General features: G+C 36.4%; 1 protein-coding gene and 1 pseudogene across 5 annotated transcripts; one reads left to right on the top strand and one right to left on the bottom strand.

Moving 5' to 3' along the window:
• The first annotated feature begins 25,508 nt into the window (after window positions 1-25,508).
• Window positions 25,509-26,811, top strand: LOC111552032 (annotated as a pseudogene).
• A 32,498-nt stretch (window positions 26,812-59,309) lies between these two features.
• LMO3 (LIM domain only 3) lies at window positions 59,310-120,167 on the bottom strand. 5 transcript variants are annotated; one of them, XM_023226184.1, is made up of 5 exons: window positions 119,897-120,167; window positions 118,042-118,108; window positions 112,591-112,804; window positions 72,230-72,355; window positions 59,310-62,243 (listed from the first exon to the last, which is right to left on the bottom strand). In XM_023226184.1, exons 3-5 carry the CDS (start codon window positions 112,794-112,796, stop codon window positions 62,138-62,140), a joined length of 438 nt encoding a protein of 145 aa, XP_023081952.1. In that variant the 5' UTR covers window positions 112,797-112,804; window positions 118,042-118,108; window positions 119,897-120,167; the 3' UTR covers window positions 59,310-62,137. The 5 variants fall into 5 exon arrangements, with proteins under 5 accessions (XP_023081952.1, XP_023081951.1, XP_023081953.1 ...); XM_023226183.1 differs by lacking the exon at window positions 119,897-120,167 and adding an exon at window positions 118,737-118,787; XM_023226185.1 differs by lacking the exon at window positions 118,042-118,108.
• Window positions 120,168-144,179: the final 24,012 nt, after the last annotated feature.

Genomic DNA, 144,179 nt, shown 5'->3' on the forward strand with positions numbered 1-144,179 from the left:
AGAAAAACAAAAAGTAGCTGGGCATGATAGCATGTGCCTGTAGTCCTAGCTACTCAGGAGGCAGAGATGGCAGGATCACTTGAGCCCAGGAGGTTGAGACTGCAGTGAACTAAAATGATGCCCCTGCACTCCAGCCTGGGCAACAGAGAGAGACCCTGTCTCAAAAAATAAAACCAAGCAAAATGTAAGATCCATTGGTTGTGGCCATTGCTCTTTTCTTTCTACCATGAGAACAGCATGTTTCATATATGGGCTACTCTTTCAACCTAGATCCCAGAATGAGGAAGAAATGCAATAGAGCTAAGACAAAGCTGACCTATAACTGACATGTAATATGAACAAGAAATAAACCGTTGTATTTCTAAGCTACTAATATTTGCAGATTTTTTTTGCAAAGCATAACTCAGCAAATGCTGACTGCTATACTAACTTAGCAATTACTATATGCTTGGCAGAATATAAATATTTATTCTATACTGTATGTCAAGTACTATACGCTTGGCAGAATAGTAAGCATTTTGCATGTAATGATATCATTTGGTCTTTATACAAACTTATGATGCTAATATAACTATCCTATCTTCCATATAAAGAAAGCAAAGCTTAGGAAGGTCATGTAAAGAATGGTAGATTCAGGATTGAAAATCAAGCTGTATGACACCTGAGCATGGTTAATTAACTCCTTCATCAAAATCCCTCCATCCATCCCAGGACACATGAGACCCAATACTTTAATGGACTAAACTTCAAGTTTTTAAAGACTTTGAAACATAAAATGACATGATTTATTAAGTACTTTCAAGATCTGAATTACTCAAATGGGTAGAATTAGCACAATAGGAGATGTGTCCATTTATTGCTTCTAGGCTCAAGAAACCAAGTCATGCAGAGAATCTTACTCTCTGACCTATGCATTGGGGAACCTATTCGGTAACATAAGATTTAATCAGATTCTCTCTATATGATTATTTATGTGTTTTGCCTTTAGCTTCTATGTTTATGGTTCAAGCTCAGCTAGGGGTATAATTATTTTAAAAGGCAGCAGAAAGAAAAATCACCTAACGTTAAGTAGATCTGATGTATGGTCATCCTTTGAAAACCAACGAGATATTTAATATTTGACATATCACCCTGATCCCAATTACCTTATGTGTAAAATGGAGCTGAAAATACTTCACAGCTTATTGACTGGGAGCTGAAAATAAATGATCTCTGCAGGAATTATATAACTCTGAGCATGATGATTAATTGTTCTATGTTAGGCCACAGCCTAATGGCTGAGACATAGAAAAAGAATGGTATAGTGGAACAAGAAATGGTTTGGAATGCAAGACCTGTATTCTGCTTCTGCTTCTGCTGCCAGTTTCTTTTATGATTCTCAGCAAATCATTCATGTTGTCTGGACTTTGTTTGACTATTTTATTGTCCATTTTCCTCTCTTAAATAATGAGAGGATAGGAGAATATGTTCTCTTTTGCCTGTTAGCTTGAAAAGGCACTGATTTTAAACTGTATAAATGTAAGTACTTCACATTTAGTGTTTCAAATGGAACTATAGGATGAGCTTACTACAACATACACCATGTCATCAAGTTCAAGGTGATGTGAACATTTCTTATAGATAGAATTATATTTAGCTATATTCATTCTAATGAATGTTTCTTTTTTTTCTTGCACACTTGTATTTAATACAGATTCTTTCATGAAATAAGTGATCAGTAACTTTTTCTTTTTGATGATGACCTTTTTCCAATTTCTAATATTTTGAAAGCTGGTGTTTTAGTAGCCATTTTCTGTAAGGTCACATTAGTCTATGAAGCAAAGTTTCATTTTAGAATATAAAGGTAGCACCAACTGCCCTTCATCTACATTGATGGCTTTCTATATTGTTAGATTGGTTCAATTCTCTTATTCTCATTATTTAAAGTACATAGTTATATGGACTATACTTGATAAAGGTATGTATGAAAAGTATAAGTATGTATGCCAGTGTGATTTTAAATGTCATACTTCAATGCTCATATGAAAAAAGTGGAATTGTATTGAGATGGTAGATTCAAATTAGATTTCTCACCTAACATTTTTAATATTTGGTTTCTTATTAAGCAGATAAAATAGGTGATAATGTATTAAAATCTTGCACCTGAAAAACAGTCATTCTGTGAATGGCTGACAGCACTTTAGGGTAGCATTAAAGTCACCATGTTTTCCTGTATCCGGGGAGCACTGTCACAGTACTTGATTACTTCACCTAACAGGCTCTCAGAAAGATGGACCCCGACGTGGCAGCTTGTAGCTATACATTAGCGCGGTTTGTGTTACAGCCAATTGCCGTCTGACCTCTCCTCCCAGCAGAGGCAGTGTAGCGCCATCTGTACATCTTTTAGTCACATTAAATCATGTCATTGAAAGGGCTTCTGAATGTGAACAAGTTTACCTTATGCTTAGGAGAGAAATTAGTCAAACTGCTGAACTGCAAGTCCATGTTCATGCGCACTCACCAATTTTCATATTGTTTTACTCTTTTCTGGAGTGATAATAATACTGTCAGAGACTGCTATCTGTTCAAAATTGGCTACGGTCATAGCTAGAATATCACTAAAGATTTTTTTAAAAAGGTCATTAAGATAATTTGAATGTATATGTCAACTAAGTCCCAAGGTTGGAGTCTGAACTACATTCCCAATTGGGATATGGATTTTTCAGACACAATTTGGCCCAGGGGCTTCCATGCCAATGTATATTTACATGAAAGACCAAGGAATTTCATAAGACACAAGCTACTCTAAAAGAGATAATTGAAATGACCAGGTCTATTGAAGGAACACCTTCTGGGCCCATGGGCATGGATATGGCCTAGGTCTGCACAATCAAAATATGTCATTACCCTAGGCACAGTAATTTTCTCCCCCGAGGAATGCACATGTGAGTAGGCTAAGGCCAATCAGAACTCTCCCCAGGATTTTCTTTGCAGAGAACAGGGTAAGATTGTCTCTTTGAAATGAACTTGCTAAACTTGAAGAACATGATTATGGTTGTGCCAGTGACTATCTTAATGGAGCAGAGAGTAAATCTGCTTTATAACTGGGAAGACAAAGTCCTCATTACAGTACTTAAGCTTATTTCTTTATGCCAGCCAGACTGGAGCAAAAGTAGGATTTCTGGCCCTTTGGACTTCAAAATTGCATAAGTCTTTTTTGTTTGTTTTTTACTTGCTTGTTCAAGTCGATGTTTCTCAAAGTGTGAGCTCTGTAGCAGCAGCATTAACATGAGCTGAGAACTGGTTAGAAATGCTCATTCTAGGGCCCTATCCCATACTTTCTAAACCAGAACCTCTGGGAACAGGGAAGAAGTATAACAGACTCTCCAAGTAATTCTGATGCATTAAAGGTTGAAAAATACTGGTTTAAGTTATTTTCAATCAAGTTTCTAGCCATCTTCAATTGGCCAAGTCCTGATATAGCAGTGACAAATAAGAACTTTCATAACAGTGCTAATAGTAATCAGAGAAGTATTTTGGTTAAAAAATGTTCTTACTTCGCCATTTCAGAGACCTAGATTTGAATAAGGAGACTCTGTCGGGAGACTTCTGGAGTATCTGTTCTTAGTTTAGCCCCATAGCAACGTAGCCTCAAGTGGAGTCACAGACCACTGGGAGATAAACGTCGAAGAATCTGTTCCATCTAGGACTTCAAATTATTTGAATTTTAAAATTGGGGAGATATGGATAGGAATCTTCTCTGCAACTTTATGTCAGCTTGAACACATTCTATTTAAAAGAGCTGCTTAATTTTAATTTCAATATCTGCGTTTAGAGGAGAACCTTTATATTGTCTCAAGGGGGAGATTTAGTCCCTCAATCTAAATATCTCTGCCTTTGATCCAAATCAGGCCAATTTACTTTAACATAAGAGGGTGCCTTTTTCCAACTGGCTTAATGCTGGATACTGTGTCATCAAAGTAAAAGTAGAGTCAGGAATCTCTTGTGAGCTAATGGCATAATAGCAATATGTTCCCTGATTAATAATTAAAATATAAAGTGTATGCTTCTAAGAAGTATTGCATCCTTGATCAAAAAAATTTAACAAAAACCACTGTCCTTCACATGCTTATGAATGCAGAATATACCATGTGGAAAGCACTGTATTTCCTTTAGTGTTATTTTAAAATATTTAGACATCTCTGTGATGCATGTTGATGATTTGGCATATTTAATTCTCATGATACCTTCTTTCAGGAGGATTTATGCTTTGGAACATATGTAAGATCTGAAAAATTATTGCCTTAATTGCAAAAATAGTGTCTTTTTGTACACTTTGTGTATTTTGTAAGTTTGAGTATGACTACCAGTAATTACTTATTAATTGTAAGACCTGGACTAACAAACAGAAATATGTTAATCTCTAAAATTCTTTGCAAGGATATTGACAAAATTGACAAAATGTTTAATTAACATTTAGTTATAATTAGAGGTTATATTATGTAAAGTTGCCTTTTGCAAGCTATGATTGTCTCTACAGTTCAGAGGCCTTGCATGAATGGGACCTGTATGACTATTAATGGAAGCAAGTTTCCTGTTGGAAGTATGTGTTAGTATTTTGCATAGAGGCTTCTTTTCCAAGACCCAAGTAGTCTCAAAAATTCCATGGGTACATATCAGCATTTTAAAGAAAACTATTTCTGATTTTTAGGGCAAACGTGAAAATCATCATTAAAACAGAAAGCCAGATTGTTCTCGGTCCTTAGTAATAGTCTCTTAAACCACTGAAACAGAATTCAGCCGATTCATGGAAAATTCTTGTATCAATTTTTACTGTATATATGCTTATTGCCTTTTTAAAACCAGTGTAATAGCAACAAACAGGCATAAACTTTGAGGTCAAACAAACATTTGTTAAAATTCTGATTGTACCAAATACATACCAGCTGTATGGAGTTAGGCAATATACTTTTGTGAAACTTTGTTTCTTTAATATAAAATGAAGATAATTAATGCCAATATTCCTAATGCCATGTCCTATAACGCCCAGGATAACAAACCTCCCCACTCATCTTTTGAAATGTGGCAACATGGATACAACTGAAAGCCATTATCTTAAAGCCAATTAATGCAGGACCAGAAAACCAAATGCTGTGTTTTCTCACTTATAAGTGGGAGCTAAACATTGGGTCCTCAAGGACACAAAGGTGGCAACAATGGAAACTGGGGACAAATAGAAGGGGAGGTAGGTGAAGAGAGTTGAAAAATGAACTATTGAGTACTATGCTGAGTACTCAAATGACGGGATTATTCCTACTCCAAACATCAGTATCGCACAATATACCCAGGAAACAAACCTGCACATGTACCCTCTGCATCAAAAATAGACGTTGAAGAAACGAATAGAATTCAAAGAAATAATTACCAATAAAATAAAATGCAAAGTGATTTGGAATTTTGATACTCATGGTATATGTAGGTCTATAAGCGTGATTACCAACAATGCATTTTCAGTGTAAGAGGATAAATTTTCCAAGCAGAAAATGGTCACTTTTCAGTCAAGGATCTAGTAAGTGTGCTTACTTTTTCATCCCTTAGGGTCACTTTTTTTTTTTCCAGAAAACTTCCTCTGATTCTACTAGTCTGGACTATATGATTTACCTTCGTGCTTCTCCAAAACTGTATTCATTCTGCTATCAACAGCTTTTAGAATATACTGACTTCTGTCTCTCTTATCCATTATAATGCATGCTCCCTGAATACTGAATTGATATATCATTTGCTTTGAAATTTCACCATCTACTTCAAGGTAAAGCATTTGTCACAATCAGTAAGAGCTGTTGATTAATTATAGTCCCCTTTTCTTTATATACTGTTGATATATTTGTATGACAAAAATATGAAATTAGAAAACTGGATAAAATATAATGTTGCAGGGATATGGATGTATAGCAAGTCTCCTGTGCTGCAGGTGCATGTGGATTGGTGCAACCTTTCTGGAAAGCTGTCCGTCATACTTAGCCAAATCAAATATATACTCACCTACAGTCCAGCAATTCTGCTCCTAGGCATGTACCATAGAGAAATTCTCAAAGAGGTGTGTAAGGGGATTTGTTAAATGATGCTAATGTTAGTGTTATTTCTGGTGGCAGAGAATTGGAGGCAATCAAAGTGTCTAACTCTAGGGGAGTGGACAGATCTAGTGTGGTTGGCAGCATGTATTACACACTGTACTCTGCAGCATTCGGTAATAATGGAACCAGATAGGTGAATATCCAGAAACGTGTGAATCTTTAAAATATAATGCTGAGTGCAAAGATAAGAACAGTAAACTATAACACAATGCCATTTAAAATTTATGCACACAAAACAGCAACACACATTTTAATTTTTTGAAATAATTTAAACTTTTATTTTAGAATCAGGGGCATTTTGTTACCTGAACCTTTGTATGTTGCACGATGCTGAGGTTTGGGGTACAACTGATCCTGTCACCCGCGAAGTGAGCATAATATCCAGTAGTTAGTTTTTCAACCTTGGACTCCTTCTCTCCCTCTCTCTTCTAGTAGTGCCCCATGTCTATTGTCATCTTTATGTCCACAAGTACCTAATGTTTAGCTCCCACTTATAAGTGAGAACATGCGGTATTTGGTTTTCTGTTCTAAAGCAAATATTTTCAGAAACACCTAAGACCAAAATAATGTATGTCAAATGCATTGGAACGGTTGCTTTGGTAGGAGAATGAAAATGATAATGCTGAATGCCTATAAAAGGAAAAAAATAAAAATAAAAAGAAAAGAAAATGTATGGAAGTTAAAAGAGACACAAACAAGAAGTCCTATAAGACCTTTTACAAAATCTGTATAATGGAAAAAGCACTGACAAACCACAAAGATTTCTAAAGCTTAGCAGATATTAATTGGCACTGCTAAAAGAGGAAGAAGTTACAGATTATAGAAAGGGAATAACTTAGATGCTCTTATCTAAGAATAAGCTTTGTCTTCTTAGAAGAGAAAGAAATATTTAATCCTATACCAGAAGGGGAAAGATGAGAACCACTGAACCTGCATCCTTTGCTGTTGGAATCAAATATTTGGCATTTTAGGAAATTTCTTCTCAAGAGCTAGTCTTGAAATCAGATCCCACTGTTCACAGGCTTTTCCTTTTTATTTTATTTTATTTTATTTATTTTTTTATTATACTTTAATTTCTAGGGTACATGTGCATAACGTGCAGGTTTGTTACATATGTATACTTGTGCCATGTTGGTGTGCTGCACCCATCAACTCGTCAGCACCCATCAATTCATCATTTATATCAGGTATAACTCCCAATGCAATCCCTCCCCCCTCCCCCCTCCCCATGATAGGCCCCGGTGTGTGATGTTCCCCTTTCCGAGTCCAAGTGAGCTCATTGTTCAGTTCCCACCTATGAGTGAGAACATGCAGTGTTTGGTTTTCTGTTCTTGTGATAGTTTGCTAAGAATGATGGTTTCCAGCTGCATCCATGTCCCTACAAAGGATGCAAACTCATCCTTTTTTATGGCTGTATAGAATTCCATGGTGTGTATGTGTCCAGTCTGTCACAGATGGACATTTGGGTTGATTCCAAGTCTTTGCTATTGTGAATAGTGCCACAATAAACATACGTGTGCATGTGTCTTTATAGCCGCATGATTTATAATCCTTTGGGTATATACCCAGTAGTGGGATGGCTGGGTCATATGGTACATCTAGTTCTAGATCCTTGAGGAATTGCCATACTGTTTTCCATAATGGTTGAACTAGTTTACAATCCCACCAACAGTGTAAAAGTGTTCCTATTTCTCCACATCCTCGCCAACACCTGTTGTTTCCTGACTTTTTAATGATTGCCATTCTAACTGGTGTGAGATGGTATCTCATTGTGGTTTTGATTTGCATTTCTCTAATGGCCAGTGATGATGAGCATTTTTTCATGTGTCTGTTGGCTGTATGAATGTCTTCTTTTGAGAAATGTCTGTTCATATCCTTTGCCCACTTTTTGATGGGATTGTTTGTTTTTTTCTTGTAAATTTGAGTTCTTTGTAGATTCTGGATATTAGCCCCTTGTCAGATGAGTAGATTGCAAAAATTTTCTCCCATTCTGTAGGTTGCCTGTTCACTCTGATGGTAGTTTCTTTTGCTGTGCAGAAGCTCTTTAGTTTAATTAGATCCCATTTGTCAATTTTGGCTTTTGCTACCGTTGCTTTTGGTGTTTTAGACATGAAGTCCTTGCCCATGCCTATGTCCTGAATAGTACTACCTAGGTTTTCTTCTAGGGTTTTTATGGTATTAGGTCTAACATTTAAGTCTCTAATCCATCTTGAATTAATCTTCGTATGAGTAAGGAAAAAAATAAGAAACAGAAATTGATAGGCATCGAGAGAAACTGAAGACTCATGGAACAGATAATTGTTCTTTTTAATCATGGAAATGAGGTAGTGTTAATCAAGCAAAAACAAGCTAGGGAAGCAACAGCAGCAAATGGAAAAGGAACGAAAAGCTCATTACAGCAACGATCTGAAATCAAGACGTACATTCTCACACCGCATCATGGTAAAGTGAAAAGAGAAAGCAGAGTTTGGTGAGAAAAAAATCTCTTCAGTTATGTGTATACAAATATTTCAATTTCTGTAAATTTTATTTCATATTTTATGTCTCAGTGCAATCAAAGTTTTTCTCATTGCTTTCTGAATTTTTAGAAAAGGGAGTTTTAGCTAGCTTGTGGACCAAAGACTTTCTTGAGAAAATGTAGCCAATTTTCTCTGCTTCCTTACCGATAACCGTTTTTCACCTGTTAATAGTCCTGGTTGTAACCATTTTTACTGTAATTTAGCCACCTCTAAAGCCATGGTTCTCAAACTTTGTGTGCTTTTGTAAGAATTCCCTTGGTAATGTGTTAAAGTAGCACAGTCTTGGGACTTCTCTCCCCCAGAAATTCCGGTGTGGGGCTCAGGAATCTGCATTTCTACCAATTCTAGTCTAGATGATAGTCTTTATAATCACATTTTATGGAATATCTCCAAAGGACTGATTTTGGATATTGGAAAATAATATACATCTGCAAATGTCATATTCTTTAAAGCAAAGTAATCACATAAGTAAAAGTTAGAAGCAGTAGGTTATGATCCATAAAATGGGTGAATTTTTTCATCTTCCATCATATCATTGTGAAGGATTCCAATGTACTTTCCGATAAAAGGAAGCACTACTTTGAGTGTACTTTTGAATTATCATTATTTCACTCATATTTAAGATATGTTTTAAAATCCAAAATTATGTGATAAGAAATACTTTTGGCTGAGCTGAAATAGTCATAGTGGTTATTCTGAAACCTGTCCTAAATGGGAGCACTTCCTAGTATCTCTCCCTGGAACCCATCATCTGCCAGTAAACATGCATTTGCTCAGTTATCCAGGATGCTGTATTTTTTATAGCAGCACAGAGAGAAGAAAATTATTACTATTGTGATACCAAGAAACAAAAAGTTGAAAACATTGCTATTCCTGGTTCTTCTTCCTCAACCCCTCCAAAACTCAGTCCAGGCCATGTTCCTACATGGATTTATCCAGCTAAGGCTGATACAGAGTGCTAGCCCTCCCAGGAAAAATGAGGTGGTACATCTCTTCTCAGGTGAAGTTTATGCCAGTGTACTATAACCCCTGTGGAAGGGCAGAGCATGTGAGGCTAATCATCTACATTCTTTTGAAGAAATAGGCTGAGCCCTTGAAGAACAAATATGCTATTTTATGCTCTAATAGGAGACCCACTTTCCATGATCAAATGATATGTTAGAAAAGCCTAGAAGCAAGTAACTAAGTAGATTAAGTAGCATAGCTCATACACCAACTAAGGGAAAAAGAAACAAGCCAAAATCTGTATAAACTGCCCATCTCTGTTTCAAATTGGGTGTTACACTATTGACGAGTGTTGAAGCAGCAATTTTAGAATATAGAACCATCTTTGACTTAAAAAGGAGACTCAGGTGATATAAAGAATGACTTGGGTTATACTAAGATACAAAGGGCCTTTAGAAAAATGATCAGAGTTGCAATATGTCTCAATAATATTTCTAAACGTCCTCTTAAAATTTGTATTTAAAGGGAGCCTTTTAGGACAGATACTTCATGAAAAGTAATTGAGTTACTGTTAGTAATTGGGGAATTTTATGGGCGCCTACAGTTTTGACATACAATCTCTCCCGTTTAAGTATTTTCTTTAACATAGGTACAATAACAGCATTTGCATTTGTTTTCATTATGCTGATGCAAAATTTACATGTTTAACTAGGTGTGTAAATGCGTAAAATTATTCACTTCGAATAGCTATTTGCAATTTAATCAAGTAGGATGAAGTGACAGGTATTCCTTTCCTTATCGTTTTCTCTATAAAGAATATTTAATTTTTTCAGGCAGCCCCTCTCTTCTTTTTAGATAAGTTTTGAGGTATCAGATCTAGAACATTTTACCAGCACTGTGTGGGGAGCTTCAGTTGCATCTGTGGGTGTTTTGTCCTCATTTGTTTCCCTATTTTTTGTAGAACTATGGCTCCTGTTAGTGTTTCAATCAGATTTGGGGGAAAAAAGTTTCTCTGGCATGCCTTCATTCCTTCTTCTCATTTCAATGGGTGCCATTACCAATATTTGCACTGAACAAAGAGACAGGAAACAGAGTTGTCATGTCTCAGTCCAAATTCTGAAACCCATAAGAGTTTTTTTTTCTTTCTCTCTACATCATTTGATTCACTTTCTTATAAAGTTAAAGGCAGGCTTGCTTTAGTTTTATCTTGTTTTCATTTGCTCAAGCTCCATTTCTCAGTTCCGGATGTTCTGAAGATTATGTGTAGAGATCTGACACCCATCTTTTCTTGGCTATGGAATCCTGGCAGATTAAACTACGAACACGATAGCACTGCATTCTTTTTAAGGCTACCGGAGAAATGCCTTCCACTCTGGCCCTTAGTTTAGTAATGCAGTTTTTTAAAACAAATCCGTCAAGTTTAAAAGGGATTTTTAATAATAAATGTTAAAGGTACAAGGAGATGAAAGAAAGTGTTTGGTGAGTCATTTCTGATCATTTTAAAGGATAGTCTTAGAATTTCAAGGAAGCGAAATTCCAGGGGATAGTTTCATAAGTATGTTTAAACTTTAGATATTTGTGAACAATTAATTATTTTTTTAAGATTATACTGCTGCCTGAGAAGTTTTCTTTTTTCCAAATCGAGTGTTTCCTTTTCTTCTATCTTAAGACTGTACTTTCAGCTTAATCTTTTAGCAGGTGCCTTTGTTTAAAGAAAATAATTAAAGATTATGCCATTAAAAAAATGTGCCCAAAATGAAGCAAAGTGTAACTACAATAGTTGGAAAATATAAAATATTTGGCTGAGATACCTGACAGAAAACAAATAAACTGGAAAAAGAGAGGTTCTCATTATAACAACAGCTATTCCCAACCTTGCTATCCAAAGATTAATTAATCCTTCCCATTTCCTTCTTTGCTTCATATTCTTCCTCCTCCTTCTTGCTGTTATTGTGATGATCAGATTCTGCACTCTCTTCAGAGAGGCAAAGACAAATCTTTACTTTGCTCTCCATTGTATTGCCATAGAATTTAAGCTAGACCCCTTGAAGGAATTTGTTCATGGCTATATTTCTGACCCTTAGCAAATGTACAATAAGTATCTGTTGAAAGAATGAATAATTGAATGAATGAACGAATAAGATGTCATGTCCCCACTAATGTTGACAGGTTTCCAACCAATGTAAATCCTGTCTTTTTATATTTTTCCTTAAGGGATAATTATAAGTTTATGTCATAATCAGCTTCATTTTTTTTTTTTTTTTTGCATATGAAGGTTCTCAGATTTTGAAAGCCACCAAGTGAAACCATTCCTGTACTTTTCAATAGAATAAGAGACATGTCCATGTATTAATAACAAAACTAGAAAATATAACCACTGAAGTAATTTGGAATCAGACAAGGAGCCCCTAATTTTAGCTTGAATAAATGTTTTATATTTTAATTTATGAGGCTGCTTTGTAGACAGCCAAAACCAAAGCGCTGCTCCCAGGAGACCTTCATAAAAGGAGATCATGCTACAGCCTTTTTTGGAAATGTTTCTTTATGTTTCACATGTTCTCCTTCCATACAACTAAATTTAAATTCCCTGAAGGTGTAAACTTTACTCTCATGTAATCCCAGGAAAAAGACATTACAACTGAATAACCACGCATCTTTTATGCTGAAAGTGAGTCACTCATCAAATTTCATTTAATGTTTTTTGTGATGCTTATTTACCACTGTAAAAAATATACTTATAGTTCTCTTCCGCATTTTTTTCCCTGAGCTTGGTGAAATTTCCTAATTTTAAAAGGTTGAAGGAGAAATGGGTAAGTGATTCTAAAGTCATGTTTCAATTCATTTGTTTTCTTCTTCAGCTTCATAGTACTATTCTTGCCTATCTTCTTGCTAGCTTGATCCATTCAGGGACACATTTCAAGCAGTTTCAACTCTTTTAATTAGAATTTATTTTTAGATATTTACATTACATTACATTTAAGGTTTTATTTCATTTTGTAAAGTTTCATTTCAAAATGGAAAAGATACTTATTTTGTGTGCCAGACAGTCCTGTTCTTTGATGGTGGTGCTTACTCCCCGCTAAACCTCTACAGTTGTTACTTCAAAGATTTAGGGCAAAATTAACTTAGAGTCATTTTTGCCAAAGCAGAGACTTAGAAGGCCTTTGCCCAGGATGATGTTTACACATAATAGTGCTCAATAAATATATGTGACGGATTGTGAAGGTCATCATTATCTATTAAATACTACTATTTTACGGGCAAAATTGATAGGGAGAAAAATCAGTGCATCTCTTCATCGTTCTTTTTGATCAATGAAAATGTACTTAGAGGCCGGGCATGGTGGTTCATGCCTGTAATCCCAACGCTTTGGGAGGCCAAGGCAGGCAGATCACAAGGTCAAGAGATTGAGACCATCCTGGCCAAAATCATGAAACCCTGTCTCTACTACAAATACAAAAAAAAAAAAAAGCTGGGTGTGGTGGCGTGCACCTGTAGTCCCAGCTGCTCGGGAGGCTGAGGCAGGAGAATCACTTGAACCTGGGAGGCAGAGGTTGCAGTGAGCTGAGATGGCGGCCACTGCCAGCCTGGTGACACAGTGAGACTGCATCTCCAATAAAACAAAAAAGAAAGAAAGAAGGAAGGAGAAAGAGAGAGAGAGAGAGAGAAAGAAAGAAAAAAGAAAGAAAGAAAAAAGAGAAAGAAAGAAAGAAAAAGAAAGAAAGAAAATGTACTTAGAGTAAATCACAAATATACAGATATACATTATACATTTTCTTTTAACCTGAACTTCCCTGTGACATGTAAATTGACTTGTTTATGTTAATAGCAGCCATTTAGGAGTAGATTTCTGAAGCACTGAATGATAATTAAATTGGGCATAATTCACAAACTGTAAGCTACTTTGAAAATGGGCTCCTTCAAAAAGGTAAAAGCTAGAACAGAACGTATACCTCACAACTGTCTCTGAACAGATTCTCATTACATAAAACCGCACACACAGTGTGGCAAAGATAATGTCAGCACTTAATGTAGAAAAATAATGCAACATGTTCTTCTTTTGGTTCATTTACTGCCATATGTTACTTGAGTAATGAAAACCTATTTGGTGTAGAGACAGAAGTGGATGTACTCTGAAAACCCTAGTCAATAATGAAGGCTTATATTTGCTATTTCTGGATGACTACTAAGTACTCAATTATGAAACATCTCTAGATTATTAGGAAATTTCATTTGATGTGTCCCCTATAAGGACTAGAGGAGGGCATTCAGTTTTCTTTCTTCATTACCCAGTTACTGTGTAATGAAAATTCTTCCAAATTTGGAAATGCCTAATAACTATGCAGTTCTAATAGTACTAAATTAATTAATATTTAAACATTTTTATCTCCATAAGAGAATGCTATTAAAGAATTACTGGTTGCCCAAATACTCATATTTATCATTACTTTATATGATATCAAACAGAACTGTGAATTAAATATTAATTTAAATTATTCTAAAATGTATCAAAAATTCTATTAATTATCTAAATTATTCTAGGTTGTGGGAAAATCTGGAGTACAAATAATAAACTTTATCAATATTTAAACAGAAGTGAATTAAATAACTTATTTAATATTACTGAGAAGCAATGTCTACAGCTCAAATCTGAACAAATAAAAAACATGTTTTACTGTTTATTTTATATGATTGTTGAAGACAAATGAATTCCAACGTACAAAAATAATCAGAGACACAAAGACAAATGATGGCAAATATTTTGTGAATTTGGCTTCTTAACTTTTCTGTTTGATTATGAGGAGATTTCTGCCAGGACAAAAAACAAACTGATCAATTTGTATAGGGTCATTCCATTAACTTAGCAAATTTTTCAGACATTTCGGCTGACCTGGATCCAAACTACAAATTTATGGCTCTTAATCCAGTTTGCAATTAACTCCCCAAGTCTCTAATAAATAGGTGCAATTGTGTGGGATTATACTTTTTGCTTAAATTCACCTCAAAGATATTTTTTGATGAAGTTTTAACTCGCAAATTTTTAGTTTACCATTTACCACTTATTGAGACGATATCACTCAATTTTGCATAGTATTCATATAAATTAAAACATAATGAAAAGTAGGTAGTTCAACATAGCCCCTAAAGCCTGATGCAACTAAAAACAGTGGCTGATAAATTACAAAGAGAAAAATAAACCAGTTTACACTGGCACTTTGCTAATGCTGAATTTTAAGTACATATCAAAAAACACTGAAGTCAAACAAAGAAAATGTTTTACTAAATGGTTAGAAAACAAACTGAATCCTTCCAAATAGAAACAGCACCCTCCTCTCTTGCTCCTCCCCCTCCCACATATGTTACACTAAGCATTGTCTTGTCTAAACATATATAAATTGCTTGTTTAGAACTTGGAAAGAATTTAAGGCAAAAACCATGTGACTATGGGAACAGAAACTTAGTACTTCAAATTCAGGGTATCAGAAGCATGTCTTGCCACTTTCAATCCTAGTCATAGATTCTGGAACTCTTCCTACATGATGGCTGGAGGGCGATGGGATTTCTTCAGCTTCAAACCACTGGTGTTAGTTCTAGGATTTTGAGGTAGAGCAGTGTGGCATTAGGAGTAGAATATAAATGACAAGTCAAATGGAATCTCTGAGGGCGGAAGATGCAGGGTGAGGTTTAAGTGGATGGTGTTAAGTAAGAATGAGGAAGGAAAGGAAAGAAGTTAAAATAGAAGTTTTTATGGGATGTGGTTTATCTTCCCCCCGCCCCCACGCCTTTTTGTTTCTTCTTTTATTGTTATTCTCCACAATAGTTTGGGCTGGACAAGCAATGGAAATACGGATGGTTTCAAGGGAAGGAAAATAAGACAGAACTTGTGGTCAAATAGCATTTTTTTCTACTTTTCCCCTCATTCTTAGCTTTGCTTCACTCATAAATGTTATTTTTTCTTTTCTTTTATGTTTTATTTCCAATATTTGTTCTTACCCCAGGCTTGGGCAGGAGGTGGCAGAGGTGGTAATCAGTAAAAATCTAATCAAAGCACAAAGAAGACAGTCATTGTGTTGTCTTTCTTTCTCTTTAACTGCCTTTGTTTTTAGGATGATGGATAAAGGACATCATCCTTTTCTGTTCACCACTCTCTCTCTTCTCTACTGTTGGCTTCATAATTGTACATCCTGTTTAGACACGAGGCAGGATTTAATTCTGGATGTGGGGCTTGGACCCCAGACAAAAAGGAGGGATAGTTGAAATAGGGATAGGGTGGTAGCAGTTTTCCATAAGACATGTCCAACAGTGTGCCAGGTCAGTTTATCATCGCCATAGCAACACCTGGAAGTTACCACCCCTTTCCATGACAATGACCCAACGACCTGGAAGTTACCACTCTTTTTCTAGATATTTCTGCATAATTTACCCCTTAATTTGCATGTATTTAAAAGTGGGTGTAAATATGACTGCATAACTGCCTCAGAGCTGCCACTCTGGGCACACTGCCTATGGGGTAGCCCTGCTCTGCAAGGCACAGTACCTCTGGTGCTGCTGTATGCTGCTACACTACACTGCTGCTTCAATCAAAGGTGCTGTCTAACACTTCTGGCTCACCCTTGAATTCTTTCCTGGGAGAAACCAAAAGCCCTCCTGGACTAAGCCCCAGTTATGGGGGCTTGCCTCCCCTTTGTCACTGTCAGTCTAAGCACTGCTGCTGTCCTGCCCTGGGATTTGGAGAGGTTCTGGCATTGCTCTGACCTATAACCGTCTCACTTTTTTGTAACTCAAATAAACATTACAACCCCAAATGGCCCAGCCTAAATATTGTGTGATATTCAAAGAAACACAGTCCAGCAAACAATGTTAGTAAAATGTCACCCAGATCTTTACTTTCAGCTCTTGAAAATCACAAAAGAAGATCCTGTTCAAAATTCACAGTACCACTTTATATCCATTTTCTGTAATTTCTCTTGCTTTACCACTTTCTCCCATGCCTAGATGCTTTGAAACCCCTTTTTCCTACTTCTAAACTTTCAGTTTTCTGATATAAGTTGCCTTTAGGAGGGACTTTTTTCCTTTTCTAATTTTCTGTTTCCTTTTCATTTGTTCTATGTTCTTATTCCAGTAAACTTCTACCCTTTCTGATACAAGTCTCCCAATCTCTTAGCTGCTTTTTCCCCAACCCCCAATACCCTAATATGTCTGGTAAAGCTAGCGGGGAGATTAGAATATGGGGCATGGGATGGGGAGAAGTAAAAATGTCAGAATTTCCTTAATAGGTAGGGGAATTTAAAGATGCTTGGAGGATTCACACATTAATATTCTTTGCCCTTGTTAGAACATCTTCAATTACCTTTCTCCTTAGTTGTCTCGCTTTTAATTACAAATATATTCACGTTCTTTTATCCCCTAAATAATCCCCACAAACATGCTTAAAACTTAACCTTTCAACCTAATCCTCAGACAACCCATAAAAATAGCTTTCTTATGCTGCCTCTACTTTCTAATCTTCCTTTTTAAAAAATAAACAAAAAAGTCCCACCAAAGCCTGGTTTCCATGTTGGTATAGGTTACCAGTTGCTAAATTTAATGGCTTCTTTTCAGGCCTGCAACGTATGGATTTCTCTGAAGTCTTAACATTCTTTCTTGAAACTTCTGTTTCTGTCTCAACAAATTATTTTGTATTTATTTTTCTTGTGACTTTTTCTTAGTCTGCTTCCTTTATATTCTTACTATGGACACATCCCAGAGGGCAATCGCAACTATTTTGTGGATAACTCTCACATCTAAAACTCCAAACTTTTTTCTGCAGAATTACCACAGGTCCCTTTGAAAGTCTAATTAGAAGCAGCAACACTTTCTCCAAGAATAAAAAAAATGCCTATTCAATAAGCATATAAGGTTTTATATTCTGGGTCTCAAGCTATATGGACTCCCTGAAGTTAATCCATGGACAACCTGCTCCAGAGCTAGACAGCGCTGTGATTAACATGTCTAGCTGAATATCCTTTTGGCTCCTTCAGCTTGTCAGGTTCTTAGCCCTCCCTGTAAACTTCTCTTACTCCATCAAAACTTTATCAAGTTCCTCCCGATTTTACTTTCAACTATTGGCATCACTATCCAACAGATCATCCAAACTAAAAACCCCTACATAATTCAGTGTCCTTCTCTCTCCCAAGATATACCAATGTGGCATCCAGTTCTGACAATTTCATGGAATCATTTCCTATTTATCTACTCTACCTGCTGTTATATTAGGTGAGCCCTCTTCACATGTTTTTTTATACTCCAACACTTAATTCTAGATTTCTGTCACTGTAATTCATCTTCATATTGTCAACGACTCTGTGAAGCTATCTTTCTAAAGCACAAATCTAACCTAATTCCATGCCTAAATACATTTGCTGACACCTTATTGCTTCAAGCAGGGTCACAAACTCAAATGCCCTTAGAAGCCAGACAAGGAATATAAATCAGTGAAACAATGACTGGGCAGGAAACAGTCCAGAGGTGGGGGATCCTAGAGGCAGCTCCCACTCAGTCCTTGTCATTTGTTGCCATATAAAAATGCATGTCCAACGTTGCCAAGTATTTTAGTTTTTCAAGAAAAGGTAACATTTAATTTTTTAAAAGTAAAATCTCTTAATTTTAAATGATTAGCTCAAATTATTTAAGGTACGATGTAAGAAAAAACTGTCAAGAACTCTGAAGGATCTGACATTTTATGCTAATTGCAAGCTAAAACCTTAGCCTGTTGTAGTTTCATGGGTGTTGGCAGAAGACATGAAAGGTAAAGAACTGTATTGCTCATGGTAATAACAGTAGCCACTGTCAACATGTGCCCTCATTCCCTGAACCCAATTCCAACAGTGACGTGAAGGGGCTCAGGAGACAGCGAGAGCTATACATATAGTGGTTTGTAGTACAGGAGAATTACCCTGAGTTTTGGGACCCGAATATTTTGTAATGGGCAGTAAGTTTGCCTGCCATCTACTCTGGAAGGAGGCACTATTTTCCAGGTCTGTTCGCTACACAAACATCTCTGTAAAGACGGTATGGGAAAACAAAGGCAGTCAGTACTTCTGCTTGTAAGATACGCAGAAACCTGAGAGACCCATAAAGAATTGTCTCTCTGCAACCAAAATGAAAACGGATTCGTAGAGCAGCTCTAACCTGTGGGATGTGAGATTGTGACCTGTGGTATAGAGCTGAGGTCATCACACTATAGCCTTCATACTGGCCATTTGTGTTTGTAAATACAATTTTCTTGGCCCTGGGCCATGCCAATTCATCTGCATATACCTATGGCTGCTTTTGTGTACCATGGCAAGGTTGAATAGTTGTAACAGAGAGCAAGTTTAAAATATTTGCTATTTGACCCTTTAAGGAATAAAGACTACTTTTTCTTCACTGAACACTGGTATACAGAATATAATTTTAGCATGTTATCTAGAATACTTTAAACGTTAGAATCAACAATTAATGAATGAATTAAGCAAATATGTTTTGAACAGTTACTGTTTGTCAGACAGGGTACAAACAAGATAGTGATGCTGCTGTAACAATAACAACAAAAAATTCATTTCTTATTTTCTAGGGGCTCTAGGTCCAGTAAAGGACGCAGACAACAGAATAGTGAAAATAATATAGCATCAACTTTCCTATACTTGCTGTAACCACATGGATTTGTGGGAGTGCCTAGGAGGGAGCATCTACACAGCCTGGGAGAGTATGGAGGCTTCCTAAAGGAGAGTCTTCAAAGATGAAGATGTATTCCCTAGATAGAGAAAAAGGTAAGGACATTCTACATACAGAAAGCAGGGGGTGCAAAACTTGGAGGCTGGGGAAAGAAGACAACATTGGGCCAATGTGTTTGGTAGAGAGAAAACATTAGGTACAAGAAAGGGCAGTGTGTATGTGGTGGGGAGGAGAAATGGGTGAAATGAGTAGGGGCAAGTTCATCAAAGGCTTTGAATGTCTTGCTGAGGAGTTTATTCTAAAATAATGAGACTTTAAGGTAAGAATTGTATGGCATTTTTGGAAGTTAGTGAGGCTGAAGAGAGAAAATAAAAAAGCCAGTTTGGATGTGATTGCACTGACTCAGATATAAAATAATTAACACCAGAAGGAAGCAGTAGGGAATGAAGAGGAGGAATGTATTAGTTTGTTCTCACACTGCCATAAAGAACTACCTGAGACTGGGTAATTTATGAAGTAAAGAGGTTTAATGGATTCACAGTTCTGCAGGCTGTACAGGAAACATAGCTGGGAGGCCTTACAATTAATGGCAGAAGGTGAAGGGGAGGCAAGAACATCTTTACATAGGAGTAGGAGAGAGAGAGAGAGAAGGGGAAAGTGCTACACTTTCAAACAACCAGATCTCGTGAGAGCTCACTTACTATCACGAGAACAACAGGGAGGAAATCTGCCCCCATGATTCAATCACCTCCCATTAGCCCCCTCCTCCAACATTAGGGATTCCAATTCAACATGATGTTTTGGTAGGCACACAGAGCCAAACCACATCAAGGAATGAGCAATAGGAAAGAAGAGGAGATGGGATTAGGTATTCACATTCTTTCATGTGCCCTCTGCTCCAGCCACATCAAATTATGTACCTTTCCTTTAATTCAGCATGCTTTTTCATATGTGTGTGTGCACACATGTGTGTATTCTTTTCTGAGGTGAGAAAGAGGGGATCTTTTTATGTACTTAGGGTTTCAGTGCTTACCAGATTATAAGCAACCTGAAGGCAGGAACCATGCCTTGATTATCATTATACTCCTAAAACCCTATGATGAGCTCAGTACTAAATAGAGGTTTAGTACATTGCTGGTGAATCAATGAGTCAATGAATGCGCAAGTGCAACTTCACCTTCTTTCCCACTCATTCATTAGAACTCAGCCCAAAAAGAACTCCTCTTTATAAAGCTGAATTCCCTTTCTTTACTCTTGTTACTTTCCTCAGAGTACTGTGTTCCCAGAGAAGCTTACATTATTACATGAAATCAAACTGAATAGCAGTGGTCTCTGTCAGCCCCAGGAGAATTTTAGAACCCACAGGGGAAGTCTTACTCTTTATCCTATCTCTAGTGCCTGGTGCAGTACAGACAGTTTATATTTGTTGCCTAATAAATGTTAGTAAAATGAACATGTACTTACACCTTACCAGGTTTATCTCTGATGAATCAATCATCTTTCTAAACAATTCAGACTGACTATTCATCATTCCATTTGGTAATCCAGTCCATGATCTGATCTTCAACTTCGATATATTCTTAGCCTTACAACAGTTTAATTGCTGGGCTGTGCAGAGATGGTCATAGTCTCACTCTTTTTTGTGCCTGATCAAATGAGTGTATGTTTAATGTAGTGAAAACTTCAGACAACTTGGATGGCATCATGATGGCTAAGAACCATAAAAACAAAGAAGAGTATAAGCAGTTGCTTGCCTGTGTTCTAATTGTATAGGCACTGTTTTAGCTTACCATCTGCAAAACTAGAATGATATTAAGTTTATCCCGAGTGTAAAGTATGAATAGTAGGTGGTTAGGGGGTATTTTGGACTTACAGTATCCTTTGCCAGCAGTGGTTTGAAGATTCTTGATGCTGCTGCTATGTGCTTTTATCCCCTCTGAGAGCACTCCATTTGCCTCATTAACCATAGGACTTGAATTAATATGAATTATTGAAGCTATTTCTTGTTGTCTGCTTTTTAGAAAGCATTTGGCTAAACATCGTTGTTCTTTTCACAGGAAATGTTGATTAACCCTTTAGCATAATTGTTTAAAATAAGGAAAACATAATATTGCCAGTTTTTTTCAATGCCTTAAGACAGTGTTAATAATGAAATATAACGTAGTTAATTATTATGACCCTGCCTCCCACTTCCATGGGGAGGAAAGAAGTGCTATGAATATACAAGCAATAGAATTTCAGTGGATTACCATATTGTCTTCTTCCTTTACGTCTACCTTTTGCACGTCTCTTCTACTATTACCACACTTACAATGTCGCCATCAATCTTGGATTTTCATAGTGTTTAACATTAAAAAGAAACCACTGCACAGTCTTAGACATTCAGCTTCAAGAAGAGTTTAGTAAACACTATAGCTTTAGTCATGCACAACTAGGGAACTAGAAGACTAAAGAGCTCCGTTAGGTATCGTTTGAGATAGATGTGTAAACTGGGTGGACCCCAAATGACAATTGCAATCAAGATTCATAAGTTCAGAGTGGACAAACCAGACAGATGGTGGACCTTACAAACCAATTCTGAAGTGTATTTATCCATGTCTGAGTGTGCTGTCATTACACATCTGTTTACGGGAGCATGTAGTCTTCTGGAGTCAGTTGTGTCGACTATGTTGGTTTCTCATGCCCGAAATAATCTTTAGGGGAACAAGGATGAAAGTCACTTCTCTAGGGTATATAGCCTTTCTCTAGATTTCTCAGTGTGGATGCATTTAGGAAGGAGTGACTCAGAGCTTTGCCCCCAAACCTGGTCACAAGGAGATAGTATAATGAAATTAATCCTGACTCGAAGTATTATCTACCTAGACTTCAGACAAACTAATGTAGCTCTCTCGATCCTTGATTTCCCCAATTATACCAGATGAAATTTTTAAAGAATTAAATAGGGTATTCTGTGTAAAAGAGTTAAAACAGTGCTGGCATAGAGAAGTCCTTAGTAAATTTTAGTTATTATTTTCTCATACAAACCTTAAAAGGAAGCTCAGATAATCCTGGCTTCTTCTTGCTGACTTGTATGTAGTGCAGTTGGGAAGACTCTGTCAGATGGCAGTGGCTCCCTGAGTCTTCCAGAATTTCCTGCTTTAGTCTGTGATGACAGAAGATAGGACCTTACTGAGACATTAAAGGGGGGAGGTGGGGAGGAAGGGAAAGGAAGAAGGGAAAGAGAGAGAACCAAAGAAACGAAGGTGAGAAAGAAGAAATGACAGGAGAAAAAAATAAAGGAGGAAAGAAATACCTTTTCCTCACAAACCTCGACAGTCTGTTATGAAGACAGCATTTGCTAATTAGCAAACTGTTTTAAAATTTGTACAAAAATAGTTATGGATGAAACAGAAAGCTATGCCTTAACACATTGTAATATTGAGTCATGTTTGTCTTTATTTCAGTGGATTCAACAGTTGGTATTGCCACCCATCACCTTATCAGTATGCAAAGCTTGGTTTTCCATTTTGAATTTGTATTTTTAAAATTTACATTAAACATTTCCCTGTGAATAGTATACATTTCTCATGTTATGGTTGATGATAACTTTGCTTAATCCTGAAACCGTAGTTTTTCTCTAACACTGTAAACTCATTTTATGTCTTACTACACGCAAACAATGACAATTATACTAGAGCTGAAGATAAAGGTAAGTCGTGGGTGCTTCTTCCTGGTTCTAAGGATGACTTAGTCAGGAAAGTTAATGACTGATACTTGGCTATGGAATAATTTAGACGGGAAAGGCAACTGTGAGGCAAAAACTATACTATTTTGTCTTAGCTTTGAATAAATAAATACTAAAATTCCATCTACAAAAGATAGGCCTAGTTGTATTTTACAAATGCCATGTTTGTATAGCATCTCATGGATATAAGTTTACATTCAAAGTTAATAGGATTTTAAAATTGTTTCCATTTTTTAAGTTTTTTAGCAATTAACACAGCTGAGCTGAAAGTGTTAGGCAATGTTAAAGTAGGCACTGAGAAGACACTTTTTTATTCCTCCTGATAGTCATTGATATAATTAACTGCCAGCAGCAAAGTTAGATATATATTCCATGGCCTTGAATTTGAGTCTAGCTAACTGGCCCCTGTGGGGCTAATGCCCATGACTTTGGCCTTTTTTACTATACTTGATAGTACAGAGACATAGATTCATTTGGCTCCTGAAGGATTAGAGCTTTCTTCGTCTAGCCTCCTCTTCAATACTTATGCTGAATTTTTTCTTTTTTCGCTTTCAGGGAGCTAAATTTGGCAATAATTGGTGAGTGCTGATTCTTCAACTTAAAAAAAGTCGTATTGGCAATATTTTTTTTCTCTCTAGTCACAAAATAATAAAAACACCAAAGAGAAAAATGGAAATGTCCTAGCATTCCTAGAAGACATTGTTCTTTATGCTCCCTTTAGGCTAAGAAAGGAGGTGCTATTTCTTCTTCCTTGTTCTTAAAGAAAGGAGAGAATGCAAAGAATATTAGATCAGGAAAATGTTCTACTTTTTCAGACTTATTAATATGCCCTTCCCACCAGTATCAGCCCCTCTCTTCTTTTCTTTTTTTCCCCCCCTTCTCTCACTAGCAACAATTTCCTGAGGACACAGAGTCTGATAGTGCAAATAGGGTCACATTTGGAGACAGTTTGGTGATATATGCTAATATCCACTCTGGACTAGCTGAGATCACCAATTTCATTTCTCTTGTTATCTATACCCTATGAACTGCAGCCTTCAGGGCAAAATGTATTTAACCTGCAATGATACATTGCCCAGAAGCCATTCAGTGTTTATGTCAGTCTATATTATTATTTAGAAACAATTAGAGCTAGTTGGATTTCAAGAATTTTCTTGAGTTTCAGGTCAAAGTTTATTTTTTAAAAAAGAGAGAATAATCTACAACTTTATCAGCATGCAGCTAAAATAACACCTACAATTTCAGATTGCTAGCTCTTTTTTCCTCTGGCTGCATTTATCCCCTGCTGCCGTAAGGTAGGCACGGACATATACACTGAGAGCCCACAGGGTGAAGGATGTGAGTATGGATGGTGGGAAAGATTTGTAAGAGATTTGTACTTGGTAGCAGTAAAAAAATTCCAATAAATATTGTTTTCATAGGACAATCTCATCTCTGGAGAACCACAGATATTTAATTAAAATAAAAACACCCATTGATTGAATAACAAAATTTTTAGATAATCACAATTCTGATATGTTGCCAAGTTAGAAAATATAGTAACGTTCTCACTTGGTACCAATGGCTTTGACTCCCATTGAATTTTTTACTCACTGTGATATGTATTACCAATAAAACAATGTAAAAACAACTGCAAATATAATTTTAAATGATTACAAATGTTGATTATGTTACATTATTTTTCACTTTACAATGACTTCTTTTCATCCCTAAAAATAAATACCTGAAAATATCATATCTTTATATAGACATCACAGACAAAACATAAAATCTGTTCAAGTCACGTCCCTTAATATGGACTGGGATAAACAGAAACCATGCCCACCATCAGTGCGCTTTTTTAAAAGGCTAGTCTGTTACACAAATAACACAATTACTTGCCAATGAGGGCAATTTGCATATAGCAGTGAGTTGTAGTATCTCTATGTTTTCATTAGGCTGTTTTCGAATAAGTGCGTTGAAATTCATCTGAGTTATGTATATAATGACACATTAAAATAACACGCTTGCGATAATCTCATGAGAATCAAGGGTTAGCCATTCAGCCATGTGGCCTGACAGCCGAGACTCAGAGGGGAATGGAGTTTAGTAACTAGATACATCCCCAACCGTCTCTAGGGACCTCAGAGTAAGTGGTAACTAATCTATTTTTCCTCCCAGGCTACAAACAAAGATTAAAATTCTGCATATTTGCTTCTCTAGTTATCATTATTAAATAAATCATTCTTTCATGTGTATATATACAGATGTACATGTATATAAACATACATCTAACTTAATCCACTGCCTACTAATAGCTTCGATTTCTTCATCTTACTCAGTTTCCGCTTCTTCGTAACTTCAGCTTTTCATGAACTCTCTGGAATTCTCCCATAACTTATTTCCTGTTTCAGCTCTCCCTGCTCACTCTGGTTCTCCCCACATTTCCCATTATAAGTTCCTTAAAAAAGAGAATTTATGCTTGCCCTGTGCTCCGTCCTGCGGCTGCCCACTGCCCTCCTACCGTCCACCATGGCCCCTCTGCGCTCCAGGCGCGTCCTCTCCGGGATCGCCGCCGCCTTCCACCCGGGCTCACCACTGCGGCCCCTGCCAGAGCCAGCGCCTGGTGGACCCATGTGGAGATGGGATCAGATTCTGCGAGTCACCAGATCGGATTCTGCGAGTCCCCGACGCCTTTAAGAGGGACATCAATAGCAAAAAGATGAATCCGGCAGTTAGGGCCTACCGGGACCACAACTGAAAGCCTTACGTGCTGCCTCGCGTCCACAAGGCAGAGGCCCAGATTGCGGTCAAAACTTTGGACAAGGAATACTTCCCCATTGGGGCGCTGGCTGAATTTTGCAAGGCATCTGCAGAAGTAGCCTTGGACGAGAACAGCGAAGTCTTGAAAAGTGGCCGGTTTGTCACTGTGCAGACCATTTCTGGAACTGGTGCCTTAAGGACCACCGTCAGTTTTCTGCAAAGATTTCTTAAGTTCAGCCGAGATGTCTTTCTGCCCAAACCGGCCTGGGGAAATCACACAGCCATGTTCGGGGATACTGGCATGTAGCGACAAGGCTATCAGTATCATGACTCCAAGACTTGCGGTTTTCACTTCACAGGCACTGTGGAGCACATTTCAAAAATACCAGAGCAAAAGTCTTCTTCTGCATACCTGCACCCATAATCCCACGGGAATGGACCCTGGTCCCAAGCAGTGGAAGGAAATAGCAACAGTGGTGAAGAAAAAAAAATCTCTTTGCGCTCTTCGACATGGCCTACCAAGGCTTTGCCAGTGGCGATGGTTACAAGGATGCCTGGGCTGTGCGCCACTTCATCGAACAGGGCATTAAAGTTTGTCTCTGCCAATCATACGCCAAGAACATGGGCTTATACAGGGAGGGTGTGGCAAGCTTCACTGCGGTTTGCAAAGACGCGGATGAAGCCAAGCGGGTAGAGTCACAGTTGAAGATCTTGATCCTCCCATGTATTCCAACCCTCCCCTCAGTGGGACCCGTTTGTTTCTACCATTCTGAACACTCCAGATTTGCGAAAACAATGGTTGCAAGAAGTTAACTGCAAGGCCGACCGCATCATTAGCATGCGAACCCAGCTGGCCTCCAGCTTCAAGAAGGAGGGTTCCGCCCACAATTGGCCACACATCACTGACCAAATTGACATGTTTTGTTTCACAGGGCTAACGCCTGTGCAGGTGGAGCGGCTGACCAAGGAGTCCTCCATCTACTTGATAAAGGACGGCCGCATGTCTGTGGCAGGGGTCACCTCCAGCAACGTGGGCTACCTTGTCGATGCCGTTCACCAGGTCACCAAGTAATGTCCCTGGTGCAAGAAAACAGAGACAACCTTTCTGTCTTCAGCCTCTGCTATTGGGAGCTTCACACAGGAAGAAAGAGGGTGGATGGTGGTGAGTGGGTTGTTTCTTTCAACTACAGTGTGTAACACTCAGCCACTGAATGTTTCTCAGAAAAGGACATGTAGTGACATCAGAGACATCCGTGGATGGCGTCTGGAACGTTGTGGCTCTAAACCAAACTCTCCCTTGTCCTTTTAATCCAACTTTTCTCCAAGAGTTTACATGTGCAAGAAAGTCATCGCACCATGAAACCTGTCCATTATGCCAATGCAGTATTTCAGAAACTTTAACTGATGTGTCATAGAGTGTTGGGTTCCTCTTGAGAAATAGCACACATTAGAGGATTTGAGAGAAGACCTAGTTGTGTCATGAACATTTGGCTTCATGTCCGTCCTCCCATCATGGAGCAGCCTTGTCAACAGACCATATTGCAGAAATTTATGTTTATGAAAACCAATGAGTCTGCTGCCACTACAGCAAGGAAAACATGCAGATTCCTGCCTTATTTAAGAAAACCAAAAGGCTCCCTTTTCTTCTTTGCCATTGCTGTTCTTGTCCTTACGCACAAAGCATTTTAACCAATGTAAATTTTTATCTCTTTCTACTGTGTGATTGACCAACAACCCTATCCTATAGGGATTTATTTAAGAATAAAGAGGCTGAGCGCAGTGGCTCTTAACTGTAATCCCAGCACTTTGGGCGGGTCACTTGAGGTCAGAAGTTTGAGACTAGCCTGGCCAACACGGTGAAACCCTGTCTCTACTAAAAATTAGCCAGGCATAATAGCGGGAGCCTATAATCCCAGCTACTCGGGAGGCCGAAGCAGGAGATTCACTTGAACTGGGGAGGCATAGGGTGCAGTGAGCCCAGATTGTGCTATTGCACTCCATCCTGGGCAATAAGAGTGAAACTCCATTTAAAAAAAGAAAAAAAAAAAAGAGCATAACTTTCTGCTGATCCCATACCCTCACCCTCCTTGGCAAAGAATAATGGAGAGTAGGTAACCGCACTTTATCTCAGCATCCTCTTCGATGATTGTGTAATTTCCTCCTGTTGGGATGTCATCTCTGCCCAGTTGGACCTCCTCCCTTTGTTGAATGTGGTTGTGCATTCGCTCATCTCACATCATGAGTCAGGCGCACAGACAAGTACCAAGAAAGAGGATATTCTAAGCTTTGTGTGCTACCAGCTGGGCTCAGGCTTCACCCATTGGAAAGAACCACCATCTGCTCTAATTATGTAGACTTATTGCAGCCTGCTTTCTCTGTTACAATAAAATTACTGTAAACCACGCCCCCTCCCCCGCCCCACGCCCTGCAAAGAAAGAGAATTTTATTTATTCATTTTTTAATGTCAGGCCTTAGCATCGGTTCCTAACCAGACTTGGGTTGTATGCCCATGCTGACTCAGTCAGTTCTGGTTTACGAGGTCTGTATTGTGCCACCTCTTTAACATGAGCTGTAGGTCAGGGCACTTCACACAAAAGAGTCTGACATGTCCGGTACATCCTGCCTCAAGCTATTGCCTCTTTAACCCACCATGTTTTCTGAATTAGTCTTTCTAGTAGGTTATAGTAGGTTATCTAAGGAAAGTAATATCTAGTCAGTATTAGCCAAACAGCCCCAACATTGATTTTGTCAAATATGTTGATTATGCAGTCACCTGGCAAGGACCTGAGAGAACAGGTAACGTTGGCAAGATTTTATGGAACGGAAATTCAACTGGGCATCAGAAGACCTGGATGTTAGCTCTCTGTGGCCATGAATTAGGTCTCAAAATCGGGCAAGTTGCTCTGTCTTTCAGACTTTCCATTCTACATCTGAAAGTTGGGGAGATCAGCTGTGCAATTTATAAGGTGGTTCCCAGGCTGAAATTCTGTGGGTCCACATCTTGAGTCTTGAGGTCAGAATATGTTTAGAATATGAAGAAGGCAATGAGCCTCTCAGGAGCTTCTAGGTAATAAAAGATCAGAATGAGGGCACTGCTTTTTTTAAAGGAAGAATATCTATCAGAAATGACTTCCCTGAGCTAATATGTACTTGTGGGTCTAGGATGGGTTATGGCAAACCCACTGACTGTAGTCCACATAACAAAATAGTTGGGGCAGGACTAAGACAATCAAAGTCTGAGAGAAATAGATACCACAGGGAGGAAGGAAGTCAATCTGTCAAATACTTTCAGAGATGACTTAACTTATAATTAGTGAGTGTGCCTGTTCTTTGATAGTCAGGAATGTCAACACTCACTTAATACGTTATTTGATTTAGCTCTACATTTTTCTTATTCCAGCTGCTGAGTTTTCAGTGGCTACAGTGAGCTGAACCCCCAAGAATCTAGACATGAATGAAATTGGAGTTACATTAAAAAAATCAATATGTAACCTGAGAAGAGATATGCAAAGTCATTGGAAGGAAGCTGAATGGCTCCCAGGCCAGCAAACTTCACAATCATCTGATTGAATGTATGAGATCTAATGAAAGACTCTCTTAGAAGGCAGGTGCTATGATTTGAATGTGTCCTTCCAAGTTCATGTGTTGAAAACTTAACTCCCAATGCAATAGTGTCAAGAGGTGAAACCTTTAAAAGGTGATTAAGTCATAAGGCCTCTCCCCTTATGAACAAAATAATGCTGTTGCCACAGGAGTGAATTTGTTATAAAAGTAAGTTTGGCTTCCTCTTGTTCTTTCTTTTGCCATGCCATGTTATGACACAGCGAGAAGGCCCTTAGTAGATGAGGATCTTGGACTTGCCAGCCTCCAAAATCATGAGCCAAATAAAATTTTATTGTTTGTAAATTACCCAGTCTGTGCTATTTTACTATAGCAGCACAAAACAGAGACAGCAGGTATCAGTAATATTTTATTATAGTAGCACAAAATGAACCAAGACAGCAGGTAAGCTAATCATGGAACAATGGCCATGACAGAGTGTTGCAAGCCAGCTTGGCTCGTGCTCATCTGAGCACTGTTCACAGGGAAGAGAGTTTTAGCCAATGGTCTTCTGCTATTCCAGATTCATTAACAAAGTAGCGATAATTGCCAGTGGTGGTAGCAAGTGGACTTTGAGGGTTTTGGATTCTGATAATTTCTTATTGGAGATTAGTATATGGATATTCTAGTTATATTAATACATAGATCCCTAAGTCCTTGATTAATGTATGTTTAGCCTTAAAGAGATGCATTTTCATTTGATGTGATAAAAGAATCAAATGTTGTTCTTCAAACCCAAGGACCAGATACTAGGCAGTGATACATTCACCAAAGTGATGGTGGTCACACTGAGGTCTTCAACCTGGACGAATGTCAGTAAATACAGACAGTCTTCCTATGGTGACCACAATGCGTCCATGTGCCTTCAGGTCATTGTTATGCTTAATTTTTAAAAAATATTTACACATTTGCCCTCAGAGTAAAATCCCAACTCCTGACATGGCCTTATCCACCACTACCTCATCTTCTCCAACTCTGCTCTTCAGTGACATCACTCAAGCCACATTTCCTCTCTTCATGTGCTGCTAACTTATCAAGGTTGTCTCAGCCTTCGAGTCTCTCCACTCACCCTTCTCTTTGCCTGGAAATTTCTTTTCCTGATATGTATGTGGCTTATTTATGTTCAGCATTCAGGCCTTAATTAAAAATAATGATAGAAGGCTTCTGTGACAATCCTATCTAATATAGTTCTCCTATCTCTACTTCATTCTATTTCATTTATTTTTGAAAAGTTTTATTTATTATAGCTAACAGTAGTCAAAATGATTGCACTTATTTGCTCCCTCTTTAAAAAAAAATGTTTTCCTCACTAAAATATTTATTCTGTGACAGTAGGACCTTGCCTGTTACACCCATTGCTATATTCTTAGCAAACAGGAGACTATCTGAAACATATAGAAAGCTCAATCAGTGTCCTTTAAATGAACATAACAGATTTTTACTCTGGCCATTATCCGATCAGCTTAAGCTTTCCATATTAGAGAACACTTAATGGTTTTGTTTTGGTCAGATGGTAGCATTCCCATGGGGTTCAGAGAAAGACCCTGATTTTTAGAACAAAACTAAGTGGTTTAGGTTGTGCTCCTCTCCAGAACCTTAGCCCTAAGCGAATAGACATTTAGCATTACAGAAGATGTATTTCCTACTTGGAGGCCTGAAGACATTATCAGCTATACTGATAATATCAGAAGCAGAACTAAATAGGGAATTCTTTCATATGCTTCTAATTGGGTAGATAAGTTGTGTATGATTTATACAACGTGATTCAAGGTAAACTTTTCTGGTTCTAATGTCACGCCATGTTTCAGGGATTGAGAAGACAGTGTGCCATAGTGGAAAGAGCTCAGGCTCTGGAACCAGTAGAGCTGGGTTTGCATTCCGCTTTATTGCTTACTAGACTTGTACCCATGGACAAGCCTTTCCAACACTTGAGTCCAAGTCTTCTCATCTGTAAAGTGGCACTAGTAATATTTTCCAGAGTGGCCACAAAGCATGTAAATATTATGCATAAAATACTTGGCATGTCATAGACACTTATTGAGTTGTGACTGCCATTTTTATGAGTATGTCACATCCTATGTTGTTGTGTTTTCATATTTTATTTTTTATCTGGCTGCAAGCTCTAGAAACTACTTCTGGGAACATCAAGTTATGGGTCATGGAAAGATGGCTATCTTGAGAGAAGAAAAGTATGAAACTCATACCATTGTTGAGTATCATCTGAACTGGCAGTGGCTCCAGGATAGCAGTGGGAACTGTAGTAGCTGGCATTCAAGTATATGCACTAGAGGACTCCAACATTCACATTGTCCAGTTGCTCTCCAAGCAGATATTTTCTTCTCCTTTTACTACTTGCTTAGTCTATCTATATATTGTGTATATCTTTTTATTACTTCACGCTTTTTGGTAACAAATAGACTATTTTTTTTACAGTTTCAACTGACTATAACTCTATGTCTCCATAACTCGTCCTTCCTCATTATGACCCATCCTCTGCTTCATACCTCTTCATACCTCATACGTTTTGCTTCTACATTCTACTAACTGCCTGGTTCTTGGTTTGTTTCAGTACTTAGTTCTGAAGAGGGTCTCATATTGGTCTTATTCAAGTTTTATGATCAAACCATGGCATCATTCTCTAGGTAGCCAGATATTAGTTTGACCCACTTGAAATCAACATCAATTTCATGTGGTACAATCAGATACATGTTGCCTCTGGTGAGGAACAATTGCTGGAGCCACGAGTAAGGTGGTGCCATTTAATAAGCAAATAAACAACAATAAAAGAAAGAGTTCTATTTCACGCCATTTAGAACCAGTTGTGGCTGGGGTGGGCATTGGATTGGCTTTTTGGCAAAATGGTTAATCATCTTTATTGCCTGAAATTTTTGACCCAGACATTTTAGACCTAAAATAAACACTTCATTGAATATAACCCTTTCACTTTAGAAATGAGGAAACCAGACCTCAGACAGATAAGTCCCATGTGACACGTGAGCAATTAAAAGTTGGAAAACTAAATTGGTGAAAGAATGTTATAAATAAATTGTTTTATTTGTGTCCAAAAGTCTGAGTGTACAAAAAAGACTAAGAGACAGACTATTCTATCAGAAATATCACAATCTAATCAGGAAGGAAAGATTCGTTTTAATGTAATAAATGTTATAATAAGTGTATGCACAGGGTGAGGCAGCCTAATGATGGAGTTCAGGGGAGACTCAGGGCAGTTTTTCAAGAAGAGCAGATGTGTGGACTGAGACCTGAAGAGCTGAGTCAGTGCTGGGAAGCAGCTATGACTGTGGAGCGTGTTCCAGAGTGAGAATGGGGAAGATGTGTGAGTGTGTGGTACGTGGTGTGGGAAACAATAGGGAGGCTGGGCCGCAGGTTTTCCCTGAGAAGTGTCCATGTCTCTCTCTCCTCCCCCTCCCTATCCTCTGCCTTCTCTTCTCCCTCATCTCTATTATGTTCACCTCCAGGAACTCTTAAAATAAATTTGCATTCTGTCTTCTGATCCAAATAGCACTGTGAAAAGGTTGTTTAAGAGCATTTAGAGTGTGGAAAGGAAACCATTTGGAATTTGAAATTTATCATAATCAAATCGTGAGTTGTAAGATGCCTGTTTGATTTGGGGTGCTCAATAAAACTTCTTCCTTTACCCCCTCTTCAATGACCCCTCAATGGAGGCTCAAAGGACCCCTCCTTAAGGAGGCTGTCATTTCCTTGGTGAAGGTCACTTTACATGGTATGCAGGTCTTTTCAGGTGTTTGCAATCCAACGAGTGTTGTCATTTTTGCACTTAATAAGCACACTTTCAATTCCTTCATCCAGTCATGATGCCCTATAGTAGACCACCCAATACATCCTCCTCCCCCAGGATGACAGCAGGCAATTGATTACCGCTCTTTGGGTACTCCCCTTTAGCTAGTTATGGGCCACCTTCTTCAGTATGGTTCTGATCATGTATTCTTAATGCAGCTGCTTTATTTTTCCCTGTATGAGTGACTGCGGTTCTAAGAAATGATTCATGTGAGGAAAATCAGTAGACTGTCTTGTCAGAATAGCCATACCACAAATAAAAATCCAGAAAGACCTTTGCCCTTTCCAAAAATGCAATTATAAAAGTACAATGTTTTGAACTTTCTACATAACAAAACCAAAAATGACCATTTATTGAAAAAGCAAGAATTTCACATAGGCATTTACATTTTCCACTTCCTCCTCATGTTATGGATTAAAAAGTAAATCTTTGCCAAAAATAAGACCTTATTTAGAGGCAGACAAGCAGGAAAAGCTGAATACTAAGCATTGCTTAAGGCAGTAAAGAGTTTAATTCAATATATTTTACCCTAAATTTAACTACGGAGTTCAGCATTTAAATGTATTGAGAGATTCAGAATCCAATCTTAGGCAAAGTTTTCAAAAATCTACCAAAGCTTTTGTGTGTATGTGGTTTTTCTCTCATTTCGTTGCAATATAACTTTTTTTTTGTCTTTTCCCTTTGACGATGAGAATTAACTTGCAAAGAAATTTAAATTAACATCAAAGTGAGGAGAGGAAGAATTTATGAGCTGAGATTAGCACTCCAAAGAAAGAAAACTGAAAATGCAGCAATAAGATAACACTCTTGGTAGGCTGTAAACGCTCCTCTGCTTTTAAAATTCCCTAACAAGGTGAGCGAAAACCATTCCGAGAACACTATTGTCAAGAGACACCTTTGAACTGATCTATCCTGAAGAATAACCCCCAGAAAGGTAGAAAAAAAAAATAACTTTCATATGTTTGTGGCCACACAGTGCAGCTCTGACTTCTGAACATTTTTCCCCAATTATTTTTGTAAAGTATTGATCGCAATTTAATTTTGCAGTCCCAACATGAGAGGCGCTTCATGCTGAAATGTCTCACAGGAGATTGTAATCAGGGTCTAGCCTGAAGGTGAAGCGCTGGTACATAGGTTTTACTCTATTCCTCCACTCTTCATCAGCTCGGGGATTGGAGCAGAGGGCATTCTCAGGCAGATTAATTTTTGACGATGGGATCGATGGAAGATGTTTTTTCCTCCTGACATTGAGTCATCTAATTTGCTGTTTATCTTTGGCTTATTGAGTTTTGAGCATTGTTAAATCATACCTTTCAGCTGTTTAATTTCATATGTGAATTTTGCATTCCCCTCTTGTACTTTGGCATAACTCTTTTACCTAAAATGAGCAGGATGATGGGCCTTTTTTGACACAGGGTTACTGCTTTTGAGTCTGTTAAGTACTCCAAGGTAATGTTATGGTACTTTCTAGCCTTTTTTTCTTTGCTTGTGGCCATAGATCAGTTCACCTCTAGGGAAATCATTACTTGCCATGATTATTATCCCCAGCACCTTCATCTATTCTTCCTTGTTTCCTGACTCCATGGCTTGATGAAGTGCCTAGATGTGCGAACACCTTATCTCAGGTCTCATAATTAACCCCTTCATAACACAGGCTGAGAAGATTATTTTTCCTGGGATATACTCCATCTAGTTCAATATTTGGGTCTCTTTATAGTAATCACAGCAGCTTTAACAGTTTCAACTCTGTTTCTGCAGTAAGATGTGAATTTTGTAAGTGTGCTGATGGCTAGAAGAAAAATGCTTTCCTCCTAGAGAAACTTGGCCTTATGTAACCTTTCTTTCTGTTTCCCTTAAAGGTAATCAAACTGTATCTCAAGACAGTACCTCATCTACACAACTGAAAATTCCCCACGGTGGCAATATAGTATTAAATGTTAGTCATTCTATACATTTTTATGAGTATAGTCATAATTATCTAGAAATTAATAAAATATGAAGAGGGCTTTTTTTTTTTTTTTTTAGTTTGAAAGACATATGACATATTTGCAAATAGACCTGAAAACAAAATAAAAGTAGAGATGTTGACAGAATGTACTTCTAGATTTGAATTTAACATTAAAACAATCTGTCAGTCCTATCAATTCAGTAAACTAGAACCATCCTATTTTATACACCAAACCACTTATGGGTTTGATTGAACAGAGCAGTGTTATTCCTGCTATCATGAAAAGAGCCCTGAACCAAGTCTTAGTAAATCTGATCCTTGCTCTGCTAACTAGTTGGATTTTTTTGAGAAAGTTGTAATGTATCTTTGACTCTCAAGTTTTCTCATCAGTAAAACTGGGGAGTTTAAAAGACAGGATTTTTTCTAGGTGTAAAATATATTATTTTACTCTGTAGTGTTATGTACATATTCATCTGTCTCGCTCTCCTCCTGGCCTCACTTTCTTCCTACCTCCTCCAGGAAGCTTTCCAGCTTGTTGCTGCCCACAGTGCAGTCACTGACATACACTCACAGCCATTCGCTGGTTGTTTTTATGTTCATTCTGGTGATGCTTTCTGGTACTTAAAAAAAAAATGCTTCACTGTATGTTACAAGAAGGACTTATGATTCTGTTTTACATGCTATTCCAATATTTCTAAAAAATGACTATCGATTATTTGAGGCTGCATTTTATTTTTGGAAAAAGCCCAAATTTATCTGTAGGCATTCTTGTAAAGAAGGTGAATAATCAAGACTGGAAGCTTAGTTTTCTAGTGAAATTCTATATTGTTCAAATTTCTGAATTGAAACTGACCATGAACCACAACTCCAAGAAAAGAGATCTCAGAATGCATTGTCTTATGTCAGCCTTGTTAGAATAAGCATTTTGTCCGGTGAAATAACTACTTTGGAAAAACAGTTTCTAGTTTGATGCAATTTAATTTAATTGTTTTGTTAATTAGTTTTGTGCCCTTACAGCCACACATTATATGTCTTGTCCAACTAAGTTACCATTTCTTCCCAGGAAAGAAAATGGTGTTAATTTGTATACATTTACCTTGTAAACATTTCAATTCTTTCCTCAGTTCAGACTTCAAGTTGCTATTAAAGAATCAATCAACTAAATTTGTCAGAGCATGTTTGTATTTTATTAGCTGGTATCAGAGATGAGAATGAGCTAGCATTTTAAAAAAGGAGGATGTAAACTTTCTGTGCCACAGGAGAATATATGAATTACACATGTAAATAAAAAATTACAGATTAATATTCATATCTATAAACATCAGTGTAGGTTAATGTCTTTATGAATCACATTAAAATACTTTGGCTCAGAACTTTTTTGTTAACTTGTCAGCATGAAAAAAAATACTTCCAAACCTGTTTGTGAAAAGAAAGAGCTAGAAATATTCTGTTTCTCCAATGTGTGCCTTTCTTGAGATCTGAATAAATTGTGGAGGTTCAAGGAAAATATTGAGCTTAGCAATGTTAGAGGCCAAACAACCATATCCACCAATTATGTCTATAAAGAGAAGTTCCCTGGTAGTGCTGACCGCATCAGTTTATCAAGTCCAGGTCTAATCAGACACACACACACACACAAGCAAGATTAGAGGGAACACCAAACCTGTTAGACTTGTTTGGCTGTTGTTGCATATTCATAAAATAGTAATGGTCACTTTGTTCAATCTAAGCTTCAAAGATACTTTAACTCCAATGTTCTGGTCTTCATTTTCAGTATATTTTGTACCTACTGTATGAACTCATCTATTATATACAGAGCTTACATATTTATGCTGTCTAAGGTGACTATGACTGTGGCATATTCTTACTGTAATCACATATTAGTCTTGAAATAAATAGCTAGGATACCTAATGAAATAATTATTGTAGAAGTCATTAATTTATGGAGCTTCTGTTAACATCCTTATAATAAACTCTGTGTTGAATATCATCTAATCCCCATTGCAACCCTACAGATGGCCACCATTATTGCCTTTATCTTATGGATGAGAAAATTTATTAAGAAGGGACCTTAAGAATCATGGAACCCATATTTTAAGTAATAAGGCTAAGTCCCAGGGAGCTAAGTGGCCCACATCAAGCTACACGGTCAAAACTCAGGTTAAAACAAAGCTCTCCAGACCCCATTGCAATGTTCTTACTACTCTACCTTCCAGACTCCTAGTGTGGTATGTTGCTGGGGAGATACAAACTTTCATTTGTGATTATCTTATTATCTCACTGAAAGAAATCAAACTGCATAAGAAATTTCCTGCAGAATATTGCTAAGATTTTTTTCCTTTGGAAAAAAAACAAAATTCATATAAATATGTTAAGGTTTTGACACTAAGCATATTTTTGTTACCAAGCTCTTGCCATAAAGGAACTTGGAGTCACAAGTATGAATTCATTCTATCACCATAAATTAAGTAAGGTATTTATAATACAAACCAGGTCTTGGGATGTAAGTCTGATAGAGATAAATCCTAAAGCTGGTTTTAAAGAGGCTGTGAAAAGTGAGCCAGGAAGGGAGAAGCCCTGTTTTGAATGCCAAAATCTGGAAAAAGTGAGTCATGATGACTGTAATCCTGGGTCAGAGTCAGGGCTGCAGTAGTTTGTGTATTGTTATAAAATCATGTTTTACTGTTGCTCCAAAACTCCCCCTCCTCCTGTGGACAAGAACTTAGGAACCAAAAGAGCTGAGTCATGATCTGTGATAAGCTATTTCTGCTGTATCTATCATCATCTACATCCATCCTGAGCAGAAGAATTCCCAGGCTGTGGCACCACTTAGCTCTAGGTTAGAGATGGGGGGAACAAACGGTGGCACTTCATGTTTTAGTTAATTGCCCATCAATACAAATACCCACTTTGACCCATCTTAAGTGTCTAGTGTTATTTGTTTCAGCCATTCTGCAGCGTGAATTTCTTCCACTATCATATATCCGGTTTCTTTGCATGTATTAAATAATAATAATATTTTCAAAAGTACACCGGAAAAGAAAAAGAATAAATTCTAAAGCTCTAGACAATGCACAATTTCACAATGAGCTCTTTAATTATTTAGAGGTGATTTAGGATTCTGTAATTAATTTCAAATCATATAAACTTAATAGCCATTATGCCTTACGTTAACATCATATTTTCAAAAAATCTTTGCAACTCTGATAGGATATAGGTATGTTGCATTAAAATTTTGAATAAGGCTAATAAATCGCACATGGAATTAGTAGGTTGTGGAATTATGGAGCAGGCAGGAGATTATAAAACAAGTTGTTAAATGTGGGTAATTTGGCCGTACATAACCATTTCCCATCACTCCATTTCCTAGCCTAAAATGGCATAAAAGGTATGTCTTATAAAAGGAGTCTGAGGTTCTGGAGTCTTCTGGCTTGGTCAGTGCTTTTACTCTATTAGGTTGCTAAGACTACCAAACTTCAAGTGTACATCATGGGGAATAATAATAATAAGTCATCAGGAAGCCATATCCCATTCTATCTTCAGATATTTTTCATCTTACACACCTTGCATGGAATCTTTGTTGTGGTTGCTAATCCTGGAAACTGAAGTAGCCTTTGTTGTCTGGCCCAGAACAGTCAGCACATATGCCCCCTTATTTAATTTTTCTGAGCACCGTACAAGGTAGTCAGAGAAGGTGCTATTATCGTCAACCTATAGAAAAAAAGAACGTCAGGCTCAAGGAGGTATTACCAAGTTTGCAGAGGCAATATGTGAAAATACGTTTAAATCCAGATCTGTTGATTCTAATTCCTGTTCTGCTACTGAGCCTGTGAAAAAAGGTTGACAGAGGCGCGTACTTTAGAATGGGCAGGTGGTGTAGACCTAGCTAGATGATGAATTAACAAAATAATTAATTCCAAATCGTTTTGGTTTGTTTTCGTCAGGTGAAACAATGTTCGCCTTTTTCATTTTGTGGGGATAACTCATACATTTTCACTGACTGCATTGCCTGTTTCAGTGCCTGCTTTCCATAGTCAAACACACAGATATCATCGTAGGCTAAACATAACTCAAGATGTGGTACTCTGGGGAGGATTTGGCAAGGGGAACATATATAAAGAGTTAATTTATAGAGTGCAAGGACATTAAGAATGAATATAAAAACAAACATTGGTTCAAATAAGTTAAAAACAAGACCTGTGCTCCTAGGAATATTATTATATAAGCCAGAGAAATATCCAATATTTATGAAGCATTGTTTTATTTTTCTTAATGCCATGTATCTAGGCAGTCAGATGTATGTCTGTTCTCCCAAGAGTATTATCAATTTATGGTGGCGTAATAGTCACACATGATGAATTTTACTTTATAATCATATTGTCTTTGATAAGTGGCAAAGCCTAATGCGAAGTGCACTAGGTAAAAGGATGATAGAGAGTATACAGTTTAGTGCTAGCACTATATTCTAGTCAACAATAACAATGAGGCCTACTTTGTGAATCTACTCATCACTTAGCCTGGGAAGACTTCTAAGCTTGAACAAATGCAGTAGTTTACCATAAAACATGTAAGTATGAAGCACCCAAGAAGAGTCCATGTGGATTGGGGATGCAGTGAGCCTGGCTAGAAAGGTGAATGACATTTTACTTTAACATCTATCTGACAATGGGCCAATCTGAGAACTAATCAACTACTTGGCTAGGCCCTTGGCGATAATTAGGCTTACTTTGTTAGAAGATAAAAGTCAGTGAGAGCTCTTAGCCTTGATGATTCAGGGAGAGGAGAAGGGGCTTCAGTTGATTTGAATCCTAAACCATTCATTAATCCACTTAACCTCATTCATTTTAGATATGACTTCCAATTTCAGGGCACTCTTGGCTTTTCTCTAGCTTTTTTCTCCTTTAGTGCTTTTTTATAAACAATTCCTTTCTTAGTTTTTCATTTTGTTTCTCTCTTGCTCACTCTTTCATTCTTGGGAAATGACTTTCTTCTTTCCTAGGATACCCAGACCATTGTAACTATGATGATTTGTTTCATTTCTGAGATTACCCAGTATGCTTTACAATTCCCTGGTGTATTCATTATCCACCCAATGATAGTCTGTGAATTTAAGCACCAAAAATCATTATTAACTTACTTTGTGCCTTCTCTGTAATCATATGTCAAGATTTGGTGAAAATGTTACATTTCAACAAGGTTGTCCATGATTCTAGTAGCAGAATTAAATACCACAACTTCATCTGGGAGTACCTGGTACACAAGTCTATCAACTATTTCATTGTCTTTTTAAATTTTTAATATGCCTGTCTTTACAAATGAAATGGGAATTTCTTCAGGCAGGGGCCAAACCTTCCTTACTGATATAACCCCATCACCTGCCGTTGTCTTCCACTTAAAAGATGGTCAATGAATATTAGTTCGAAGAATTGTTTAAATGTCTTTTGTGAAATGATGAAAAAGGGAGAGCTGGGCCCAGTTATTCTTCTCTAGGCAAAGTGTTTGAGCTTGTGTTATTTGTTAGAACATAAATGAGTTGGCATTTACGCTTATGGAATAAGTTAGAAATCTATAATTGTAAATTCATGCTGATTTTAATGAAATCAAAACTCAAAGTGTGAAACCATCCAAATAAATATAATTTTCTCCAAACTGCTTTGATATGAAAAAGACTCTTTGGCATCGCTCCAATTAACTATCTTAGTCACCCACACAGAATCAAGAAGACTCCTTCCATCTGATTATAAGTTTCTACAAATAGCAAAAACACTCAAAGCATTCCTGGTTGTTCTCTCTGTATGGAAATTTTCACAACCCAGAGCAAATAGAATGGACTGATTCTGTCATTTGTATAGACAGATCTGATCTATGTCTCACTTTTCAAGCTTTAAAAGTGCTACTGAATATGATTTTAGTAGTAAAAAGAAATGATATAAAACATTAATAAAAATGATGTTTTTATACTTCATCTAATATTTTATGGCCAAGGCACATATTCAAAGTTTAATTATAATAGATTAAGTTTTTATCATTAATACTATTGGTGTGTTCTAGTCTGCAGTTCTTAAGTGTAGTATTTAACGGTCTTTGTTTTTTGAAAATGTCAAGCTTTTGTTTTATATTCTTCCAACCTTTGCCCACTACTGGTATCTCTGCTTCTGTTAATTGTTCCAAACACCTGCTACAAACTCAGCCCCTGAACAAACAAAAACTACAGGGCACTTGACAGCCAAACAAATAAATACAGATACAGGAGTTTTATAGAACCTGCCCTCTGACTAAATCTGTAAACACTCAGGCTGAAAAACAAGATTGTCTGCAGATGTATCTGCTGGCAAATGGGGAAGAAGTGAGCCACTGAAGCCAGTTTATGGAGGCGGTGAAGGCATGGTAAACGTGTCTGCCTACCCCTTGATAAGTTGTTCCAGATGGTTGCATAGACACAAGACAGACTCAGTGAGCTGGCTCATTTCTACCATGAAGCGAAAGAAAGTAACTCTCCATCATGGGCCAGGGCAGGATATTTCACTGTCCCTGTGTGATATAACACGCAAGTAGTTTGGAAGGTACCCACCCTTCACTATTTGAGTGAAGGAACTTTTCCAGCACTGGGCATATATCACATGTCTCCTGGTAAGATTAGAGCTTCACTAAAAGTAAGAGCATGGTCTTTGCCCATGAGGTAATAAATTTCCTGTGCTAGCAACAGTGAAGACTTGGGAAGTGGTGAACAAAGAAATGTCTTGAAGCATCTCTTAGGTATGTCATGAAAGGGCACATTCAATATAACTCATATGAAAAAGTAATGTCTGATGGTGCTTGGGAAAGAGAGGGAGAGAATGGTGGTGCTTTCAGTAGTAATTTAGGAAGCAAGTTGCAGCAGATATGTTCATCACTGAATAGAAGCAAAGGAATTGTCTTCACCCTACCCCTGATCAAAAAAAAAAAAAAAAAAAAAAAAAAGTAATGATCATGGTGAGTGGAGTGGGAAGGTCTATGATCCCTTCTAACTAAAGAACCTAATTTTGAAAACAAATTTAACACTGAAAAAAAGAGACACAGGCTGGGCAATCCTTTTTTATTGAGATTATGTTTATTTCACAAACCAGGAAAAGTTACCATCAGTGTTTTGCTCTCTTTCATCTTTTTGTTCTTTTGTTGTTGCTACACAGTGAAAACTAAAACAAGGGCCCTTTCCTTTATAGAGGTAGAGAGGAGAAAAAATAAAGGTTGAGGAAAAAATAGAGGTGCAAAGAAGAAATGAAATTTCAGAAAGAACATTGAAAAGAACCAGTACTCAGGAGGCTGAGGCGGAAGGATCCCTTGAGTGTAAGAGCTCCAGGCTGCAGTGAGCTGCGGTTGTGCCACTGCACTCCAGCCTGGATGACAGAGTGAGACCCATCTCTAAAAAAGAACTATTAAATGAAACAAAAGGATTCCTTGAGTTTTTAGGGACTTAAATGTCCAGCAAGATCTTGCACTCAGAGAGACAGGTTGGTAAAAAGTGCTGAAGCCGAGTGTGACTTGGAAGAATGCCAGCGGGAATGCACAGAGGCGCTTCTTTGTGCGGTATTGTTTCTGTGGGTAAATGCCAAGACTGGCCCTGGGCTAATTGAAATGAGCAGCTGCATGGGTCACATCAGTATAAGGAGCAAGTATTAACAGGTGCAGGGGGGGCCACAGGCTTTCCCTTTGTCAATACTGAAGTAAACAGGTAGTGCTGTTCATTTGTCTTCTTAAAATGTAAAACTTCGGGCTCAAATTGAAAGCAGCCCTGGGCATCTCCTATGTGTCTGTCAATGAGTCTAGGGTGCCTCCAGCTTCCCAAATTCAAAACCAGGCAGTTACTCATGTCCAGGAGGAAACAGAAGTTCAAGGGCTATATCTTCAGGTGTCGATGCTCAGGACAGACTGTAAAATCACAGGAACTTCTAGCAGGTGTCGAGTGTCTTTCTCCCAGATGTTACAGATTGCATCTTAAAGTTGTTTTTCTTCAAGAAGCCTCGTGTGGGGGGAGAAAACCTGTCTCCCATTTCTGATTCCATTCAGGGCCACTATAATCTTATTCTTGTTTGCTTGCTTGGGGCATAAAAAGCACCAAGGCCAGTCCTGCTAACTTGTTGCCTTCCCTCTGAGTCTCTGTCAAAGAAATTGAACTAAAATGGTTGCTGAGAGTTAAAAAAAATTAACATTGTCACCACAGAAACTTCAGATTGGACCAAGGGAAGAATCTGTGAGCGGGGCTTAATGATCCATCAAAGGTATAGGGTTTAATTTTAGACCAGAAATATTTTTCATTTATATTTATTAATGTGACATTTTTCAACAGAGGAGGAAAGGGACCTGCAAGCTATAAAACAGAATCATAAACGGTTGATTTTATCATTAGGGACAATAGCCATTTTAACTACACTGAGTTGGAGTGTTCAGGGGTTCACAAAGCATTCGTCTCTATCCCAGGTTCTTACTCCAAACAATCTGGAATTCTGCCATTTCCAGAAGGCAGACTGGGTAAATGTATTTTCCTTCTCTGCATTGCATACTACCTTAGCATTTTGACAAATCTGCTATTTCATGTAATGCATTTTTTAAAAATTTTACATTCCTCATACAAAACAATACTGAAAGAACTAAAACATGTCTCTTTTGTCTTAATATTCAGAGTCACTTTTGTACCAAACTTCTATAATAATATGTGGCTCACCTAGGACCTGCTCCAAATGCCAGGAGAGATTACTAATAAAGCTAATAACACATATCTTTTTGTTGACTCTCAGGTGAAGCTAAGGAAAACATGTGAGCATAGCTTGGGACTCTTCACCTTCACAGAATCTCCCTCTTCCTCCTGCCACTGGAAACCAAAGCTGTTGAGTTGAGCTGGTTATACTTTCTTAACTAGTATTTAAAGAATCAAAGCTGATTTTCTGGTTTTGCTTCATTTTGTTTTGTTTTAATGAAGAAAGTGTTGGCATGTACAAGACAGAGGACTCTCATTTTTGTCCATTTTACTAGAATTATGGATAATCTGGTATTCCACTTTAATATTCACGTGTTGGGGGAAAATGTTAAAGGTGAGGCTGTACACAGCTCATAGTAGCCTCTGGATGTGTTAAAGAGAGGCCTTGATTTGTGGAATCAGCATTGCCTGTAGCCATATCATTTAGGCCAAGCAGCTGGGAGGCTCAGCCAACCATTTGTCTCTCTGGGCTCTCTGGAAACAGGAACATCTGCTTTTCTATGAGTTATACTGTAAATTGAGCCTTGCTTTATTCTAGGTTAATTTTTTCCTGTATTTCTTCTTCAATTTTTTCCCTGTATTTTCATCAGGCTCTTTGGAACCTTTCTGAATAGTTCAGTCATAAATTACTTATCTGGAGATTCCAGGATTGTGTTCATATTCTAGGATGGTAAACTGCATTATCCAACTGATTGATTAATCAAGCTTTTGTTAAGCAACCATTATGTGCCACATATTGTTATAGATCCTAGAGGACTTTTAAGGCACTCACAGTCTAGTGGGGGATGCCAAAAAAAAAAAAAAAAAAAAAAAAAAAAAAAAAGCTTGTGATCAATTACAGTAACGTGAGTGTGGTGGTAAAGGAACACTGACAAGGGTGTATCTAACTCAGGCTTGCAGATTAGAGAAGTTTTCCCACAGCAATTTCTTTAGAGAAGGTACCTGGCAGGTGAGTTAATGTTTGCAGGAAGAGAAAAGAAACAGTTGGGATATTCCAGTCAGAGGGAACAGCATAGGTAGGAACAGGAGGCATCATAGAACATGGCTATTCAGGGATGAGGGGAAATGCAGTGTGGCTGGAACATATGGTGTATTACGGTGAGGTGGAAGATGAGTCTGGAAAGGTAGATGAAGCCATGTATGTTATTTTGGGATTTGGAAAACTATAGAATCTTTTAGCTGAAGGCAGTGGGATATCAATTCAAATTCAGATACTGTTTAGCTTACTGTTCCAAACAATAAAAAGTTATTGATAAAATAAGACAAAAGAATAACTATAAATGATGCATAAATACAATCAATAACTTTTATGTAGTAAACAAGGTAAGCTGGAGGAAAATACTGCGAAACACATATATTTAATATGCACATTTGAGATAAAAGATATTTGTTAGACTATGATCTTTCCTCGCCAAATTCTTTGGCGATACTCCCTTTTCTATAATGGGCATTTTCATCCTAAACACAGCTACTGATTCAAACAAAACATCTGCAACCACCACTGGCTGGATTCCCACCACTAGGTGCATTTCTAATGTGCTTTTCATTTATCTTTTTATTGTGTATTCTAGGGGGCTGCATATAGTAAGGGATGGCATATGAAACACAGGGCTTAATGTTCCCTTATGTATTGTGTGTAGCAGGGATAAGGATGCCTGTTTAAAGAGCTAGAAAATGATCTTGACATATTTAAGAATATATAATCTGTAATTTTTAATCCCAGAAACAGACTTGCAGGACAATAAAAGGGCTTTGGGTTTTTATTTTTCTAGGCAATAACCTTTTAAAAAAATTTGAGATAGTGCTAGATTTGGTAGAAGGTTGGGTCATGATAATGATTCTCAACTTGAACTTTCTTTTTTATTTGATCCTATAATAACATGCTAGGCAATCAATTGGGAAATGCATTTGTATTATCCAGGATTGATCTATTCTCCCAGGCCTTGTAAGCCAGGCTGCCATATCCTGAACACTACCAAATCTGATCAGAAAGGTAAGTCTAAACTACTTGCAGGAGATATGATTCTCGGGTGCTCCTCTTCACCCATTTACCTTCATGTATTTTTGTTGTCCTTTCTTTGAAAACTGGATACCAGCTCATGACGTTGAGTGCAGTGCCAGCCTCTGGTCTCCTTAGGGTTTGACTCCCTTATAGGCTCCATTTCTGGTTCTTTCATTATCCAGCATTTTAAAAATTCTGCTTTCATCTTTTACTTTAGTCCTCCAAATGCCTTAATTATCTCCTCCTCTTATTAGCTTCTAGCCACTAGCCCACTCTCCAGTTTTACCAATTGCTCACCGTAGGGTGGGATCCAAAAGGACACAAAACTGAAAATTATACCGAAAGGGTGGTCATCAGTGAACAAGTGGCCTCTGCGAGAGTTAGCTGTGGACTAATGTATAATACACACAACTGGCTCACAAAAGAGAGAGCTTGCAAAACAGACCTGGGAAAGGTAACGATATTTAGCAATTTGGGGGACTTACTAAGAATGGTAAAGAGTTTTAGTATAAGTAGAACATACACTCACAATTATGCTGGATCAAGTTCCAGCATGACAGATATGGACATTCATATTTGCTTGTGACAAAAACAGAGACAGTCAGACTACACAAACACCATGGAGATTCCCCAGTTACATGCAGGAAAATACATATGCTCTATAGTGGAACCATGCAAACTGTCAATGAATTAGTAAAGTTGCAGTTTTCATTAGAAAAAAGCATGATATTGATATACATGAAGCGGCAACAATATAAATCGTGGTCCGGATTAGCAATGGTTCTTAATATGTTTCCCACCAGGCAGACTACTCTGCCCACTTCTGAGATCCACAGCCAAATATATGCGTGAAAAGCATCAAAAACGTTTAGTAGAAAGCCTCCAAGATTATGTAAGTTTTGGAAAAGAATACCTTTGAGGAAAGGTCAAAGATTGGGGATTATTCTGGATGAGAAATGATTTTGAGATTATCTATGAGTATTTTAAGTTTCTTATTCAGAGAACAGTTGATAAGCATTTTTTTTATCTACCACCACTAAAAGCTAAAAGTGAAACACAAAGGATTTAGGACTGAAAGGAGAAATGTTGAGTGAAGAGGGCTGTCAACCATTGGAAGGGTTATTTAGTCTCCTCCTAAAGCCTGAGTAGAATTTCAGTAACTTGGTGTGTGTGTGTGTGTGTATGTGTGTGTGTGTGTGTGTGTGTGTGTGCATGACAGGGGAGGAAGAGTTGGGGGGGTTCTTGTCTAAAGGCTAGGAATACACTAGCCGTTTCTCTTATTAGGAAGCTTCTGAGATATAATTGAAAGAGTTAAAAAATTATTTTAACCGTTTAGGTTTATACACTGACTTTGAAGCGGGACAATAATCTGTAACACTGATACATTACCATCTGTCATTGTATTTCATGTGGTTCACTGTGTGTGAAAAATGGAAGCGTGGATAAATGAAATAACATATTTCAGAATTATCAATTCTATCTAGCTGTAGCCCCAGTAGTCTTTTTGAAGGACAAGTAGAAGAAATGGTTTTGAGGGAAGTAAAGACAGTAAAGAATGGTACTTGAAATCATTTACAACTGAAAGAAATGTTGGTAATTCTGGTTAGAATTCTGTTTTGGCACTAAGTAAAAAGGCAACCTTGAAATGACAACGTATTTGTCCATTTTCTTGCTGCTGATAATGACATACCCAAGACTGGGGGAAGAAGAGGTTTAATTGGACTTACAGTTCCATATGGCTGGGAGGCCTCCAAATCATGGTGGGAGGTGAAAGACACTTCTTACATGGTGGTGGCAGAGAAAACAAGGAAGATGCAAAAGCAGAAACCCCTAATAAAACCATCAGATCTCGTGAGACTTGTTCATTACCCTGGAACAGTATGGGGGAAACCATGCTCATGATTCAAATTATCTTCTACTGGGTCCCTCCCACAACATGTGGGAATTATGGGAATACAATTCAAGATGAGATTTGGGTGGGGACAGAGCCAAGTCATATCATTCTACCCCTAGCCCCTCCAAATCTCATGTCCTCACATTTCAAAACCAATCGTGCCTTCCCAACAGTCCCCCAAAGGCTGAACTCATTTTGGCATTAACCCAAAAGTCCACAGTCCAAAGTCTCATCCGAGACAAGGCAAGTCCCTTCTGCCTATGAGCCTGTAAAATCAAAAGCAAGCTAGTTACTTGCTAGATACAATGGGGATACAGGTATTTGGTAAATACAGCCATTCCAAATGGAAGAAATTGGCCAAAACAAACGGGTTATAGGATCCATCCAAGTCTAAAAATCCAGTGGGGCAGTCAAGTTTTAAAGTTTCAAAATTATTTCCTTTGACTCCGTGTCTCACATCCAGGTTACACTGATGCAAGAGGTAGGTTCCCATAGTCTTGGGCAACACCCCCTCTATGGCTTTGCAGGGTACAGCCCCTCTCCTGGCTGCTTTCATGGGCTGACTTTGAGTATTTGTGGCTTTTCCAGTAGCATGGTGCAAGCTGTAGGTAGGTGGATCTACCATTCTGGGATCTGGAGGATGGTGGCCCTGTTCTCACAGCTCCAGTAGGAGGTATCCCAGTATGGACTCTGTGTGGGGGCACCAACCCCACATTTCCCTTCTGCACTGCCCTAGCAGAGATTCTCCATGAGGGCCCCTCCTCTGCAGCACACTTTTGCCTGGGCATCCAGGCATTTCCACACATATCCTGAAATCTAGGTGGAGGTTCCCAAACCTCAATTCTTGACTTCTGTGCACCTGCAGACTCAACACCATGTGGAAGGTGCCATGGTTTGGGGCTTGCGTCCTCTGAAACCATGAGCTGAGCTGTACCTTGGCCACTTTTAACAACAGCTGGAGCAGCTGGGACACAGGGTACCAAGTCCCTATGCTGCACACAGGATGGGGATCCTGGGCCCAGCCCAGGAAACCATTTTTTCCTCCTAGGCTTCCAGGTCTGTGATGGGAGGGGCTGCTATGAAGACCTATTACATGCCCTGGGCACATTTTCCCCATTGTCTTGGAGATTAACACGTGGCTCTTTGTTACTTTTGCAAATTTCTGCAGCCAGCTTGAATTTCTTCTCAAAAACATGGGTTGTTCTTTTCTACTGCATCATCAGGCTGCAAATTTTCCAAACTCTTATGCTCTTTTTCCCTTTTAAAATGGAATACCTTTAACAGCATCCAAGTCGCCTCTTGAATCCTTTGCTGCTTAGACATTTCTTCTGCCAGATACCCTAAATTATCTCTCTCAAGTTAAAAGTTTTGCAAATCAGTAGGGCAGGGGCAAAATGCCACCATTCTCTTTGCTAAAACACAGCAAGAGTCACCTTTGCTCCAGTTCCCAAGTTCCTCATCTTCATATGAGACCACCTCAGCCTGGCCCTTATTGTTCATATCACTAGCATCATTTTTGTCAAAGCGATTCAACAAGTCTTTAGGAGGTTCTAAACTTTCCCACGTTTTCCTGTCTTCTGAGCCCTCCAAACTCTTCCAACCTCTGCCTGTTACCCAGTTCCAAAGTCACTTCCACGTTCTCAGGTATCTTGTCAGGAACGTCCCACTCTACTGGTACCAATTTACTATATTAGTCCATTTTTACACTGCTGATAAACACATACCTGAGACTAGGAAGAAAAAGACATTTAATTGGACTTACAGTTCCATATGGCTGGGGAGGCTTCAGAATCATGGCGAGCAGTGAAAGGCACTTCTTACATGGCAGTTGCAAGAGAAAATGAGGATGATACAAAAGCAGAAACTCCTGATAAAACCAACAGATCTCATGAGATTTATTCACTACCATGAGAACAGTATGTGGGAACCACCCCCATGATTCAAATTATCTCCCATTAGGTCTCTTCCACAACGTGTGGGAATTATGGGAGTACAATTCAAGATGATATTTGGGTGGGGACACAGGGCCAAACCATATCAGACAGCTTTATTGAAATCAATATGGTGGGTTAGGGTAACATATACTCTATCACTCTGAACTCCTTTATTTCTTAATCTTTGTTTCCCATCAACTTCAGATTAAATCTAAGATTTTAAATAAGATTTTTACATTTGAGAAGGTAAAATGTACCCTACAATTTTAACAGGTTGTCTGAGTAATACAATTTAAAGAGTAAGAGGGTATTACCTTTACCACCCAGGTACACAGATACTTAATTTCTATGGTATCCTAATCATACATTTTGTTTTAAATTATAAATACTTGTAATTCCATGTTCTATTCCAAGACAATTTCAATGCAACGAGTCTAAAACTCATCTTCTTCCCCAACAAACGACCACCTCCTCCCATATTGACTGCCTCGTGTCGTGGAAGTGTACCTTATCTCTAATTCTACTTCTCTATTTGTTTAAGTATACCTATATTTGTCAATTGTTCAGCTAGTCCCCACTGTATAATGTCTGCTGACTCTACCCCTGCTTTCATAAGGCCACCAGACTGAACTTCCTAAAATGTAAACCTGATCATGCCTTCCCCTGGGTTGTAAGTTTTCACAGGCTCCTCATCTTCTGTGTCAGTGGTCTTCATGTCTGATTGTTTTTCACTTATATGGAACTCAGGGCATGACAACATACCAACTGAATCAAAATACACACATACATATATTTTTAAAGATTTGGAGACTACTATTTTATAAAGTAAACAAGGCCCTTCATCACTGGATTTTAATCTGCAACTCCTCTACATACTAGTTTAAGTTCCTTTAACATACAGAAACCTCTCATACTTGGAAGTCTTTGGGTGTGTTTGGAATGACTTTCCTTCCTTTCCCTAACCCACTGGAAGCACCATTTTTTGTTGCTCAAGACTCAGCTGCTTTGCTCAGAATATATAGCTGACACTCTTAAAGTTGAGCACGCCCTCCTCCCTGCTCCAGGGTATCCATTCCAGACTTTAACAGCATCACTTTGCAATGGAGCTGTTTTGCCTTCGCTTTCCCCACAGACTGTGAGCTACTTGATCTTGGAGCCTTGGTATCTCTTTCCTCTTTCTTCTCCACCCTTTTCTTTCCATGCTCCTGGATTTGCACAGTGATTGGCATAATTTATTTTATTTTTTAGAGCCAGGGTCTTGCTCTGTTACCCAAGCTGGAGTGCAGAGCTGTGATCATGTCTCACTGAAGACTTGACCTCCTGGGCTCAAGCGACCCTCTCACTTCAGCTTCCCGAGTTCCTGGGATTTATAGGTGCACACCACTACGACCAGCTGGTGATTGGTGTATAAAAGGAACTGAGCATGTGTTCTTAGAAGCATAAGAAAGAAGAAAAGAGGATGAGATGAAAATACTCTTGAGATGATGCTTTGGAAGTTTGTGAATTATTAAATTATCTTCTCTATAGACAGAGGAAGCTATAGCACTTGGCACCTGGACAGAGTGACATTTAAGATTGGATTGGCGGCTTGTTATAAAATAAAAAATTGTATTTGAGGCAAGGCATGGTGGCTCATGCCTGTAATGCCAGCACTTTGCGAGCCTGAGGCGAGAGGATCACTTGAGGCCAGGAGTTCCAGATCAGCCTGGGCAAAATGGTGAAACCCCATCTCTACTAAGGATACAAAAATTAGCTGGGCATGGTGGCATGCACCTGTAATTCCATGAGAATTACTTGAACCCAGAAGGCAGAGGTTGCAGCAAAGCGAGATCGCACCACTGCACTCTAGCCTGAGTGACGGAGCAAGACTCTCTCTCAAAAACATAAAAATAAAAATAAAGAAATTTTACTTGAGGGGCACAAGGTTAAAACCTGATTTTGGATTCACAACCAATAAAACCAAATTAATTGATTTCACAAATTTGTTATGCTTATTTTAATGCACATATATATTTAATATGGAAAAGAATGAAGTGGCAGACTGTTTATTTCTTCATGTAATATTTTAAAAACTACACCTATTATTGAAAATCACAATACTTTCATTAAAAAGTCTATTTGTATACCAAGACAAACAGGAAAAGTAAATATCAAATTAAGTAAGTTTTTTTAGTCAATACAGCTGAGTAAAATATATGTAAATATTGTCTTTGTTTTTCTTTTTTTTCCCTGCAAACAGAGGAAAAACTTCACAGATCAGAAATGATCTTCAGATAGGATTTGGAAAGTAGACAGAAAGACTTTCAAAACTTCTTTTATATCCAAGGCAAGGATCTGACATTATCTCCTCAAGGTGAAATAACCTTGAATGGCCTGACATTTGCACAATGGCTTTCTTTTTGATCTGTCTGTAGTTCTAACTAATTACTTGAAAATACCTTTGCTATTTCTCTGCATCCTTCTTCCCATATTGTTTTATGACAATCTAATAAGAACTAAGCCTTCCCCACAAACCATACGTAAAATTAGATAAATTGTAACATTCTAATGGAAATACTAACTTTATGTCAAAAAGGGTAGATAGAGTTTTGGGATTATGCAAGATCAGAGAGAAGCTAAGACACAAACACTAGAAACTATTCTTGAATCTCCTTTTTTCAAGGATTATGGTTTCTCATGTGATGGGAGGGAGTTAAATTGGAAGGAGAAGTGACGAAATCATACTGTGGGCTCTTATAATGGACTCTGCAAAGTTTCCCTTCTTCAAATCAAGCTAAGTATGAATATCACAATACAACGTGTCAATAAAATTCCTAAGTTTCTGTAAGGCAAGTATATCAATAAGGGGTTGCTTTTGACTACGTGTAACAGAAACCCAACCAGAGTAACAAAAGTAAGTCAATCACGGTGACAAGATGCCCAGAGATAGCCTAGACAGCTCAAGTTCAAGTCTGTTGAAGCATGCCCTACTGCAGTGGCCCCCAAATCATCAGTGGACCCTTTGAGTTCGTGATTTCATTCTCTTGGTCATCTGTGCTTTGGAAGGTTGGTCCACCTCTAGCTCCCATTTGCATTTTTCAGGCAAGAGGAAGGAAACAATAGCAAAGAGAGGATAATCCCTACATCCGGAAAGACTCAGAAATCCTCTACTGATTAATTTTCATCATCAAAGTGGTGTGAAATGGCTATTCCTGGATGCAAGAAAGAAAGCTATGAAATAGAAACCCTTTGATTGGGCACAACACTGGTCCATATGCTGTTAGTAAGAATAAAAGAAAGAAAATATATTGAGTGGACAACTAGCAAGTTCTGCCACTCCAATCAAAAGCATTTATTTATGTCATATTTGTCCTTAAAAGTCTAAAGAATTTTTGAAACAGGATACAACTGCATTTTCACTTGATATATGGCATTCTTCATATCCAGGGAGTCATCAAAGAGCATACATTTCTTATTCTCTCTTTTGTAAGTCTGTTTGCTACATTAGCTATAATAATGTAGGATAAAAATCTCAAATCTCAGAGTCATATTTGACCCTTCTCCATTGTTCCTTTCGGTCAATTACCGTTTTTGGTATTTTGGAAACACCATTGCTATTTCAAATTCTTTTCATTCTCTAATGGCTACTATGCAATGCGGATGCTTAATTCTTTCTTTGATTTTTACCAAGCTATCTTGACTAAACTGCCAACATCCTCTCTTGTCTCTCCCCGATTACACCCTGTATATTCCCGCTGGAGTAAATCTTCTTGAACTTTGGCATTAATTATGCTGTATATCGGTTCAGTATCTGTGATGGCGTTCTCTCTGTAGGTAGATGAGTCACCATGAAACTAATTGCTAGTAAACTTAGATTAGGGATGGTCTCTGTACAAACACCCACATTCCCTCCATCCTCTGATGGTTCTTCAATACTAAAGGTAAATGTCGATTGTGAAGCCTTTTCTAAATCTTTAAAAATATATGTGTGTATGTATTTTGATTCAGTTGGTATGTTGTCATGCCCTGAGCTCCACATAAGTGAAAAACAATCAGACATGAAGACCACTGACACAGAAGATGAGGAGCCTGGGAAAATTTACAATACAGGGGAAGGCATGATCAGGTTTACATTTTAGGAAGTTCAGTCTGGTGGCCTTATGAAAGCAGGGGTAGAGTCAGCAGACATTGTACAGCGGGGACCAGCTGATACAGCTGACAAATATGGACATACTTAAACAAATACAGTAGTAGAATTAGAGATAAGGTACACTTCCACAACACTTAGGAGCACCCTCCTGGGTGCTCCCCCAGCGCTTTGTAGATATCTCTACTTCCTCAGTTATTACCTGTTACCTTCTGTGTTAACAGTTGTTTGCCTGTCTTCCTCAAGTGCAGCGACTGTTCATTATATTCCTCACAGAACATGGCAGAGAATCTGACATGCAGAAGGTGCCCAATAAATGTCTGTATGACTCACTACATGAATATAGTGATTACTGAGTTCATCTTGCTAAATATCAGAAGCCGAGGCTTCCGTAGTATAAATGCTAGACACATACATGGAACTCAAAACAATTTTTTTTGAGACCAAAAGAAGGCAATTAAAAAATGCTTTACCATCCAATATCTCTGACTATGGCCCGAATCCCCAATTTCCTGTCCTCTTTGAATCTCAGTATTTCACTTAGAAGAAATGTCCTTGTTTGCTTGTTGAGTGCTCATCTGTAATTGTTATTATTTGGCCCACGTCTACCTAATGGAACATAAACCATGCCTGATGCTCATCCAACACAGATTAGCACATAAATGACTCTTAGAGAATTTGAGATTAAAAAAAAAATAACAGTAGTACTAATAACTTGAACACTATGTATCAGACATTATGTTAAATGCTTGCCTTAGATTGTTTCATTTAATCTGCAATAAAACTCTGTAAAGTAGGTATTGCCTCCGTTTTACAGATGAGAAAACTGTTACTAATATAAAGCTAAGTCATATTTTCAAGATCATTTTCTGCCTGATGGCAAAGCCGATGTTGCTAACCAAGATGTTCATAGTCTCAAAGAGTTTCAATGGGAAAAGTGTAAGGGTGAATTGAGACTAAGAACATTGTGTTTTGAGTTAAACAGTAATCAAGCTAAGCTTAAAAATAATAAGTAAAATATGGTCTTGTCAAATATCCTTAATTAAGACTGGGGATAAATTCTTAAGTCATCATCTCAGCTCTTGACTTATTCTTCTGTTTCTTTATTGACATCTGAGTGTCCAACTAGTGTAAAACACTGATACTCTTCCTAAGTGTAAGCAGGCGATTTCTTATACTGCTGCGTTATACACATTTGTTTGGTTGCTGCAGTTTTCAGGTTGAGTATTCCTTTCTGGAACAGTTCACAGCATCTTGCTGTGCTGCACTCTGCGTTTTTCTCATGCCTTTTATTTTTGGATTTCTGGTTTTCTACGGTATTGTCTCTCAAAACAAACTTTTCAAATTGACACCTTAAGTAAGAACTACACACACACACACACAAACACACAAAACATAACCTACTAGTCAATCTGCCTGCATTGCATCAGGGTCTATAAAAGCTATGGGTTCCCAATTGTACTCAAAAGGGGAAGAGTTAATGTAATGTATGCAAAAGAATTGTCATACAAAAGAGAAAAAGCTAAATACAGTATATGTGGCTTGTTTCTTCGATTGAATGTGTATTTACTTATATAGCATCAATTTGTATTCATCTCTATTTTCTAAGTAGAAAAGATTAAGTGTAAATGTAGAGAATTAAGTCAAACCATGCCAAGAACATAAAGTGCTAATCAATACAATTGGGAATGCATGATAATCAGTTCAGAAGTGGGTCCAATAATTTGTGTGAGAAAAAGAATTAGCCAAATATCCTAATAGGAAATTTGACTACATAGGTTCAAGTCCTTATTTCTGAGGGGACAGAAATCTCAAAATAATCCTATGGCTTATAATGAGACACTAAAATTGCATACATACGATTCTAGTCGATTTGGGGAAAAAGCATTGAGTTATGAAAAATTATAACCTATATGAAAGACTTGGAATTATGAAAGTTCCATTGATGTGATAGGGAGGATGACTATTAAATTATTGGCTAACTTGATATGCACTGGCTGAAGTTTGCATCATTTTGGACAGCGTAGCTAGTTCTTGTGCCCAACCAAGGTTCGTATAGTCAATACCACAGATCCTGTAAGTTTAGTAAACGCAATATTTTTTACATTTTTAAAGGAATTACTATTAATGTAACCTTCGAAAGATATAAAACAAAGTATAGAAATTTTAAATTACATAATATTTTTGTTACAGCGTTAAGTATATTTAAAACAGTATGTTTGACCCATGGTGAGAATTTCTGTCTGTTTTTAAAGTACTTGAAACTTTATTACATGGGATTTTATTAAAATGTTTAGAAGAATTTGACTAAGATTCTAATCAATGTTTAAATGGTTGAATCTGGTTTCTTTAATTTACAAGTTTTGCTTTATTAGCTGCTTAAATGGTGTTCAAATGTTGAGATAAATTGTATTTATTAGAGTTGTGTGTTTAATAAATTGGGCATTAAACAAAGAATAAGTAGCAGCAAACATGATATTTTATGGCTCTCAGGGAAATGAAAGTTAGAGAAGACTGGTATGCTGCTGCACCACGGTGGGTGCCCAGAGTTCTGACATACATAGTTTTTCTAGGGCCTTTAATTTTTTTTTTTTTTTAATCTCATCTCCTAGAAGTTTTAAAATGTCAAAGACAACATACTCATTCTGGAAGTAATACCAAAGACAAATAATATACTTGTTGTATTATCTTGATTCTGAGACTGTAGCCTCACGTTATCATGGCATATTTATCCTGATGCTGAAACTTGCAGCTTTTTACCTCAATGTACCCTCACGTTGATGCTGACCACCTCTTGTTTTCATTACTGCTATACAAAGAATCCTCTATTCTTGGTACCCTAGATTTACAGGCTCAAATAAATGCCTGCATGATATGGTTGAAAGAAAGAGCTCCCAAACAGATTGAATCTAGGAAAATATAATCACCCTCATGCCCAATTTTTATCTTTAAAGATAGTATTAACTCTGATATGTTTGGAATTTTTGCTTAAGCATAAATAACTCCTAGTTCTTGACTATTCCCAGGAGCTAGAAAAAATAATAGTGACAATAATAACGGCAACCCTATAAAAGATGATATGGTAGATTGAAAAGCACTAGACCTAGAAAACTTGTGTTTAAATCTCAGGCCCACTACTTTCTGACTGTATGACTTTGGGCAAGTTAAGTAACCTGTCTGTGCTTTCATTTTAATAGTACCTGTGTCACAGGGGTGTTGTGGGAATTACATGGGTGTGCAGAACTACCTGGTACATGGCAATTGTTTGGTAAATATTCACTATTATTACTTAAAGTTACTGAAGATGGGTCATATGAAAATGTTACATGCTTCAAATGAACCAAATTACTCTAGGTGATTTAAACTCTTCTCCAGGGGCAGGGTGAAAAAAGATTTTGATAACGTATTATCTGAATGTCTCTTGTTCCCATTTTAATTTGTACTGTGCCCACTAAATTTGGCATAGTTAATGCCAACCACTTTGCCCATAAAGCCAAAATATTCTGTAATCATCCCTGTGATACCAATTTCGAGTATTCAGCTTCTGAGTCCAGAATACCAACTGTGTAAAAAGTGCGGATAATTCCAATTCACTTTTGAATGTAATGATCTGAACCAAACACAAAACCTAGTTGATCCAAGATGATTTGGTCTTTATAATTTTGTGCATTACGTGATCTGCACACCCAAAACAGGGGTATCTTTGAATTTAACATATTTTCCTTTTCAGAAAACAGAATTCTTTTAATTAAAAACATTTTTAAAAAGTTCAGTGTGTGTAATTGTTAACACCTGCTATGTGTTACCAACAGATGTTTCTTACTTACCTAAGGGAACTGTTATAATTATTCTATAAGCTTATTGGAATGGCATTTACCAAGATAGTCGGGGAAGTTTAGTTGGTGACTTTTTATGTCATGTTTGGTATTTTTAAAAATCTCTTCCCCTACTGCTGTCAATACCCACAAACCTACCCCAACCAAGCCTGCCAAAAGCAAAAATGTCATTTTGGGGTACCAAAATGCAAAACTGGCAATGATCATGCATATTTTAGTCTTCATGAAAAGTTACTGAAATTAAATCACGTGTACACTAAAGCGTTGTAAAATTTACTCAGATTTACACAGCTATTCTTTGTACTGTTCAACATGGAAGTCTTACATCTTGATGATAAAAGTAAAAATATACCTTTCCAAATGATAATACCCTTCTAATAGCGTGGCCTCAAAGGAAGCTCCAGTAAAAATGAGAGTTTTCTTTATTTTTCTGGCCGTTGATAAAGTCTTATAAACCCGAGGCATTCTGAAATCTTCGTTTATGATACTAATCACACAATTACCTACAGGCATGTGTTAAATTTGACACCGGTTTCAGCCAAATAATGGACCAACTGCAAACAATGAATAAAGAGAGGCAGCTTCATTTATAACTGCTATTTCCACAGAGCTCTATTGTAATCATAGCAATCTGAGGGTGACTCATTAATTAATTGATGTTCTTTTTTATTATGTGCTATTGAGTTAATGAGTAATTTGTGTGAGATAATTCTCTGAACACATTGATTACTTGAGATATTTTCTGGGGCTTTCATATCAATGACATGCTGGATAGGTAGAAGATGCTATTCGCTTTTGTGTGCTCACTATAAGCAGGTTGAGATGAGCACAAACCAGTGCAAAGACATGTTAAAGTTATTTGATATAGGCCAACCCTAAGTCTGCCCAACGGGAGGCTGAATGCTCAAGGAGAGGCCTGTCACATAGTAGGTGCTCAATAAATGTCAGTTGAACTAATGACTATTAAATCTCTGCTTTCTATTACCTTAAATTACATTAAAACCACATCTTAAAAATATCTATAATAATGTTTTTAAGAAAAAGTAATGATCAAAAGGACTTTTGCTAAAATTGTATTTTGTGCTAATGGCCTATTACAATAAACATGCAGATTGTTTTTGCAACTTACTGAAGTGAACACTAAACATGTTTGGCCTACATAATTTCTGTGAAATTGTTTAAGTGACGATTCAGAGAGTGGTTTGCCTAAAGTGATAGTTAAAAGGAAAACACTTTTGTATGGCATGTTTTACTACAGATGTAATTTTCAGTGTCCTGTTTCAGTTAAGGTGCAACACCTCTTCTGCAAAAATGTAGAATTGAGTTTCCTGTTTTAATTCATTATACAGAATAGAAAATTTGAAATTTAATTTGACAATAGCAACAGAGTTGCTTTCAGAAAGATCACTTAAAATTTGTATAAATGCACAAAATTACACCCAGCAATCGCTACCTTCATTTTTGAGAGTTTTATTTTCCCCATAAAAATAAACAGCAGGAAACGACCTAGCTCAGAGATCCTAAATGTAACATTCAGAGAAACATTTGGGGTGCTTTGTCTGTTTGTTATGACTTAGCTTTAGAAAGTAAATGTCCTCACACATCTTTTTTTCTTTTCATGGACTTAACATACGCTTTCTAGAGATCACCTTAAATGTTGCCAATTAAGTGCAATCAAATAGTATAACACCCCCTTTATTAAAAACATAAATCCAAATGTAAAAAAGTGAATGAAAGAATCCAGCAGATATTTATTAAGCAAGATGAAAGTGAAATTACAAACACAGGTCAGCTTTAAACTCAGCACTCTGTTGGAGTGGAGGTGCACGGTCCTTCATCATAGGCAGCCTATGCGAGATGCGTCTTAGGAAGGGAGCTTTCGCTGCTCAGAAATCAAAGCTCCATCGAAGGTGTCCTACGGGAAGCATCGGACAACAAGCTAAATGACGTTAGGGCTACACAACACAAAGGGGAAAGTTGACGACAATTCAGGGGCTTTGAGTAGTCAAGACAATTAGCTTAGTACTTCAGGTCAATAAATGCTACAATTTATGGGCAATTAGCTGTAAAACGGCCCACAGCTCAAACATTATTCCTGTCTGGTTTCACAATTTCATGGAGATTAAACATAATCTAAACAGATTAAGGCCTTAATCTTTAATCCTGGTGAGTAATTTTGTTTGTAGTAAAAAGCATAAGAAATATTTCTCAGCATATTATGTGAAAGAAAAAGTGAAAACCTTGTTTGGTCTTCCAATGGCAAGGAGAGCTGAACAGCTTCAAGAAGCTGAGAGAAGTTTGTTCCCAATTGACAAGTATTTTGACATATAGATAAACAGAAGCAAAACCAGCTAAATCTTAAAAGATCATCTGAATAAGATACTGACAATTATAATTTTACATCCACGTGAATTTCAAGCAATTGTTAATGGGGACCAGCAGGGCTGCATTAAGAAAAGCACTTTTCACTTCTCTCTCCCCCACACATTTTTAATGTGTCTTGCTTTGTTTATTTTGGTTATGCAAGTCCTTTCTCTTCACGAAACAAGTGTAAGGCTCTAAGGCTAAAATAATAGTTATTTTTGTGGGCCCAAAGTAACTATTTTTGAATTTCTTTCTTTAGCATATCTCAAATCTGGGGAACATGGGACTTGAAGATTCCTAACCATGAAGCATTTGTAAAAATACGTATCATTCACTTTTCACAGAACCATTTTCTTAAAAATAAGAGGCAATATCCAGATTCACATGCATGTTCATAATAAAGCTTTGTTTTAGAACAAATCCACACCAGCATTATTTTCAGCTTAATATTTTTGGCCCCAACCCAAGAATCCAGGTATAACATTTAATTTTCATCTGTAATGCATATATTGTAAGGACAAAATATATATGCAAATAACACTGGAAAATATTGTTTCCTATACAAGTGATCAAGAAAAAACAAAGAAAAAGAAAACCCATAGCACTAAGTTTGCTGTAGTGAAAATATGGTTAATGGTGCCGAATAGAAAAGTAGTTCTATTACAAGGAGCAAAAGCAAAGAAGCAAGTTTGTGGGCAACCCAGAAGAGGGGCTCATATTCTCATTTCTTTAATTGTAATTTAAATTATCATTCTCCATAATTTCTGTTTCTAGAGCTTTCTTCTTTGTATGCTATCATGTAAGGTAGTACTATTTCACCTTAAAAAATGGAAAGACAAATTTCAGCCTAAGAGTGATGTATTCTGAGTTGGTGATTACTTAAAACAGTGAGAGAGTAAAACACATCAAACTTAATGCGTTTACTTTTTGAACATTAAAATAAATGTCAAGTAAATACAAAAAAATATATAATCACTAGCTCTCAGCTTTTTATCAATCCCTTTGTTTCTCTTCTTCTAGAAGATTCTATGAGCATTATGTTGCTCTGATCAAAAGTAACCTCACTACTCAAATACCATCACAGCTTCAATGTGCATTATAGTGATTTCAGTAGATTCACACTCAAATCTTTTCAGTGTCATACATTTATTAAGCCATAAAGTTATTAAACCCTCAGCTCTTGTGGAGAGATCTGGGCAGACTTTATACAACAAGTTTAATTTATCGCTTAAAGATTATCTCATAATTGTGGTAACAGATTTTTAAAGTAACCCTTTGGAAAAAATTTTACATGATACCCAAAGGCACTAGTTCACATAAGGGGTGTGGCTGAAAAAGCAAAACAAAGCCATTGTGTAGGTAAAGAGCATACCAAGAAAGGATATTAAAAGGAAACCTGTTAAGCTTTAAAGTTATTCTAAAAATGGCACTTTTCACGTTGGTATAAAATGAAAGTGCTTTAAGATGAAATTTTTATGTATTTTTTAAAGCTTATTTTTAACCCCCTGAAAATAGGGGGTTATAACAAGAACACTGATAGACTCTAACTTATAGCGGCAATAAGTAGCTGATGTCACTAAAATGCTCTGCGTGTGTCTTTATTTTTTAGTATTTTTAATGTTGATAGACTTGCTTTATCTATCTGTGTATCATTAGTGAGATTTGCTTTTCAATTCTTTACTAGAAAGTTACAGCTCATTTAAAATAGCCGGTAAATACAGAAAGCATAAATATACAGTAAGTTTAAACACTGATTGTACTAAATGCAACAATACAAAGAAGCAAACGGAACACAAATGGTAACACAATAAAACTGTATTACATTTGTGCTTCAAATATTACAATACATTATATACAATAGTCCAAAATAAACATCTCATGCCAAGTGACACAAAAACGAATAGCAAGCAAAAAAATCCAGCAATATGTACATTACTTTTTTCTTTAATAATAAACATTCAACTCTGAACTGGGGCAATTTCACTACATACAGATGCAGTCCGCCTTTTATTCCATATAACCATCCTGCCTTCCTATATCTACGCTATTCAGTAGGTTCCTGTGTCGATTCTTATATACATGTGGAGCAAAAAAGATAAAAGAATGTAGTGCTTTGTATTCTTAATGGGGTGATGTTGATAGATCAGCGAACCTGGGGTGCATAACCTTCTTTCATTAAACCTTCCTCGTAGTCCGTCTGGCAAAGGATCATGTTATTCTTTAGGAAAAATTTGTCTCCAACACAAAATCTGAAAATATTTTAAACAATAAAATGTGGTTAAGACCATTTCATTTGGATCTATAAATGTGAAGATTTATTTTCCTAATAATAGTTTCGCATGGTAATTCTCTGAATCTGAAAAACTGGCTTAGACAGTTGTCTTCATGATCAGAATTAAACCGTTTACCATTTACTTCATTTAATGAAATGTTGCACACATTTGAAATCTTGCCTTTGCAGGCAAAAATTGTAAGGATATTGAGATATATACTTTGGGCACCAAAGATGACTTGCTTTTTTTTTTTTGTTTTTTCCACATTGGAAATAAAAAAAAAAATGAAAGGAACTGATCTGTATTTACACCCATTAAAATAAAAGAAAGAATGGTAATAATGTTTCACTGCAGTAATTATGGATGATTTCATCTCTCGCCATTTAGGCACTTAATAAAAAAGGAAAAGGCATTAAAATGAATCAAACAATTAGAAAATAGCCCATTTTAAAGCTTCCCATTTAAAGCTTTCTTTTACTCTGTTATTAAAATGTGATTAAATTTTAGTAATCTAGAAGTAATCATTCTGAAGTGAGAGTTGCTCTAGCATTAGACTCTGATGCTGAGCCATATTCCTTTGTTTGTGGCAAGTTCACTAACATGAAATAGTTGATGTCATTTCTTAGAGCACTTCCAATTTAACCAAAGGGAGTAACCTAAATGAACTACTTAATATTGATGTGATAAATTAAATGAGTTTCCAATAGCTAATTATGCATTTTATTTTATAAAGCATTGTTTAATGTGCAAGCCTGTAATGTTTTTAATAAATGTTCTTTTTGTATGATTTCCCCATGGTGACACTTTGGACACAATTAAGGTCAGAAATAAATGCTTTTTCTGTTTCCGGTACATTTAACAATAAAGTAACTCTGGGGAGATCTGTATATATATTTAATTGTAACAATTTAACCTTCAAACAGTGGTGTCTGGTAGAGTTGACCCAGTAAAACTACTTGTAATTATACAAGTTGACCTCTCTGACCTTTGATAGTAGTCTCTCTTTATCAGATAGTCAATTTCAAATGATGTTCCAGCAGAAACCTTAGTGGATAGATTAAATTGTGTCGTGAAAACCACCCTTTAATGTTTTGTGAAACTGAAGGTTTAAATGAGGAGCAGTTGGACTGATTTACATTTGCAAAGATTGGAATGCTAGACAAACAGTGAACCTATTTTTTTTTTCCAACTGGGTAGCTTTGGAAATTTATCCTTATACTAGCTAAGTAGATAGAGGGGAAAATAGTGTAATTTAAAAAAAGTAGATTGAAAAGAATTAGCTTTCCTCTTAAAGGAAAATTGGTCTGTTTATTTGTGGAATTTACTTTTTTTCCCCAGGATTACTGCCTGCTGATGGTGTTGATTGAAAGCACAGACTATGCACTGATCTTGAAATCCTAGGGTTGTTTGTGGTCAAAGCTACTGGATACAATAAATAATTCAAGTTTGGGGCTTTAAGTATATTTTCTTTGTATTAGTTGTAACCTGTATCTTTTAAATGTTGCCCTTCAATAATGATGTTTGTACAAACCAGTTTGACAATATCCTGATGATTAGGATATGTTGAATAAAAGGAAATATTTCTCTTGTTGAATAGACCTAAGTAGTCAAATTGACAGCTTATTTTTTTTTTATGTGAAATTACATAAAATAGCATGTAGAATATGTTTACTGTTCAAAGTCATAAATTTATATTACTGTTGAAATTAATTTCGACTAATATGCAAATAATAAAATGTCACCAAAAACAAGTAGATTCAATAAAACACTCTTGTGTTTCAGTTGATATTACTGAATCATTTTTTCTAAAAACCATTTAATCCGGAAATACTCTCTTTGAACTCCATATTGTTTAAAATTTTGCTTTACTTTTTTAGTAAGCCCTACAATTCTTCTAGCCATCAAATAAAAACGTTTTCTTTGTCATGTTACCATGTTATGTCATGCCATTCGTGCCTTTAGAGGCCTTCATGTTTAGAAAATTTATATTTGTAGAATAATAAATTCAAGGTAATTATAGTGAGAAAACACAAAACCAAGAGCCTGGGGATCTGTCTTGAGTCCTGCCTCTCTCACCTACCCGTTGCAAGACCTGGGTACAGTTCAGACCATCCCTGTCTCAGTTCCCCATGTGTAAGAGAAAAAGAGCCCTATAACTAGATTATAGAGAGGTTCAAATGAAAAGTGTCTGAAAGGCAGAGAGGTATACTGCAACCAGTAGGGTCCAAACTCTACCTTCCCACTTTCGATAATTCAAACTAAAACTTTGGTTTTTAATACCTGTGACATCAGTCGCCTTTGTAGGCTTGTGGCAAGGAGTAGAAATGAAATATCTAAAATCTTACCTCAATGTTTGGAATATAGGGAAAACAGCCACCTTTTCATACTTACCATGTGCTAAATGCTAAGCATGTATGTTCATGATCACATTTATTCCCTACATCCAACCTAGAAAGTAAGCATTATCATGGCTTTTTACAGAAGAAAAACCTAAGATTCCATTCCAGAATTTAAAAACCCTGCCCAAGATTCTATAGTTAGAACATATGTAATAAGGGAAGGAAAATAACCCACGTCTTTATGGATTCAAGACTCAAGCTTTTACCTGAGGGCAGTAAAGCATGCAGGCTACAAGAATAATGTGAAGATTAAACGGTAATACAGAGTGTAACTGGGTTTTTTGTAGGACTATTATTCTTTTTCATAACTTTTTTTTTTTTTTTTTTTTTTTTTTTTTAGACGGAGTCCTGCTCTGTCACCCAGACTGGAGTGCAGTGGCGCAATCTCGGCTCACCGTAAGCTCCGCCTCCCGAGTTCACACCATTCTCCTGCCTCAGCCTCTCTTTCGCGTAACTTAAAAAAAGTCTGCCTGCTATTCAATTAGGTGGTATATATACAGCAACAGAGGGGGAGAGAGAGAGAGAGAGAAAGAGAGAGAGAGACAGAGAACTTTTCTAAAATATTCCTACCTGACACATTTTATTACTAATATGTTATCAACTGGATAAAGTGCATTTTATATGCATTTCAATTTATACTTAAAGGTCAAGATGAAACAGAACATAGATGAGGGATGTCACACTTGCACATGTGACTCAAACAAAACAGCCTTGAAAGCTATGGTTAAGAGCAGATTATGATTGGTATGCAATTAAGGTTGATATCCTCTTTAAAAAATGCTTCATATATACATATAAAGAAATTTGAGAGACAGCAATACAGAGAGTACGTATTTAACACATTAAGCTGTAACTGTGATTTTGTAAGAAATGCTCATTTCCAGTGTTATTTAACCAACTTCTTATGAGATTCAGCATTTGCAGGAAAAAAAAAAAAGCATTACGAAAGGAGTGATAGCCAGAGGATACCGCAAGTATATTAACAGGCTACAATTACTAAAAATAAACAATCTTTCTTGTAATCTGACCCTAATTACTTGTAGTATGCTCAGTTCAATTAGTTTTACCCTCATTTAAAAAAAATTATGGTAAGGAATAAGAAGATGCCCTATCGGATTATTAAACCATCTGATTCTGATGTTTTGGAATTAATATTAGATTTAATTTCTAGATATTTTTGAGTGATTCTTCATATAGTCTTAGAGACTTGAGAAGTATATGAAACAAGCACAACTAGTAAATCATCCTTATAAAATATAGTGCTTAATTTTAAGCAGGTTATCAAAAGCCTATGCTAAGAAGCCTCCACTGGTAACATCCCTTTTAAGAAATAAAAATGTTAGCCTAGCCATCTTCTTTCCCTAAAGTTAGTGACTGACAATTATGATTAATATCTATCTTACAACACTTAGATAACAAGGGAGATCCAATCCATATTTCTAGTGTCTACACTTTCCTATTCCACATCTTCAGTTAACTGTAAGTTAGAGATTTCTATACTATACTGTTTTCAGTAAGCGTTCTGGGTTGCGTATTCATTCCACCACTATACACCTGTGAACAAATTTGCTGTCTTTCCCACTGACAATCTGGTTGTCATTCTACATCTCATCGCTAACAACCCTTACTGTATCAGATTACGCCACCCACACCCCACATCTTGCTATACATTATTCAAAGTTTACCTTACTTTAACTCCACTGTATCTATTCACATTTATATGCTCTTAGTCAGACAATAAAACACCTCTGTTGAAATGAACCTGACTCCAGAGAGGGAGACCAGATTCCTTGGGTTTAAATCTTGAGTCTACCATTTTCTTCTAACTGTAATCTTGGGCAAGTTACTTACATTTATTATACTTTACTTTCCTCATCTGTCAAATGAAGCTAATAACTATCTATTTATGGGATATTTTGAGTATTAAATGAGTGAGTACATGTAAAATACTCAGAGCAGTGTTGGGTGTTTGGCTAATACTTTATCAGAATTCGCTATCATTACTATTTGATAATGATAATCTTTTCACCTTTACTTAAGGTGTTCCCTAGCAATAAATACTTCTCCCCTTTTTCTGTCTACTTAAATTCTAACAATCCTTGAGTTCCCATTCACTCCATCAACATCCTCTGACCATGTAAATTTGCTTATTCTGCTCTTTCCCAAAGCACTTATTTATTGGTGTACTGTTTATTTTGGTGTTTCAAAATTTCTCATGAAAGTGTAACTGGTTTCCCATTATAGTCAGCAGTTCTGTGGTAAACGACCACGAGTTATATTTCTTTTGAACCCTTTGCAGAACCGTCATAAACTGTACTACCACTTAAGGTGTGTGGTCAATAAAAATTGGTTAAGGTAGATTTATTCCAGAAACCAATAGCTTTAAATCACAAATGTATTTTAGATGAGTAGTTTAAATTTGTATTCATTTTGACTTTTATTTAATGGCTTTTCAAAGACTAAGTTTACAATTTCATTTCCTCTAGGTGCTTGCTCTCTTTCTACTCCTCCATATGCCTCCCAAACCGCTTCTCTAATCTCTGAACATACTGAGCTGCTTTTCATTTCCTAAACACGTCAAATGCTTTCACATCTGCATGCCTTTGCACGTTGCTCAATTTGCCCGAAAATTCCTTTCCTCACTGCTCCCTGGCTCCCTCATCTTTCCCAACCCCCAGCAAAAACACACTTCCTATAAGTCAACCAGTTCTAGGGAGTTCTTTTTTAAAGACTCAGCACATCCGGCCTTTGATGCTTCCCTAACACTTCAAGAAGGATGGCTCTCTGTTCCCTCAGTATAGATCTATTTAGCATCGATTACACTCTTCTGTAAGTCTTTGATGTCCTGTGTCTCCCATAGCTCTGGACACCTCTAAGAAATAAACTAGATTTTATCAACCTCAGCTTCCACAGAGCCTAGCACAGTGCTTTATTCTGAAAAAAAAGAAAATTAATTGTTACATAATTGTACTTATTTGGGAAAATTTCATCACAAGCTTTTTTTTTTTTTTTTTTTTTTTCCTTTTCTTACAAAACTATCATTTAGTTTTACTGAGTTTTCTAAGAAGAAGGGACTGATTCACCTTTAAGAAATTAACCAGTTATATAGAATCTTCCAATTCTGAATGAGATTCAAGATACCATAAAACAAGCTTAAATAACTCTCCTGCGGTACCTTTTAAAATAGAGAAACTAGCAGAATTTTAATGCAGGATTCACATTTTAGCTATACTCCTCTAAAAGGGGCAGAGGAGATCTATATATAAGGAACAATCAATCCTGAAAGGTTATTATTACTGTTACTTTTTGAAATGCTTTGGATCTTAATGATACTTTGATTTAAAAGTTAAGATGAAATGACTGCTGAATACAATTCACAAACCTGTGTAATTCCACAACTTCAGAAGTCAATAGTTTGCTTAAGCGAAAATGCCTATGAATTACCTATTAGCCTGGTGTTTCACTTGAAAAAGTGCAATATTGTGACAATGATTTGGCTACTGGAAGTGGGATATGGGTTTCCTAGAGGGGACTGAAGCAAACTTCAGAGTAAAAAGAGAATCTCCTGTATTAAAGCCTTCTGTATCCTGGGTAACAAAATTTGTCTGCTTTGCTTGACTGATGAAGATTAGCTGACTTCTTGCATTAAAGAAGTTTGTCTTGGAAGGGCTGAAGTGACACGACAATAACTAAGTGCTAATTGTGCATAACCAGCACTAAAGATATGCAGGCCCATTATGGCATGTAATAAATGAAGCGAACACAGAAATATATTAGGTACTTTAATAATGATACTAGAATAGTATTTTGCAGCAATAAGAATGTGAACAGTTTTAGAGTCAAAATTTAGGAGTGTTTGTCTTACTTGACTGAATTCTCCTGAAGAGACAGACTTAATCATGAATGCAACTTTTTATTTCAATGGTGAAATAAAATTGATATATGATTTGTAAATAGCATTAACAACCTACAATTACTTTGCATCATAATAGAATTTAGGCTGGGTTTAGCACTTGAATGATGTTTTTACTTTCTATGTAGAACATGGATAAAAAAGGTAAGCCTACTTTATAGAAAAAAATGGACAAAGAATATAAACTGCCTACTTCTCTAAAAGAAGGAATACCAAAGGGCCACCAGGAATCAAATAAATGCCAATTAGAAATTACAGTTAGAAATCATCCCTCAAGATGACAAGGATTTTTTTTTTTTAAAAACATAATTCCTAGAGTGAATGTGAGGGAATATATAGTTTTATAGATTTCTGCTAGGAGGGTAATTGGTATAACTGTCCTGGAGATCATTTAGCAATGTATAGCATATGCCTTCAAACTGTTATACACCTTGTTTAATAAATCATGCTTCCACGAATTTAACCAGATAGAGATATGAGCATTTGTTTTTTATGCAATCTGAATATCTACATTTAGCAAGAAGCACTATTGTGATATAATGTCTTGTGGGAAAGTCAAGTTAGTGGAATATTATTTGGTAAATTACAAAAATAACTAACTTTTGAGAAACTGTTGTGTTCCTGACATTTAAATTATTTCATTTAAGTTTCAAACTCCGCAAGAGAGGTATTAGTGTTTCTATTTTATGTGTGTAGGAATCAAATTCAGAGAGATTAAGTAACACACTCAAGATCACACAGCTAATACATCCGCTAATATATGGTGGTGCTGAAATTTGAATCCCGTTCTTACTATAAATGTCACATTCTTTCTACTATTCTACAGGGTCTCATAAGGTCCATTTTTATATTGATAATACTGATACTATTTACAGCATAAAACTTTTGAAGAAACAGCTTGTGTATCTGATGTTAGAAGACAGGTGAAGCTCTGTCCATTAAACTGAACTTCAGGAAAGCTTAAAATATCTTAATAAGTTTTAATGGCAGGTAAAAAGGCGCACAATATAAATTGAGTGAAAAAGTCCAAATATCAAACATTAGGATTCTTCCTTGTAACTTTTCTTTCATTTGCTTAAATGTGAGTATAATATTCATACAATGTCATTTGTCCTATATACATAGAAACATGTATAGCTGACTATATATCAAAATATTAAAATGTTTTCTTTTAGAATAGTGAGACATGGGACAATGTTTTGTTTTTATCCTCTTCTATTTTCTAAATTTTCTACTATGAATATGTAATCATTTATAAGTAGAAAAGCAATCACTTTATGATTCCATAATGGGAATTGCATTTTTTTTTTTTTTTTTTTTTGAGACAGAGTCTCCCTCTGTCGCCCAGGCTGGAGTGCAGTGGCGGGACCCCAGCTCACTGCAAGCTCCGCCCCCCGGGGTTCAGGCCATTCTCCTGGCTCAGCCTCCGAGTAGCTGGGACTACAGGGGCCCGCCACCTCGCCCGGCTAGTTTTTTGTATTTCTTAGTAGGGACGAGGTTTCACCGTGTTAGCCAGGATGGTCTCGATTTCCTGACCTCGTGATCCACCCATCTCGGCCTCCCAAAGTGCTGGGATTACAGGCCTGAGCCACCGCGCCCAGCCGCCCAGCCGGGAACTGCATTGTTACTGGCTGCTATTAGTTTATCAGCATGACAAGTAAACAAAAGTATTCTAAATTTACTACTCATACACCTTTAAAATGTATAAAATACATATATACATGTATATAAATGTGTCAAATGTGTCAGTACGGATGTGGGAATGTTTGTGTTTGTGTATCCTTATCCCTACCAAAAACGCGTGCATTTGCCGATTTACTTTTGTCTAAATGTAACCCTAGACTGAATGAACATGCTTTGATTCTCAGTACTTGTTGGGAAGAGTCAAGACATTGTAAGATAACATCTTAAATGATTGTCTGGGAAACTCTTATATTATAAGGTATATTAGGCCACAATCTGAATATCTACATTTAGCAAGAAGCACTATTGTGATATAATGTCTTGTGGGAAAGTCAAGGTAGTGGAATATTACTTGGTAAATTACAAAAATAGCTAACTTCTGAGAGCCTGTTGTGTTCCTGACATTTAATATAAATTATTTCATTTAAGTTTCAAACTCTGCAAGAGAGGTATTAGTGTTTCTATTTTATGGGTGTGGGAATCACATTCAGAGAGATTAAGTAACATACTCAAGATCACACAGCTAATACATTCGCTAATATATGGTGGTGCTGAAATGTGAATCCCGTTCTCACTGTAAATGTCACATTCTTTCTACTCTTCTACAGGGTCTCATGAGAAGATTCTGCATCAAACAGTGCCTTTCAGAGTAAATTACAATAACTGAGAACTTGATGCAACTAATATTTACTGATTCTATACTCCGTCCAGGTGTTCTCACAGAAACTCGGTGATTTCATTTTCATTAAAATCTATCAATCAAGTGTTCGAATTTTTGAAATGTTGTATTTTTAATATGTACATTTTAATATTCTAAAATCCTCTCCATTTATCACATAAAATAGGTGCCAGTAGTATCTAGTTTTCACAGAAATAAAAAAATATAACTTTCAATAAGAAAAAAAATGGAATTAAGTGATAATACTTTCGAGCTGAAAGAATTCTCTGAGATGAACTAATTCAGTTTCATATGTTACAAATGAAAAACCTGAGGTCCAGAGAGGGAAAGTTTTGGTTTAAGATCACACAGCTTATTAGTGGCAGAGCCCATATTAGAATTTAGGTCTCCAGATTCCCTGTTCAACACTTTTTCAAATGCTCCTCTCCAATGATGATAATTGTTTAATTATTAGCTATATCTGGCCTGATTCTCAAAGATTACTGAAATAACTGCAAAAGTACATATAGCACAGGGTTAAAATTTAAGGTAAACATCTACAGTGGGTGGGGGTGGAGGCTCATGCCTATAATTCCCACACTTTGGGAGGCTGACGTGGGAGGACTGCTTGAGGCCAGGAGTTTGAGATCAGCCTGGGTAACACAGTGAGACTCCATCTCCATAAAAAATGAAAAAAAAAAAAAAATTAGCCAGGCATGGTAGTGCACACCTGTACTCCCAGCTACTTGGGAGGCTGAAGCAGAAGGATTGCTTGAGCACGGAAATTGAGGCTGCATGAGCCATGTTAGCGCCACTGCACTCCAGGCTGGGTGACAGAACCAGACCTTGTGTTAAAAAAACAAAAAGAAAAACACGAGAGATAAGAAAATAAAATATAAAAAATAATAAGAAGAATACAAAATAGCTGCAACAAATTCCTGTATATTTGCTTCACTGACAATTTATTTGCTCACATAAGTCGTACAAAAAAGGAGATATTTAAAAGTACTTTTTTAAAAGACAGCAAAATAATAAAAGAAAGGAATGAGTAAAAGAAGTCAAAGTTTACAGAAGTGTTTCCATTTTCTGTTATGTCCTCTTATACGATGCTTTTCTTTCAGGTAGAAGTAAGTCTTAAAACCTTTCTTCTCCTTAGTGGTTTGTTTCTGGCATAGGATTAAAGTTTACAGAACAGAAAAATGCTGAGATTAATTGCTTTAAATGTACGAATATAATTTCCACCTATTAAATCAGTGGTCAGCACAGAGAGGCTTACCATTTTTTAGAGACCAAAAAGAGATCTGCTTACCTCTGATTACAAAGCTGACATGCAAAGCAGTCCAGGTGGTAAACGTTGTCCTTGGCACGCATCACCATCTCAAAGGCAGGGATGAGCTTACTACAGGCAGCACAGTTTCCCGTTACACCGAAGAGCCTAGAATAAGAAACATTTTTGTTTTTTTAGAAACTCTTACAGAGAAATCTGAGATTGTGAAGAGAGATGATGCTAATATACCCTGTAAAGCTATCAATACACAATGCGTTATGATGTACACAAGTGGGTTTTATCCTAGGTGTATGCATAAATATTCTTCTGCAATATATTCTCCGTTGACCTTCCTTGATGAAAATCACATCTTGTTTGAGAAGAAAAGGAAAAGACAAATACATTAGGAAGCTTACATAACTACACGTCAACAGAAGTCAGTGGGGGTGAATTCATAGCAAAAATCTTCTCTGGGTTAGAGTATACAGAAAATATAAAAGCAATGTAACTTTGATCTTAATGTTATATATTAAACATTTTAGTTGGGAAAGGAACCAACTAATGAATGACTCATAATTTTTTGACATTTAGTTACTAAAAGGTTTGCTGTTATTATTAAAAATACATTTATGAACAAGCCATTTAAATAGTCAAAAAACATAGAGGCACATGCATGCACCTTATGGCTCTATACCATAGTTACAGCTACGATTATGTTATTCAAGTAGCACATTAAAGTAAATGAGGCTGTAAACTATATACAGCTAGACCAGAAATTGAAGCATAATATACTGTTAGAACCATTGGAATTGTCTAGGATTTAAAAAAATTCCTATTTGCTACAGATTCCTGAGAATCGTTATTGTAATGACCTAAAAATAAGCACAAAATAAAATGTCTTTCATTTCATAATGTGAGGAAATATTTTATCCATTTGCACTGGCAATATTTAAACCAAGTTTCTTTAAAGTTGATAGTGGTGGGGAAGAATTATTATAAATAATATTCCATGCATAGTAGTTAACGCACTTTTTTACTAGGAAGCAAACTAGATGAAAAACACCACATCTGCCAGTTTTCTTTTTTCTCCAGCGTCAGGCTGACAGGAGGAAAATATAATGGCTCTCATGGGAAAGACCAAATTAAAAGCAGTTCTAAACTAATGAATTCAAAGGTGCTATACAGAAAACTCATTTTGGTTATAAAAATGTACTTTTAAAAAATGTAGCCTTTCATTTTATTGAATTTAAGGATTAGGCACAAATGTGCTGAAGTCTCTGTTATTACTTTCTATAGACTCCAAAGAGAAGTCTTTTCTTAAGGCTTGCATATTCATTTTCAAGTTTATAACTATTTCCTTTTACCAGCATAATGACAGTTGTTGGAAACAGTTGTGAGGACGGTTTCTAAGTGTCTGGCAAAATGTGCAATAAATGTTTATGCTCATATTTTTATTGGATGGTCTCTTGAAGAGCATAAGCGCCTTGAAGGTAGAAACAATAAATGCATTTTAAAGACTTTGCTAACATAGTCTGTGCACTTGATAAAAAGTAAGCGAAGTTTACATTCAAGAAGATCAAATTCATAATTGTTAAACACTTATTTTCCTTCATGAATTTAAAAATACTTTAGTATGCTTATTTTAAGGAATATAACACAAATAACCTTCATGTTCTCCGTCTGTAATCCATATTTTGATAAATAATATTTCTTTAAAAAGAACTTCCTCGAAAATGTAATACCTTACATCTCCTACTGGCATCATCAAAAAATAAAATCATCACAAACTAAAGCTTTCATCCTTTTCATTTGTAAGAATTTTTTTAGTTCATTCTAACATTTCATATTTATTTTTCGGTGTACTTAACATGACCTACTTAGGAGGCACATCACTTACAAGTGCCGTTGTTTCTTCTGTTCTTTATTATTTTTGAGAAATAAGAAAAACTTAAAAGTGCTTTATTCAATGAAAATAGATATACTTGTGTATATAAAATCTGCTTAACATGCGATAAAGCCGTTTTTAAGAATTATTCGGTTTGCTCATACCTAATAAACATACACACACAATGCCATTTTGAAATTCTGGACATAGTTTCCCCCAATTTCAATTGCTCTCGCTAGCTGAGCATTTATCAGCTACCTGATTAGAATTTGTTTCCACACAAACCATTGATCATCAGCCTATTACTAGGCAAATGACAGTTAATTACCCACTACATTAACCACTGGGACCTGAGACCTGCTTCTGCTGCCATCAGTCAACATGATAAATGTGGCAAGTTCAGTAATGCATGGCCAGCCCTGAGCTGCCTGCTATACTGTGAACAACCCTCAATCTCACTTCCAGGCCCAGGAAAATCTATGGCAATCTGCATAATTACAAGCTCTGGGTTAATAACAGACAAATGATTTGTTGCATCTAAACAAAGTCCTTGGAATGGTCCGCGTCTCTGATGGCTGCCCGTACGGCGCACTGCCACCAGTGTACTTTCCACTACAATGTGCACAAAACAGTTCTCTGACGTTATAGCCTTCCAATTTGTTGCCCTCCAATTTATGGATTCTGCATATGTGATTTTTAATCATTAAAGGACTCTTGAAGCAATATTATCTTAATTATTCTCTGCTGTAACCAGGGAATTAGGCTTCAGATAAAATTTTCTTCTTCCATGCACTTTCCCTGCCTCGCTGGAGGCTCCATCAGTTTCCATCTACACCTGGACTCTGATATCCTAATGATGAATTATTGCCCCTTTTCCTAAGAGGGCGAACCTTACAAGGGAACATTTTACTGAACTGTCAGCTCACAGACTGAGCGGGAGATGCGGAAATCTGATCTAATTTACTGCAAAGCGATGCATTTGTTAGACTTTTTCCTCAGTTTTGTCCAAGGATCAAGAGATCATTCTATAGCTACATTCGAGTTCTCTTTTTTCTCAGTGGGACAAACTCAAGATTCTCCGGGAAAAGAGACAAAGTATTTTTTTTATGAAATGGGGTTTTCAAATGTATAATGTTATCCTTTGGTTTCCAAACATGACATCTGGGTTTCGAGGCAAAAGAATTTTCATATATGTCAATTAAGCATAAGACATGCATAGTTCCCATTTGAAAGATTTTTTTTCAGACTGTGCCTAGGAAGTATTTAAAAACAGTCTCTTAACTGTCTAATTCATTTTGAGGACTCATAATCCTGAAAATTCTTGTAACCTCTTCCTCTGCACCCTTTACTCCCACACTCGTTTATAAAGGTATCATAGATCCACTTTTCCATTTAAGCTGGAGATCCCTGTAAATTCTTGTTTGTAGTGCTTACACAGTCTCATCCCCTACATAAGAGGGCCTAAGAGCTCTTAGTCAAACACTGAGACAGACAAAGCATTATTTTAAAAAGGAAGTCATTGTGAAATTTTGGTCTAAATTAATCATAGCATACCAGCTTATACATTTATGGTAAGGAAAAAAAAATTAGTTCAATGATCCAATTTGCTCATTTTAAGATGTCTTATAGATTATTAAATCACGGTACATGGTAATTTGCCAATTTATGGGCTAGATTTTTTTCCCTATCATTTATGTTCATAGTAGGCCTTAAGCAATATGACCTTTATCTTCTTTCTGACACACTTCCAAAAGTAGGCTTATAATGTAAAAGGTGACAAGTACCGGCTTTACAATATCAGTGCATGTAACTATTAATATCTGTTGAAATCCCAAAGATGTTTATGTCCCCTTTCTATTCCATTTTTTTTTTTTTTTTTTTGCTTTCACTACCTCGTTTTGTCTGTATAAAAACAGACATGAATATAAAAACCTAAGAGACAACTTTCTAACTTTCTTATGGGTAAGAACTCAGCCTACCTGTATGCTGTATTACACCTGCCACACTGTAGTGAGCATGCACAGAGAAATATTTAACAACTTTTGTGTATGGGTGGCATTGCAAGAACTAAGACAAAGCAAGTTTAGATGTTTTTAAAGGCACCAGAACATTTTGCATTTTTACTAAATGTTCAACAGGTTTGGCAACATTGCCATAAATCAAGCAAACTCTTTATGGTTTAGTGTATATCCATTTCTAAAGTTCCTGCAGCCTGGGGGTAGGGAAAAACTCAAGACATATAATCATTTAACATAGCAATAATGAATATGGTTTATACAGGCATCAGGGGGAAATGAGTGTTCATTGTATTAGTGTCTTTTATTTCACAGCACCAGATGTTTCTATAGACTTTTTTAACCAGGTCAGTGGCTCAAGTCACCAAATCAAATTCCTCCAACCTACGGGAAGCATAGCATTTGACTCAAATTAATTTAATATTTGAGGAAAATGCACAAATATGTCACTGCAGTAAACCTTGATTCTGAATAAAGATCAGATCAGTAGTCAAGCAATCCTCATTTAATGAGATAAATATGCATACATTTGGAAGTTATTTTATTTTATTTTAGATAGAGTCTCACTCTGTCACCTAGGCTGGAATGCAGTGGTGTGAACACGAGTCACTGCAGACTTGACCTCCTAGATTAAGTGATCTTCCTGCCTCAGCTTCCCAAGTAGCTGGGACCACAGGTGCATATCAACACACTTGGCTAATTTTTTAAAAAAATTTTGTAGAGATGGGGTCTATGTTGCCCAGGCTGAACTCACACTCTTAGGCTGAAGCAATCCTCCCAAAGTGCTCAAATTATAGGTGTGAGCCACTATGCCTGGTCTAATAGTTGTTAAAATATTAAAGATAAGACTAGTTTAGTTATAATCCTATCTAAAAAAAAAAACTATAGAATAACTACAAATGAACAGAGAAAGGAAAGTTTGGCTTTCAAAGAATATGAAATTATAATCAATTGGAAAGATTTTTGACTTTTGACTGTTGGATGGAAAAATTTTACTGAATGTGTTTTGCGGGAAGGAATGAACATTTTTACAGATTGAGAAGGACAATTGCTTTTTTGTCTATTACAAACATGCTTCTCATCTACTTTCCTCTTTTTCAACTAAGGAAGGTAGTGATAGAAAATGAAAACACTTCAGGCCGCGCGTGGTGGCTCACGCCTGTAATCCCAGCACTTTGGGAGGCCTAGGCTGGCAGATCACAAGGTCAGGAGATCGAGACCATACTGGCCAACACGGTGAAACCCCGTCTCTACTAAAACAAACAAACAAACAAACAAACAAACAAACAAACAAACAAACAAACATTAGCCAGGCGTGGTGGCAGGCACCTGTAGTCCCAGCTACTCAGGAGGCTGAGGCAGAAGAATGGCGTGAACCCAGGAGGCAGAGGTTGCAGTGAGCCGAGGTCGCGCCACTGCACTCCAGCCTGGGCGACAGAGCGAGACTCTGTCCAAAGAAAAACAAAAACGAAAGAAAATGAAAACACTTTCAACATTCAATTCTTTTGTTTTGTTTTAAACTTAAAAAATTAACCCATTACAGGCTGTAGAGAGTTGAGTCTATTGTTCTTTCTCTTTTTGGGTTCTCAGCCTGTGCTCCACTGTCATAGAGATAAACGTATTATGACAGTTAAAGAAAAGTAAAAAAGAAAATACTGAACATTTTAGAATGTACAAATACAAATATAAATGTTTAACATTATTTTGAACAATGTTTCTAATTGTTGCAGTTAGGTCTACCACATATTAAATATTTTCATTGATGATTTAGAATTTTCCTGAAGTTAAGATTAAAAGGTTGAAAAAAGGAACACTGATACTGTTGGTGAGATTGCAAATGAGTGCAGCCATTATAGAAAACAGTATGGAGATTCCTCAAATAATTAAAAACAGAACTACCATATGATCCAGCAATCCCACTACTGGATTAAAATGAAATGAAATCAGTATGTTGAAGAGATATCTGCACTCTCATGTTTATTACAGCACTATCTACAGTAGTCAAGCTATGGAATCAACCTACCTGCCCATCAATGGATGAATGGATGAAGAAAATGTGGCGCATATATATATATATATATATATGTACATGTACATATATATGCACATTATATGTACATGTATACATATATATACACACAATGGCATATATATATAGAGAGAGAAATAAATATACACAATAGAGTACTATTCAGCTGTAAAAAAGAATGAAATCCTGTCATTTGTGACCACCTGGATGAACCTGGAGGGCAACATGTTAAATGAAATAAGCCAGGCATAGATGGAAAAATATCTCATGATCTCAGTCATGTGGAAGCTAAAATAAAAAGTCGACATCATTGAAGGAGAATGTAGTATAGTGGTTACCAGAGACTGGGAAAGGTAGCAGAGAGGGGAGGAGGAAGGGGAGAAATTGGTCAATGGGGCCAAAATGACAGTTAGGAGAAATAAGTTCTGGTGTTCTATTGCACAGTAGGCTGACTATGGTCAACAGTAAAGCACTGTATATTATAAACTAGATAGAAGAGAGGCTTTTGAATGTTTTCAACACACAAAAAATATGATAAATAATGTATGATGTGATGGGTATTTGAACTACCCTAATTAGATCATTACACAACATATATATGCATTGAAACATCAAACTGTACCCTATAAATACATACCATTATAATGTGCTAATTAAAAAAAGAAATTTTCAAAAAAGCTTAAAAGTTGACCATATATTAAAGAAAAGACATTTTCTATTTTAAAACTTTAGAGATTATTTCATAACTAATTCTATAATATTAATTCTAATTTAGCTTATTTAGTTCAGCCTTTTTAAATAATATTTTTTCTTCATTAACATACACAGATCATGCTAAAACAGAAACATAAAAGCCATTTACTGAAAGTTTAACATATACATATATACATGTATAGTACATATATATATTCATTCTCTCTCCAAACATGCACATACACACATAATAGGTAGGTATTACACTGAATGAAAAGGAAAGAGAAGAAAAATTAAGTTAAACTTACTAATTAAAATTTCAGTAAAAAACTACCAAAAGCCCATCCTACATAGTCATATATGTTAAAAACTACAACTTGGCACTTGAGGTCAGGAGTTCGGGACCAGCCTGGCCAATATGGCAAAACCCCATCTCTTACTAAAGATACGAAAAATTAGCTGGGCTTGGTGGAGGGCGCCTGTAATTCCAGCTACTCAGGAGGCTGAGCCAGGTGAATCACTTGAACCTGCGAGGTAGAGGTTGCAGTGAGCCAAGATTGTGCCATTGCATTCCAGCCTGGGCAATAAGAGCGAAACTCCACCTCAAAACAAACAAACAAAAAACTGTAACTTGGTACCCAAAACCCCAGCAATAATTCATGGTACTGAGAGAAAGCTGAGGTTCAGTGAACCTTTTTTAATGAAAGTAGATGCCTACTATGTGCTAGGTACTTGGTGGGAAATGTTTAGATGACTATGGGTGTGTGTTGCCAGGCAACCAGTGAGAAGCACAACCCAGGCATAGAATACAAGAAGTGCTCTGCAATAAAGGAGAGGATGGCACATCACTTGGTAGACTTGTGCTGGAGGACCAGGGAAGACAAACCAGCTGAAGCAGGACTTGAATGACAGATGGCATTTCACAAGTAGAGAACTGTGGGGAGCTGGAAGAAGGTCATTGTGGGATGATGTTAGAGGGTGAGCAGAAGCCTCTATATGGTCAAGTTCAGGGTTTATTTAAAGACTATTTTTTAAAATGACCACTATGGTAGTAGTCTGCTTGGTGGAGTTTAGGTGGAGTAGGTAGAAAAAGCTACACAGCCTGGATGGGTGATGACAGCTTGGATGATAGAAGCTACATGTTTGGTGAGTTGGTATTTTAAGAGAATCCTCAGAATATCATACCTCTCCTACACTCAGGCAAAACTCCACACTTCCTTCAATCAGGCAGAACACCACCAGGCAGCAGTGGGTGCTCAAGCCCACTCAGAGGGCTCACTCCTAAGATCTGGCAACCACTAGTTGGACTTACTGAGTAGCGATCATGATCGGACCCATTTAAACAACATGGTGGGGGCAATAAAATTACAGGTAAAAATTATCCCTGAACAGGAGGGAGAAAGAATATTTAACTTTTTGATTTTTTGGAATTCTTGAGATCTAGACTTAGTACTACACTGACAACAATAGAAAATTAAAAAGGAATACTAAAGGTGAAGAAAGAGATCTTGGTGAAAGTTATTGTCATCTGTTTCTCTGGGTATTGTATGTTAATGGCACCTGATTTCCCATTAGAACTACACGAGACTTGTAAGAACCTAGCATTACAGAAGAATCAAGTCAAGCTCTATGAATAATCTGTATAAAGTACCTGCCATAAACAATTACAGAATCCATTCCAATTTGAAGGTTGTGATTCAAAATAGATTGTTTTAGACTTGAGATACTCAGGGAACCATAGAAAACAGAACGGCGAAAACCTCCATACTCTGGATGTGGGCCTTTCAGTTTCAGCAAACAGCTGGTTTCTCCCCCACCTCCAATCCACTCATAATCCAAGCTAAGTACCCCTTCACTTACTGTCTATTGCTGTGCTGACCGGCATTTTAGCCACTAGCCACATGTGACTATCAACTACTTGACATGTAGTGAGTTTGAATTGAGATGCTCTAAGTGGGGCATATGTACCAGAGTCCAAAGCTTAGCACAAAAAAGAAAAATATTTCATGAATAATTTCTGAAAATACTGATTACACATTGAGATGATAATCTTTGGATACATTGTATTAAATATGTTGTTTAAAAAACTAATTTCACCTTTAAAATACTTTCCTTGGTACTTTGGCTACAGAAATATTAAAATTAATATGTGGATCACATTCTATTACTATTGGTCAGTGGTGGTCTATAGCTTCAACTTTCTTTACATCCCTGGATATATGACAATTATAATTTTCAAACAAATGGAGATCCAAAATTTTCTAACTGAAATCCATCCTAGAAATCTCTCTTGTAATGTTCTGAGCTTAAAGATGAGAAAAAATACAGGCCAGAGACATTTTCTTTTTTCTAACTTGAAACTTAAAAATATGTATGCTAATAGTGTGAATCATTATAGCTCACTCATAATCTGAAATAGATGACAATGCCCCACCTATTGTTCCAGTTTCAGGCTTACTCAGTGTTAATTCCTTTCTAAACTTGCCATTTTCTGCTCCGTAAAGACAGCAACAGAACAATATGTAAAGAAAAATGGGTTGATGCTTGGGCTAATTGGCCCTGTCTTAGCTCTGCTATAGAGAGCAGAAAATATCCCATGTCTACACACAAAACCTTACACAATTATTTAGTGTCAGAGCTAGCATGAGAACCTACATCCCTTATCCAAATTTGTTTTTCCTTCTCATTATACTTCTTTGTTTTTCCCTGCAAAAATGGGGCAAGAAGGGGTTGCTCTGAATAAAAGTCTCTAGGTTTCTGGCCTGACAGAGGGTAATGGCTGATCTACACAGAATCATCATGTCTCTTTCTACACCTGACTCTTAAAAGTTGCAAGCGGTGTTTAAACATTATACTTTCACTTTCAACAAATAATTGTCAATTTCTTCTCATACCCATTTTCCAAAGCCTTACGAGCAGGTGTTACTGCTATTTATGATCAGCACAGCAGCCTACTGGGAGAAGCTATGCAGAGAAAAGTAAAAATAGAATGCTTTTCCCTTAACATTTGATGAGAATAATATTTCCAGGCAAATATGGCAGTTGTACCAACACTTCATAGAAGCACAAAATCTTAGATCTGAAAAGAATCTTTTGTTGCTAGAACAAAAGAAATGTGTCAAGCTTGCTATTTATTGTTTTGATATTTAAAAGACAGGATTTTTCAAACTTTTAGACATAGTTATGGAAAGAACTAGAATATTAAAAGGGAGAAGGGAAAAAGAAACAGTAAAATAAAGGATAACACGTATGTACTAAAACAGAAATATTTTAACTAGATTTTTAAAGTAGTAGAAACAGATATTTTATCTAATCACTATTGCTTCTTGTTCTAATTTTAAGGTAAGTTTATAATGAAGGGAAGGCCAATCAGCCACAATTATATGAACATAAAAATCTACAACTATTTTAGATATCGTGGGCAATTTAGGTACTACACATCTCTCCCTTGATATAGCTCAGGAAGCTGCTGGTTTCAGCCACAGTACAATTAATGCTAATTGGAATATGCTTTATACAATTTCATAATAAAAGCTTTTAAGAATTTTTTGTGATAGTCTATTCTATAATGAGTTTCAGAAAGCTTTGTCTACTTAAAATTGAATAGGGTTTTCTAGGTGAAACTTTTTAAGTAAGTAATACTTTCCTAAAAATCAGCATTGAAGTCTTTTGGTATCTTTACAGACTTCTTAGAGACTCATAATTACCTTCTTTTTTATCTTTCTTTTTCATCCTTTTCTTTCCATACACTATATATAAAAGTGAACAAGAAATTAAGTGGAGAGGTATCTGGTTAGAAAATATTTTTTTTAACTCATCTTATAATTAAGGCACTTCAAATACTGAAATTTTCAACCGAAAAGAAAAATAAAGAAAATGAAAAGAAGCATTACAGGAAAATGATCACGGTCATTTTGTGAACAGTTCAGAAACAATCCTGGGAAAGACCTTTTCTTAGATCTTTGTCAAATAAGTCATTTAATGTTTTCATGTGTCAATTTCACCATCTCTCCAAGAGTCACTTATTCACTCAGGCACTAACACAGGCTCAGCAAAGCTCCACTGGGAAACGTGAACTAGTGACGGGTGTAATCTGGACTGCAATGCAAAACTCACCTGTTCTGATGTAAAGGATATCTTTTATATGCAGAGACTGTGATTTAGTGACAATAGTCACCTGATTATTCATAAAAAGTTAACAAATCACTTACCTTGAATAGGTAAGGCATTATTTAATTCTTGCAGCTAGCCAGTAAAATTTCAGATGATCAAACATTTCTTCTAGGGTTAATTACTGTGACTTACTTCAAAGAAAAAGTGATATGTAGGAGAATAATGACAATCTATGTAAGAATCTATTATCTAGAGTTTAGTTTGAAATTTTATTTAATATTTTATCTTACCTCTTTGAAGAAACTACCTAATTACTAATGTTTTCTTTTAAGGTAAGTAGCAGGGTTTGGGGCATTGTGTCACCTATTTTATAAGTTAAATTTTCCAAAGAAAAGGGATGCAAAAAAGCGTTATCATAGATATTCATCCTTGTATTTAACTAAGGATATTACGTTCTGAAGGCATCAGTATTTCATTGTACTGAATTTCTTTGACATAATCACCTAAGATTCATGAAGCATATTCTATTTGGTCACTTTTGTTAAAGTACTTTCTGCAAAGCAAATTTAATACCTAACACCATTTATCTCATTAGTATAAATAGTATAAATATTTGTTTCCAAATTCTTTAAGAAGGTACTCTAAATATAATCATTTGAAAAAAAATACATAGATTTAATATCTCTAAAAGCAAGGTTATTCATATGTCACAATTTTTCTAGGACAATCCTGGATATAAACCTGTTGTGTAATCTATATACTCATGCTATCTTTATCAAAAATGTCCTGGGTTGGGTAGAAAATTATATGGCAACCCTAATAATAGCCAAAGATCAATGAGAACTCAAAGGTTTCAAAATTTCTGTTCTTTGGTTCCTTCATTGACTCAAATATGCAGATTGAATTAAATACCCTTTCAAGATATTTATATAATTATAAAATTCTGTGATTCTTCATTCTAATCAAAGTGTAACTACATCATTCAGATAAAACTGATTTAGAAAATCTGACAGTTTTCAGACTGAACTTGTAACATTGTCTTAAAACTCATTGAAAAGGGAAGGTATATAACTTTTATTTAATATAAGCTACTATTTAAAATACATACACATTTTTTAAATTTGTGAATCCTTAAAAGGATTTTTGCATTGCCTCAAAGTGGGATTTAAGAGAAAAATCCCACGTTATCAAAATAAAGCCAAGAAAGCAATTATTTGTAGGATTAGATGAACTCCTTTTTGGAATAAGAAATTAACAAAAGGAAAGAGATTCAAAAAGACAAAATGGCTTTCTGGAAGAAAAAGGTACAATTCATTAGTATTAATTTGTTAAAACTTGATGCTTTCCATAATAAATTACCACGACTCTCAATACAGTATTAAGGAGAAATATTAAAGTTGTACTTTTATGTGGTAAAGCTGTACAGAAAGAATTAAAATAAAACCTGTAGATTATATATTTATATGTTCACATATAATATTGTTCATAAACATTTTCTATGTTTTCTGCATAGTGATCCAAACTCTTTGTGTGTGTGTGTGTGTGTGTAAACAGTTGTTTCTACAGTGCTGACTTTAACGATTTTGGAATGTGTAGATATCTTCTTTATTAAAAAAAATAGAGCTACTAAGCTGTTTCCTTTATTGTGTCACCTTTAGGACTTAATATTTGAAGTACTTCTTAGAAGCTGCTATACCAAAGTGCCTAGAATTTTAACCGTTTCTTAAACAGATCTAAAACTGGATGTCAAATCCTTCATAAATAGAGTATGTATTAGGGTATGTAACATCTACTTATATCCAACTTCCAACTTATAAAATATACTTAAGTCAGTTACCTCTAGAACCACACATATATTATAAATCATATAATGCTCTGCCCACTGTCAATAAACTAAATATTTTTGTAAGACACAGAGACCAACCACTTTGGGAAAACCTGTTCATGAAATACAGGTTAAAGTAATTTGCTCTAAGGATACTACATTAACGTCACACCTGCTAAGATGCTTTATATGAATTTATTCATCTAATTTTTAACAGTGTAATAACAGCAAGTGGGTATAAAATTGATAATCAAACTAGAAAATTATAAATATGAAATCCACAATGCTTGAAAATAGGGATTTTTTAAAGTAGTAAAATTCTCAAAATTTTCCTGTTTTTATTATGTGTTTCTCTATCCAGATACATTTTATAAAAGGAAAGAAAAATACCTTTTTTTTTTCTGTGAAAGTTAGGAATAAGCCACTCTGTCAAATCACAGATAGGAAAAAACATTAAATAAATACATTTCAATGTCTATTCATAAGTGCCCCAGACAAAAACCTCATATTAACATATTATTCATATAAATACTATTTGGGGGTTTAGAGAGAATATCGAATAAGGCAGATCCAATTTAAAATCATTAGTGAATAAAGTCAGATATAGTTGAAACAAAGATTTTGAACTCAGACATATTGAATGTTAAAAGCATGAGGTACTGGAATCATTTGACAGCTGATATTCAGTAGTAACCAGCGGTCCTGAAAAGACAACTTAAAAGATATTTGAACGCTTGTGTGCGTGTCTTTCTATGTGCTTATGTGTCCACACGTATAAATAAAGTACTAACCTACTAGTTATCTCTTTTTACTCTCAGCCTGTCAAAAAAACCTGTCAGCTGCAAAGGCGATAAGGGGGGCAGTTAAAAGAAGATACTGGAGCCTTAAGCTTCTTAATGTGCCAAGAATCAATCCCATGAAAGCAAGCAACTTGAAAAAGGGTTATATGTATTTAGGAAATCTCTGAGGCTCCCTTCCTGCTCTGCTCGAGCTGGAGCGAGTGCTCAAGTTTTCTCACCCTAATGACCCCTGAAGCAGCCCTGAGGGATTGCAAAACAAGGCCGTTACACAAGGCAGCTTGCTAATTGAGAAGTTGATCGGGGGTAGAGAAATCCTGCTTTACCACGTTAAGTGTCGAAATCAAGCATGACTAGATTGACGTCGCCAAATCACCGTCAGGAGGCCACTCCACGCCAGGAGCAGCAGGGCTTTTCACACCTGATAGGCCCTCACTCTATCTACATCAAGTCACATTAAGAAAGGAATGTATTACGGAACTGGAGTCCGTGCCCCTCAGAGCATTACTCCACTGCCTAATTGCTGCTTCTCCACTTCCCCGAAGTAACAAATGTGTCCACGTGGACCCGCAGCTTACCTGATCCCTTCGGAAAACCAACCTTCCCCCACCTACTCTGCCGATTTGCTCCATTATAAAAATGCAACACCACCAAGACTCAGAGCAAGTTAGAGGAAGACAGTAGGGTTAGAAATTTTGTATTACATATCTCAGTCACATTGATTTAAATTACAGGGACCTTGGAACAATGTATAAATGATGGCTCTTTAAACCTTTTATTTTTAAATGAAGTTGCAGATGCAGGATGTCTGATCAATGAAAACGCCTGTCTCTCGGATAGTGGTTTAGACACACACGGTGTGTAGAGAGGAGAGACCTTCCGCTTTTGAACTTTGAGTCCCCAGTCACGGATTTGCTGCTCTCCAACCTAAAATCTCCTGTGACAGATGGCATAATAGATATTCCCAACAGCCCAGACTAGCAGGCTGATATTACTTGGTATTTTTTCCTATACTCTTTCTGACAGATTCAAAGCACTTAACCAATGTTGTGTTTTAGGTAGGGGATAAAAGGTGACTTAGGAACTTTGCCCCTATATGTACCACTTTTTAAATTTTAAATCTCAGTTTTCTTACTGACACAATGGAGCTAATTCCTATCTGTGCTCTGTTAACTACAAGGCACACAGAGAAGAAAAATGGCTTGTTTCCAACCGCAAAGGATTTATTTGCCATTAGAAAAGAAAGTCTATAAATCTGTAATAGAAAAATTAATCCTTACCATACATTGTGAGAGGTGGTAGGTGGCATCCATTCTGTGAATGGAGAAACAGAAGTATAGAGGTGGCAGTGACATGTCTAAGATCTCATAATCATTAACAGTAGTGATAGAAATCTGGCCGAGTCTATGTGTTCTGATACCTAGAAGGGGGGTCCCTACATAAGGCACCTCCTTTCTTACCCTCAGTTGAAGTATGATACGTAGTATGACAAACTAGTAACAAAAAGAAACAAACACAAAACACACAAAAGAAAAGGTTTTCTTTTTGTTTGTTTTTTTGTTTTTGTTTTACCTAGCGAAATGTAACAGGGCAATCTACAGTATTATGTAACCTAGTACTGACTTCCAAGTTATAATCTAAACTTAACATTATGATGTCTGTCATGTTTTTATAAAAAGCTCCATATTTTCTTTTGCAGTTCGAAATTCATATATAAGCCCATATGAATAAAACCCCACTAAAATGGGAGCTTTGTTTATCTTCAAAAATATAGGCATCAGGTCAATTTCCACAGACTAAACGTAATACTGTCTGCGAAGTAATTTTAATGGAAAAAGCAACTAAAAGTCCAAGTCCTCTCTGATAACGATACCTCCGCAAATTAGACAAATTAGTCCAAAGATTTCCGTCTGCTTACATTTTAAAGAAACATCTGAAATCGATATCAATATGAAATTTGGTCAATTATGTAAGGGCTTAGTGTATAAGAGCTAATGTTTATTGAGCCCTGTCTCTGTACCAGACACTGTTGTAAGCATTTCACACGGGTTATCTCATTAATCCTCAAGACAACTGAATGAGGCAGGTGGCAGTTTATTCTTCCATTTTATGGATGAGGAAAATGAGGCATGCAGAATTATGTAAACACCCAGAGTCACATAGATAGATAATAGGAGAGCTGGACTCCACACACTGAGCCATTTAGGATTTCCCCTCTTGTCTCAAGAGAACAGAAGGAACCTCAGAGGCTATTCACTACTACTTCTTAAAGATCGCTTTTTCATGTCCTGACCTGTAGGAAGTGCTTATACATAAAGCTAAATTCTTCAGACTTTCTACTCACCAGGACCTTACAGAGTAAGTCTAGTTCTCCCTACACACAACATCCTTCTCTTCTGCAGACTACATTACCCTCCCTCTCCCCATGTTCAAATGCACATACAAATGAATGTTGGAACATTTGCAAGTCCCTTGAGCCAGGGGTCTTGAACTCACCTTTGAATTTGTCTCCTCTCCTCAGACCCCCAAATCCAGCCCTGCTGCTGTGTTAAAAGGGGATCTGTCCTCTTTTGTCTCAGTAAGCTACTTCTAGTGCACATCATGGCTTCTCCCTTGCACTCATGCTACAACCTCCCAGCTGAACATCTTTCCACCAGCCTGCCCTGCCCTGCTCTCCGCCTTCCACTCTGCAGCCGGTAGCCTTCTTATAACACAGATCCAACCCACTGATCCTGCTTACAACCTTCCATAGCTCCCCTACTGTGTGCAGGATAAATGCAGGGAAGCATGAAAGGTCCATGCTGTCTGTCTTCTCTTCTGTCTTCTATCCCACCACTGAGCCTCACCCTCAGCGTGCTCTCTCCTCCCTGGACTCAGCATCTACGTTCACACCTGACGTCCTACCACTCCTACCTGCTAAGTTTCTACTAAATCTATTCTTCCTGGGAGACTACTACTTCATCTTTCAGAATCTCTATCGGTTATGTACCTGTGTGTCTCTTTCTCGCTAGATAATAAGCTTCCTGAAAACGTGTGTTCTCCTTTATTCTGCACCTAACACATGGGATGTTCATATGCTCCATAACTGCTGAATTAGAATGTAGGGATATAAATGGAAATTAACATTCTTGCATTGTCCAACTGCATAGACTGCATACAGGGATTTTACTTGTGACCCCTAGATTAGAACCACCTATTTTTAAATGCCATTTTAAATTCAGTGTACAATGGACATAAGACCTGTAGGTGGAAGTCAAAAATAAATTACTTAAAAGCTGTTACAAAGAAATGATTATACCACCCTCCCCATGTTCTTTCCTGAACTATCTATTTTAGAAATAACCCAATAAGGGCAAAGCTGTATGAGTAAAACTACACTGGAAGCTTGCTAGGCAACATCAGAATCTACCTGCTGAAACTCAGCACCAATTCCATCTTATTTCCAAAACAAATAAGAACTTTCCCTGTTCACAAAACGTTTGTGATATAGTTTTGGAAGAGAAAGACAAGTAAGAATAATAACAAACAGAAAGGACATTCTCATCTCCTAACAAATCATTCCACACACATCTAGAAGGAAATTTTTTTCCTTAAGGCACTGATTTCCTCATTTCACTCATCTGTTCAGTAACTTACAATGACTCCATCTCACCAACATAGTAATATTCAGGTTGCCCATGATGGTTCTCTGGATCAATTTAACAGGGCCACAGTTCTTTCTAACTTTCTTCTAAATGTGCCACCTAATTATGGTTGCCAGATTTAGGATTGCCAAATATTTCGTGTGACATTTTTTAGACTAAAACAATTATACATTATTTATCAGAAATTTGAGTTTACCTGGGTATCCTGTATCTTATCTGGCAACACTACATCTAATTCCACCATCTCATTTGGAATTAGATGTCCAATGGACTCCAGTCCTCAGTAGGCTACTACTTTCATCAGAAATATATTCTCTCCTCATCATGGCAATCTCATCTCCTCCCAAAAGTCTTCCCAGGCAACAGAGACTAAGCTTTTCTTTAAACTCATAGTTTCATGAAACTTAGAAAATGTCAAGTAACTATCTAAAGTGGCAGTACTGAAATTTTCTCAAATTCATGTACAATGAATGTTTAGGGGAATTCTAAGAGAATTTTCTTCTTCCAAAGCTTGTATAAACTACTCAAGTTTGAGAAAAATTGTATTTTACTTAGCTCTCCTGAACAATATAAATTAAAAATAACTTCCTACTTTTAACTTTTAAACATTCATTGTACATGAATTTGAGAAAATTTCAGTACTGTTACTTTAGGCAATTACTTAACATTTTCTATGTTTCATAAAACTATGAGTTTACATGGAGTGGTGGGAGAAAGGGGAGGGGTCAGGTAGAAAGGATGGAGGAGCAGGGAAGAGAAGAAATAGTTGCGTTTTCTTTGGAGTAGATGGTCTCTGGCTGGCCCATGCTCAGGTCTGACCTTAGGTCTAAAGGTTTCAAAGTGCTAAAATAAAAATCACATTAAGTCAGGCACCGTGGCTCACGCCTGTAATCCCAGCACTTTGGGAGGCTGAGGCAGGTGGATCGCTTGAGGTCAGGAGTTCGAGATCAGCCTGGCCAACATGGTGAAACCCCATTTCTACTAAAAATACAAAAATTAGCCAGGAGTGGTAGCATGCACCTGAAATCCCAGTTTCCTGGGAGGTTGAGGCAAGAGAATTCCTTGAACCCAGGAGGCGGAGGTTGCAGTGAGCCGTGATCGAGCCACTGCACTCCAGCCTCGGCAACGAAGCAAGACTCTGTCTCAAACAAAACAAAACAAAACAAAACAAACAAAACAAACAAACAAAAAAATTAATTCACTAGAAGAATACATTCAGGATAAATAATTCATAGTTATATACTTTACAAAGTCTCACTTGAAATAAAAAGCAGAAGTTTTTTATTTTAATGAAATATACTGCATTATTAAGGTCTAGTATATTACATTTATACACACTCTTGACAGACTATATCATTGCAAATCGGTGACCTTTTCCAGCCCAAACACTCTCTAGAGCCTAGTTTTTTAAAAAGGCATTGATTATAAAGGTCATAAACTTCCACAGGGATTTTTTTTTTTTTAAGAGAACAACATGTTTTCTCTTCTAGCATTAAATTATATATATATAATTTATTTATTGTATTATATTATATATTATATTATATATTAAATTATACATATATTCCCTTAGATATACATAATTTAGATATTTAGGGTCACCTTCATTAAACGGTTTGGCTGTTTTCCAGTAGAATTAGGACACCAAGAACAAGAATTGTCCAAATTTGTTCAGATAATTAAAGGGACCATAAAAGTTTTCCTCTAAAATCTTTCACCTTCTTCATTTGGTTGGTTGCATCCTTGTGGTGTCTTTGCTCTTGTTCCTTCTATTCCTAGTGCTCCCAGTAAAATAGAAGTTGCTCTAAAGCACTGATAAAATTCAGATATTGCCAGAAGCAGTGGCATGCACCTGTAGTCTCAGCTCCTATGGAGCTTGAGATGGGAGGACCACTTGAGCCCAGGAGTTGGAGGCCAGCCTGGACAACATAGAGAGATCCCATCTCCATTGAAAAATAAAAATAACATAGGTGTATATTTTGTTTTAGAATACATGATAAATGATGTCATATTGTATAATATCAGGAGATACATAATATCTGTTATCTCATTATTTGTGACACTTAAATTGATCACGAGATGATAAACTGAACCCGCTTTTGTACAGTTACACCTTTCTCATTGTGACCAGAAAGTACTCTGTGCAATGTTACTTAAATACCAACAGATGCCTGGTTCTCTGTTGGCAATTAAACCTAGTGGGTATAAATAATAATGGATAATCATTATCTACATCAGTACAGGTTGAAAAATTAGATTATCATGCTATCACTTCTACTTTGATTAGCTGGTATTTTTCTGTAAAGTATAGCATTCACTTGGTCACTTGGGATCTCTCTATGTTGCCCAGGCTGGCCTCCAACTCCTAGGCTCGAGTGGTCCTCCCATCTCAATCTCCATAGTAGCTGAGACTACAGGTGCATGCCACTGCATCTGACAATATCAGAATGTTATTAATGCTTTAAAACAACTTCTATTTTACTGGGAGCACTAGGAATAGAAGGAACAAGAGCAAAGACGCCACAAGGATGCAACCAACCAAATGAAGAAGGTGAAAGATTTTAGAGGAAAACTTCTATGGTCTCTTTAATAAGTGAATGTCATGAAAAATGACAATGTTCAAGACTAAGAGAAACTTATAACAATCAGAAGTAAAGTGAAATCTTGGATTGGATCTTGAGTTGGAAAACCTTTGGAGGACTTTTCTGGGGACAACTAGAGAAATCTGAACAAGGATCAGGTAGCAGATTATATAAAATTCACTAGCCTGGAAAAATGTAGATCATAGTCTAAAAAATTAGGTTACAAAACAGTATGTAAATACAACCTCAATTTGATAAAAATATATACATGTGCATAAATACAGGTAGAAAAAGATTTGGAATAATGAATAATTAGAGCAAACATTAGTAGGTTCTGGTAGAATCATGGTGCTTTTGTTACTGCATTTTTGCTAATCTCTATTAAATTTTTCACGATGTTCTTATAGTTCTTTTGCAATAAAAACTTTAATTAAATTTAATTATACAAAGAAACAGAATTGACCACTGAGAATTGGCCACTGTTAACACTTTGTTTTATTTGTTTTAAATCTATTATGAATAAGTATATTGTGTATTAGACACACTATATACAACACAGACATTCATTCACCCCTCAAGTTTATGTTTGCTGTGCTATAACTAATGTTTTGATGAAATTGTAGCCTCTAACACATTTTTTCTAATCTATAATTAATCAACATTATAAATAGGTACAAGAAAACCATTGGTTATCTGGAGAGAAACAAAAGAAGTTCATCACTGCTTGAGTTTGAATGAATGAAAATTCAATTAGGGATGGCAGGCCCAATTTATGGGGACCTGGGAGTAAGTCCCTGAAGCCATGTCCTCAGTCACTACACACTAGAGTACGACTTATGAGGATGGCTTCTGGAGTCACACTGTCTGGATTTGAAACCTAGCTCTATCACTTGCACCTTGGAAACTTTGACTAAATGACTGAATTACCCTCAGCCTCAGTGCCTTCTTCTCTAAAATGAGTTTAATAATAGTGTAGTTCCCAAGGGCTAGAGGAGATTACATCTGTACAGCACTTAGCACAGTATATAACTCATTGAGAATACTTGATAAATAGTACTAAAATATAAGATACATAAAGGCAAATATTTCTGTCCATTTTTTAAACTGCTGGAACCTCAGTTCCTGTAACACTACCCATTATAGTAAATCTTCAAGAAATATTTGCCATGATCTGAGTTTCATTCTGTTGACTTTCTTTCACAATGTTAAAACAAACACTCAAAATTCCACTGCTATTATAACAGGCTTACCCTAAGCCTCATTGAGATTTTTCTGTGATACTTATCTAGTAGGTAAGAACAGAAAAATAGAGGGCAGTTTTTTTCAGCAGTATTCCTTTAAAAAGATTTCTTCATATGAATGCTGAACTCTAAAACATATGTATTTTAATAATTGTATGACTACTCTTTATTAATTTCTTTTCTACTTCTAACAAGCTACTTTTGGCATAGAATAAAACTATAAATTTGATTTACTTCTTTATTTAGCTGCTATGGTAAATGTACCTATTTCTTGAGTTTCTCAATTTTCTGCAGATAAAATGATTATCTTTTTTACTATTTATATGGATTTATTTCATTTTCTTATCTTATTACATTGGCTAGACCCTTTAAAACATTAAATATGTGGGACAATAATGAGTATCCCTGGCTTTTTCTTGACTTTAATGGAAATGACTTTAGTATTTAGCTCTTTTATAAATTAGCAGTTAGGTTTCAGTAAATTTTCTTAATCAGATTTAACTGGTTTCCTCCTGTTTCTCTTTAGTTGGAAGTTTTGAAATGACTGAATTTTATCAATTACCTTTTTGGTACAGACTGCCATAATCATGGTGTTTCTTCCTCCAGTTTGATAATATAATGAATTAGATTGAGATATGTCCTGGTGTTCATTCTCTGCATTCTAGAAAATATCTTACTTGTTCCTATAGTGTTATCCATTTTGGACAGTGACAGACTATTTGCTAGTATCTTTCAAGTTTTTATATCTATATTCAAAAATAGCATTAGTTTTTTATATTTTATATTGTCTTTATCAGATCAAGGTACTATATTGAGTTATGTTAGTTTTGTATAAGCTACTTTACGTATTTTGAACTTAAGTTTCCTGTGTAACACTTAATTGTGGATGCTATGGAAGTTGCAAGATACACATTGCTTGAGCTTGCTGGAGAGTAATGGGCTGTGGGTAGAGGCTGAGTCATCACAATATGAGGACGGATTGAAACCATGAGGACAAATAACATCTCCTAGGAGAAATAAGTATACTACAACAAGATCACTGTTCCTAGGTATGGTCCTTCACTCTTTTAAGTATCTGATGGGGATGAGATGCCCAGAAAAGAATCAAAACTAGGCTGGGCACGGTGGCGCATGCCTGTAATCCCAGCACTTCGGGAGGCCGAGGTGAGTGGATCACCTGAGGTCAGGAGTTGGAGACCAGCCTGGCCAACATGGCGAAACTCCATCTCTACTAAAATTAAAAAATTAGCCAGGAGTGGTGGCATGCACCTGTAATCCCAGCTACTCGGGAGGCTGAGGCAGGAAAATCTCTTGAAGCTGGGAGGCAGAGGTTACAGTCAGCCGAGATCACACCACTGCACTCCAGCCTGGGTAACAGAGTGAGACTCCGTCTCAAAAAAAAAAAAAAAAAAAAAAAAAAAGCCAAAAAAACAAAAACAAAAAACTAAGCTATGTAGGGTCACAGCATCCAAGACAGTAGAGAGCTTTTAAAGAGAAGAAATGATCAACACTATTAAAAGAGAAGAGAGACTATAAGATGATCCCTGATAAAATGCCCATTGGCTTTAGCAGTTGGATGTCAGTAACAGCAGTATCAGCAGAGTGGTGAGAGACAGAAGCCAGATCACAAGTGGGTAAGGAGCGCAAAGGCGGTTGAGGGAGTACGGATGACAACAACAGACTATTCTTTTTTTTTTTTTTTAAAAAAAAAGAAATTAGACAATAGAGGAATTGATAACACTAACATAAATTTGAGGGATAAAGAATATTTTTTCAGAAGAGAAAAATCTTGAATACAGCCATATGTTGACAGTCAAGTAATTGCAGAAAAGAAGATACTAAAGACTGAAGAAAAACAAGATACCTCATAAAACAAACACACACAGAATACTGGAGGGAATGGAGCCAAGGACATAAAATTGGCCTTAGAAGGAATAGGAAGACCTCGTTCACATAGATGGGATAAAATAAATTAAAGATAAAAGGAAAAGTAGATAAAATGTAAGAGGCTGATTTATATCAAACCTGATATAAAACATCAGGGAGTATCAATCTGTATGTTATATGCTTGTTTCCAGGAATGTTTAGCCACACTGTAGGAATGGATTAAAAAAGGGTGGCATACCCATGGCAATTTGTTAGACTGGAGCAGAGGTGAAAACTGAGCTAGCACAGGCATGGGAGGAGACACAGAAGATGGAAGTGAAGGGGACTTGCCTGATCGACAGTTGGGTTCATACTGGGCAGGAAAGATAGAAGCCTCAAAGGTTTGACCAAATTAGGAGAAAAAACATGACAGGAGAGCTGAATGTCTGAAATCAAAGATCAGTGCTATTACAAGTGAAACAGGACTACAGTGTGGAGTTTAAGATTTCTGAGATGAAATACGTTTCCATAAGGAAAAGACACTGTATATAATTCTGGGATGGTGCGCTGATGTTCAGTAGGGTCAAGGAGGCTCAACAAGTTAGGGCTTGGTTTCAAATGAGTCAGCTCTAAGCCTTTTAGAATCTCCTCGAATTATGGTAAGAGGGAAATGACAGTAGTGAGAAGGGGTAAAATGTAGTATAATTGGATGTATGAGTTTTGTTAGAAGACGCATTTTTTATTAGTGAGTGGGGAGAGTTGTGTGTATCTAAGATTGCCAGTTTCTCCTCTTGGCTTCATGAAATGTGGGATTTACATGAGTATGTAGTACCTTACCCCTGTTGACAGCTGACAGAAAAGTTGCCTCCTTAAAGGAGAGGCAAGTTTCAGGTAAGGTAACAGATGAAATTCAGTTAAAACAATATTTTGATGGGAAAAGCATCTGGTCAAAAGATTGTGGACATAGCAAAAGTTACAGACAAGGACACAATGTTTCTGCAGGACCCAGTGGAAAAGTGTTGAGTGAAGGTAATAGCAGAAATATACAGAGAATGAGGAAAGGAATGGAAACAAGAGAAGTTTTAGATTAACATTGGCGAGTGGAGGAGTGGTGGGGGTGGATCTGCCTTGCATTCAGGAATGAAAATGTATCAGGTTAAGAGGCCTGTTTAGAGGTGGATGGCCCCAAATGTCTTAGCTCTGGCATAGTGAGGGTCCCAGAAAACATCCCACTTAAGTCCAAACAAATTGTAATGGCTGCCATGAAGTTCATGAAACTGCAAGAGATTTCTTTTCTCAGGACGGGCAGCTTCTCGCTTCACAAAGCAGTGCCAAGTCTCCTTGTTAGGCTGAAAGCTCCTAGGAGATTTCTGAAGCAGGAGTATAACTGGTATACATTGGATGAAGGGCTAGGATCCCCTCTTCAAGAATTCAGGATGTGAGGAAACATTTTTAAACACCTTAGCAAACTGTACATATTAAAGGGCCTGATCAGTTATCTTAAATTAGAATTTTATGATTCTGACCAAAAAGTTACATAGTAGTAGCTGTGTACCACATTAGAATTAGTTGCCAATGTCTTATATACAAGAGATTTTACTGAAATATCTAGAAAAAAAAAATCTGGTTTATCCAGAAAAATCAGCAACATTAGGCCCACATTCGTACAGTGTGCTGGAATTAAGTCATGGCTTCCCCCTTTGGGTGGGGCATGCAAGCCCCAGTTCACAACATTATTTTTCCTGCCAGACCCTGGAACCTGGAGGCATTTGAGTTTGTAATTCCTGTCTTAGCCCTTGGCAAGATAAATAATTTAGCCTATTTTATTTACATTCAAGTATCATGGTAGAAAACAAGTTATTGATTACTGCTTCAAGAAAAAGGATTTGCATATTTGTGTATATATTTTTAAAAAGTGGATTAATTTTATGCTAAACAATCACTTGGTCACAAAGGTTAATATTAACCTATACTAAAGGTTATATTTGCTACCATCTTCATCCTACATAGTAAGCATAAATGTTGTTTCAAATATTGTTCCCAAATATTATTCAAATTCACCTAATTTTACATATAATCGCAGATTAGAAAACTAATTTCATCACAATCTCCCATTTCACTCAGCTATCTGAGCAGCTCTCATGCATAAGGCCCTACGTTCCCACCTGTATTTTCTTTCCATTGAAGTCCACCCATTCCAATTATTTAAGTGATATCATTTGAATGATGCCAAAAATAATCCTCAGGTGACGTAAACAGCTCCAAATGTAATAATAAAAAGGAAAATATGGGTGAGAAATTACAAAAGTCTGGAGAATCAATTAACATATACACTTCTAAACAATTGTTAGAAAATAAGTTTGACCTGGGCTTCCCAGGAAACAAAGAAAAGAGGGAAAATGTAAACAAGTATATGATTCACAGGTCCAAGAAAAACATCATTTAATCATTTATAGTCTCAGAAATCTTGCTTATTCTAAGATCTGGGCGAAATTTCACCAGTGAGGCAGGAGGACATTGTGTGATACAGTAAACAAAGTCCCCGGTAGCATGCTTAGGACACTGATGTTTTTGCAGCTGTTAATGAAAATCTTCAACACAGGAAAACAGCAAAACCTTGATGTATAATTCCGTAAAAATTTTTGAGGAGCCAAAACAATAGGGGTCAAATCAAAGACACAGGGAAGGATAAATTAAAAACTATCAGAAGGAATAGCTTAACATCCAATTTTTCAAGTAATCTGCCATAAATACTATTTCCTTCAGATGACTCCTTAAAAAGTTAGAATGGAAAAGCAGCATTTGAAGTTGTAATCTCTGGCAAGAACACATGGAGTGCTAAGATGTCATGATAGGATGAATTCCACATACGGAGCAACTAATAAACAACTAAGACACGTGCATGAATGAAGAACCACTGCATGGCTGTGGTAAGGAGAGTGGAGGATCCTAATCTTCCACAGCAAGCCTTTCTGGGTGTCCTCCAACACATAGCTGAATCACGGAGGCCCTGGACAATGTGTCTGGACAAATCTCACACTAAGCATTATCTTCTACATCCTCAGAAAAAATCTGTTGTAAAATATTGTCAGATTCAGGCCAACTGAATTCTGGAGGACGTCTGCAAAGACACTGCATTTCATCTTTGGACGTCCTTTCTTGGCAGGACCACTTGCCTCCCAAAGCCTGTCCTAGGATGTGGCAAAAAGGCTATACCGTCGGGGTAGAGAATTCAAGATACACATCTTTGGACCCCCCATCGCAGAAGATGGTATTTTCCATTTCTCTGGTACTCGAGCTAAGCTCCTGTGGCTCAGATTATTTATTACATTACTTTTGTAACCTTTCTCCCGAAGGAACATGTAAGCCATACACAGTTGGCATCAAATATTACCGGATGACAGATTTGTCTTTAAAATGTAAAATTAGACAATACATCTCATCTAAATTCATGGAATTCTCCCCTCTAATAATAGAGTCATGTGATAGCTTAAAAACACATGCTTTATCATCATTCAGTAGCAGTTTATTCATTAGAACATTCTGTACTCTAAAAATCCAACATATCTCGTCACATCTCATATTTGGTTATTTTCCTTCTCAAAAGGTCTTGTTACAAATCTAAAGCATTTAACGACCAAACTATGCCCACAAGGGTACTTGGACAATGGCTTACATCTTAAATTACAGCAATCTCAATATATTGCTGCTGACCTGTCAATCTCAAATATATTCATAAGCTACACACACAAAAATGAAATGAACAAAGTGATTCAGATTAAACAGCTCTGACTACCCATTTTAAGAAAATCACTGGGTGTGCCTAGGATCCAATGCTAACAATTTGTTATGCACTGCAGTGTTACAGCTTTCTAAATGGTAAGTAACTGTTTAAAAATTCCAAGGCATTCTTAAAATGTTTCACTTAAACATTTCTGCAATAAAATCTTATTGAACTGTTGCTTTCATTAATTTTCTACAGACTGGAGAGCAAGAAAGTCGAGTTCGATTTTTTTTTTTTTCTTTTAACTTTGCCTACTACTAGCAAATAAACTGTGCCTCTTTTTTTAAATAAACCCCTGGCCTTGAGTTTTGGCCCCTTAATAGTAGCCTACATGGTTGACTACCCTAGGTGTTAAATTTTCTTAAATTGTATTTCTGTCAGTGTATCATTTTTTTAAGCGATGGACCCTATAATAGCAAGCACTGGTCTGTCAGGAGTGCATTTTAACAGCACGACACAAGTATTTTTCACTACAGGAGACAAACAATGATATGTATTACATGCAGTAAACACTGCCTTTGGTACACAGGGTTCTCTTAGCATTTATCTGTCTAAAATCTCACTGTGTCCTGAATGGGGGGTTTCAGGGAGAGGGAGAGGAACCTTGTCTCATATTAATGTTGCCAGTAGCTATGGTATAGCATTAGAAAAAGTCCACACGCATTGCTACATTTCTCCTGAAAGAAAACCTTGATTTAATTTTAAATGAACAAAACAAGGAATATTAATTCATGCTTAAAAGGTCCCTTTCTTTCAGATAATTACCCCCTCTTTCTCTTACGAATTCTTTCCTAAGCTTTGGCATTTCCCCCCTTTTATTCACAAGTATCATTACCAAACAACTTTCAATTAAACATAAAAAGCTGCTAAGACAGGCCTGGCATGGTGGCTCACGCCTGTAATCCCAGCATTTTGGGAGGCCGAGGCGGGTGGATCACCTGAGGTTGGGAGTTCAAGACCAGCCTGACCAACAAGGAGAAACCCCATCTCTACTAAAAATACAAAATTAGCCAGGCATGGTGGCGCATTCCTGTAATACCAGCTACTCGAGAGGCTGAGGCAGGAGAATCGCTTGAACCCGGAAGGCGGAGGTTGCAGAGAGCCGAGATCGTGCCATTGCACTCCAGCCTGGGCAAAAAGAGCGAAATTCTGTCACAAAAACAAACAAACAAAAACCTACTAAGACATAGTGCTCTCCAAATTTAAGGTGCAATACTCCAAGAAATGCTTAAAAAATTATTAGCATTTTCATGCATTTTCTACTTTTTCCTTTAAACATTGTTTTCATGATTTTTAAAATGTATAATGAAGTATTTACAATTTATAAATATATACAAATTGAAGGTGTGCACTTAAATTTCTTTAAGAATAAAGATATATATAATCAAATTGTTTAGAGAACACTGTGAAAAATAATATGAGTAAAAAAAGTTGGTATTCAATTTCCTTGCCACCTGAGAAAAAGATGCAAAATCAACACTATAAAGAAAACCTAAAACAACCTAAAATTTTATAATATAATTCTACTCTATGGAATATTAAATATAATGCTTTACAAGGCCATAGAACTTTTACAAGCTAAAATAGGGAGAGCATGGGCATATAAGATATTTTAGAAAAATCACCTCAGTTACAAAGGAAATAGAATTTTCAGTAATTCTCCCAAAGATCCAAATTCATCCTAATTTATATAAAGCACACTACAATCTTAATTTAACAATCCATTCCAAATTCCAATAATCTCTAGTGTTGAGAATTTTTTTCCATACAGTCTAAAGTGCATGTATTTAGACATTTCTCCACCCATCTCCTTTGTACATGAAAAGTTGGTAAACGATCTTATTATACTAGTAGCCTTTCATATTCTTCATTATTAATCACTCTTAAACCTCATCTAAATCTGTTTCTTTAATCTTCTCCTCATGTTTAATTTCTCCCTTATCTTATCTTCGTAACTCAGTGCCATTCTCCCTTCATAACAACAGAAGCTGACATCAGAGGAGTATCAGCCATTGTGTACCGCTCTTTCCCTACTGTGTTCCACTGTCACCCCTAACTATTTTATGCATAGGATTCCTGTTTCTAGAGAAGAAAACTGAGACTCGGAGAGGTTGAGTAAGTTGCCTAGGAACGTGAAGCTGGGGTGTAGCAGAAGGGGGCCGATGTCAGATCTGGATACTTTGCCATGATGCTACCTGACATGCCTCTAAGATCCAGGCATTAGATGTGACCTCACCCAGTTTGGAAGATTTTAGGGAAGTGACAAGAACTCATGTAACTTTTTATTTTTTTAATGAAGTGATATTCACAGAAGATTAAAACAACAGTAGATGAATGCATCCTAATAGGAATACATGAGTTATCTGCCACTGATGATCATTGAGGGAGGAGGGGCAATACCTAATGTAGTAGAATAATGAGAAACACATGGTGAGACATTTAAAATATACTGCACATACTACTATGAGCACAGTATAAGCTTGTGGCTTTGCTTTTACTTATGACTTCACAGTAAAAAATTAGGTTGTAGTGCAGATGAAAGGCTCCATATAAATTAGGAAGGAAAAATTTAAGAATAATTAATTTAAAATCTCCAGAAAAAGTATATATTTTTTAGGATGCTGCAGAAATCAAGAGCTAACCAAGAAGACAAAGCATGTAACATATTTAATCAAATAAGCACATGATCTCTATCATAAAGAGAGTGGTTTGTTTAATAACTATCACTGACAAGATTATTTCAGATTATTTAAACACCCAGCAAACTATCAGGTCAAGATCAAGCAACTTTTCTTTAAGATCAAGCTCCAATTGATCTGCCTTGGAAGACGAGGATCACAAAGTGCTTAGGAATATAGGTTCCTCAACTCAATCTGGACAAGAAAAGCATCTGCCAGGAAGAACAGGGGGACTGTTAGAAATTGTAACAGAAAAAAGCCCCCAAGAGGCAGACCACAGTAGGAATTAAGCCTTGTAAAGCTCTTTGGCTACTATCTCTGTCTAGCTTTCTAGAAAGTATGTGTTGGATTTTTTGTGTATGAAGTATAAATGCCACCGTTTCTGAAAGTCCACCCATTCATCCTGCACCTCCTTGTAAGACTCAAGCCCATTTTATAAATATAAATACAAGCTCGGGAACTTTGATTTGTACCCAAAGTTTAAACTTAAACATTTTTAAGAGACACTTTGTACATACAAATCCCACTGTTATAAATAAAAATTAATACTAAACTTCTGGCTTTGAGGATTATGCTTAGCTCTTCTTGAAGTGAAACTAACATTAGTGAGCTAGGATTAAGGTTAGTGGGTTAGGTTAGTGGTGAGAAATATAAGCATAAACAAACTTTCATGTAACATTTGTCTCATCAAGAATGTAATTCACTAAATTGTTTTAAATAATAATATGTCTTTAATGTATCTTCTTTAAGTGCTGGATTTAGAAACATTTATCATAACTAGAGCAAATATGTTATTTTAAATGTTTTATAACTAGAAGATAATTAAATAGGGCTTGACTTGACTTTTAAAAAGTGAAAAAAAGACAAGAAAATCACCCCTCAGACCTAGAATAGCTGACTTCAAGAGTAGAAAATTAATGGCCTTTGAAAAAATCCACATCTTTGCAATTTGTATTACCTAAGAATTAAAAAAAAAATCAGTATCATTGTGATCAGGACAGTTTGATAACATCTTTGACCAAGATGTTACTCTCATAAATGCTGCGTTGGCACTCCTAGCTCATCAATATAGGCATTTCCTTGTATTTCACATTGAAATACTATAATGTATAGATACTCCACTTGCCATATTAATAGATGATGTAGATGCATCACTTTAAAATCAAACACACGACTATATCATCCCCCTTAGATTGGCAACATATTGTCAGGTGACCAAATCCAGAGGCCTATTTTCAAATTCATATTTCACAACTATCACTTAATCACACAGGGTCATCATCCAAAAAAACTTCCAGTAAATAATAAATGAAAAATAATCTCATTCAATTCAGCAGATGAGTTCTATAATCCCAAATGAAATTGATTTCACAACTGCCTCGCTGAATTAGCTTTACGATGGTTTTCTTTTTTTTTCTTTTGAGACGGAGTCTCGCTGTCACCCAGGCTGGAGTGCAGTGGCCGGATCTCAGCTCACTGCAAGCTCTGCCTCCCGGGTTTACGCCATTCTCCTGCCTCAGCCTCCCGAGTAGCTGGGACTACAGGCGCCCGCCACGTTGCCCGGCTAGTTTTTTGTATTTTTTAGTAGAGACGGGGTTTCACCGTGTTAGCCAGGATAGTCTCGATCTCCTGACCTCGTGATCCGCCCGTCTTGGCCTCCCAAAGTGCTGGGATTAAAGGCTTGAGCCACCACGCCCGGCCTACAATGGTTTTTCAAATCGAAGTATTATCACTTTTCTAGGGGACATTTAGAAATGTATATGGGGCATTCTTGGTTGCAACAGTGATAGGTGATACCATAGACCTACACAGTGGCTACCCCTCTTTCTCCCCCCTCCTGCTCTCACACACCCCAGCTGCACTAATATCTGTGATGTCCTTCAAACATATGAGAAAAACTCCCACCTCAGGGCCTTTGTACTGGATGTTCCTGAACCCAGAATGTCCTTCCCATACATGACCATGGCTAGCTCTTTCACTTTCATCAGATCATTACTCAAGTCACCATCTCGGTGAGGCTGTCTGCACCCCCTCCACACAAACCAAAATTCTACAAACCTCTTGTACTGCTTCATTTTCTCCTCATTGTGTTTATCATCTCCTCATGCCCTATACTTATCTTGTTGATATCTATTTCCCCTAAGTAGAATATAAATTCTACAAGGGGAACAGGTATTCTCGTGTTTTATTTAGTGCTGTACGTCAAGGCATTTGACAGTATCTAGAATATACAGAATAATCACATTTCTTGAATGAAGAAATGGGAATGGGGATGATTCACTATTTTGCAAGAGGTATCCATTGTACAAGGAATGATAAGCATTTTGCAAGGGGTGTCAATTATTAACTTACTGATATCTGTGATAAGAGATGGAACAATACAAATAGCAGAAAGTTACAAGCTAAGTCTGTCTTGCTCTGCACCCAAAATATAACCCACAAAGCTCAAAGCTCAGCTTTTATAAGAGGAAATAATTTTGACGAAGTCCAGATATAACTTCCCTTCTTCAGAAGTTTTTCTAATCTCTCCTGATCATACCTCTTGTCATTCTCTATATTGGTTCCATGGGACTTAATTGGAGTGAAACTCTTTATACATTCTACTTAGTTATTTGACAATAATAGTGACTATGTTTATCGGGTGTAGAAAATTTGAAAAATAACTTGCTCTTAAGTTCTTTCCAATTTTCCCAGACTGGATAGCTCATTCTTCACAAAAGAAAATATGCATAACTTTGTACTTTATATATTATATAAAATTAATTAGAAATATGGTATTTCACATTCATTATTTATAAGAATGAAGTATTGGCATTCAAATATTTGTCAAGCGACTAAAGGTTTCATTGTAAAACTGTTAAAGAGATAGCAAAGCAAGCAATCATACACATAAACCCCAGTACTGCCTCTCAGCAAGGGTGCACTGTGAAAGAAGAGATTCTTCCAGCTCAGAACCTTTCTGATATTTTTCCTAATAAATGGTCACAGAAAATACTGGTTTATAAATTTGAAGGCAATGCAATTACTTATAATTTCTTTGCATCTCCCAAAGTGCAAATGCTCCTCAGTGGATATTCACATGCAATATTTATGGACTCTAAAATTACATTCACAGTATAAGTGAGCATCTCACCTGTAAAATGCAAATAACCTGTTCATTGAAACTAATACTTGCATGAAGTTATGACTGCTTTTTCCATTCACTTCCCTTACTCCTATCCACCCAGGTAAAGGAACAGGTACTAAACCACTCATGTTACCATCTTTATACATAGATATTGGTAAGAATATATTTTTATTGAGCAGTTGATAAACAAAAAATAAGTGGTATGCTCCATGTTGTAAGGTATTTTAAAATGTAACAGTCTTGATTCTTCTAGTTTTTGGTGAAATGTGAGCAGTATGTCAAAAAACATTATCCTAGAGATGGAAAATTTAAAAAAAATTAAAAATAATTACTAAAGAGATTTCAGAATCTTTTAAAAACAAAAAGAATAAACTAATTTCAAAAACAGGTAAATATACATCTCTGTTAGGACTGCTAAAATAAAAACATGACATTGTTCTGAAAGTTTTAGAAACTAAGAGTAAACTAATGACAGCTAAAATTAGCTTTTCTCTCTTGTTGCTTGTTGGGATCCCACAGCATAAATGAGACGGGAATTCATTTTTTCTCTGTGGTATCTGGATTACTGGTAAACATTAGGATTAGCGCATTTTATGAAGTTCCATGCCTGCTTACTAGTCCTTGTCATATCTGATATTTATGTTTACTAAAATTGATTTTCTCTTTATTAATAGGATGGGTTTAATGTGGACGATGCTTCACTGCATTAGTAATAACAATTTTACTTAAGTTATTGCTTTGGTGTGCTCTTCTGCAAATACTCTTTCCATTCCTAAGAGTCTTTTATTTTCCCAGTAGCCCAGTTGGAGAGTTTTTAATATTAAATTGAATCATAACAACACATGCTGATTAGAGTCTAACTTAATACATGCAGCTTAATGTTAATTTTCCAACTTCAAATCAGGGATCTGACTATTCCAAGATGATTATTCATCTCAAGTGTGATTTCATTTTAAACTTGTAAAGCCTACAACTAGAGATTTTTGCATCAGAAAACACTAACATGATAGCGCAAAGGAATTCGGCGAAAAGAGAATCATTACATAACTACAAAAATACTGTGGAGAAGAAAAAGGTTTATCAAGAAGATTTCATAATACAGCGCAGAAGCAAAAAATGGCACAAGCAAATGCACAGTTGGCTGATGTAGTTTGTGAAGATAGGAAACATGTTTGATTACTATAATAAGAGGATATGCTTAGGTCCTAATTCCTTTAGAGAAAAGTTATCCATTAATACTGAAAATAAAGGGGGGAAATTGTTTTAAAGTTAGAAATGAAAATCTAAATGCCACATTTCTTGCTTCACAGTATAAACTTCTGCTTCCAAAGAAGCTTCTAGTAAGCACCTTGAAAAGGGAAATACATGGTTAATCATCAAAGCAAGTATATTATGATAGTAAAAACAGAACTAGAACAGGCAGTATCAAACTCCATCAGAGCTAAGAAAAACAGAATTAGATCATTAAAATCACAAGGAAATAAATGTAGGCATTGGTAGTTTTACAAAAGTTATCTTACATCTTAGACTGATTAATATCCTATAAGAATAGATGAGTGCTATAGTTTGCAATACTAATGAATTAGCTGGTGTCAAGTGTTTGAATTTTACAAGTTTTAAAGCTTACCAAGCTATGGTGATTTGTTGGCTAAAGTCAATGATGACAAAAGGTAATGGCCATTCTAAGGTTACTTAGATTCCAATCTCTGTATGTGCAGCATATACATATATATATATATATAGATCCACATCTCTTCAAATGCTTAACAAGAGGAAGTGCTATGTATCAGCAGAAGTAATCATATACATAAACCAATTTTTATAAGCCAATTAAACAAAAAATAAAAAAGAAAGAAAAAGGCCATTTATAGAGACATGGCGAATACAAATGCAGTTTTATAAAAATACCTAGCAAATGGAACAAAGTGTTGCTATTTTTATTTTTATTCCCTTTGTTTTCCAGATCTTGTCCAGCATTTATACTTCGTATATTTTATTTTTTATTGATAAAGTGAGAAACATTGGCTATTTTTTTCAGAAGATGGGATGAGGATGCAGTACATGACTTTGAATAATAGAAGACATTCTAATATGAATTGGAAAAATGTTTTCAAACCCAACACCAAAATAAGACTTCAATGGCTCACAGTGTAATGAAGGGAAATACAGTGGTCATTTAGGTTGTTGCAATTCTTTTTTTAGGCTATTTCATTTTTATGTGAGGCAGAAAACGGAACTACATAATACATTTCTACAATTTATATATTCATCAAAACCATTTACAAAATTACCACTTTCAGCATATTTTAAAAATGAGACTCCTTAACAAATTATGTTTATGCCGTCAAAACACACCATTAAAATTTATTATTAGTCACTTAATGGAAGTTAATGGTGAGTTTATAAATGAAGTGCTGGCTTACTTTGATATAGTCTAAGAGTAACCAAAAATAGAAATTATTTCCCAGAATTCTATGTATTTATAAAGTGCAAAATAAGCAATTTTAGCAATTCTCAAATGTAGGTTTTTCCAGATACATTTAATCCTAAATATACTTGTAGAAACAGAATATTTTTCTGCTAAGTCAGGTATGTCTAACTTATCCATCTTATGTGTAAAAACTATCCTGACTGAAATATTTCATACTTATTAAAAGATAAAAAACTGTAAAGATACAGAAACATTATAAAATATTTTTAATACTCTGGGGGATGGTGAAATTTCCAGTGAAAATATCTCAAGTCTACAAAACAAACTAAAACAAAAAGCCATATAACTAATTATATTAGTAAATACTCATTTACTGAAAATGAATGCGTTATAGAATTAAGGATAGAAAGATATTGTAGATAAATTTACCAATGAGAAGAAATTCTGTATGTGCAGTAAATATTTTTAATAGAAGTTGTTTGGGGGCAGTTGTTGCTCAGGAAGTCTAGTGTGGATCCACCTAATATTTTCCAGAGTGAGGGGCACTGTTCTGAAGTATTATAAAAAAATTTGTGTTGGTTCAGGAGTAGCATAAACACTAAACTGTTTAAAACAGAATTCTATAATGCTCTTCTACAATAAAGGGAAAAATGAACTTAAAATTGTAACTTTTTATAAACCTGTAAATAAGTTAAGATAATTTATAAGCAATATAACAGTATTTTGTAACAGATACGGGGTTCAATATGCTCATATGTCAAAATATTTCATAATACTAAAATTAACTTAGACATTTAAATATGATAAAAATTATGACAATAATATAGTGTTTAAAAGCTCAAATGAAGCTTATAGAAATAAAACTTATTTGTAGAGTTCCATTTCATATAAAGGCTTATGCTTTCAGAATTTAGAACAGTAAAAAGTGATTTTTCAAATAATAAGAATACATTGCTTTCCTGCAAAAATACTTCCAAACGATTAACATTAAAAAGATGACAATGAAAGAAAAAAGAATGCATATTGTTTCCAACATTAAAAAAGCATCTGTGTTATAAATTGCCAGATAAAACAATATTAACAACATATTCCTATTTACCTTTACATTTATAATTATGTACCAATTTAAAGTTGACCTTACATAAAAATTTAGAAGCACCAGGTTTGATCAGTGTGAGATAAAGTTACAGCTAGATTTACGCTCTATGTGGCATTTTATTTTTATTTTCTCTTTTAGAGTTATTATATTATTATAATAAAGCATATAAAATTTGTAGTCAGCATAGCAAGCTTCAAATCATTTTAGTTAATTAGCAACTATGGTGAAGCATGAAGCATCACTCTTTCCCAGCAGTTTCATTTTAAACAAATCATCCTCACATATAAAAATAGCAAATTGCATTAAATTTTATATAAGACATTTTACAGCTTCTTATATAGGAAAAGCTATAAGCAGCTTCCATGGCACATACCACAGCAAACAGCTTTGAATAAACTCTGGCAAGATATCATTGATAGAGATACAAGATACATACAGCCTACATCAACTTAATGCTTAAAGTATGTCACAAAAAGTTGCAGGTTCAAAGAAAGAACAACAAAAAATTGCCCAGAAGTTGAATTCTGGTTACACTCTGACATCCTTTATTGCCTTCAAGTTGAAAAAGAAAGTATTTTGGTATTTCTCCTAGTTCTATTTAATGATTGCTGCAAAACATTAAAGCATTAAATAGAACTAGGAGAAAGCATGTAGAATTCCTAATTCTAAAATGCTGATTATGCATTGGCTGGCTACTTTATTCCTATTTTTCAAACTGAAATAAGGCTGATAGATCGCAGTGATAACGGTCCCTTAAACATCATCACTAAAACTTTGCTATTTTTACACAGTCATTTTTAATCTACTTTAGACAGTATCAATTTTAAGCTCCAACTTAAAGTACAAAGACACTTCCATATCTAATTTGTCACAAGTTAATCTTTAAAAAATAAAAATAATTATAAATGCATTGGATAGATTTTTAACAGATACATTTCTTGTTCTGCCTGGCATATAAATATTGACTGGGTAGACTTCATAATTTCAGTCAGAAACATGTTAGAGGAAGTTTTAAAAAGTCAGTCCTTCTCTTTCTTTAGCTAATGAGTTTCCAAAGGAGGAAAGCAATCCCACAAATGGGCAAATTCTGCCTCATCAGATATGTACATTTTCTGTTCCACAGCTAAATGAATGATATGCCAGTCCAGTTCTGGAAAGTGAAAAAAATTCCACGTTAAGATTTGATACTTAGTGTACAAACCATGGAAGATTTTTCTTTCTTTTTCTCTTAAATATAGCTACTAGTGCCATAAAGGAGACATAAATGGAAAGACATCAAATTTTCCATAATAATAGTTTCTATAACCCTTAAGAAAATATCTTACAGTCTAAATTATTATATTTTCATATTATTTAATATCTCAAATCATCATTGAAAGAACTTACAAATTACTTAATCATTATCACTACTCCAAGTAACACAAATAAAACACAGATCTTTAAGATTCACTGCTCATAATTAGAAGTGTTTCTTTCTGTTTATGGAGGGAGAAGTGTATTAAGAAGCTAGATGTAACTGGCAAAAATATTTTACTTTTCTCTGTATGTAAAAAATTATCTGGCCCAGGACAATACTTGTAACCAACAATTTATGTGGACAGGCAAATTACTATTTTATTACTTTCCTTATTCTTACTTATGTTCTTAATAATTTAGACATGAAATATAAATACGTAAGTTATTTATGTTCAGTTCGGTGCCTCAGAGAAATTACATAATATCCAAGGGTCAAAAATAAAACAACTTTTAAAATAGAACTTAAAGTATGTTGAATTTGGAGGAAAATGAGAAAAATTACTTTTAAAGCTCAGGAAAATAACCACAGAATATTACTTGTTCACTGATTATATTACAGATTCCATGTAATTAAATAAATAATTAGATAGTAAAAATTTTAGGTGTACCTCCCTTTTTCCTTTAGCTAATTTCACCCATTGCCTGAAATCATGCCTCTCACACAGTAAGCATTTAATAAACATTTTTGAACAACTATTTATACATAATCAAAGAAATTAATTTGTAAATAAAATCTGCTTGACTGTATTTGTTGATTTAACATACAGAATCAGACTATTTTAATTTGCCAGTCAGAGACATATGCTGTTGAACATCTACACAATTTCACTGAGACACATGCTTTCCACATAAAACTAAATACCACATCTGCGGCATAATCTATAACACGTAACACAGTGTTTTACACACACCAATTCTCCATTTCACTTCTGCAATTTTAAGTGTTGATGAAGTTGCCAAATAAGTCACATTATATACAACAAACCTTCAGTTTAAATAAGGGATAAGATTGCTGTTAACAACTTAGTTTGAAATGTTAACAACCCTTAGGCTGTTAACATAACAACTGGCCATTAATGTGGTAATGACCAATTTAAGAGGAAATTGTACTCTGAGAAATGAATATATTGGCAATCAGGACCAGAGTTTATATTTGAAATAATATTATATACGTTTAATAAGTTAACTAGCATTAAAAGTTTGAGCCTATCAGGAGGTAACTAAAAGTTATTCTACAAAAAGCCACATACACTCTTATAGAGATATAAAAACTTCTGATATGAAAACTATTTTTGATAAATGCATGTTAGCAAAACACTTGAGACTATCAAATACCAGTTTAAAATCATATATTTTTACTACCACAAGGAAAAATAAAACAAAACAAGTCTAAGATTACTGTCTCTGCTCGATACTATGCTGACAGCTGCAAAGCATGTTATACTCACACTATAGGTATTTCCTTGGCAAATTTTTATTTTTGGTTTTCAAAAACCCGAGATATTTCAGTTGACATTCTTTCCAGTTTACTTAATTTTTGTCCTTTGGTTTATTAAAAAACCTTAACATTGCCTGGGCTATATAAATTCCTTATTTGAAATGGTAACAAATCCACCTGAGATACTGAAATTACAAACAAATGTAAAAGTCAAAAGGAGTCAAAAAGCTATGACTATTGGTTAGTACTGATGAAGCAAACTAAAAAGCAGTATTAAATCACTAAAAGCAAATACAAATGCTTTATGTGGAAATGAGGCTCTAATTCACAACGAGCAGAAGAGAAATTTTTATTTCAAAGAGAAGAGTTCAAAGACTGGAGAGTTCTAAAAGAATGAACATTATACATTAATTTTGATAAGTTGTGCCAACACAATGAGAGAAATCCTGGCTGGAGAGAGTGACTTCTCATTGTTGGCAACTTGTATGTGTTTTACGCACTTGGAACACAGAGAAGTAGTAACAAGTGGTCATAATAAGTCAGGAGGCTGTCAGATGAGGCCGTCCTAAGAGCAAGAAAGAGTAGAATCTGATAAACAGTACTGCTTTCACCCTCTTGTAACTACCGTTAATCAAATGATATATTTTTATATCTAAAGATTGGATCTGCCTGAAAATAGCTGAATTACATACTAAGAAGGACCAGATTGCCTAGAAAACACCTCACCAAAAGACCAAGGTACTAAAGGAGTTACCGTTGATTGATACATTTTGTCATAAGGGAAAAATTCCAAATAAATCGCTTAATGTCAAATCAGAAAAATGATTAATTGTATTAAATATGAAAACCCCAATGATGCCATATATCATTTCTCTAATTTGATAGATCCTACTTTATTAATATAAGTAATTTTCAGCTGAAGTAAGTCGCAAAGTTGTCTGAAAAGCAAAATAATTTTTCCTTAGCAGAAGTTCTGTGTTGAGTCCTTAATGCTAGAAAACAAAAACTTTAGTCGGCTTCATAGCTTCATAACCAAGAACACCTGCCTTGTCCTGAAAGCTTTCAGATGTTTACAGGTTGGAGAGTGGCTGTCATTTTCCCATAATGATGGAGGTCTTTACTTTGTTATTATCCATAAAACTACTGCCAAATCTGAGGCAGTTCAATTGCTTAGTTGTATTTTTGAGATTACCGTTTAGAATGTCATGGGGTGGGGCGGGGGGAAGATGTATCTACACTTGGGGAAAGTTTTCAAAACTCTACAATAAATGCATTAATAAATATTAGTCAAGGATGTACACCTGACTTCCTCTGACAAACCTGAAACAGAAAAGAGAGCTGCATAACTTTAGAAGAATAAATTCAGGTCCAACTAAGAGGCATCAACTAAACTCTTACATAGTCCATTTTTTTTTCAAGTTGAACTTTTGAAAAATAAAGAGTTAAGATATTTTGCCAAATGGCTGATTAATGTCTTTGTGCTATGCTCAGCACCATTCCTCCTTAAGCTCCAAAAAAAAAAGAAAAAAAAAAAAGGCAAAAATAAATAAATCAACCTGAATGCTGATTTCTACCAAATATATCCTTGACATTAACTGGCAGTTTCAATATAGGCAGTGCCATAACCAATTGCCTGAGTGTGCAGGCAAGCCAAATCTTTAAATATTGTGGTTTGTTGGCTGTTCCTTAAGCATTAATTTGAGTAACACACACAGGGCAACGCTTTGAAGGCTGACAGGTCAACTTCTTTTAGGAATATAAGCCGGCAGTAAGGAAATGCAACAAGCAAACAAAAAATACACTTACAAAAGTACTTTAAAAGGCATCCAGTCACCACTGGTGTGCAAGGATAATTCCTACCTCAGATAGTCTCTGCGACAAAGGATAAGATTAGCTTTAGTGTACAGGGTGGAGCCCACCTCTCCCAAGCGACAGTCACAGCAGGCACACTTCAGGCAGTCTTCATGCCAGTATTTGTCCAGTGCCTTTAGAAGATACCGGTCCTTGATCTTTCGGTTGCAGCCAGCACAACCTTTTGGCTTGGTGTCTGGCTGGACTGAGAGCATTTGTATACCTGAAGGAAGACAAAAGCAAAAAAAGAGAGCTGAGACTACTAGACGAATAAAAAGATGTCAAAAGACCTCAAACAAGTTAAATATTTAATATTTTCTTATTCTAGGAGTGTTAGCTTTTCTTGTTTAGGGCTATATTGAAATCAAACTAAATTTTGGAAGCAAAAAGTCTCAAACTTTATCAAGTGCTTATTAAATCATTCATAAAGTTATGCATGCCAAGTAGTAATAATAAATTCATGTTGACCATGGTAAATTGACATTATAAATATGAAGCTCAATAACATTAAATAATTTTATAGTATCTTCATTCTCCCCATAGAGCAGTTCCTTTAGAAAGAAAATGTGAGTAAATGACGCCCTGAAAGAAAGTTATTTAACAAATTAATCTATGCACAGTCCATAGAAGTAAAAAAAATGAGTTTTGCTTAACTGTTTAAAAATTTCACTTAATATGTGCTTGATGGTGGAAGGAGAGTGCACCTGGTGTGGGATTACACTAACCTTATTCAGCAGTAGAGGTGTTTATAGTTAAGTACACAGAACAGCTACCCGAAAAGCTCACCAATCCTGTATTGCTTGCTTGCTTCCAAATACTTCCTTCTATGTCCTTGATATTTCAAAGTATTCATTGTGTTCAAATATAATATTTATACTCACAAGCATCAGTCAGCACCTATATTAACGGCAGATTACTTAACTATGTACTATATGGTTTTATGTAAACCTAAAATATATGATTATACCATTCATTACCATAAACATACAAAACTATTTGTTTTATAAAGCAAAGAAAAAACAATAGATGGCCAGATCTAAATATATATACAATTATACAAACATACATAAATATATACATATTCTATATATAATGCTAAACATAGGCACATTTATATATTTTAAAGATATAAATCTATCATAAATAAGGAATCCAGCTGGATTCTATGGGTTTTACAGTTTGATTGAAATCTTTTGAATGAATGGATATTCACCTTGAGTGTCTTCTTATTTCCTAGGTATTAAACACCCAGCTTTAGCAAGAAGCTGGACCAACTATCCAGTGCCTCATATTTATCAAGTAACTCATTTTAAGCACTATAAAGTACTGCAGACATCATCAATTCCAAATTCCCTCATTCTACAAATTATGTTACAGAGGCCCAAGAGAGGTTCAGATACTTGCTCAAAGCAGAAAGACAGTTACGCTATAGTCTCCGGCCAAATGGCCTTCTTACAGTCCAGAGACCCCTCTGCTGAATTATGTTTGCTCTCCTAGGCATAAAGTTTTCAACTTGCATTTAGAAGGATACAAAACACCAAATGTGCATGCGTTATAGGAAAAGAAATGCCAAGCTATAATCTGCATTTTTGTGCATTTTCCTTCTCCAAAACAGCTAAACCTCCTCCAGGTTCCTCTGATACCTTATGATGAAGTCTTCACCCCCCTCACAACCTTCACAACCTTTTTTTTAAAAAAAATAATCGCACTGGTGAGAGCCATCAAGGCATCCGCAGAACAGAATAACTTTTCTAACTACAAATAATACATGAGTTGCACAAAATATTGTTAGGATGTTGAACTTTCATTAGAAAATAACTTGTCTGGTAGAGTTGTGTAGGGAATGGCAGGATATAAAGCAGAGTAGCTGTTCTTTCTTTCTGCATCATAAGCATAGCTGTAGTCACCGGAGCTGCAGACTAACAGCTGGATTTGTAAGAAGAGCAGGTGGTATCCCTATAGCCTGCTTTCTGTTCCTTTCCTTTGAAGGAGCTAAGGGCCTAGTGTAGATTAATCATAACCCTTGATAGCTCTGCTAAATCTCACTCTCTAGAACTTCTAACAAATGAAGTTTCTTTGATCAGAACTAGTTATCCTCTTCTAGAAAGGTTCCACAAGGAATGAATCACATTAATTACAGTGAACAACAGACCCAAGTGCCTGTTAACCATATATCTGCGGGGAGGGGGAAGTTTTGATTTACTCAGTGAAATTCTGGATGGTGTTACTGAAAACATCTAGATAATAAACATTAAGAGAAGCCATTCTAATTAAGCCATCCTAATTAATGGCCATTCTATTAAATTTATAAGGCTATTATTTTTATTTATCACAAGTCTCAAAGATGAAAAATCAAAAAAAAAAAAAAAAAAATCCCAGCAAAAGCTTCTTAGTAGCAGCTAAGCTGTATTTCCCATAGTTGTGTTTCTACCATCAAGCATAGAAGGTCAGCTATTTTATTCAAAATGCTTTGCAACCAAGACAGGGGATACCAACATTTGGCACAAGTAACACTACCCTACTTGTCTTCACAAAATGTTTTTGTTGTGTTGACATTTTAATTTAGCACTCAGAGGCCAATTAATATTTGAAACTCTTACATTCTGTTTGGCCTTAGGCATAAAAGGAGTTTGATATTTTACACTCCATCCTGGTACCTTCTTTTAGGGAACATCATGGCATTTCTCTTGAAAATGGAATCCCTTGAATTCCATGCAAGTTAACAATTGTGGCAAAAGAACTATTTTGTAGTCACCATGTTACCGTGTACTTAAAAGGCATAAAGCAGTCAGCGGCCTCCCCTCTTCCTCCAGAAGAACATGTCTGGGTAGAGTTATGTGTTCGTGGCTAAGAAACATTTCACAAGTTGCTCATAGCACATCAGAACTCATAACTAGTTTTAGATTGGCATGTAAATTGTTCTGAGGGAAATTCTTATTGCCTCTGAGACCCTGCCATTCTGAGTTATTTGACAGTTTAAGGGAAATCATAATTAAAAAAAAGACATAAATAATAGCCTGTGCAGTGTGGTGTGCAGAAATAAGTAGAACCATTTCATTTAAACTCTGGTGAGCTTTTAATTGCCTGGATTGCATTGTGAGGCGGCCTAACGGTTGATTGCCTCCATTATGTTCCCTTGTTCTGTGCCATTCATCCGCACAGTCTCAGCTTCAGTAGTTAACACAACAAAGTAACCACAACTCCACAACACACAGGGGTTTAAAAAATAATAATAATAATAATGAAAGATTTGCAGCACTTAGACACAGTCTTACATTTTTGGACTAACTACACAGAGTGAATAGAAAACATTTTGTCCCTGTCGGGAAATTCACAGAGAACAATTTGGGAGAGGAAAGAGGAAGAGGGAATACATAAAGGGGGTTGGAAGAGATGAGGTGCTTCAGAAAGATGCTAAAATGGGAATGCAGGTTCTGCAGCTGGGAGCATTGACACAGATTAAAAGAATTTGGCCAACATGGCCATTCGATTGCCAAGAGGCAACAGACAAAAGATTTTCCTCCTGCCCATCTTCATCCTCTTCCCAGCCCCCAACCCAGGTTGGAAAACTGGATTGGGCCTAAAAGCTTGTTTCTCTCTGTTCACTGGCCCAGAGCATCCCTACAGGCTGCAGCCCCCTAAGGGACAACAATGCAAATAGATGTCCCCAGATCTCAGGCACTGGAGCTGCTTAACTCTGTTCTGTCCCTTCAACTCCCAGCCCCCCTCCCTACCCTTCACCCCCCCTCCCCTTTTTGAGCAATGGAGCTGGGAACCAATTTGATTCCCTTTTTCTCCAATGCAGCTGCAAGGCTCAGAGATACTGACATTTTTCCACTCTTATCAGTTTAATTACAGTTACCATGGCAGCAAAGTGCTAGTGCTTGGCAAAGGCCAACAAGAGATTTGCAAGACTGAGTTCAATTTTGATGCAGCTCACATGCAAAATAAAAAAAAAAAAAAAAAAAAAAATAAGAAACATACATACACTCTAACAAAGAATCCCTTGCGGAGTTTATGCTCCAGCCTTTTGTGGTTGTGTCTTTGCAGCCACACAGGGATGGTTTGCAAAGAATGTAGCAGTATTTGTTGCATCTAGCAAGATTAATTGGTTTAAGCAGCAGTCTTTCAAAGCAGTTACAACAATAATATTTCGGTTCTTTCAGAAAGACACAAAAGCAGCGGAAGAGCAGAAAGGCTTTTGAGCAGCCAAGAGTGCAGAGCGCCGGCAAAGTGCATCTATGATAGATTGTAACCTTACCAAAACTTTTCTCCTTTTTCTGCATGAGTTGACTTAGGCGTGCCTGAGTTGCAGCAGCTTCGCATTGAGCACCAAGCCCAAAGGTAGAAGTAGAAGGGGGTCTCCTTGATTTCGCTTAAGTGTGGACCTGGTGCGCAGCCTACACCGCCGAGGACCGACTATTGTGAAGCCACTTTGGGAGCGGGTCGGATTGGCGGCAGGGGGTGGGGGAAGGGATGAGGACGGCCAGACAAGACAGGGCGCACACACGGAGCCCCTCGCAGTGTGCAAAATGATGGCGAATGACAAAGCCACATGCTTCCCTAACTCTGCCCGTAATCCTAAAATCCCAGCGGCCCCTTTTAGCTTCCTGGTAACAAATGGATTTGATTAAACTGTCACATGCAGCGTTAGCATAGCATATCATGTTCAATATGAAAAAGATCATAAATCTGACTTGTATTTCATAACAGCAATCTGGGTAGTCCCCGTAAAAAATGTGCTGCATCAGTTTGAATCTCAACCTATTAGGACATAGGCACCTTGGTCCAGGGACCTTCCCTGTTCAGGCCACTTCTGCCCCTACCGCCCCCGCCCCCCGCCACCCCCATCCCCAAACACAGCCACTTTTCCATGGCAAAGGAACAACATTTTGTTATTATGGCTGCATGGAGAGGGGCAGAAGTGTCAACAAGGACCAAAAGATTGTAATTTCAACTCTTTATGAAGTGGGGGGTCATGAATTCCAGCAAGTAAGGGGGAGGGGTCCGGAAACCCACCCAGGACTGAATTCTTTTCCTATGGGCTGGGAGCAAACACTTCCTAATTCCAAACTCTCCCTGCCCCTCTCTCCCCGGGAGTCAGGGGTGTGGAAATACTGCAGTTCATGGTGAACTTTGACTATTATCCACTCGAGTCGTACTTGAGACGTTCCGCGCCGCAGCCGCTCTCCCTCCTTCCATCAACATCTTCCGCCTGCATCTATTTCATGTCTCATCATAAAAATAATGAAGCCTCACATGATTTAAACAAAACCGTCTCAGTAGAGCTGCAGCCCGAGTGAAAGTTGCAGTGCGGAGCTGGGTTGCAGCTCCAGTTTATGCCTCATTAGCAGAGGCTGGGGAAGAAAAAAATACCCACATCCGCACACGCACGCGCGCACCCGCAGACACACACACCACAAATAAGCCGACGCGTGTGTACACAGTTGCTGCACTTACCTTCTCAATTAAGCGATACAGGGGGAGGCCGTTCAGTAAGCACAGTGGCTGCTTTGTAGCGCTTCTCCTTGGGAAAGGTCAAAAAGAAGCATTGTTTGAAAAAAAAAAAAAAAAAAAAAAAAAAGACGGGGGAGGGAATGTCTATTTTTTTTAAGTTTAAAATAATGAGGTCCTCAAGGATCCGCCAAGTAATGGTGTTGACCGCATCTGAGCCACAGGTGTCCTCCTTTTAGGCAACTGCAGTCCGAGGCTGTCTCTCTCCGTCCTGGTTCAAGACAACTTACCCCAGCAGCGTGCGAGGAGCCGAGCTGAAGGAAGCTCCGGCTCTCAGCTGCAAAATGCAATCCCTTCCCAGCCAGACATAATACAGCCAAAGAAAAGGTCACTCAGTTATTACTGAGCCTGCGGAGCCCAGGCAGCGCTTGTCAAGACCACAGAGAAGCAGCTCCCTTCCGATTTAAGACTATTTACCTCTCGCCCCCACCCCTCCCCTCTTCTTTCCTTCTCTCCCTCCCTCTCTCGCTAGCTCCCTCGCTCGCTCTCGTGTGCCTGTTCTGCAGCTCAGTCAAGTACAGCCGCCCTCGGAAAGTGCAAAGCAGCCACGAGACAGATCGGGCTTTGTTGCTAATTTCCCAGGGTGAAAATTTACAAGCCTGCGAGTGCAGTCAGCACAACCACATGCATATGCTACTCACAAACGCTGGGGACAAACCCGCACACAAAATGTGACCTCTGTAGGAGTCGACTGAGGAAGGACCCTACCTCCTGGACCCGTCCAAAAGAAGAACTCCTGCGAGAGAGCTCCGGAGGAAAAGGGTAGGGTTCCTAAAATAACCAGGGCATTTTGGAATAGGTGGCTACATTTAAAGCAAATTGCCTTCCAAAGCCATTTCTGAAGCTACTAATTATGGAAATTAAAATAAAAGCAAGAGAATCAAACTGCTACCATCATACCCTGGAAAAGCACACAACCTTTAAGAAATGTCTGGAGGTGGCTGCAGTTGCTGGTCTCTCGGTGACTTCCATTCATGAACTCTCTGAAGTCGCTGCTCCGCAAGTCCGCCACACAAGCCTGATTCAGGGGATCACACATACACTCCCCTTCCTCCCTTCCTCCCTTCCTCTAATGGCCCAAGACCCAAACTGTGAACTTGTTCTCCATTCACTAATGCTGACCCCCCCCCACCACCCCGAAACACACTTCCTGCAATTACTTGAATTCCTTACTATTTAAAACTCACACGCTCCAATGAAAAACAGCCAAGAGCACTGAGAAACATGTTTTCAGGACTAACTTGGTCAAAGAACCATAGTTTCTCCACCACTACCGCTTTGTCTTCACAGGCTTGTTTTAAGGCCTTAACAGATTTATTTTTTCTTCAACTATTTCTAACCTCCTCTCCTCTTAACTTTACTTGGCATCTATAAAGGCCACTGGTAGCTTTAAAATGCCATATTATTTTTCTAAGTTTTCAAACTTCAAAGTCACTCTCTCTTTGGGTTGCTCATAAAGTACCTCACCAGATTTTACAAAGCTTCATCAGAGGTCAAGCTTAAAAATGGTCCACATTTGAATGACACTCACTGAAATGTTTAAGAGCCAAGAAACATTCAATTGTTGAACTACAAAAAACTTTTTTCTCCTCTTCACCATCAGTTTTAATCTAGTTCTAGTTTTTTAAAATATCAAAGCACCCCCCATGAGTATTTAAGCGAAATTTTGTTTTTCTCCATAAAGAATAAAGGCACAACATTGATAACTAGTTTTTACCCCCTCCCTTTTGAAGGCTCATAATAAAATAGCCTGTGGTTTGCTTTCCTCTCCGTTTAAAAAGTAACAAAACTCAGAACTAACCTGAAAAATAACGATATTCAGAGACGGTAGATTAATGAGAACCCCTTAGTTGACTTGTTCTGTACATAGGCAGATTTCTTAAGTTTGGCTTTTCTGGCCCGTCTAGGCAGGCATACATGCACTTCACCCATCCGCACAGCTTCCTGCTGTTCTACCCCACCTCTCTGCTAGAGCCACTCTGAAAACACCCCAGTATGTGTGTGTGTGTATGTGTGTGCGTGCATGTGTGTGTGTCTCGTGCTCACTGTCTCAGCCAATGCACTGAGAAGAAGAAAAGAGGGAGGGAGGGAGAAGTATGTGTGGGGAAAGGGAGAAATAAAATCAAAACAAATGGTACAGCTAATGAGGACAATTAAATTAATTATGTTCAAGGAGATGAGATTTTTTCTCCCTCCAACTGTATGATCTGTTACCCCTCGCTGGCAACTGCTGCTCTGTAATTCATGGCAACTGATTAGTGCATCTATGCAAATCTTTGTTTAAATCATTCAACTAATTAAATGATGGGATTATTCCTCTGCCTACGGTGACATCATTCGCAGTAATTAGTACTCTATTTGGACTGTGGCAGTAAGATTCCTGATATCAACACCAACCTGCAAAGACATAAACCACTTTGTCACCTTTTTTTAAGGGACAAACACCCAGATCTCTAATTGCATCCCACCCCCTTCCTTTTTCCCCAATCTTCCTTTTCCTCTCAATTTTACCATTTCCCCCACATTTACAAGCAAGTAATACTGGCAAGCAAGGGGGGGAGAGAGAGAGAAAGAGACACAGAGGAGACAGAGAGAGAGAGAGGAACTTAGTGAATAATATGCCAAACCACATGTGTAAAGGAATAAAATGGAATAGTTAACATTCAGCTCCATGCCATTCATTTTCCCCTAAAATGTAATGATAATTAGATGGGTCATAAAATGCTCTTCTTTTCATTATGACTGATGAAATGCATTAAAGCTGACAGGGTATTACCTGACAGTAATTAGGTTTTGTCATGAATTAAATTATTTGAAAGCAGGCTATCTCCCCAATCACGCAATTTACAGCAAGATTTTTTTTTAATCTGTGCTACAGAAGAGAGAGAGATAGAAAATAGCAGTTTTTCTCTTCATAATCATATGAATTATTCACAGAAAAAATCATCAGAAAAACCCCGTGCAGATGAAGAGGCTTGCCACTTAATGTACTGCACAGATGTGATCATCAGCGGTTGCCGACAATGAAATATACAAGTGCACACAAAGTGATCTGGTGAACAAGAGGTGGAATTTAATCATCTTCTGCTGACACTTTGCGAAAAACACCATTAACCCTCAGCGAACCCCCTGTTTTCCTGGCTCCCCCCAACCCCAAAGTCTCACCCCTCCCGCGAGGGAAAAAGTGAAAGAAGAATTTGTGCTTTTGTTTACTCAGCCAAGCAAAAGGTTGGATCCAGCCAGGCAAGCAGTTTCTTCATTTCCTGAGAGTAAACTACCCAGTTTAATTACAGATCCTTTGGAAATCTTTGCGAAAGGATTGCCATAAAGAGCCAGATCTTCTTGGTCCGATTACCTTTTGCCTGTGCCCTCTTTCTGCAACTCATCATCAGACGTTTGATGAGAGAATTTACTTCATCCAGCCCCACCCCAACACTTATTAAAGAAAAAAAAAAAAGGCAGATTGTCTTCTTCAGGGGTCTTATATTGTGATACCTTGATGAGGGGAAAAGGGGAGGGGAATGACAAAATGGGGTGGAGGAGGGTGCTGAGGGGGTGATTAGATATATACTACTTACCTTTGCCCAAAGCAGATCTCCCACAAGAAAATAGTATGTATATATGTATATTTCTAAACACGTCTTCAAGTTTTCAGCTGTTTCTTTCTTTAAAACACACCTCACAGATTACTTTTGTGTGCGGGTGTTCAATAATGATTTCTGTGGCGTCCCAGAGATGCTCCGGTTAGGTTGCCGTCTTTTTTTTTTTTTTTTTTTTTTTTTTTTTTTTAATTTTTTTTTTTTTTTTTTAGGGCAGCAGACAGGTTGTGGGGGGAGGCAAAGGATAGCACACCCTGAAAGTCCAGGAGCAGTGAAAGGTCCTGGTCAAGGGAAGGATGAGGTTGATATTGTCCCCACCACACACACTCCCACCATCACTCTTCGAAATTCAGCAACACAAATGAAAGAAATCTCTGCTTCAGCCTTCCTGTCTTTCTTATGTGCCTCTCCCTTTCTCACTTTCTTCCCGAACTGCATACAAAACCTGAGTGGGCCAGAGCTGCTCCTCCAGTATTTAAACACCTCGCCAGGTCCCTAGTTAGCAGCTTCCTTCAGCTCATCCAAGAAGCTGACAAGTACTGTTAGAGGAGGCTGTACATGTTGCTCTAATGGACCTCATTAAGTTCTACTTACAGATGTTCTCTTAACATAATTGATCTGCGGTGAGTTGAGAGGACTGCAACTTATTCCCTAGCCCCCAATTATGGTTGGGTAATTAGATCCCCAACCTCCAATTTTTCACATTCACCCTTCTAACATTCCAAAATATCAAAGTATCTCTCTCTCACCAAAGCTCCCCCTTACCGGACTCCACTCTACTCACTGTATTGACAGTTAGATCTGCTCTAACCTTTGTAGTGACGCCAGTTTTAATGGTGCATTCAGTCCATTGACAGAGCTGTGTTTTCTTCCCCAGCCTCTCTTCTCCTTTCCTCTCCACACTACCACCCCCACCCCACCCCCTTAACCCTCAGAAACAAAAGGGTAAAAAAAAAAAAAAAAAAAAATCCTCTAACTTGTATAGTTTGTACTTTTGATAAAAGGTTTCAGTGATGAGCTTTGGCAGTGGTGCTTCCTTTCTAATGTCTTTTTATCTGTATTAATTCCTCAGATGAAAACTTTAAGGAACAATGAAGGAGAGAGGTAGTGCTCTGAAACGGTGAGAAGAAAAAAATTACACAGCACACCTGGGACAGATGAAGCCAAACTAGTGCTTTTATAATGCCAATCAGCAGGACTGTTATCTTCCCTCTAATTAGGAAAGCAGCCTAAAACAGAGAGCACTTGGGGAAATGGTAATGTTATGGTTTTGCACTTAAAAGGAGAGACATTTCCTGCACTGTAAGAATCTAGGATCGGGGCTGACAAGTCCTTTAATTAATGGGCAGGATTCCCTGTGTGTGCAAGTGTGTGTGCATGTTTTAATTCATAAAAGTGGACAAAGGGTGTTGTGAGGAGGGGGAAGAGCGATGGGGGAGGGCGGGTAAGTCCATTAGTTTGAAGATGAACAGAGTTCATAGCTACATTCATCTTTTTTTTTAAACCCCATAGGACTGAGGTGCAGAACTGCAGTGAGCTGTTTTTCTAGGAATTTGAATGTTATACTGAATAAAAGCCCAAGGCCATAAGGCAAACACAAAGTTTGAGAGAACCCATATTTCAAGTTGGCAAACTCCCGTGTCCAGCTTGCCCCTTGTCGCTATCTCTTTGGGTTGATGTTTCACCCAGCTCCTCTAGGCTTTGGTGTAGACTACTTTCCCACTCACAGGTGCCTAGGATTCGCTTTCATTTTGCAGTACTAAAGAAATATGTAGCTTAAATAATTCCAGCAACAAGATTACTCTTACTGTTAAAAAAAATGTGGCCTAGTATCCTAAGACAAAGAGTTAATATTTGTCTTTTTGAGGGTTTTGAAATTGAACACTTTGAACCTGGCAGCATCGAGTTCTCAATACTGTTTTAAATGGTTTTTTAACACTTAGGAGAAGTTCTCCAATGACTCTGAGAGATACTCCTCATTTTCTTCATTCCCTCTCTCTGCTCTCTGCTATTCTTCACAGATACGCATATTCCTACACATAAATACACGTGGGGTAGATTATTTGAGGGATAATTAATCTAAAATTTAGTAAGATCTTATCTAATTTATTTCTTTTCTCCAAAATAAATTCAAATACTCTATTGCCATCTCAGATATACTAGTATGTCACCTAAAAATTACACTTAGATATTACACTTATACCAACATACTGAAGGGATGCTGATTTTACACTAGTCACAGTGATTGTTTAAACAAATTTATCTTATATCAAACTAGTGCTTGACTTGTAAGTCTAACAATGTAGAATAAATAAGATTCTTAAAAAGAACACACATTATTCATTTAATTTTTATAATAGTATCAATGTCTTTTTAAGGGAAACATAGCCTCTGCTTTCAAAATATCACTAAATTTAAAACCCTAAATTTACCCTGATCAGAAGAGAACAGCTTTACAATAGTGTAATTTTATTTTAACATTTTATGAACAAATTTAACGTTAAGAGTAACCTTAAAGAAATAAATGGGGTTAGTCATTTTTTCACACAGTTGAAATGGTAAAACAGCCCCCTTCTAATATAATGGAAGCAGAAAGTGAAACCAAATAATCTAATATTCAGTACCTTTTTAAGATAAAAAGAAGAAACTAAAATGAGGCCCCAAGATTAATTTTATAATTTACCAGAGATTATTTTCAGAAGAATTTAAAACAAAATAAATATATATTGTTTGTACTCATTTGAAAGAAAATTTTCATCACTTTAAAAGAAAATTCTGAACAAAGCAGTACATGGCATTTTCATATGCCTCCAAGTAGCTGGGAAAATATGTAATTATTTTAAATATTCTTACATAATTTAACTATTAAGCAACCACACCAGTAATTCCCTGACAATTCTTTCCATGGGTAGTATTTGTTTTTAAAGACAATGAATACTTTTTAAGAAAATGAAAATGAGTTTTAATTTCCAATAACCTAGGGTGGGTAGTAAGCCTAACAAGAGAAATAATATTGTAATAGGCAATACTTTACTTCAGTTTGTAAGAAAGAAAGAAAAAAGACAACAGCTAAACAAACAAAACAAAGTTTCTAACAGGCTCGATACCGTTCTTCTGAATCACTCCACAAGAGCAAAAAGTGATCTCAGTTTAAATTATATTGCATGACAAGTTGTAACTTACATGTTGTTAAAATTCTAAATGAGCTTTCAAAATATTTGCTAATTCTTTACCTATGCAGACATCACAGCAGACTGGATTTCATGTAAAACAAGCTAAGATGGCAATGTAATGACCCACCTGTCCCTCCTGCAAATTTTGTAAATTTTCATTCATAAATGGAATTTTCTCTCCAAAATTACACACTTCTGTTTCAATTTTCCACACATTGAACTGAATCATTAGCCACTGCTAAGAGAAAACTTATCTGAGGCTTTAAGATGATAGTGTCTTTTAAGAATCTGGGCCAACTGCAATTCTGGTTATTGCTAGTCCTTATTCAATTTGACTTAGAGGTTTTTTTTTTTTAAGTTGTAATATTTATTTATTTATTTATTTGAGACGGAGTCTCGCTCTGTGGCCCAGGCTGGAGTGCAGTGGCCGGATCTCAGCTCACTGCAAGCTCTGCCTCGCGGGTTTACGCCATTCTCTTGCCTCAGTCTTCCCAGGAACTGGGACTACAGGCACCCGCCACCTCTCCTGGCTAGTTTTTTGTGTTTTTTTTAGTAGAGATGGGGTTTCACCGTGTTAGCCAGGATGGTCTCGATCTCCTGACCTCGTGATCCGCCCGTCTCGGCCTCCCAAAGTGCTGGGATTACAGGCTTGAGCCACCGCGACCGGCCGTAATATTTATTTTTACATGGAAAACATTTGTCACCACTTCATATTTCAGAGACAAATTTAATATGTTTATCTTGGTTGAATTCTTTTAGAAGTTAGATGTATACAGTCTAAAAGAAGATGGCACCTACTTTACAATCCTCTGACTATTTCTTTTTGAGTCTGGATACTGTTGGAAAGTTTACATCTTTATGTGTCTGTAAGCCAGGTCTGATAGGCAATGTAGTCTGCCAAAGACACTAAGTTTAATGCAGATAATGGTTGCCCAATCATTCTCTAAGCACTTAATTTTATTGTGTTTGGATCAAGTAATCGCCTTCCACTGAGTCACATCCCTACCCTCATTCCTCCCCAAGAAATGGGTGGAAAGATTTTTAAGCAATGTTTCAAAGTCATGCTATTCCGTTTCAGTTAGGCCCTCTGAACTGATGTAGATAACGCAAAGTTAAAAAATATCTTCGTTTTCCAAGATTAGAGACAATGTACAGAAAGCATATATACAGGGATTAGCTTATATAAGCATCTTAATAAATGGCACTAATTATTATCATATTCAATATAGCCCAGCTCAATTTTTTTACTCTTCGTTGTACATTCTTGTTGTGATCTTCTCTGTTTCTGTGCTTCTTTAACACTTTCTGTGGTTTATTGAAAGTGAATTACAGATAGTCTGTATTCCCTGCTAGTCTAAAAACCTGGAGGATTCATATTTCGTCTTACTTAGCTCTGCATACTATACAATGCCAAGTAGAGTGTCTTGCTCACACTAGATATTTATTAAATGCTGATCAAATTGATTTGAATTAAACGAAGAAGCCACAGGGCTAAAGAAAATGTTTAGAATGAAAATTTTAAATCTAAGTTATTGATAAAAATAAAAACCTAAGCATAGTAAAGTCAGATGTTAGTTGATAATATTTAGATATTTTAGGGCCGGGCACAGTGGCTCACTCCTGTAATCCCAGCACTTTGGGAGGCCAAGGCAGGCAGATAATCCCTTGAACCTGGGAGGCGGAGGTTCCAGTGAGTTGAGGTCATATCACTCACTGCACTGTAGCCTGGGTGACAGAGTGAGACCCTGTCTTAAAAATAAAATAAAATAAAATAAGATATTTTTACATTATGCAAATATTAAAAAAGATTTATTAAAGCATGCTGTAAATGTTGATTTTGTCACCTGTCTTCATGAGTAGACCACAAGTTCTTAGAGGCAGAACATATATTTTAGTATCTGCAGGGCACAGTGTCTAGCACACAGTAAGTACTTAAATGTTTACTGCATGAATGGCAAAATAGAAAAATAAGAAAAAATAGAAAGAGTCAATGGATAGTTAATCTAAATAAAATTATCGTTACTTAAAATCACTAGCTTTCTGTGACAAGTAAAGGAGATAAAAAATGGAGGTCAATGGAATTTTAACACAAACTAGAATTACAATAGCTTCCTGTAATATACAGAAATTTAGAATTTTTACAAGGTTTATAGTGGTAAGTGCTTAGGCTAGGCAAACGATATTTATTAGTTATTACTATCAGATATCAAATAACACCTTGAAGAGTCTACTTATAGTGATGGAACATCTTAGGTGACATTTAAAAGGATGTAACTTTTCCTAATTCCTAAAATACTTAAGAAAACACTAAAAAGACAAAATCATGGCATCAAGTCTCAAATACACTAAAGCTAGAATCTAGGTGGAACACCTACTAACTAAAGTTAGGCCAATTTTCTTGGCACTCTCAGGTTTTATCTCATGACAAAGTCAACACCTAAAGTGGATAGGAAGACACTTCGTAGTTTTATCATGTTATGCCTACTCGTCTATATCCAGAGTATATTTTAACCAAAGAAAAGAATGCCCAAATGTTGATTGTTGAGGCAATGTTAGGTCAATTCTCAGACCTCCATCCGGTTCCCCAACTGCCATCTCACTCTTCATTTAGAAACAACATCTTTCAGAAACAAGTAAGCAGGAGCTACTGAGAGGGACTACTGATTGCTTATTGCATACTGGCTGCTTCTCCCTCCAGAAGTGAAGATCTGAAGATGGTGAGAGAGACATCCTAAATACATTGAATGCTGGGACTTTTAGACTGTTGTGTATTATATTTTCTTAGAGTTTCAAAGGACCAGGCAGGAGGTAAAAGAGAAATCACCATCTCAGTTAAAAACTAAAAATCATATTGGAATCTGGGCAATTAACTTCCTTTCTAGATGTGAATCTGAGAAGGAGATTTTGTTGTCATTGTTGCCATGCTATTTTTTTTGGTCAGAGGGTATGTCTAAGGACAATCCACCCATCCTATATTCTGAGAGTCACTGAGTTTAGAAAGTACTTCATTTAATCATTTGTAAAAAGAGGTTAAAAAGAAACAAAACATTAAGCACCAAGAATTACTGCAGAATAAGGGAAAAATAATTATCAATCCGGAAGCCCAAAGGAAGAATATGTTTTTAAAATTGATTTCTTGTAAGACTCAAGAGAACATTTCTGGAACCTGTTTGCTATGTTCAATAAAATGCAAAAAGAAATGCTTCATGAACTTCCATGAAGCAGGACAATCAGCCTATAAGGAAAAAGGTGAGGTACAAAAGAGAGACAGAAGAGCTCAAAGAGAATTTCAATAAAACGTAAGGTGTAACAGAAAAATTAAACCCCACATTTTAAAAGGTAAGAATACTGAATTCTAATAATGATAATACTGAAGTAGGAATGAAGTGACAGGGAGGATGGGCTGAGAAGCTATCATAAAATGTACAGGATGAGGACAAACAGATGAAGAGTATGAAAGAGAAGATGATAGTTTATAAGACCTATTATGGAGATTCAATATGTAACTGACTAGTGGTCCTGAATAAAGAATTAAAACATAGTAAACAGAAGCAGTAAATAAAAATATAACAGAAAAACTGACTGTTTGACCTGTATATTCAGAATTGATTGACTTTACTAACTTCAAGATAAAACGACAAAGGAGACCCACAAAACTCATACTGAAAACTTCTGAATTGCAAAAGAAACAAATAATTTAGAAACTCAAGTATCCAAATAAGGGAGAAAAAGGAAAAGAAGGGATTTTCGCCAAAGAAAAATGTATCCAGCTAGCATCAGACACTGTAACTGTAAATATTTCAAAAAAAGCAAAATAAGAATTTTAAAAGGATGATTTGTGAACCAAGAATCTCATATCTACACAATGTATTTTCTTGTGTAAAAACCATTCAAGGATGGTTCACATGTATAAAAGGTCAGCAAAATGAACATTTATGTACCTTTACAAAACAAATGACTTGAAGATTGCTCTAAATTAATCTAAAAGAATCAGATTTTAAAACCCAAATATGAGAGGGTCATGGCACAAAAGGATTGGGGGTTTTGCCTTTCTCTATATGGATCAGAATTTTAGGGGCAATGTTAGATACTTCATCAAGCAGTAGAGTATTTCTGTAATCCAGTGATTTCATTTGATTCTCTTTAACTCCCACCCCTTCCCCATCACCAGGAAATATATTTCTCATGTCTCATTGCAAACCTCACAGTTCAGATGGAGCTTCTTGTTAGGTCCAACGACCTAGGAAACTAACTACCACTTCTGAGATGTCCAAAATATCATACAGTTAGTCCTCTGTAACTGTAGGTCCCATATCCATGGATTCAGTCAACTATGGATAAAAAATATTCAGAAAAAACTTCATTTGTACTTAACACGTACAGACACACTCTTGTTGTTATTCCCTAAACAACACAGTATAACAACTATTTACATTGTATTTGATATTACAAGTAATCTAGAGATTATTTAAAGTATACAGGAAAATGTACATAGGTTATACACAAATACTACACCATTTTGTATCAGTGACTAGAGCATTTGCTGTTTTGATATTTGCGGGAGGTCTTGGAATCAATTCTACATGCACACCGCAGGACAGCTGTATTTACATGGCCGAGAATTATGCTTGGTAGTTTCTGGTTATATGGCAATATATTGTCAACTTTTTAATCATTTATTTCCCTCATTAACGAGGCCTTTATCATGACTAGATTTGTTTTACAGATTAGGAAATTTAGGATGGTTAGCCGACTTTCTCAAGATACCACACTAAGTAAGAAATAAATTTGAACTTACATTTTTGGACTTCAAATCAGATACGTGCTTTGTATCTTGCCTCACATAGGACTGCTTCATAGATTTTTAGAAAATAGTACTTTATTTTTCTTGGTTGTATCCCATCATTTGAGTTGAAAAAAGGAAACAATCTTTATGTCACTTAATACTTCAATCAGTTTAACCTTATTGTTCAACTCTCAAGTGTACAATTATTGTACATAATGGTATTAACATCTAAAAAATTACTTTTCTAATATTCAGTTGATATGACAGTAGATTCCAAACTGCTTTTTTGACATCTATTTGTTTGATTACTCTGAATCAGATAGTTCAGCATTACAGTTTTTGGAAAGAAATTTGAGTACCCTTAGTTTCAGCTACAGTAAAGCTTTTTTTAAAAACAATAAATTTTGATATAATTTCAAACTTGCAGAAAAATTGTTAAAACAGTACAAGAAGCTCCTATATACCATTTACCCAAATTAAACAATTATTTGTGTGTTGCCTCATTTACTTTATAAGTCTCTGTCTCCCTCTTCATATGTATACATACATGCAAATTTTTCTTTAAATATTTGAGAATACATTGCAGACATTGTGCCCCTTCACCCTTGAATACATTATCATGTATTTCTGGGAAAACAAGAGCAAAAAATGAAATCTCAATGTTCTCTTAGGTAGTTAAAATCCAATTATAAAAATCAGAAAAACTTAACTTCCATATTATCTAATTCACAGTTCACACACAAAATTCATCAATTGTCCCATTAAGATCCTATATAACCCACCAGGATTCTGTCTCCATCCAGGATGCAACTCAGCATCAGGCACTGCATTTAGTTATCATATCTCTTCTTTTCTTTCTTTATGAAGAAGCTTGAAATCCAAAACACATTTCTTCTTATGGCCAGTAAAGTTTGGAGGCAGACCAGTTGTTCACCATCCTGGTTTACATTGAGACTTATCTCGGGAACTTTGCAAAGCCGTTTTACTATTCCCACACTACCCTTGCTGACTCAGAATCCCAGGGAAGGAATTGCCCCAGAACTGATATTTGTTTGTTTTGTTCTTCAAAAGATCTACTTATTCTGATGATCAACTAGCTTTGAAATCCCTGAGGTCAACCAGTGATAAACTTGGAGAAGGAGAGCAACGCTGCTGAGGCTAGCCAGAGAGATAGTATTAGAGAGAGAGAGAGAGAGATATGACACGAGAAAAGAGGAATGACAGAGAGCAATAAGAGGGATGTCATAGAAGGTGGAAACTTTTCCAGTAAGAATATTTACCCCAAAATGACCACTAGCAAAAACAGCTCTGGAAAGAGTAAAACAGAGACCCTTTCGGCTTCCATAATTTTAAGATATCTGTAAGCAGCTTGTTGCTTGAACAATTATAATCTATTTGGCAAGAAAACATTTCTGTAACCATGTAAATCTGAAGAACAAAATTAGTGTAATTACCTTCTCATCACCTTTAATATATGAAAATTCATAAAAAATCTACAAGAGTACAAAGTATTTCCCCAATTTGCTTGACATCACCTTTTTGGAGGCATGCCTGTTAGTTAACAGGTCCGCTTCACTGTCTAAGTGACTTTAGAAGTTGCATTAAATTCTGAAAAACTGCATCATATAACTCAGGTAAATTTTGGTAAAGACATTCATAAGGGCAAAATAATAAAGAAATATCTTTTCTCTAACTGTTTTTAGTTTAGGATTACATATAAGCAAAGAACAGCTAATACTACCAACAAAGTCACATAAGAGTATAAAATGATGATGAGTAGAATTATACATGAACCATACAAGTGACTATCGAAGAACCATATAAATTGCTAATAGCAATGAAGATGCTGGTTAGCCAGATCAAAAAAGATGTATTCTGAGGCAAAAATACCCAATGTTGAGACCTTTACTTCTAAAGGTTATTACATATAACTTTTGCTTCACTAGAAGATACAGACTAATATCAAGTTTTAAAAACTCATTGTAAAAAAAAACCTCATTGTATTAAAAGCTCTTTCTAAATACTCTTTGAGTTCCCATAATCTAAAAATATTCCATAAGGTTAAAAAAAGTAAAATCTTAAAGCAGTAGTTCAAAGATCCAAACCACCTTTGTTTTTCCTCCAATAAGAAATATTAGAATTGTTCCTGCAGAGCCCAGTCATTCAAAATATTAATAAATAGAGCTGGTATACTGGATTATCTCCATAATTGCTGCTTAAGGAAAATATACAGTTTTATACTTTTAGGAGTCTATTGTGCTTACATTATTATCATATGATATGACAAAGTGAAAATTAAGAAGCAGCTTTAGGTTGGCTGTGCTCAGCTGGGTGGTTTTCTATTTTTTGTACAATAGCTGAGGTTATTCATGTGCTTGTGCTTAATTAGGTCTCTGCTGGGCATGGAATATCTAAGATATCCTCATCTTCCAGGGTCTTTCCTCCATAAAGTTCCCCTTTAGTTCAACTTTCTTTACAGCATGACAACTGGCTTCCTAGAAGAACCATTCCAAGAAGACAAATCCCACTGTACAAGTATTTATTTGTCAAGCTTCTGCTTGCATCACACTTGCCACTGTCCCGTTGGGGAAAGCAAGTCACATGACCAAGCCTAGCGTGGGAAAGAACCATATCAGAGTGTGAATACTATGAGACATGGTGCTTTAGAAGCCATCAGTGTAATAGTCTGCCAAGCAGAAGGGTTTTAGATGCATTTCTGTCTGTGTTGGCTAAGACTTTGCATCCAATTATCCATCTTCAAATATTGAAACTCTAGATAAGGATAAAGCAAGAAACAAAGAAGATAGGAATATATTCATAAAAGTGCTTAGAAATATTCATCAAGATATATAGATTTTGTGGCTAAATATATTAATTACTCTAAATGGAATCACATATTATTTGATTAGCCAAAATTAGAACTGATAGTTGAGCTGCTTCTAATATGTTGACTACTAAAAGTAACAGCACAGCTAACATCAGAGTGTAATAAAACAGAAACATTGGGCTAGGACATACAATCACACAACTGTCATTAAACTATGTTCCTGTAAAGGTACCATTTAAATTTTTTAGGCCTCAGTATTTTATATATTAACACAAATGTCTTAAACTATATTACTTAGCATCTTTTCAGCTCTAAAATTTGCCACATCTTTAAAAATTCTTTAAGTATTATTAGCAACACACACACACAATGTCACCCAAATTCCCTCATTTATCAGTCAGCTACGCCAGGGATTGTGAGAAATATGTAAAGGTTAATTTGTGGTTATTAAAGGTTTAATTCAACCAATTGGGCCCTGTTTACCTATTAAAATCTCAGTCACAACAGATAACATGGTCAAGAGGGTGTTTCCATGGTATAGGTTCCCTTGGATATTACCAGATAGCATCGTGATTAGAAATAAACAACAAACAAGGTTTTAATGGGGGGATGGGGCAGGTAGCTAAGGATACTCTGTATGAATGTATAAATATTGTAATTAAAAGAAGAAATGTGGAGGTTACAATGTCCTAATGTACTGGGAGCTAAGGAGTGCTTGTAATCCCTGGTCATCAGAGACTCTGTACAAGAAATGTTTCTTTAGAATTCTTCTTCCCAGATTTTTATCCTTTTCAACACAATGAGGCAACTGAAGCAACAGAATATTCATAACTCCTCCTCCTCTGCCCTATTAATTTTTTCCTCCTCCAGCCATTTAGTTTAGATTTTCTTTTACTCTTACAGACAAACCACCCAAAGTTTACAGCAATCTAAGGCATCTGCTGTGTCTACAGGTGAGCTAATACTTGCAAGATAGAATTTTTGTCTAATCCATCAATTGCTTTCTATTGTTCCTTTCTCTAGTTCTCATATTGTTGCCCTTGGACATTGCTAAATTGTTATTCCACCTCCCATTTGTATATATGGCATCTCCAAATAAGCTAGTTCATTCCCCTCCTTTCCTACCTCCTTATATGCCATATCCTTCATATTAATTGGTCCATCCTTCTGAGAAGGTAAGTTCTACATGACACATAGGCTTTATGGAGTGCCGAAATATGCTTTGCATCCACAGTGGGAATTTCTATGCAGGATTTTTTTTTTTTGTCTTGGCTCATTGATTATTAAATCAAGTTTTCTGTGTCCTGAACTGAGTCTTCTACTTCTTTTAGGTTGATCTTGCTGTGAAGTAAATAAGGTATAGAGTTGTCTGAAATAACTTTCTAGGATGATAGACATGTTCTCAATCTGCATTGTACAATACTTTAGTCTCTAACCACATGTGGATATTGAGCACTTGAAATATATTTTGTGTGACTGAGAAAGTGAGCCTGTATTTTAATTAATTTTAAATTAAATAATTATGTATGACTAATAGCCACCATGTACTGGCAGTGTAATGGCAGACAGAGTAGTGATTTTGCACTTGAAGAGTTATTTTCTTGACTTTCTGACACAGATATTTCTTACACATGGAATGTCCAGCCTTAAAAAATGTTACCCAGTCTAATAGATCTAGATCCAGATTTATCTTTTACAGAGTATCTTCTTGCCTTTGAGTCTGTACTGATCCTCTTTTTTCTGAAACGTTAAGTGTACCATGCCTCTGGCACTTAGAGCAGACTATTATGCACTGTAATTTGTCTGCTTCACAAAAGTGTGATTTTTCTCCATAATCAGATTTAAAACTCTTTGAGGTCAGAAACTCTAACATTTCTCTTGGCAACTTAGCATATGCTGGGCACCTGGTTGTTGCTCTATAAATATTTATTGCATGGATAAATAAAGTAGGTTACATCAGGGAGTAGGTTGACTGGGCAGATGGTGCCCAAATGACAAAAGTCCCACTTCTTCCTGCTCAAAGTGACGGCATACTTTGATAAATTTCCCATAAGGTCCTAGAAAAGTCTCTGAGAACTAGAATGTGCAGTTAAGGAGGCTGGCAAGGCGAGAGCCAATTTCATGGAACTTGCAATGTATAGTTATACAATTGCAGTATGTTGCATACAAGGGCCTCTGATTTCCTCCCAGTATAAAATACACTTCAGCAGAACAGAGTACTGGAGTGAAATTGTAGGCTTTTTCTCATGTGTGTAGAAAGCCACATGGTGGCTCCCACCACTAGTGATTTCAGATCTGTGTAATAGTTCTGGTTTGACTTTTTACAAGTTCTTGAAATTGTTGCCTATGTTATTCATATATACTGTGTAGTCAAACTGTTAGTGTAAAGACTATTTTCCTGAACTTTCTAGAGCTGAGTGGGATAAGAAAACAAAATGATAAAGCAAAGAATACACACAAGGCAACACACTGCTAATGATTTTAAATCATCGTGACAAAAAGTTTCTGAATATCTCATGAAATTCTTGATATGTTTGAAAAAATATACCATTTGAAGTAACAATACAGTGTCACTAACATTTTTTAAAATAGTCAACAATGTTTAGAATTTGTTTATACATATGGCATGCATTTTAGATGTAACAGTCAGGAAAATCTCATTATTGTAGACTTCACTGGAAGATCTCCGAGGTCCCTTCCAGCTTTAAAATGCTGAATATAATTCAGAATTTATGATAATTTGAACTAGGCAAGGCTGAAATTTACTTTTGTATGATCTATGAAGCAAGGATTTGCTAATAGTGTAAACAAGATTGCTTGAGGCTTTTAACCAAGCTGTTTTTAAAGATTTTTAACACATTCTGTGATACAAATGGGCCTAATTTCAAATGATTCCCACCTATTTATTAAAGCACGCAATGAAAGACTGCTACTTAGAAGTGCTTTTATTAGCAGCTAAATATACAGTGTGAATTTGAAAATAATAAATCTGCATTTCTTGTTAGAGTATATAGTTTGTGTTTTACTTAATTCTGTTTGATTTCTTTAAGGGTAGAAGATATCAATGAAGGTTTTCTGTAATTAGAAATGACTACTTCAAATACAATTGTCTATTTCATTAGTTTATTTTTCTCCTTCTTACTTTATGCATTCTTTATCACCTTCATCTATTTAAAAATATATTTATGAGGCACTGATATTTCACAAGCAATATAATTACTCTTTGAGGAATAGTTAAAAATCTAGAGCTTCTTAAATTTGGCTGTAATTCTGATATCTATTTGCAATTATTCAAGAGTACAATAGATTAATATAGAAACTGTAAGATTAGGTTGATTCTTGTAAAGCTTTAATTTCTTCTTCAACATGTTGTCATTATAATTTGTTTCTCTTGATGTTAAAACAATTCTGTGTGTACATAAAGGCTAAGAAATATTCTGTACTATACTATGAAACTAAGATTTTACTCTAGGCAACAGAGCTTGAAAATTTACTTCACTTACAAATAGCAAAAATCCTTCTAAAGTCCTATAGAGATAATACATATAGTATAATTTATAAAAATGAATATAAAAAGATTTACTTTGTAAAATCTTATATACCATTTGGAATGATAATTTGAAATTGAAATTGAATTTAAAACACAATGTAGGAAATATTTGATATCACTTGCTGTATGTTGACAAAGCTAAAACACAAAATCATTTCTATTAGAAGATGTTTGTGTAAAAATCTCTATGGTTTCCCTCACAAGTATATTTTTAAAATAACATATTTTTTATAGCATGTAGGATGGTGGTATTTTATAACAGCATTTTCTAGATCCTATAGTCCATGTTTATACTAATAGAGAGTGATGCTATAATAATACCAGCCACAACTTACTGTAAAATTTTTACATCATAGTCCTTTGAACACATAAAAAACTTTAAAGACATGTATTGTTGTATACTTTAGTTAAATAATATTCGCTAAATATCTAATGCGTTGCTTAAGCTGATCTAAATATTCTGTATTATCATACTTAACCCTCACAAAAACCTATGAAATATGAACTATGATTGTCTCCAACTTACAAATGGGGAAATTGAGGCCTTTGAAGGAGACAGTAACTTGCATAAGAGATTCACGTGGTTGAGAAAAGCATTTGAAGGTACATATCTGACTCTAAAACTTATGACTCTAAAACCCTTACCCTTCAAATTTTTCTGAGTAAAGGGTTTTAATTTATTTTCTCATGGTGTCACTTACCCTAATCATCTTAATGCCTGAATATCTCCATATATTAAATACAAATGTCATTATTGCTGCTAAAGAATAAGAGCCATTTTTTGAGAAGGTATGGAATTACTCTATTTGAAAGCTGAAGAAAGTAGTCTAGGGCATTAAACGTTTTCAGTGGTGGCTTAAAAAAACTTGAATACAGTTATTGACAAATTATTTTGCTCACCAATCCAAGTGGGTACTTTTGAAATCCCATCTGGTTGCATCTACTTGTTTTGTTCCATCTATTTTTCAATGTTAAAAATTTCATCTGAAATTCTTTATACCAATGAAATGATTTCTTGTATCTCATTCAATTCAGGACTTCTGCTCCATGCCAATTGGTTTGAGATGGTAAGTTTCACTCATTACTTCTTACCATAAAAGAAGTGCAATGATGTAGAAAATATAATCTGTTGAAGAAATATTGGTTGCTAGAGATTGCCATATATGAGGCTTAAATTTTAGTGATCTCTAAATCCTTTTCTGTTTCATCTTTTTCGTTTTGTTTCCTAAAATATTACTTCAGATTTTGCAGTCATTACCCCCTAAATGCAGATAGCACCCAATTCAAAGTAATCTCGGTTTTGACGCTACCATTTTAACCTCAATAGTGTTTTGGTTGGGTGACCTCTGATAAAGGAAATTGCTAGGAATAATCAACACCAAATAAAACAGAAAGGCCATAACTGCACAAGAAATAAAATGTGACTAAATAAAATTGGATATAGTATAACATATTATTGAAATATTCATCTATAATACTAGATCCAGGAAAATTTGTCTTAGTAGAATAATGACCAAAAACAAGCAATCAGAAAGTCTAAACATTAAGACATTTTTATATGAGCAAAACTGATTGATTAATCAGCTTTCTGTCATAAAATTTACATGGCAAATAACTAATCAACATTGAAATATTTTCAGTAAAAGAAAAATGGCAATTGACAAGAGGAAATTAACAACAGTCTGTAAGAAGTTGACCATTGGATTAATTGGTTCATGGATTACTCTAAATAACCTTCTGATAAAAGTTTATAAATATTTGAATAATGATAAATTATTTTATTTTATTAAAAACAATTTTTTAGATAGGATCTTGCTCTGTCACCCAGTCTCAGTCCAGTGGACTGTTCATAGCTCACTGCAACGTCAGCCTCCTGTGTTCAAGTGATCCTTCCACTTCAGCCTCCCATATAGCAGGGATTACAGGTGTCACCACCATACTCAGCTGAATTTTATATTTTTTGTAGAGATGGGGCCTTGCTTTGTTGCCCAGGCTGGGATAAAATACTTATTTTTATAAGTAGAGTTTAAAAGAATTAAAAGCTGTAAAAGCACCAGGGTTGAAATATTTTGTGTTCTCCTCAAATCTATTTTTTCCATTCCTAAGTCTATTTATGACATGAATTCGATTATAATAAGATTTGTCTTGACTATCAACTCATAGGGTCTTTGTGAAGACTGAATGAGATGATAACTACAAAAGCACTTTGTTAAATTTAAAGCATTATTTAGTGGTAGTTATTATTTTGAACTGCCTGTTAAACATTCTTTGTTGAATGTATGACTGGCCCAAATCAAACTTAGGGCATTTTCCCCAAAAGCGAAACTCTCTCTATGACTTGCTCACCCTGTGAATGATACTACAATTCTAACACTTCTTCAAAATTAAGGGTTCAAACCTCAGCATTTCATTTCTTTGTTTTATTTTTATTTTAAATTTTTTTCTGAGTTCCTTTTAACTGCTTTTCTATCATGATTATAGAAGCCAAATAGAGCCAAATAGTCTAATCAACCAGATTATATGTGATAACCAAATTGTTGTCACATCTCAACTGCTACTCAGTTATAACTTTATCTCATTTTATAACAGACATATTTCTGAAAATGTGCAGAAATTGATTTGTTTTTTTACAAATGATATTCTATTTTACATACAATAAAGTGATTTTAAGGAGTTCTACTTTGAAATTTTGAGTAGAGTGAAAAATTCATTATCACTCTAGATTTTTCTATATGTTATGTCTTTAAAACATGACACGCAAATATTATTTTCCTTTTTCAAAGAAACTCTAGCAAAAGACATGCCAAATGTAGTTCATTGAAGATTCTCTTCTCTGGCAAAGCTAGCAATTCAATGACCCATTGAATTAGTGTCATTGTGGTTTGGTTTTCTGCTTTATATTAAACCCCAAAGCTTTCAATAAATGAGTATGATTATTTGAAAGTTTTAAGCAATAGTGAAACAAGGGCAGAGAAGAAGGAATGAACATTATCCAGTAATTTATATTTGAGACAGTATGGATGACATTTAAGATATAACTGTAAGAAGTAAATTATAGTGACCATAAGTCAGCTACATGATCAATTTTATTTTCAGTGGGACTTGGAATAAAATAATATAACTCAGTAGAACAAATTTTGTTGCCAAGATTAACTGTTGAGAGTATTTGAATTCATTGCATCGGAAAGAGGCATCTTAAATTTTTTTAATGATAAAACTTTAAAAAATGGTAATCATGCATGTTATTAAAATTAGTGCAACAGAGTCATCTTAAGCATTGACTTTCCTATGGTAGGAAGTTTTTATTTGAAAAGTTTCTGAGGATTATTTTGTCATCTCATATATTCCTTAAAAATTTCTAAGAATATCAATGAATCCACATGACGCAATTATGGTCAACTTAAATGACGTGGTCATGGTTCAATCATAGAGGTTAATTGTGCATGTAAGCTTTCCTATGTAACTACTGAAATTAAAAGCTGATAGACCCAGGTTTTAATTTGCCCAGGTTTTAGGTATTTCTGTGTGTCTACTATATTAGAAACCAAATTAACATGTGGAAAATATTACAATATATTGTAGTATAATTCTTCAAGTATTTTAATAAAATCTGGGACTGGCCATAAATTAAAATACAGTTCAAAATATATGAAGACATATAGACTAGCAGGATAAGCCATGTGCAACTAAGTTACAGCTTCTAAAATGAAATTTCATGGATTTCCACGTTTCTCTAGGAAGAAAAAAAGAAGAAAACAAATAAAATTAGAACAAAAATTTTGTATTACTCACCCAAAGCCGCTGTGGACCAAGTGGCATTGGAATAGTATAAGCAGCACCTGGATCCCTAATGCCTAGACTGGGTATGGAAAGAGACTAATTCACTGACTAATGACATTAATATCTGAACTGGTCTTAAGAGATAACATACATTAGTGTGTTGAGTCACACAATTATTTTCAAACTGTAGGGTTCAAAGAGATAGTGATGATAATGAAGTTTAGCTCAGTCCCAGAAAAACACCGATATTTTTTCATAAAATGGCTGAAGGTTTTATGACTAAAATTATGTTGATATGTGCTTTTTAAGTGATCAATTCTTCTATGGTTAGTGACTGCATAGTCTGAGTTTTCCAGATCAGTTTAGATTTCATAAAAATGTTCTTTTTTTTTTTGAGACAGAGTCTCGCTCTGTTGCCTGGGCTGGAGTGCTGTGGCCGGATCTCAGCTCACTGCAAGCTCTGCCTCCCGGGTTTATGCCATTCTCCTGCCTCAGCCTCTCAAGTAGCTGGGACTACAGGCGCCCGCCACCTCGCCCGGCTAGTTTTTTGTATTTTTTTATAGTAGAGACGGGGTTTCACCGTGTTAGCCAGGATGGTCTCGATCTCCTGACCTCGTGATCCACCCGTCTCGGCCTCCCAAAGTGCTGGGATTACAGGCTTGAGCCACCGTGCCCGGCCAAAAATGTTCTTTTTAAAATAAAGGTAACTCAAAAGGTAATTCCCTTTCGAATTATTTTTGTGTAATTTAATTTCAGAAATGAGAAAGAAGAAAAAAAGTCTATTATCAGATCACATATTTTGGTTTTAGGGTCAGATATATGAATATTTTATCCACAGCCTAATACCATATTATTTTAATATTTTTTTCATTAATTATTGACATATATCATACCCCTTAAATATTGATGAAGCTATAATCTCTAAAGTTCTGAGCTATTATTTTCTGTTTGCAAACAAGAAATTTTTAAAGTCTGAATTTAACCTAAACCGACTGGGCACAGTGGCTCATACCTGTAATCCCAGCATTTTGGGAGGCCAAAGTGAGAGGACCACTTGAGGCCAGGAATTCAAGACCAGCCTTGGCAACATGGCGAGACTCTGGTCTCTACTAAAGATTAGCTGGTGTGGTGGCACACACTTTTAATCCCAGCTACTCAGGAGGTTGAGGCAGGAGAATTACTTGAACTCAGGAGGCGGAGGTTACAATGAGCCGAAATTGTGCCACTGTGCTCCAGCAAAAAAGAAAGAAGGAAAGAGAGAAAGAGAGAAAGACAGAGGAAGGAAGGAAGGAAGGAAGGAAGGAAGGAAGGAAGGAAGGAAGGGAGGAAGGAACGAACCACCTAAACAAGGTGGGTGGGATGAAAAACATTTGCTTTGTTCAGCCTTCAGTGATATATTTTCTCCTTTCTTTCAAATCTTCTCTTCCTATGTTCCTTATGCCTTTTATTCCACAGGACTAGAAAGCAAGTCCTGATGTTACTTTCTGTCTGTCTGTGTACCCTTTTGTCATTGTTCTCGTTCAGGCTTTTGGTATTCTTGAAGAGAACTATTAAACTCTGTGCTTTCTAGGCCAGGCACGGTGACTCCTGTCTGTAATCCCAGTGCTTTGGGAAGCCAAGGCCAGTGGATTACTTGAGCCCAGAAGTTCAAGACCAGCCTGGCCAACATGGCAAAACCCTGTCTCTACTAAAAACACAAAAATTAACCAGGCGTAGTGGTGCACGCCTGTAATCCCAGCTACTCCAGTGGCTGAAGCACCTGAATTGCTTGAACCCAGGAGGGAGAAATTGCAGTGAGTGGAGATGGCTCTACTGCACTCCAGCCAGGGCGACAGAGGCAGACTCAAAAACAAACAAACAAACAACTTTGTGCTTTCCACTTTCACTCTTGCTTCCATTCCCCAATTTATGATCTATTTTGCTACTAGAATTATCTATCTAAAATCTGAATCTGATCTGATTACTTCCTCTTTTATTACCTTTCAGTGCTGCTCTCGGATAAATGATCACCCGCTCCAGACTTACCTCCAATGACTCCATGCCTCACAATGAATAATCACAGCAAGTTACACGGCCCTCCCTCATGAGTCCACACAACCTTTGGTATGCATCCTCCTACCATATTATGCCATTCGTTAAGAAACACGGATTTGTCTTTTAATAAGCTTCTTTCTCTATCTGTTGCAAATGTGAACTTGTCCTGGAATTTTTCTTAAGCCCCTCTAGGGAAGTTCTTTAAGGGGAGAAAACAGGGGTTAGCCCTATCTATAGGCACTTGCTGTGTGCGAACCACTTCTTTACATGACTTTTCTTAAGACCTCACCACCACTTCATGGCCCGGGTATAATTTTTATTTTGTAAACAAAAAAACTAGAGCTCAGAGAGTCTATCTACATCATTAGGGGTGATACCTTTGTTTAAAAAGTAAAGCCTAGAATCAACCATTTGATTTCTAGGATCAAAATCTTTGCACAGTACCTCACCCAGGTTCTAGATCTGTGATCTGGACCAGGAGCTGCCGTTGGGCACATTAGGTTAGTGCATCTTCCTAGGAATTAATCACAACACAAAATAGATTTCGGTCTTTGAGGACTGCCACGATAACTTCTCACTATTCCCACAGGCCACAATGGGCCAACAGCCTCCACACTTTGTACTCTGACGTTTTTGCTCAAAGGTGCACTAAATCCCAGTAGAGCCCCTCTGCATGCATCTTAGGCTAGATCCTGTGTGGGTCCATGTTCACAGGCCAACCCATTCGGAGTAGTGGGCTCCAAATCACAAGTCAAACACATATCACATGAAATGTCAATAAATTGTACAAATTTCAGGATCCAGAGAAAACAACGTATGATCCTTTGAAAACCATTTTTTGAAAAATGCAATGTATATAACTTCAAGACTTTATACAGAGTATTTGGCTAAAAAAATATGGATAGTAGATTTAATTTATAATGTTAAAAAAAGCTTTATTTATTCATTTTGTGAGAATGGACATGAATACTTTCACATGAAGATGGTCAAGACGTGGCAAAATGAGGTTAGACAGAGAAAAAGCACTGTGCCCATTCCTTTGTCAAATGTAGGATCCACCATATTGCTTTTGCAAAACGAGGTTACAAGGCAAAAATGAGGGTAGAAGGACAGAGAAAAAGCATTGTGCCCATTGCTTTGCCAAATGTACCTGAAAAAGAAGAGAATTTCCCAAGGCCTATATCTCTATGATAGAAATCTATGAGTTTGTAAAAGAATAACATGAGTAAAGATCATAGCTATCTAGCGGGAAAACTACTTGTCACCAAAAATAAATAAATAAATAAATAAATACAGGTCTATCCAAACAAAAACATTGTGTTTTAGTCTATTAAGGAGAATTTCAATCAAAGTTTATGATGATTGGTTTTCACAATGGAAAATAATTTCCCTGATTTTGCCTTATTTTCCCACTCTCCCCATCTTTTTCCTTGTCTCTTGATTTTTTCTTTTTTCTTTTTTTTGAGACAGAATCTTGCTCTGTCACCCAGGCTGGAATGCAGTGGTGCAATCTCAGTTCACTGCAACCTCCCCATCCCGGCTTCAAACAATTCTCCTGCCATAGGTCCTTGAGTAGCCGGGACTACAGGCCTATGCCAGCATACCTGGCCAATTTTTGTATTTTTAGTAGAGATGGGATTTCACCATGTTGCCCAGGCTGGTCTCCAACTCTTGGCCTCAAGTGATCTTCCTCTCTCACCTCCCAAAGTGCTGGCACTATAGGCGTGAGCCACCAGGTCCAGCTATCTCTTGATTTTTAACATTCTCCTCTAATCCTTTGTACCTAAAAATTACAAAGTTTGTAACATATAACTTGGAAATTTAAAAATTCTATGGGTACTAGTACTGTTATATTTATTTTAGTTTCCCAGAGACTCCCTGTGTTTCACAATAAATAATGTGTTAAGCAAAACAACCAGTCAGAATATATTCAGCTAGATTTCATGCAGGTCTGGGGTGAATTTTAAATTTTGCTCATCTCTAGCTTATTTAATTTTCTAGTATTTGACCTTCCTAAAAGCAGGCAACTGTTAACTAATGCTAATGGTGAAAGCAAAAGCAACATGGTGGATCCCTCATTTTATTGTACTTTACCGCCAATTTGTGTAACTGGGAAGGACATAAGTTTTTGCTCTCTGAAAAAAGAATATATTTATTACATCTCTTCCCTTGCACAGAATGAGTAAGAATTTATATTGGGAATAAAAGGATAGTAGCTGTTTCTTTCACTTGCTGCTTCAGTGGAAGAAAGTAGGCAGGTAAAATCTTTTACCAGGTGGGCTGGTAAAAAATCATTGTCTTTATTCCATGCACATATACAAAATGTTATTTATAT

Source organism: Piliocolobus tephrosceles, chromosome 10, assembly GCF_002776525.5.
Source record: "Piliocolobus tephrosceles isolate RC106 chromosome 10, ASM277652v3, whole genome shotgun sequence".
NCBI lineage: Eukaryota > Metazoa > Chordata > Mammalia > Primates > Cercopithecidae > Piliocolobus > Piliocolobus tephrosceles.

Bases quoted from the DNA above. Each gene is read 5' to 3' on its own strand.
- LMO3 (XM_023226181.1), bottom strand. From the start codon at position 117,789: ATGTTGATGGAAGGAGGGAGAGCGGCTGCGGCGCGGAACGTCTCAA. The intron at 112,805-117,743 runs GTACGACTCGAG...GTCTTCCTTCAG, and splicing joins TGCGGCGCGGAACGTCTCAA to GTATACAAATGCTCTCAGTC. The intron at 62,244-72,229 runs GTAAGCAGATCT...AAATATTTTCAG, and splicing joins TGTCAGCTTTGTAATCAGAG to ATTTTGTGTTGGAGACAAAT.